At 48.5% G+C, this 144179-nt stretch overlaps 2 protein-coding genes across 5 annotated transcripts in view; one reads left to right on the forward strand and one right to left on the reverse strand.

Annotated features, from left to right (window-relative positions):
- Positions 1–457: 457 nt before the first annotated feature.
- On the reverse strand, positions 458–84735 carry WHRN (whirlin). Of its 4 annotated transcripts, none has more exons than XM_047768243.1 (13): positions 83285–84735; positions 59801–60019; positions 54348–54473; positions 22551–22753; positions 21437–21473; positions 19842–20054; positions 18532–18741; positions 15665–15697; positions 6737–6808; positions 4981–5521; positions 2468–2646; positions 1582–1704; positions 458–1318 (listed from the first exon to the last, which is right to left on the reverse strand). In XM_047768243.1, exons 1-13 carry the CDS (start codon positions 83915–83917, stop codon positions 1136–1138), a joined length of 2772 nt encoding a protein of 923 aa, XP_047624199.1. In that variant the 5' UTR covers positions 83918–84735; the 3' UTR covers positions 458–1135. The 4 variants fall into 4 exon arrangements, with proteins under 4 accessions (XP_047624199.1, XP_047624197.1, XP_047624201.1 ...); XM_047768241.1 differs by having other exon boundaries at positions 2468–2649; XM_047768245.1 differs by lacking the exon at positions 15665–15697.
- A 57206-nt stretch (positions 84736–141941) lies between these two features.
- ATP6V1G1 (ATPase H+ transporting V1 subunit G1) overlaps positions 141942–144179 on the forward strand; it is a 7586-nt gene continuing 5348 nt past the window's right edge. Inside the window, exon 1 of the mRNA XM_047768249.1 lies at positions 141942–142153. Coding sequence (XP_047624205.1) covers positions 142072–142153 — 82 coding nt within the window. The 5' untranslated portion in view covers positions 141942–142071. The remainder of the gene's footprint in view (positions 142154–144179) is intronic.

The following is a 144179-nucleotide window of genomic DNA, read 5'->3' on the forward strand; positions in this document are numbered from 1 at the left end:
CCACAGCCACAGCCACAGCCACATGGGATCCAAGCTGCATCTGTGACCTACACCACAGCTCATGGCAACACCGGATCCTTAACCCACTGACCGAGGTCAGGGATCGAACCTGCATCCTCATGGATACTAGTCAGATTCTTAACCCACTGAGCCGCAATAGGAACTCCCATTGTACCTATGCATTTAAAAAATTAATATGTAAGTTTCAGGTGTCCAGCATTAATAGTTTAACAACTGTATATGTCTGTGCATTTTGATCTGAAAGTATTATCTGCAAATAACCTTCAAGGAAGGTGCTCCAAGATGTGGGTGCAGCTCAAGCGCCCATGCACACCCACTGTGACCTTCAAGAATGAGATGATGATCTGGGTCCTCCGTCTGTCTTGCCCACCCCTCTCTCCATGTCGAGCGATCAAAACCCCAGTCGCACAGGCAGGCCACACAGCACGCTGGATCCTAACTTTGTTCAGATCTCTTTATTGAAAAATTAAAGTCATAAGCTCTGTATATAAATACACTGACGTCTCTGGTCACCTGCAAGGCCTCTGGATAGGCTGGGGGTGCAGTGGGAAGCCAGGGTCTTGGGGTCCCCAGGGGCGTGGGGAGGGAAATAAATAATAAATACAATAGGGGATGAGGAGCTAGGAGGAATGGGGGTGATTGATGCTTATTTGTGGCACTGAAGGTCCTGCGAGATGCGCCCCCTGGCTGGGGGCCTTGTCCACGGATTCTTATGTGACTTCACTGGGCATCTGGGGCCGCGCCAGGTCCCAGCTGGCTGGGAAGCACAGTGCCCCCACCCAACCCAGAGTTACAGGCCCTGGGAGGCCTCGGGTGCGCATGTCAAGACACAGGTGCTCAGCCTCCCCCTTCTTTTCTCTCCTTCCTGAAACCCACATTTGTATGGATCACCTACTGTGTACCGGGCATCGCACCAGCTCCCGACCTGACCTTCTGTTTGCCTCGCCCTGCTCTCTTCTCCCGGTTCTGGCCCAGTGGGCCAGGAAGGAGTCGGGGATACATTCCTGCTACCCTGGCCATGCAGCCCCGGCCCTCAAGGAGCTCAAGGGTGCCAAGAGGGAGGAGGGACCAGGGCCGGGGCTGGGCAGTGGTGGCAGGTCCCCGGCCTCCGCCCTTAGAGCGTCACATTGAACTCGGTGACCAGAAAGTCGATGTAGTCACGCTCCTTGGTCTTGAAGGCCTCTGCGATGATGCGCGCGGCCTCCCGGTGCTCCTTGCCCCGAAGCGTCACCCCGTTTACCTCCAGGATTACGTGGCCCACCTTGAGCTGCCCACAGTTGTGGGCTGAGCCGCCTCGCTGCAGGGGTGAGACACAGGGCATGAGCACGTGGGGCACCTCAGGGCTCAGCTGACCTGGCCTGGACCACCCGCTGGCCTGCCACTGTTACCAAGGAAGCTACGCTCTGGGGGTCCACCGCCCTGATTAGGACAGCTGAGGCTCAGCGAGAGCAGAGGCGGGGTGGTCGCTGGGTCACCTCTGGGTGTGGCAGACCCCTGGGATGCTGAAAGAGGGACCTTCAGGGAAGGAGGGGCCAGTCAAGCAGGCCCCCGGGGATGTACCTGAATCGTGACGATCCTGGGCAGGGGCTGGCGGGTGTTGGCGCCACCCTCAATGGCAATGCCCAGGGTGGCTGCACTTTTCTTCACACGGACCAGGGTGGATGTGGGCTCCAGGAGTCCGGGCTGCAGGTATGAGGAAGGAAACCAGTGACAGGCCTCTTCAGGGACAGGGGCGGGGCTGGGGGCTGGACTGGCTCTGACCGGCCTCTGGGTCAGCAGGGCGCAGACCTCAGCCCGGGCTGGGAGCCTGCAGTGTCTTAGCCCTGAGCACAGCTTTCTAATTCTGAGGCTCAGGAGGTTAAGGGGCTTGCACAGGGCCGCCTGGTGGCGGCACCAGGACTTGAACCCCCGTCTGAATGCCTTGCCACCCCACCGCGTTGGAACCGAGTTTAAAGGAGTTCCCGGCATGGCGCAGCGGAAATGAATCCAACTAGGAACCATGAGGTTGTGGGTTCGATCTCTGGCCTCGCTCAGTGGGTTAGGGATCCGGTGTTGCCGTGAGCTGCAGTGTGGGTTGCAGACGCGGCTCAGATCCTGCATTGCTATGGCTCTGGTGTAGTCCGGCAGCAACAGCTCCGATTAGACCCCTAGCCTGGGAACCTCCATATGCCATGGGTGCGGCCCTAAAAGGACAAAAGACAAAAAAAAAAGAAAGAAAGAAAAAAGAAAGATCCTTTAGCCCCGGGCTTGTCAGTGCCAGTGGCGAAGGGAGGACTCAAATGGGGCCTTCAGCCTCCGAGTACAGCATTCTCTCCAGACACCCACATCCCTCCAGTGACGGGGGCTCACGACCTCCCCCGTGGTCGCTTGTCACCTTGCTCCGGATGTCCTATCCTTCACGGGGGCCGGCCTTCCCCCCACCCTCTGCACCCCGCTCCTTGCTCACCGGTTTGCTGGCCCCCTCGGTGGTCCTCTCGCTCCGAGGTGTCTCCTTGCTACTCCTGCTCTTGGTGGATGCCATCTGTCTGCCTCGGCCCGGGGCGCTGGCCTCTGCCTCCCCGGCGTCCACACCACTGTCCTCACTCAGGGTCTGCCCGCTGTCCGAGAGCTGGGAGAGTGTGGAGGCTGCTGGGAATGGGGAGCAGGAGGAGGGCAGTGGTTTATACAGCTGAGCTTCAGGAGGGCTTCCTGGAGGAGTTGAGCTGCAAGCTGGAAGGCTGGGGAGGGGACTCCCCGGGCAGAGACCCCCCCTGCTATCCTCCCATCTACTGAGACCTCTGCTTCCAACTGGGCCTGGCCTCAAGGCCACCACTTCCAGGACATCTGCCTTGACTGCCCCTGGCATAATGATTAAAACAGAGGTCAGGAAGTTCCTGTTGGGGCTCAGAGGAAACCAATCTGACTAGCATCCATGAGGACACAGGTTCCATCCCTGGCCTCACTCAGTGGGTTAAGGACCTGGCATTGCCATGAGCTGTGGTGCTCAGATCCCATGTTGCTGTGGCTGTGGCAGAGGCCAGCGGCTACAGCTCTGATTCCACCCCTAGCCTGGGAACTTCCACATGCCGCAGGTGTGGCCCCTTAAAGATGAAAAAACAAAACAACAACAATAACAACAAATCCCCAGAGGTCAGGAGGCAAACCCATCCCACAGGTATGGGTTGTTTTTTTGTTTTGTTTTGTTTTAAACTTTCATAGTGCTATCAATTTTATTTTTTATTTTATCTATTTTATTTTTAAATTACGTAATGAATTTTATTACATTTATAGGTGTACAACAATCATCACAACCAAATTTTATAGCATTTCCATCCCAAACCCTCAGTGCCTCCCCCCCCCAACCCCCAACCTGTCTCATTTGGAAACCATAAGTTTTCCAAACTCTGTGAGTCAGTATCTGTTCTGCAAAGAAGTTCATTGTGTCCTTTTTTTAGCACTATCAACTTTAAATGATGGACCAACACATTCAAAGGAGATTTCACATAAAAATTAAATTTCTACCTTCTCAAAAAAGGAAGGTCTGCTGTGCCTGGTATATGTCCCTGCTGAGCTCCCCCTGGCTTTGGCTGAGTGGTGGGCCCATACCCTCTGGCTCTCCAGTCAAATCCAGGCTGCTCTGCTGCATATGTAACATCTTGGCCCCTGAGTTTGAGACAGTCTGGAATCTGGCAGGTAGGGTTTGAATCCCCTCTGACCAGCTGTGCAATCCTTGGCGAGTTCACAGCCTCTCTGAGCCTCCACGTTCTTGTTCTAGCACAGGAGCGATGATGCCTATCTCGTGGGGTTATATAAAGACTAACAGATATGACGTCTGGGGTGAAGCAGTCAAGAGAACAAGGCTTATGCTAGGCTGTTAGCTCACAATTACTTTCTGTGTCTCAGCCTTTTCATCTGTAAATGGGGATAATAACAATACCAGCATCATACGGATGCTGGAAGGATCAGATGAGTTACTTTTATAGGAAAAGCTCCATGAACAGTGTTCCCAGCACAGGGAGTGCTGTACACCTATTGGTTTTTATTATCATGTGTGTCTCTCTGGGAGCTACGTCCAGAGGGAACCATCTAGGAGAGCTCGGGTTTCTCTCACCACATCCCGCCTACTCTCCCCTTAGCTGCCTTCCCTCTGTGAGCTACAGAACGCAGGGACCCCACATTCTGCATCCTAGTCTGCCCACTGCTGGGCATAGAGCAGGGCTCAGTATACGTCCTCTGACCTGTCCCACCTTCCCTGGCTAGAGCAGCCCAAGTATCACTTTGGCCACAAGAGGGCAGCAGAACCCAACTTGCTAACACGAGCGAGGGGACCCAGGCAGGGCCTGCGAGGGCTCAGGCTCTCTACCCTTCCCGCCATCCCTGCATCCCGACGTTCTCTGCAAATCCAGGGGCTGCAGCCTTGGGCTGGCCTCCTGGGTGTCTGGGAGGTCCAGCCAACACTCGGATTCTGCAGGCCCGAGTCAGACCTCCAGGGGTTCAGGGACTGCAATTTCACTGGCGGCCTGTGCCCCAGCACCTGCTCCCTGCCTGGCCCTGGGGAACAGAGATCACAGAAGCCACCCTTGCTCTGAACAGGCTCTGTCTTCTTGGGGACAATGGTAGGTGAGTGCAGGATGACCAGCTCTGGGGGCCCTAGAGGAGGCCAACCTTCCCAGTGACCTGGCAGGACTGGCACTGTTACCTTCAGTGCCGGGTGGGAAAGCTCGGCAGCCTGTCCACAGTCACACAGCCAGTAAAGGCAGAGCTGGGGTGCACATCCCTGTCTCTCCCTGCATGGCCCCTTCCCGTGGGCTCAGGACCCTGTCCCCTCGGCCCTTTGGCCCTTGGGGGAAACGCCTGGGCTGGAAGGCCCCTGGCTGGGTGAGCACCTGGTCCCACCTTGGCAGATCGACCCCAGACAGGACCCCCTAAGAGGGCACAGCGGCCGCGGAGCCCACCACGCCCAGGGTGTGCGGTACTCACTGCGCGTCTGCGGCAGCGCCCTCACTTCGTTCACGTCGGGCTCGCTGTCCGGGCGGTGCACCTCCACCATGACAAAGTGCTGGTTCGTGCTGGTCTGGTCTGGGCGGCCCGAAGGGGAGGGGGGCGGGGGGGCGCCCCCCGTCAGCAGCAGAGCCTCTGCAGGGGGGCTTTTCAGGTGCGGGGGTGACTGGACCCGCGGGAAGGGGCCGATGGGGTGCTGGTTAACCAGGGCCAGATGGGCGTCCAGCGGCCTCTTGGAGCCGGGGTTGGCAGGGGAGACGGAGGCGTAGATGGGGGAGGGGGGCGAGTCCTGCGCCGAGGAGGCCTCCTGGGTCGGGGCAGTGCCCGCCGGAGGGCTGCGGTTCCGAGGGGCCGAGAAAACGATGCCAGAGTGGGAGGACGCAGAGGAAGGCGGCTGGAGGTCCTCTCTGCCCGGCTCCCTGGCCTGGGTGAGCGGGTGGTCGCGGCCTTGGGCCAGAGGTGGTGGGGGAGGTGGTGGCTTGTAGCTGGGCAGCCCCTTGGAGGTGGCCTTGACATCGTCCTGCCAAAAGACCCAACAGGAGTAGAAGGAGTCAGAGCCCATGGGGGCTGTCAGAGGGGAGACCCGAGTGGCCAGTGGGCCAGGCTGCAGCTGGAATTCTGTCCCCCTCTGTCAGCTCTCGGCCACATTGCTCTGAATAATGCAACACCCAAGTGGAAAACTTCTCCAGGCATCTCGGCAGCTGATAAGCATCGGGACCTTGGCGGGTGTCTCTGGGGATGGCATCATTACCTTTGGGAATTGAAGTTCCTGGCATCATCCAGAGCTTGTCACAGGGGACAGTACTTAATTAGAGGCAGGACACAGGGATGGAAAAACAAAACAGGCCTTTCTTCAGCTTTTCTTTTTAGAGGATTATCATGGCTACTAGAGACAGGAGGTGAGATAGGAGTAGAGGGAGAGGATGGATAGAAGGTGAACAGACGTGGTCTGGGGGGACTGTGTGGCTCTGGGCAGGGCTCAGCACCTCTCTGAGTGCACCCCTGGGCAAAGGAGAACTGCACCTGCTCCGCAGAATTGTGGGCAAGTGTGTGATGTGTTAGCAGGGGTCTGCGACCCAGCAGGTGCCTGGGGACAGTGCATACTGTCGGTAACTATGCCCCCTCTCCCTGTGCCAACACCCATCACTGGCACAGCTCTGATGGCAGTGCGGGCACTGTTCCAAATGCTTTACTTAGATTAACTGACTCTCCCCTTGCCACAAACTTATGGGGTAGTACACCATTATTACCCCCATTTTACAGATGGGAAAATCGAGGCACAGAGAGGTTAAGAAACTTGCCCAAAGTCACACAGTGATGGCTCTGGAATCAGGCAGTCTGATTCTAGAGCCCAGGCCACTTAAGGGGTAGGTGGGTCAGAATCACAAAGTGACGCTGCTCAGACTGCAGATGCATGCACGTGGGCAGGAGGTCACGTGCACAGGGACAAGGGTCACGTTTAACTCCCTCTTCCAGGGTAGCCACGAGGCCTCCTCGACAAGTTCTGTCCACACACTTCAGGCTTCAGTACTTGCTCTGATAAGGTTTAGATAATGTATCAAAAGTCACACCAACTCGGCAAACAGTCCAACAGCCTGACAGCCCTGTTTAAAACCCATAGAACTAGAGAAGGGCTCACAGAGGGACTCTGCCCCCTCCCAGGGGCTCTTGCCAGGGAGCCAGCCCTCAGGGCCTCGGCCAAACCCTGGAGGGCAAAACACAGGGAGCGTCTTACCAGGGAAACGTCTGAGAGGGTGTTCATGGTGCCCCGGACGGCCTCCCCAGTTTCCTCCAGATCCAGAGTGTTCTAGAAGAGAGGAGAAAGCCATGTGAGCAAACACAAACCGAGAGGGAAGAACCAGTCTGCCCTCTGGGCCACCCAAGTCTCTGGGCCCTGTGACCCCTCGCCTGGTTTCCGCTCCTGCTGCCACGCCCCGCTCCGTGGGAATTTACTTCCAGGCATTAATGTCCATTTTCCTGCCATTCACTCTGGAATCAGTTTCAAGGATCTCAATCTCCCGGAGGCTTTCCAGGCCTCTCCTGAACTACGTGGAGGTGCTGTGGGGCGGCTACAGCTCCCCACTTTATTTTTCTCCTTTGCACTGATGACTCTTCACCCAAGGGCCACGATGTCATCTTGACAGACAATGTCTCTGCAGCTCATCACCCTCCAGGGCCTTTCTGCGTTACTCAGAGGAAATTCCAACCTCCACCCTCATTGTGCCTGGGGAATGGGCCCTTTGCTGCTACTCTTCCAACAGGATGAGGCGTTCCTGCCTCAGGGCCTTTGCACTTACTGCTCAGCCCGCTCCACAGTCCTGGCTCACTCCTGACTTCACTGACACCAGCCCTGCTTAAAACAGCGCCCTCCCCACTCCCTCACATCATTTCTATCTAACCCTTGACCCCACTTTCCTTTTCTGTATAAGACGCATCATCATCTGAGGTCATACTATTGATTTGCTGACGGTCCGACGTTCCCACTAGGATAAAAACTCCTCAAAGGCAGGACTTGTGACTACAGGTCCCTACTCTGTCCTCCACGGTCAGGATAGTGGCCGCTTGATAAATATTTACTAAGCACATTAGTGAATCTGTGAATGATCTGATGGGTGAATGAAATCATAACTCGGGCTGTCACGGGGAGGGAGCCTGAGAAGGCAGGGAGTTGAGCAAGGCGGCTACGGCAGGTCACAGGGACAGAACTAGTGGTGGCCTGAATGAAGGTGAAGGTAGCAGGAGGATGGAAGGAGCCTCCCGAGTCCATGCCCCTAAGGAAGTGGCTGCCAGGTGGCTCTTCCAGAGGGACCATCATCTCTGATGAGCTTCCCGAAGCCTTGAGCATTCTGGGAGGGCAAAGGGCAAAGGGCAAAGCTGAGCCGTGGGGCCCCACCCACTGACCAGAGGCTCCGCCCTCCTGGCTCTGAGCCTCCCTCACCCAGGGCTCCTGATCTGGTTTCCTGATGACTCTGGGGCAACGTCAGGCCAGGACAGCTGCCTTGTTTCACCAACAAAGCTGAGGCTTATGTTCAAACCTCAGCCTCCTGGCCTCTGCTCTCCAGCCCGGTCTCCTGCACACCGCCTCACCGGAAGACACTGCCAACAGCCTCGATGACGGTGACACAAGGGCGGAGGGATCCTTGGGGAGGAGGTGCTGCTAATCCCCCAGTGAATTGCACCCAGTTCTGCCACTCATGGCTGAGCGACCAAGAACTCCAAGCTGTGGAAGGCTTACAGAAAACTCCAAACTGCAGAGAGCCGACTGCACGCCAGACATACATGGTCTCATTTGGTTCTCCCAATGACCCTGCACGGCAATCCTTCTGTCACCACTCATGTCTTGTACACTTGGTCGGGGGGAAGTGACTTGTCCAAGGCCACAGGGCCGTTCTACAGCAGATCAGGTTCTTCCTCCGTCAGGGTGACCCCAAAGCCCATGCAACCTTACCCTGACTCCAGAATCGGATAGGGCCCTGATACTGTAGGAAGCAAAGGGCTGCAGGAAGACCCTCTCGGACACGAGAGAGAACCCCACCATCGCTGGCCCCCGGCCTCAGTCACTCCCTGCTATGGATGGCCTCCTGGAGCCAAGAAGGGAGGCAGGGTGGAAGGGTGGGAGGCTGAGGGTGGAGCAGGGACAAATACCCAGCCTGGAGAGGAAGGCCTGAAGTGGAGCAAACGGCAGACGGGTTGTAGCCGTGCCAGACTCCATCTGCTGAATCCAGACGCTCAGGAGCCCCGAGTCCCCAAGCCATGTTCCTCGTGCATCTGAAATAGCTGCAGACAGCAGGCTAAAAACCCGGGGGATGTGTCAGCGGAAACAGCTCCAAACAGGCTTTGAGAGGAGGATCAAGGTCAGAGCTCACGCGGGAGCTGGCCCGCGTGTCCTGGCCCCCTCCCCACCTCTCAGCCTCCAATGCTCTGGCCGCCCCCGCTCCTTCCACCCCCATGGAGGCCAGACAGTAGCTGAGGGTTTAGACCTAGTGGCCCAATTCATCCTGCCAGGTGGGCCCTTTCATCAATTCTACAATGGAGGTGACTAAGACTCAGAGAGGGAAGGCCACCTGCCCAAGGTCACACAGCAAGGATGGGGGAGGAAGCTGAACTCCATTCAAGGTCTGACTCTGTTATCCAGACTACTTCCCAAAAGAGCCAGGATGCCCTCGGGACCTGCTGCCGTTGCTCCCCAGCTCCTTCCTTCTCAAACCTGTGGCAAGTTAGAAAATGTCCTTCCTTTCAGAGAGAACTCCTTTTCATCTGAGTTGGGCCCAATCAGGGCCCAGATATCCCACAGTTCCTGGTCTGAATGAAATCATGACAGGTCATCACCCGGGCCAGCCTCCACCAGATGGACCCACGATTCTGGAAGTGGAGGCCCGCGAGGTCTTGCATGGCCCAGATGCCACCTCAGCAAAAGGAGGCTCTCTCTTCCCCTCCCCCTGCCCCCCTCCTAGCCCAAGTCCCAGGCTCTCCTGACTTTGCCCCTCATTACACAGGAGGGCTCTTACATAAAGGTGCTATTTTCAGCTCTTTGTTCTGCTGGCTTCTTTCCTCTGATGTCAGAACCTAACTTCTGCCCCCACATGCACCAGACGCCTGAGGCTGGGGCGCCCTCCCCTTTCTGTACATAGGAAAATCCAGGCACTGAGTCGCCAAGGCTTCTGGAAGGTCACAGTGGGGGCTGTTGAGAGCAGGAGGACGGTGGCAGAGGGGGAAACCGGGGTGGGGGGTGAGAATAAGAGGGAAAGAGAGAAGGGAGAGGCCTGGGGGGAGAAAAGACAAAGAAGGGGAGAGAGAAGGGAGGCGGAGCAAGAGAAGATGAGAGAAGAGCAGAGGCGGTGGCCCGGCCAGAGTTAGGGCCGGGGATGAGGAGCTTGTAGCCCCAAGAATGATGGGCTCGTGGGAGGGCAAAGCCAGAAAGTCCTGGCGTTCCTGGGGATGGGCCGCCCAGAGTGAAGGGGACAGGTCTCAGGGTCCAGAAGGATCAAGGGGCCGGACCCCGGGGTGATGGCTGTGCTGGTGGGGACGCCACCAGCCTCTCCGAGCACGGGTTGGGGTGGAAGTCAGGATGCTGGAGGGAAGGGCAGAGGGAGGACAGGGAGAGAAACGATCCGATCACAGGACGAAGCCGCCCTCACTCGCGAGGCTGAGGCCGCGGGAACTGGCCCTGGGCTTTTTCCGCACCGTGTCCACTCCTGCTACCATGTTTGGCCACCAGATCTCAGAAGCAGGAAAGTCCCCAGGAAGCCTGGGCACAAAGCCCTTCCAATTCCGAGACAGGGGTGTCCGTGTCTTGTCCCAGCACAGCCCTTGCTTCCTCCCTTGCCCTTGCATCTCCATCCGAGTGGTCCCAGGAGAAGGCCATCTTTCAGCGTACAGAGAGGGGGATCCAGAATCTTCAGGCCAGGGCTGGAAGACCCCTTAGGAAGGCGCTGGCAAGCAGGGCTCCAGGGAGGAGTCGGGGGGCCGTGAACCTGGCTGGGGGGAAACCTGCATCTTTATTTTCAGTAACCTCTAACCGAGATGTAGTATCTCCTTCCATCATGAAGGGAGGCAACGCAGCCCGGCAGAATCAGCAGTGCCTGTGACACTGTCACAGATCTTTCATATCACATTGCAGGTGCTGCAAAGTCCCAATTGTGCTCAGAGCCCCACAAGTACAGCCGCTACCGACCTGCCCATCAGACTTCGACCTTGTTATCCGACGTGCTGGTGAAGAAACACACGCTTTACCATTCGTTTCTGTATTGTGAACGTGGCATTTCATTATCCGATTTGTTCCCTTTGTGATCCTATGTGTTTTCTTTTTAAATCTTTAAAACTGTTACTCTGAGAAAGGGGCCCAGGGCCTCACCCGCCTGCCAGGAGGGTCCATGACCAGAAAAGTTGAAGACCTTCAGTCCTAAGTCAATGTTTGGTTCAACTCTCCCATTTGACAGCTGGGAAGACCCAGGCTCTGAGAGGAGCAGGGGCTGGCACAGTTCCAACAGGCTCCGACCCCCATGGACTTGGTTCCGTTTGGTGGAAACAGCTTCCAGCCCCGCTTAGTCCCCACCGAGGGAGGCAGACGCTCCACAAAGCACTGGCTGGAAGGAAAGGTCCTTATCTCAGAGCCAGCTGAGGCAGAGATGCAGCCACCCTGAGGGTCACCAAGGCCTCTGGTGAAGTTATGGATCTGGAGGTACGAGGGGCATTGCTGAGGCCTCTCAGGAGGGAATGGGCTGTTCAATTCAAGGGAAAAGATGAACTCCAGCCTCACCATGCCCCCATCTGGGCACTGGGCAGCTTCCTGGGACGGGGGCTGCAGACCACACACCTGCACAGCTCCTGACAACACACCGTACCTGGACAGCACCTGACAACACACCTGCACACCTGCACAGCTCCTGACAACACGCCATACCTGCGCAGCACCTGACGACCCACTTGAGTACCTGAACAGCAGCAGGAGCCCCCATCCACCTGCCCCTCTGAGCTCTCTGCACACGCAGGGCAGGCATCTTAAAAGATGCAAACAGGATCAGGTCACTCCCTTTTTGAAGACCGTCAGTGGTCTACGGCTTTAGGATTAAACCCAAGTCCCTGGTGCCTCCTGCTGGCCCTCGCCCCTCTCCCCTCCGCTCCAGCCCCAGTGATCTTCTGCAGTTCTGCTGACTGTCCGCAAACTTCATTGCTCAGGGCCTTCAAATGTGCTGGTCCCACCCCTAAGCCACCTGTCTACTACCTGGATGATCTCGGCTCAAACATCTCTCCCCAGATGCCCGGATTGGTCAGCGGCCCGATCCTAAGCTCTCACACCACCCTTTGGCCCGCTTCTCAGAGTGTGAATTATGGAGATGACTTGATTTGAGGCTGCCATCCCCATTCAGCCTTTCGAAGCTTTGTCAGTGCGGATCCATTGTTCTTGATCCTGGCTACCAGTGCCTAGCTCAGAACCTGCATGCAGGTGATGCTCAATAAAGGCTTTCCATATAAATGACAATAAATAAATGGGCTCCTTCCTGTTCCCCCTCTCAGGAAGGACTTGTCCAGCAGAGGGCTCCTAAACCCACCCAGGATGGACCAGAGGGCATCGGCAGCAGGTAGGAGAAGCAGCTCCCATCAGTCACTCCCTGTTTCTGGAAGGAACTGCTTGGACAATCGGGGGTCTCTGCAGCTAGAGGCATCTAAGGCGGGCCTGAGCTTCTCTACCCTCTTCTGGCCCAGGATGAGGAGGAAGGCGTGGAGGCCAGAGGAGGAGACTGACACGGCCATGCCCCGCACCCCATCTCACCCTACTGCAGGGAAGAGGGGCAGCAGGGCCTTTAGAGGCGGGGCCCCACCCCTAGCCTCCTTGGCAGTCCTGGGCAGACACTTTCTTGGCTCTTGAGAAGCCTGGAGTGCAAAACCTCTCAAATCCAGGAGCAAAAGGTCTGTGGTTAAGGCCAGGGCAAGTTGCGCTACCATCCTGACTTCAATGGCATCTGCTCTGTGGGTACAAGGCTGGCCTTGGTCTCTCAACCTCTCTTCCTCTGCAATCCTCTGCAGTGCCCTTTGCCAGCCTTTAGCGTATCAATCGAACTGGCTCCCATGTTCTCCACACCTGCAAGTCCACCTCTGACCTCAACCAAATCTTCCTGATAACCCCCAGATGGCTGGTCTTATCAGCCCAGTGTACAGATGCGGAAACTGAGCTTCTGAAAGCTTAAGTCACCTGCCCAAGGTGACACGGATGCCAGTCTGGAGAGCCAACCCCAGTGTGTGGGATTCCAGAGCCTTAAGCCCCTCTGCCACAGGTCTGTTCACACTAGGTGAGGAATTCAAGAAACGTTGGGCAGGTCTTTCTTGCATGCAGTTCTCTTGGTCGACGTCTTTATGGGAGGGGAATGATTCTGTTTGGAGGCAGCACAAAATTCCCAGGGCTGACTCGCTATTAGACAAATGGGAAATAAACACAATTGGTTGAAGGGGGGAGGCTGCATCTGATTTCCTTTGATCAAGTGTGTCTGGTTTGAGGGAAAACGGCTGCAAAATGAGCCATGTTTAACCTGGGATTGATAACCGCACAGCACGATCCAGGGAATCTGGGCTAAATGGAAACCAGCTCCAACTGGGGCATCCGTCTGGGGCATCTGAGTCACGAGAGCCAGCCAGCCACCTGTCACCTTGCCCGTCAGAACGCCAGGGCAAAGGACATTTTCCTACGATGTGGAAGGTAACTGTTCAGAAGGCTGGAACATTAGATGATAATCCGGCGTGGCCAGGGAATGAAGTTTCATTTCGGTTTCTGCTTCACATTTCCCTGGAACTTCACTCTGCTCCAGGCCCTGAGCTGGCACTGGGGACAGAGGCAGGAGAAAGATGAGGTCCCTGCCTGAGCCCGCTGGCTCTCCCCGTGCACTGGGGAAGACCCTCAGGAAGGGGTTAACGTGATGTGACGGGCATTGTAACGGAGATGTGAAAGCATCTGCTTCTAAAGGAAGGGAAGCTGGCCAGGAGAAAGAACCCCCATCTAGATCGTGGGGCTGTTTGTTACTCGGCACTCCCACATCAAAAGCTCACTAATACATGGTGTTGCTGCACAGCAGTGCCTAGCCCTTAGCAGTGAGGAAGTAAGTATTATCTTGAGCTCTCTCTCGGGAGGAATGAGGCAGCTCTTGTTCAAATACACAGACAAGGGGTGGAAATGCAGAGCTGCCATTCCTTGCCGTGCCTCCCCTGAAATATTTTCAAGAGGACTCTCAGAGTTGGAGGAGACTTGGGGGGTCGGCCTAAGTCATACGAATGGGGTGGCTGAGGCTGACGAAGGGTGAGGGGCTTTCCTGAGAGCACACTCTATGGCGGGGACAGAGCAGAGGAAGGGTGTGGGCTCCTGACTCCCAGATGGGCCCCGTGCCCTGCATTCCCACATAGCAGAGCTTCCAGGAGGAGGTTTCTGTCCTGTGGCTCCACATGCAGCATGGGCTGTCCAGTCTGAGACCTGCTATGTGTGTGGAAGGAGAGGGTTCCTGGGAAACACCAAGGCCAGGGCTGAACAGGCAGCAGAAGAGCTTGTTATCAAGTCTCCTATCAGCTCAGGCTACACATCCTCCCCAGGCCCTTCCTGGAAATGAATTTGTTCTCAGTACAAACCACTTTCATCTATCCTCACCATCAGAGGTATCCTGGTAGAACTAAGTCAGACCATATTGGCCCCTGTTCTAACCTGCCAGTGGCTCCCAACTCACTGAGACTTCAAGTCAAGATCCTCAGCACATGAACCACCCCTGCCCTTCCTCTCACTCCTCCAGCCTCATGGTCTCCTGGACTTTGCTCAGACACTCCATCACGTACCCACCTCAGGGCCTTTGCACATGCTGTTTGTTCCCTCTGCTGGAAATGCTCTTCCCTCACTGTGGGCAAGGCCATCACCCTCCCCTCTCAGGTCTTATTACTTAAGTGACCTTCCTACCACACCAAGTCCCCTTTCCTGCTTCATCTTTCTCCTTAGCACTTTTCACCACTTTATATGGAGTACATTTAATTTATTTATCTGGTTTAGTTCATCCCTGCTCTACCCTAAAATCCTTAACAGAAAGAATTTCTTTGTTGTTCACCACTGTATTCCCAGCACCTAGAACTGAACGTAGCAGGTAGCAATCACTCAGTCGGTATTTGCTAACAGAACAGAAGGAGGGAGAGAGGAGATGGTAGATAGATAGACAGACAGACAGACAGATAGATGATGCTTAACAAGCATCTGGTGAGCTCCTTCCGGGAAGAATCACAACCAGACTGCAGGGGTTAACACCACCAGCTCAGAGGTAAACAGGCTTGGGTTTGAATCCACATTCTGTCATTCACTAGCTGAATGAGCTTGAGCAAGTCACTCTTCTCTGAGCCTCAGTTTTCTTCTCTGTGAAAGGGGCAGGGGGGTTGCGCAGTATTTGCCACCCTAGTTACTGGGAGGGTCAAAGAAGATACAATTGGGAAGCACATCACAGTGCCGTGGAGACCCTTGACAAATGTCAGCTACTATTATTCTTAAGAAAGGCCCAAATTACTGATACGGGCCAGGCTCTGTGCTAAGCACTAGGGATTCAGTGGTGACTCCAGATGCAGCTGTTGCCCTCAAGCAGCCCACCACCAAGGCGGGTAAGTGGTTAGGCATATGCAAGTTATTAGAATATAGTCACTCAAGGCCAAAAGAGAAGAAAGCCCCGGGGGCTGAGGTGCCAGAGGCTGAGAAGATCAGGGAGGTCTGCCTGGAAGAGCTGGCATGTGAGCTAAGGGTTGAAGCACACAGGAGCTAGCAAGGCCTTGGGAAGTGGGAGGGAGAACATTCCAGACAGACAGATTGTATGGCATATGCAAAGGCCAAGAGGTCTCTAAAGCCCCACAGCATAGAAATTATCATCCTCATTTTACAGATCCTAAAACTGAGCTCAGAGAGGTGAAACCACTTCCTGAAGTCACACAGCAAGAAAGTGGCAGAGCTAGGATGTGACCGGACAGCATACTCACTCCAGGGTCTGAAAAACCTGATAGACTGGCAAACAGAGAGAGACAGTGAGCACCAAGAAGAATCCCGGCTCCCCACCAAGGCTGGGCACAGGCGTAAGGGGGTGGCCGAAAGGGCCACGGCCCCCTGCCTCTGCCCCAGCCAAGGGACTCCCACAGCCCCACTCAGCAGGAAGGACGGTACCTCCATCAGGTCTATAAGCCACAGCAGCCGCTCCTGGGGAGGAAGGGTGGGCAAAAGGCAAAAAGAAAAATACATCAAATAAACATTAGGGGCGGGATGGGCACAGCAACCCCCCCCTTCCCAAATGCGCATGCGCACACAAAGGAAAACTAAACAAATCTGCCCCCACCCCAATCCCTTTTCTTTTTACTTGGAAGGATTCTGGCAGGAATGAAGGAGGGGTGAGGAAGGCCCCACTGCTACAATCGGCACGGCTTCATTCTAACTGCCTCTTTGAAGGAAACCAGAGAACTCACTGCTCTGCAGAAATGACACGTGTCCTTGAGAAGGTCATTTGGACAAAGTCAGGACCCCGGGGGCAATCCTGGGACTCTCCAGCAGCTGAGGCTAGGATCATCTTTCTCATGTGGCAGATGGGAAAGCTGAGGCTCAGCTAAGGGAAGTGACTTGTCCAAGCTTACACCTGCTACTGAAAGGCGCCCCCTGTTCAGAAGCCTCCATCAGGGAAGACCCGGATTTCAGGGAGGCCCAGGTCCCGTGGTGGCAGAAAAGCTCGGTGTCTGCGAACTGGGCCCCCGGGCTGTGCACATGGAGGGCACCCAGGGTGGGAGGAAGTTTGGAGGGGGAGTGGCAGATCCTCAGCCCAGTGCTTTCCAGAAGCTACCAAGTGCCAGCAAGGCCCTGGATACAGCAGGGGTCCCCAGGCCAGGCAAACTGAGGCCCTGCGGAGTGAGGTGGCCTTCCTCCCACGCTGCCTCTCCTGTCTGCACAGCGTTCTCTTAGCCCCCACCTCCAGAGCTCACCCTGCTCTTGGTTAGGCCTGATCTGACATGCACCTGCTAGCTGCTGGGTCTCAGACGCTCACAGCTATTCACACCCAGAAGCTGGGAGACTGCTTCCATCTGGCCCCCAACTCCCTGCTCAGAATCATCTCATGGCCTTTCTGAAGTCTGCCTTCCCCAAGGCACCCCAGTCCATAGAGAGGGTGTCTCTGGTGAGGTGGGGCCAACTGCCACAGCTGGAGCCCAGATGGCCAGGGGAAGCGCTTCCCAGGTACAGGAGAGACCCCGGGGCTGGGACACGGTCACTGGAGGCCAGTGCTGAGCCAGGGCTGGGACTCCTGCCCTTCTTGGGTCTGAGAATTACCCTAATTCCTCCTAGTCCTGCAGCCTGACCTGCCACCACGGCTTCTGGTTGCTGTGACCAGAGCTACCTGCAACCTCAGGCCATTTTACCCACAGGGAAACTGAGGCCCAGAGAAGCTCGGCTTAAACCTAAACCTCTGGCCTCTCAGGTTAGAACACACTCCACCCATCCCATTAGATGTATCTCTTATCCCCGATTCTAAAGGGACTATCTCAGAATTACAGTCTACAGCCCCCCAGGTATTAGAGCAGTGACCCATGGCTCCTGAAGTCTCATGTGGACATTATCAAGGCCAGTCTCTGTGGAGCCAGACACAGAGAGAAAATAATCTTTGAGCCAGGGCCCTACAGCCTAACGCCAGCTTGTCACCTGTGTGCCACATCAAAGGCAAACTTGCAGCCCTGGGCAGGGGACAGCCTCTTCCCTGCCCCAGAAGTGATTTGCTCGCCCTGAAGCATGACCTCACCTCCGCTGCAGCCGCATCCAGAGCCTAGAGGAATGTGCGGCAGCTTCCTGGGACACCCCAGGAAGGACGAGGACCCTTGGGGATGAAGAGGCCTCGGGATGTTAGGGATAGAAGGTAGAGGAGTAACACGATGGAAGATAATGGGAGAAAAAGAATATATGTGTATATGCATGACTCGGTCACTTTGCTGTATGGCAGAAATTGGCACAACATTGTAAATCAACTATACTTTAATTTACAAAAATATGTGCAAGAAAAAAAAAAGGTAGAGGAGTAAAAGTTCCCCCAGAAACTCAGATCCCAGAGCTTAAAAAAAAAAAAAAAAAAAAAAAAGCCACCCTGGGAGTTGGCATCTCCAAAGGCAAGGTGCACATGCTCCAAGGCTGTTTCCTGGTGGCTGCAAGCTCACCTGTGCCCACGAACCACCTGGACTGCAGGTGGGCACCACTGCACCCTCAGGCCTGCTCCTCCAACAGGACAGCGCACACTGCCTAATGTAGATTCCACCTGCGAGAGTTCCCGGTTCGGTGTCTGGGAGTAACAGTGCTTAAGAAACGTGACTCCCCCCTCCCTTTCCAGGGAAGAGAGGTGCTGAAGGATGGACAGACAGAAAAGGAGAGGAGGGAGCCCAGCTGACTCTCCTGACCTCCGGCCCCGGCTCTTCCCACTGCACAGACGTTAGTCACTGGCTGTTTCCCCTGAGGGGTAACCAGGCATTTCCTCTGCCCTCTCCTTGCAAAGGCTTCCAGGGGTTACTCTGCCTCTGAGCATCCTGGGGGCAGAGCCCCACCGTGAGAAGGACCAGATGCTATTCTGGGGGCTGAAGAGTCTGGGAGAAAGCTAGGCCGGGCTCTGGGGGCTGCAGAGAATCAGGAGGGTGTGTCTCCTGACCACGAAGGCTCTCGTGGTCTCTCTGGGATCCCCCCAAGGACTGGCATTATTTTTTTCGGGGTCTCATTACCTGTGTTTTTCACCTTTCTCCCCCAGCCACATCCCTTCCCGACTGTGAGCCCTCAAGGCAGGGCCCCATCTGTCTTGTTCACCAGTTGCAGTCCTAGAGCACATGGCAGGCACCCAACACAAGGGCTTTACAGGTGAAGAAACTGGGGCTCAGAAAGGTAAGGCACAGACTGGCAAGGGGTCGAGTCCCAGCACAGAATCCCATGACTGGGATTCGAACCCGGGTGGTGTCTCATGCCCAAACTAGTATCTAAACTCCCCTGCTGGCCGTCAAGCCAGGGATGGGGCAGCTCACCCTGGCAGAGCTGACGGTGGTGGAGGTGCCGTGGCTGCCTGTGGACGAGCCCGTGTCGCTGTAGGAGACCATGGAGTAGGTGTCTCCAGCTGCAGGGCCTGGGGGCTGCCGCGCCTTCATCGACTCGATCTCGCGCCTCAGCACCAGGTGGTCGAAGCGGTCCAGGTCTTGCGGAGAGATGGTGCCTCTCACCTCAGAGAGGAGGGAGAACTGGAGGCGGGGAAAGCGGGGTGCTCAGCAGGGAGCTCCCCAGCAGGTGCATGGCCCTCTGCTACCCAACATGGCCTTCATGCAAGGTTGACCACTAGCCTCTCTCCTTAACCCTCTGCGGCTCCCCACTGTCCTAGGACGAAGTCCAAATCCCTTCACCTGGACTCCAGGCCCAGCATCATCTGACCCCTGCTTTCCTCTCACCTCTTCCTACCCCGCATCTCAGCCTGAACGCATGGCTGCAAGTCCCCGGATGGGAAGCCCTTCCCTGTCCCTCTTCCCTGCGCCTCTCCAAACCGCGTTCCCGCTAAGGCCTCCCAAATGGAACCACTCCCAGTAGGTTTCTCCATTTCTTCCTTGGTGCAGCTTCTGAACCACAGACAGACTTCCACCAGAGCGGAGTTCCCAGAGGGGACAGCATGACACAGTCCCTTGGTGGGGGGTGGGCCTCATAAAAATTACTAGTGGCTGGCTCCCGTCCACAGATGTGTGCAGTGAGCCGGTCTGGGATGGGGCCCGGGCATCGCTCTGTAAAGAGCCATCCAGGAGTTCCCGTGGTGGCTCAGTGGTTAACGAATCCGACTAGGAACCATGAGGTTGCGGGTTCGGTCCCTGCCCTTGCTCAGTGGGTTAACGATCCGGCGTTGCCGTGAGCTGTGGTGTAGGTTGCAGACGCGGCTCGGATCCCGCTTTGCTGTGGCTCTGGCGTAGCCCGGTGGCTACAGCTCCGATTCGACCCCTAGCCTGGGAACCTCCATATGCCGCAGGAGCGGCCCAAGAAATAGCAACAACAACAACAACAACAACAACAACAACAACAACAAAGAGCCATCCAGACGACTCCAAGTACACCCTCTGCATGGGCCCGCTATGTTAGGGCTCCAGTCCCAGGAGTCTATGAGCTTCCCCAGGGCAGGGGTGGGGGGGTGGGGCAGGGAGAGGCTGTCTCGGTCTCTGGTCTCTGCCTGGAGTTGAGTTTGGGCCTGATTCCTGTGGGTTCTCAATAAAGGAGGGGACAGAGGGAGACAGGGAAGGAGGCAGAGCCCCTAGGAGCCGAAGCCAGCCCCCCAGCCCCGCCTGGCCGAGGCAGCGCAGGTCACCTTGGCGTGCGTGTTGAGCAGTTCGAACAGGGCCATGACGAGGGCCTCCACGGACACGCTGCCCCCGCGGTACTCCTCCAGGTAGTAGGCCATGGTGACGCGCTCCTGCTCGTTCAGCAGGTGCCGTGCCTGCTCCTCCAGCAGCACCCGCGTCTGGTTCCCCAGGCTGCTCAGGGTCACCTGGGAGCCGGCTGGCCCCTTGTAAAAGCCCAGCTGAAAGACAGCAAGACAGAGGCCTGAGCATTCGGAGCTGCTCTGGAGGCCAACGGCCACGCAGAGCCATCGACCACCCTGCAGAGGGATGGGGTGGGCCCCTGAGGTCCTGGCCACACAGTACACCTGCAGATGTTACTGCTGTGTTCTCAGAGCCTGTGGCCTTGTGCAGCTGCAAAGTGGTTTTACAGCTCACGTAGCACTTGTACAGATGTTATCTCATCAGAGAGCCTCGTGACCACCCAGACGCAAGAAACAGCATAACGGTTCCCAGTTTACTCTCTAGGTTGCAGTATATCTCTTGGTAAATTGGGGATAATAGTGATTTTATTTCCGAAACCTAAAATATGCTCACACACACACTCCACCCCTTCTGGCCACTGCCTCTACCACCATCAGCTGTGTTGAAAATGTCACCGATTCTCCCTCCTTATCCCCCTCTGCCTCTCCCTGTCACCTACGTTGTGCAAACACCCATCTCCCCATCTTCGCCCCTGTTTAAAGCCCTTCAACAGCATCCCATCTTTTGAGGTTAGCAGCCAAACCTCTTAAGCAGCCCACAAAACTTCGTGTGCTCTGGCTACCCCCACGGGCCACGCCTGGGGCCCACCTCAGGGCTCTGGCACACACTGTGCCCTCTGAGTACACCATCCCCCCCCTGCTCCTGCCAGACTTTGACGTCAGTAACTTTTTTTTTTTTTTTTTTGGTCTTTTGTCTTTTTAGGTTCTCAGCTGAGCATATGGAGGTTCCCAGGCTCAGGGTCCAATCGGAGCTGTAGATGCCGGACTATGCCACAGCCACAGCAAGGCGGGATCCGAGCCATGTCTGCGACCCATATGACAGCTCACAGCAACGCCGGATCCTTAACCCACTGAGCAAGGCCAGGGATGGAACCTTCGACCTCATGGATACGAGTCAGGTTCATTAACCACTGAGCCATGACAGGAACTCCTGACGTCACTAACTTCTACTTCACGCTCGGTTTGCAGCACAAACACCATGTCACCTCCTCAGAGCCTTTGTCCTCTCCCTCCATCCCTGCACTAGGCGCCTCATCTGTCATTTTCTCTCTCATAAGACCCCGCACCTTTCTTTGATGGCACTGAACATCTTTTGTGATTAGGTATGTGTGTAGGTTTGTTTTATGTGCGTCTCCTTCACAGGGTGTAACCTCCACTAGTGTGGGAACCTGGTCTATTCTGTGCATGCCATTAACCCTGGTATCCAAGGTGGTGCCTGGAACCTGGCGGCACCCACACACGTGTACATTGGTGGAGGTCAGCGGGGTTCCCAAATGGAATGAGATCAGACCATCCTGCCAGGCCCAGAGCCCCCCACACGGAGGGCCAGGAAGAAGCTGAGGAGACGGGAAGCAGCCTACCTTGTTGGTCCCTTCAGCTGTGAGGTCCCCGGGAAACCTGTGAAGAAAGACGAGCGTGTTCAGCCTCATGACTGAGCCATGCAAACGGGCACGGGCAAAGGATCGGCTGATTTGCAGCAGGATGAGCAAAGCTTTGGGGGAAGCATGGCCCACCCTCGCCGGGGCCATTCAAGGGAACATCAACCCCTGGACAGCTGGGCGGCTCCTGGCCTCCTGACCAACCCTATAGAGGGCTCTTCTAAAACCACGCAAGCAGGACGCCTGAGTTATTCCCAACCGACAGGGCCAGGCGGGTAACAAGGAGAGGAGAGACAAATGGCACGTGACATGTGGCCTCAGGGTCAGGCAACGCTTGGGAGGGAGTGGGGTGGGGGGGGGACTGGAGAGGCTGGGATGCAACCTGAAGGCGCGGCTCGGCTTCAGTCTGTTTTCATGTAAAAAATGTGGGCTCAAGCTGCCAGATTCCCTGATTTTTAAAAAGCAGCCAGAAATCCAGTTTCTTATGAGAAACCCAATGTCCTTCTAAATGTTGGCAACTAACTTTTAAAAATTATAATACTGTGCAGGCAAAAGGAAGAGAGGAAGGAAGGACAAAAGGGAGAAAAGGCGAGAGTAAAGGGACCGCCTGGCAGTCTGAGATTTCTCATGGAAATGCAAAGGTGACACCGCATTATTAGCAACACGAAGCCATCGGGCAACCACGTCTCCTTCTGTGACTCCCAGGACCCTTTCACTCAAGTGACTAACTCATGGGACGCTCGTCCACAGATCCTGGAGGCGATCAGAGTTATGATTCCCACTTTTCAACAAAGCATCTAAGGGCCAAAAAGTAAGCTATACGATGTGTCAGAGGACATATAAAAAAACAAGAGAGCTGGATTGTGGGGTTCAGCTTTCCAAGGGAGCCGGAGGCCAGGAGAGAAGGGATGTGCCCAAGGTCACGCCCCACAAATGGAAGGGACCCTGGGGCTGGCACCACAGGCTCTGAGAACTGGTGTGATCTTCACAGATCAGGGCGTGGGGCATGGTGGAGAGAGGGGATGGACCACTACTGGCTTTCAGAAATGGCCCCCAGGGTCCCAGGGTTCAGACAGAGCGTGCAGTGTGGCCAGACCCTGATGAGTTCGAGGCGGTGTCCCCGATCCGGGAACTGGCAATCCACTTGGTCTCGTCCACAGTGGTGCGCGCATGGGGCAGCTTGCCGACATCCTTTACTGTCAGGATGAGATGCTGAGATGACTTGAGCAGTCTGACCGCCTCGTCATGCAGGATGTTGAGAAAGCTCCGTCCATTCACCTCCAGAATCTGGTCCCCAACCTGCCAACATCACGAGACAACACGGTCACCTGGGCTGTGTATAAGACACCAACTTATGCCAGGGGCTTCGGATCCCTGACCCCAGTTCTCCTCCTGGCTGGCCTGTCAAGGTCACCGAGGCTCAGAGAGGTTATATGAATGCCTGAGGGTCACACAGCAAATCAATGGCAGAATCAACACCCAATCCTGATTCTCAGTTCTTGTCACTGGACTTAGCAATGGCTTTGAGAGGTGGGTCTATGATTCCAAAGGGTCCCCTTATCTAGAAAACAAAAGCCATCTCAGTGGCCTGGAGGTCCATGGAATCGGGGGTAGGATGAAGCAAGAGGCACATTTCCATTATTTTCCCTTTATACTTCCACACTGTTAAAATCTTTACCTCAAGCATGCATTCTTATATTACCTTAAAGGGTAAACATCATTTTAATTTACTCAAGAAAAAAGTAGTAAATGAGAAAACTAGCCCCCCCGTTAAAGGAATAATATATTGCTTGGATTCTTACAAGAAGGCAGTTTTATCTTGTAATGTAAGAACATTTTTTTTTAATGAAGGGATTAAAAAAATAGAGCAGAAAAAAACCTAATCTTCCACTAAACATAAATATGTGACAAAATAGAAGAGGCTGGCGGGGAAGCTGCTGCAGTGCGAGCTGGGTGCGCTGGAAGGACACGCAGCTCGTTTAAACTCAGAGGGTTCGTGCGGGTGCATGTGTCTTTTTTAAGGAAAGTTTTGTCCAGATATATGCCCAAGAGTGGGATGGCTGGGTCATATGGTAGTTCTATGTATAGATTTCTAAGGTACCTCCATACTGTTCTCCATAGTGGTTGTACCAGCTTCCATTCCCACCAACAGCGCAGGAGGGTTCCCTTTTCTCCACACTCCCTCCAGCACTTGTTATTTGTGGACTTATTAATGATGGCCATTCTGACTGGTGTGAGGTGGTATCTCTTGGTAGTTTTGATTTGCACATTGCAGCTCTATTCACAATAGCCAAGACATGGACACAACCCACATGTCCATTAACAGACGACTGGATTAGGAAGATGTGGTATATATGCACAATGCAATACTACTCAGCCATAAAAAAGAGCAACATAATACCATTTGCAGCAACATGGATGGAACTAGAGACTCTCATCCTGAGTGAAGTAAGTCAGAAAGAGAAAGACAAATACCATATGATATCACTCATATCTGGTATCTAATATACAGCACAAATGAACCTTTCCACAGAAAAGAAAATCATGGACTTGGAGAATAGACCTGTGGTTTCCCGGGGGGAGGGGGAGGGAGTGGGAGGAATTGGGACCTTGGGGTAACGGATGCAAACTATTGCTTTTGGAATGGAGTAACAATGAGATCCTGCTGTATAGCACTGAGAACTATGTCTAGATACTTACAACGCAGCACCATAATGGGAGAAAAAATTATGTACACGTGTATATGTAACTGGGTCCCCATGCCATACAGTGGGGAAAAAAAAGCCTGTTGGGGGAAATAACAATAAAAAATAAATTTAAAAAGATAAAAATAAAAAATAAATAAACTCAGAGGGTTCAATGCTTTTCCTCCGTTCACACGGGGGCGACTGGAAGGGGCTGGGCAGGGTCACACCCACCGTGGCTTTGAAGGGCAGCTCCATAATGCCACCTATTCCGGGCTGCTCTTCCTCCTCCCCTGAATCTCAGCCTGCTGATGGCTCAGGGTCACCCCCCAGGGGCGTTTTGCAGCATTTTTCAAAGCAGAATTTGGAAAAGATGAGCCAAAGGGGAATTTGGAAGAAAAAGAGGAGAACAGAAGATGTGGTGATAAGGCTGAGAACTGAAACCCTGGTCCCCAGTTTCCTGTCTTGTCTTTAACCCCTCACCAGCAGCCGGGGAGTTTCCAGAAACGAAAGTGCTTATAAATTCAGATTCTCCATCTCCCCTCAGCACCAGCGCTGATGTGCTCAGAGAAGGCCCACGGCATCTTCGCCTCCAAGACCCCATTCAAGGACTTTTATGCACACCCACTATGTGTCAGGCTCTGTGCTGGGACGCCACACCGAGCAAGACAGATCACCTCTGGCTCTCATGCTGCTCAGCGGGCTCTGTCTTGTGCTACAATTGGGTTTTCCCATCAGCCTCTCCACACCATGTCCCCAGGGTCCAGCACACAGTGGGAATGCAATAAAAATTCAAATGAATGAGAAGCCATTCCCCTCCCCCCATTCATAGCTCCAGGACCCTCTGCTGCAGCTCAGTGGGAACCAATGCATGACACCAGCTTGAAGTCCCCAATTTTTTTTTTTTTAATCAAATGCTGACTGTATGCCAAGTACCTTGTTTATCCCTTTACAGGATTTTCCTTATTTCATATCCTCAACATCCTGCCAAGTAGGGTAGCAATGCTCTGAATCTTACAGAGAGAAGACAGAGGCTCCAAGAGGTTGCAAGTTTGTGGTCACAGAGCAAGTGAAGCAGACAGCTAGGGTGTAAAGTCAGGTCAGGCCCCAAGGTCCAGTGCCTCCTACTATTGGGCTGCAGTCACTTCAAATCCAGCACCCGCCACCATCCTGCCATTCCTCCCTACCCCTGCCTGGAGCATCCAGCTCTGAAAACCCACCCTCATCTCAACTCTGCCTTTATCCCCCCAAGGAGATCCTTCACCAGGTCTCACCCCCGTCAGCCCCCATACTAACCTGGTCCCCACCTACTCACACCTGGGTTCCTAAGCTTGCACCCTTTAAACTGACCTCAGACCTAGCACTAGATTAACGTTTCCTGGACTTTTTGCTCTTATGATATCCTTCCCGGCTTAAAAACCTCAACAACCCCTACAATCCAGGAGGCAGCCTAATGCTATTGTGAAGGGGCTCAAAGATCATCATCAGAATCAGGTCCAAATTCTGGCTCTGCTACTTTCATGCCACATGAGCGCAAGAGAACCTCCTAGTCAGCTTTTGTCCTTTAGTTTTCTCGGGTGTACAAAAGAGATCCTAGCCCAGGGTTGTCCTCCAAATTTCTGGGATCATCAGCATCTATCTGTCTCCCAATGCCACCAGCAATAGCTACAATCTTCTCTCTTTCTGCATCTTTGAGTTCCCTGGTTGAGAAACTGGAGTCCCTGAGAACTCAGGCAGCCCCTGCTGGTCTCCTTGTAAAGAACTTGAGGTGAGACCCAATACCTGATTCGGGGCGTCTTGCACAGCAAGCGCTCAATAAGTGCTTATGCATGGCAGTGTGGGTTTCGCCATTTCCCGCTGTGCCGCTGGTGTGCCCTGATGCTGAGAAGCAGAGCTGGGTGGAAGGAGAGCTTCCACAGCCTGCCACTGGGACCTTATTGAGAGCGGAGTGGGGCTTGCAGAGCAAGGACCGGCCCACAGGCGCCCACATCACTAACCAGGCTCCCTGAGTAGCAGCTCCACCTCTCCTTTCTGCCCAGCACGAGCCCTCTCCCTCTCCGCTGCCCTCCCCAGCGGCCCCCCGAACAGCTCTGAGCTGGAGCCAGGCTGTACTTTTCACCCGCTCAAGTGCTCTGTTTTTGAAAGTATCTCTTTCAGTAGCTTTGGCTTTTGTTAAGCTAAGAGAATCAATTTTAATCTTTCCCACACCTTTATTGCATCCCAGCAGTTTAATTAAAGGAGGTAGCGTCCAAGAGACCAGCTTGGCAAGGGCATCCTCTTGTGAGCAAGCTGTTCCCTATAGGTCCAGGCTGGAGGGAAGCAACTTTACCCCACGAGCGCCTACCTGGCCTCCCACGGCGAGACTTGGGGAAAGGGGAATGGCCCAAACATTGCATGGGATGTACGTACACCGCAGAGTATTCACTGTTCCACTGGAACTCAAATTTAAACAGGTGGCCTGTATGTTTTATTAGCTTAATCTGGCAACCCTGGGACATGGGTGTCAGTAGCCTCTGGGGGCTGGTTCTTGGAAAAAGGGGGTGCTGATTTAGTGCTGTGGTTTCCAAACTTCAGTTCCTCTCCCTCGCCCTGCGCTGGGCACCTGTAATTTCTGAAGTCCTGTGAATCACCAGCACGTCACTTGCTGCAGCCTCCTCATAAGCATCCACGACGAAATCAGAGGTTTGCTTTGCTAATCGCACTTCCCCCTCGTGTCTGCTGAATAACTCCCTACCAGGTTGGTGACTGTCAGCGTGGGGTTCATGTTTGATCCACCTGGCAAGCAGGAGTGAAGTACGAATCAAACTCTGGAAACTGCAGCTTAATCGGGGTACATGAGTCCATCTTCCCCACCAAAGCTGTAGACAAGGCTGGCTTTGGGGTCTCCGCACAGCCCTCTGCAGCATCGGAGGTGGCCTGAGGGACTCCCATTTCTGGGTCCCGCTCTCTCTCATTCCCTCTACTTGTTGGAAAGTTTCCTGAGATCCAGGAGCCCTGTCAGAAGTGGCATCTGCAAGCTCACTATCATTTAGAGGTCACAAGCCACTTGCAAATAAACCCAGCATCCCCCTGCTCGTCATAGAAGCCCCAGGCTGTGGAGTCAGGTCCCTATGGTGCAGCGAAAAGATGCCCGTTGTTCTGAAGCTGGACAACTGTGACAGAGTGGCTGAGCAGCCCTGCACAGCTCAGGTACATTCCAAGTCAATATCCTTGTCTGCAAAATGTGCACGGGACCGCCTGCAGTTCCCAGGTCACTAAGAAGCAAATGGGACCAGTCGGCACAGAGCCTCTCACGTGAGAGGCTTTTGAGGGTTTTTCATTCGCTTCACTTCCAAATAGCAGGGACAGGTTGATATGTCCACTTGCTCAAGGTCATGGTCACGCGTGACAGTGAGCCGGCATTTGAGCCAAGCTTCTCCCGGGCTCTCCCCCGACCCTGCGCCACCTTTACCCTGTATGGCGCCTGGCACACAGGAGGCATTTAGTAAATGGTGAAGGGTGGCAAGACCCCTCCCTCCTCTCCAGGGTTCACTTCCACCCACTTCCCCTTCTCCTTTGTCAAGTCGGAGGTGGCACATTTAAAGGTCTTTGGCTCGTCCCTCGATGCCACCCCACCACCCTCATCCCCGGAAAACAAATTCCCAACTAAGAGCTCTACGTGTTTATTCGCTGAAATGTTACTCTCTCCTTCCCAAGGAAGCTAGCTCCAAGTTAGACGACATCGGGGTAAGCAAGACAAAAGCAAAGAGGCAAAGACGCAGGGAGCATCTCCGAATCACCTCTCCAAGGTTCCCTACAGATGGGGAGACAGAGGCCCAGGCAGCATGGGGACATGTCTGGGGCTGCAGAGTAAGCCCACAGCAAAGCCTATACCTTGAGGCTGATTAACCTAGAAAACACCCACCCGCCCAGAGCTGTCAGGACCTGACCCCCTAGAGAAGGGAGAGACAGACGCCGCATATGATCGAGTGTCTAATATTGCTCAGCTTGCAGACAGGCGCCGATGGGGAGGACGTGGAAGGATAAACAAATAAAGGAGGCTTTATTTTATTTGTCACCACAGGCGTCCTATTCATCACCAGCGACGGAGGAGTGGAGGGTGGACGGCGGGATGCCCTTCATTTTAAGGCAGAGGAAAGACTCCTCCATCATTCAGAGCCCATCGCGTGACAGGCTTGGGTTCGGGATGCTCCAAGGAGAGCAGGAAGGGACTTCAACAAGGACAGGACACTGATTCCACCTGAACTTGGCCAACCAACCATCAGGAAGCAGGAATTTACTTCCCCTGGGTCTGAGGGCCTTGGAGCAGTGGAAATAGCTCTGCAGGCTTGGGCATGAGCCAGCCTTGGTAATGGTTCCCTCTTATTCCCCAGGAGACCTGGGGAAAATAATGTTACTGCTCTAAGCCTTTCTTCCCTCAGAACAGGAATGAGCCCACCATCCGCTAGAGTGCTGCACGGACTAAATGGCCAGTGCCCATATCTGGTGTGTGGTATGAGCACAGACCCAGGGGCCTCCCTCTGGGCTCTAATTCCAGGCTCTGCCACCTCCTCTCTGTGTGACCTTCGGTAATTTCCCTACCCTCTCTGTGCCTCAGTTTCCTTCTCTGGAAAATGGGGAAAGCAGCAGAGCCTAGCTCCTAGGTCTTATGATTAAATGAGTTAAAACACTCTCCACTGTCTTGCTGGCACCTAAAATAGCATGGTAGGTGCTCAATGAATAGTTATTGAATGGACATATAAAAAGCAAGTAAACCAGTATCCAGTATATAGTAAGTGATCAGTAAAGGTTAGCTGCATTTTTGGAAAAGCACATTTACCCTTAAAGTGACCCCTTGGTCCCTCACCAGTTAAATCTTGCGATTCTGCCTCCTCTGAGTCTGTCAAAGCCATACTCCCAGCCTTTCCACCTGCCTCCTCCCTGGGCCCTGCCCTCAGCGTCAACAGACTCACCCATGTTGACCACGTGCACGAAGCACCTACTCTTATCCCGTCTTGCAGATGAGGAGGCTGAAAGCGAAGTGACAAGAGCTGGGATTTGGCCTTTGTTCTTCCAGCCTGCCAAGGTCCTGCTCAAACCAGTATCAGGTCCTCCTTGAGGAAAACCCAGCCCATCCTTCTACCTCTGATGTGACTGCTCAGCCCGAGCACCCTGCTCTGCACACAGTAGGTGCACCATTCATGCCTAGCGAAGGGAACAGATGAGTCCAAAGAACCCGTGGCCAGAGGGCAGCAGCACTGAGCTCCCTCACTAGGGGGCGTTGGGGGAGAAACCTGCTAACACCTAGATCCCTGTGCCAAGGCGGGAGGCAAGAATCCATCCTTGTTCAAGGACCCCCCCGAACGACACCGACTTCAGACCCGTCTTCACCACCTTCCTGAGGCTTGACTGAAATGGATTTTGTGACTTCGAATGAGGACTCTGCTGATTGTAGCTTTACCCCATGAAAATTCAAACTCTATTAAAGAGTTTTATTGCAATTATGAATTTTTAATAGTCTTCCATGTCAGGTATGAAATTTTAATGGGCTTGTGGTATTTTTGTTTTGTTGCTTTTTTTTTTTTTTTGGTACAAGTGAACAATGCAGTTGTAATGAAACAGTTTTTCCCAACGGTCAGAAGTCAGTGAAACGTGTCTGTATTTAAAAAAAAAAAAAAAAAAGACCAAAGTAAATGCTAAGAAGGCTCCCAGAGGAGTTCCCTGGGGATGCAGTGGGTTAAACATACAGCATTGTCACTGGGTCACAGAAGTGGCATAAGTTCAATCCTTGGCCCTGGAACTTTTGCACGCTGTGGGGGTGTGGTCAAAAAAAAAAAAAAAAAAAGGTTCCTAGAGCAAGCAAGCTGAGGGTAGGGCTGGGTCTGGGGGAGCTCATCATGCCACCCCCTCTGGTTTAGTGCTCCCACAAGGAAGAACCCAGTCAGAATCACTACAGATGGAAGGGGCAGACCTGGTGTGTTTGGACTTCCTGTATGGGTCCTGTTTCTCCTGCTGACACTAGGAAATCTGTAGTCAGTCCTTGATTATTCTATTCAGGACATGGTCGGCCCGCAAAGAAGGCCTGTTCTAAGCCCCAGGTCATCAATGGGAAAACTGAGGCCCAGAGAGGAGAAAGGACATGCCCAAGGTCATACTCTGGGTCAAAGCCACTCCTGAGTTCTTTTCATGGAGGAGTCTCACTTCCAAGCAAACACATCGGAGCAATCACAAAGATCAAAGCCAGAAGGAATAACAGCTACTGAACCAAGCAGGCCACTCCCCACCCCCAACCCCCAGCCCTGAAACTCTAAGCACTTTGCTTAGGCCAGCTACCTTGTACAATGGGGCTCTATGCTTAATAGCACCACCTGAGGCATGGAATGGTATAACCTGTTTTATAGATGAGGGTAGTGAGGCTCAGAGAGGTGAAGCGACTTACCCATGGACACCCAGCAATCGAATAGCAGAGCAGGATTTGAACCCAGCCCAACAGCTATTCTGAGCCCCAGACTTGTATTTGCTTACTCTATATGTCAACTCGGATGACTCAAAGGCACTCTAAACCGGCACTGTCCAAAAGACTGTTCCCCAAGAACAGCCCCACAGCCCTTGTCATGGTTTGAGATCATGCTGGGCTATAAGCACTGAGCTCAGGGGCAGAGGGCTGCGTCCACCTTGCATGGCACAACAGAGGCACCTGACCAGCGCGTATCAGAATCAGTGAACTGTGAAGAAACAGTTAAATGAATGGATGAGCAAATATACAAACAAGCAAGCTGGTCCCCTTACCCCTTCTGGTTTCTGCGGGCAGGCAGGAGACATTTTCCATTTATGTAAAGGTCTGGTTTGACAAGGCCAGGGCATGTAGGGAGGCTGGGTACTTGCAGTCCAGCTCCACGTACCACAGCAGGGAAAGAGTATCCAATTTTTTCCATCTCAAGGAAGGCGAAGAGGTAAAAACACAACCCACAATTTTGCCTTGGCTGGAATTACACTCTGGGAAATGGCACACATTTAGCCAGCCCTTCATTTTGGAAGAGCGAAAACTAGGCTGAGGGTATAGTAGAAATGCCATGGGTTCAAGGCGTCCCAGTAAGTATAGCTGGCCTGGAACTAGCCCTCCCACCTTCTTTGCCCTGCTCCACAGACTTGTAAAAATCAGAATTCTCAAGTTCAAAGCCACAGGCTTCATATACACAGAGTGGCCAATCAGAAAGGAAAGCCCATTTATAACGGCGATAGAAGAAAGAGAACACTTAGGAATAAACTTAACAGGAAATGTGCAACACATATGTGATGAAAACTGAAAACACTCAAAATGGGCTCAACAAAGAGAGAGAGAGAGAGAAAGATGCCCTGTGGTTGGAAAGGATTCAGCATCATTAAGATGTCAATTCTCTCTCATTTGAAAATTTAACATTATCCCCATAAAAACATCAACAAGCTTTTGTCAGATAAGCTGGCATAAAAGGGCACATGAAAAAATAAAACTGCAAGTGGAGGAATCCTGAGTATTGCCAAGTGGAAGAAGCCAATCTGAAAAGGCTACATCCTGCAGATTCCAACCACATGACTTTCTGGAAAAGGCAAAAGTATGATGACAGTAAAAAGATCAGTGGCTGCTGGGGGGCAGGGGCAGGGGGTGGGGGAGAGGGATGAAAAAGCAGAACACGGAGGATTTCTAGGGGGGTTAAACTACTCATGGCGCAGCAGAAACGAATCCGACTGGGAACCATGACGTTGCGGGTTCAATCCCTGGCTTCGCTCAGTGAGTTAAGGATCCAGCGTTGCCATGAGCTGTGGTGTAGGTCACAGACACGGTTTGGATCTGGCGTTGCTGTGGCTGTGGCGTAGGCTGGCAGCTGTAGCTCTGATTAGACTCCTAACCTGGGAACCTCCATATGCCCAGGGTATGGCCCTAAAAAAAAAAAAAAAAAAAAAAAAGACAAAGAAACTATTCTGTATGATACTGTAATGGTGTAAACACGGCATTATATATCTGTCAAAACCCAAAGCATGTACAACACCAAGAGTGAACCCTAATGTAAACTATGACTTTTAGTAATAATGTATCAACATTAGCTTGTCATTGCAATAAATGTGCCACCCTAATGAAAGATGTTAATAATAAGGGAAACTGTGTGTGGAGAGTGTAGGGGGAGAAGGATATATGGGAACTCTGTACTTCCCAGTCATTTTTTTTATTAACATACAATTACTCTAAAAAGGAATCTATTAATTTTTAATAGATTTGAAAATCAATAATAAATAATGTTAATATTAATACATAGTAATAATTAAGATTCATCGTTTTTAGTTAAAAATCAAAATGCAAAGAATAGCCATGACACCCCTGATACAGAACTGCCACAGGAGGAGGTAACGAATACTAAGTCCTGCTCTAAAGCCTCTGTAATGAAAGGATGGCAACTGACGCATGAGCAGATGGACAGACAAGGGAACAGAGTAGAAATAGGTCCAAGGACACATAGAAACGCAGTGTACAATAAAGGAGGCATTGCAAATCACTGTGGCAAAGATCGGCTCTTTAATATACAGCTCTTGGAAAACTATGCAGCCATTTGGAAAGAGATGAAAATTGGATCCATGTCTTATACTCTATGCAAGAATAGATCAGACACGCATTGAGTTCAGAGCCAGTGTGCTGATCAGAGATTTTGGTTTGCTTTTTTTTTTTTTTTTTTTGGTCTTTTTTGCCTTTTCTAGGGCTGCACCCGTGGCATGTGGAAGTTCCCAGGCTAGGGGTCTAATTGGAGCTGTAGCTGCCACCCTACACCACAGCCACAGCAACTCGAGATCCGAGCCACATCTTCGACCTACACCACAGCTCACAGCAACGCAGGATCCTTAACCCACAGAGCGAGGCCAGGGATAGAATCCGCAACCTCATGGTTCCTAGTCGGTGGGATTTATTAACCACTGAGACACGACGGGAACTCCTGATCAGAGATTTTAAAAGAAAAATGTATTTACAAGTATTAAAATAAAAAATGGGTAAAATACTTTATCTAAAAAAGGTTTTCTAAAGAGATCTCTGAGTTCCCATTGTGGCTCAGCAGAAACGAATCCTGCTAGTATCCATGAGGACGAAGGTTCGATCCCCGGGCTCACTCAGTAGGTTAAGGATCCAGCATTGCTGTGAGCTGTGGTGTAGGGTGCAGACATGGCTCGGGTCCCATGTTGCTGTGGCTGTGGTGTAGGCCAGTGGCTACAGCTCCAATTCGACCTCTTGCCTGGGAACCTCTATATGCCGCGGGCGTGGCCCTAAAAAGAGAAAAAATAAAAATAAAAAAATTAAAGAAACCTCAGATTCAACAGAAGAATGAACTGGTAATTAAACTAAATGATGATACAAAACTTGCACTTTGAAAAAAAAAAAAAAAACTCTAAGCAAAGTTGAAAGAAAATGACAACCCAGGAAAAAAACATTTGTAATATATACCACAGATAAAAAGAGCTAGTAAGCCCTAATACATAAAGAATTCTTAAATTTTAGGGGTAAAAGTCCAAAATTTGGACAACAAAAGGGTAATAAAAGGTAAATCAGGAGTTCCCGTCATGGCTCAGTGGTTAATGAATCTGACTAGGAACCATGAGGTGGTGGGTTTGATCCCTGGTCTTGCTCAGTGGGTTAAGGATCTGGCGTTGCCGTGAGCTGTGGTGTAGGTTGCAGACGCAGCTCGGATCCTGCGTTGCTGTGGCTCTGGTGTAGGCTGGTGGCTATGGCTCTGATTCGACCCCTAGCCTGGGAACCTCCACATGCCGAAGGAGTAGTCCTAGAAAACACAAAAAGACAAAAAAAAAAAGTAAATCAAGTTACAAAAAGACATAAAAATAGTCCATAAACATATTAAAAGATGTTTAACTTCACTCATAATAAGGAAAGTGGAAATAAAGCTGTATCAAGATTTCTCACCTATCAGATTGGAAACAATTAAAAACATGACAGCACCTGTCAGGCATGTTCGGACACGGTTGGTGGGAGTCAGGATGGAACAACACTTATGCAGTGAAACTGCACTCCTGAGCAAACTACCTGGGTATTTATCCTTTGATGCAGAAATCCCACTTCTAGAAATTTACCCTGAAGACACACTGCCAAAAATAAGAAAATACATACGCACACAATTACTCACTGGAACACAGTTTGTACTTACAAAATAATGAAAGCAGTCCACATACGCAGGCAGAGGAGACTGGCTGAAAGTATGGCAGAGCCACATGGTGGAGTGTTACGCAGCTGAATGACAAAGATTTCTGTGCACTGACACATAGTGATTTCTAGGATATTAACTGCTTAAAAATTGAGTGAAAAACAATATATATCACATACACCTTACAGTTTTGTATAAGAAAGGAGAGAAAACATATACATATATCTGCTTATTTTTGCAAAAAGAAACAGACATAAGCCAGAAATGAGCTTATTTAGTTGTCCTGCAAGGAATGGGGAGAGGGAGTGGGTAGACAGGATGTGGGGGAGAAGTAACCCTCCAAGTATGTCTTTTTGGTGTAGTTTTGATGGTTTTGTTACTCAAAAAGTAAAATTAAATCAATAAAGATGCAGGGAAACCCTACCGAATGCCAGCAGATATAAGGGAACCCATTTCAAATGAATAACAGAACTAAGGTGAAGGAGAGAAAGGACGTGACCCAAGGAACACAGTCCTATGACTCTAAACCCTCAGTTGACGGAGAAAATAAACTGCTAACAAATCAGAAATGCAACTCCTTAGGTTTGTTTCCCAGTGGTATGTACATGGCAATTGTGAAACTCCTTTTGTGTCTTTCAAGATTGGGCAAATGAGTAAATATACTGAATCATCTAGATGAGAACAAAGTACCACCCAAAGGCCAGCATTATGCTAGGTGCTAGGAACACAGTACATGCCGTACTGTATTAGTTCCCTATGGCTGCTATGCCAAATTACCAACCACAAACTTGGTGACTTAAAAGGACATACATTTATTATCTTATAAATTTCTGGAGGTCAGAAATCCAGCATGGGGTGGTGCAGCAGGTTAAGGATCTGGTGTGGTCGCTGCAGCAGCCTGGGTCACTGCTGTAGTGAGGGTTTGATCCCTGGCCCAGGAACTTCCATGTGCTGTGGGTGTGGCAAAAGAAAAAAAGAAAGGAAGGAAGGGAGGGATAGAGAAAGAGGAGGGAAGGAAGGAAGGAAGGAAGGAAGGAAGGAAGGAAGGAAGGAAGGAAGGAAGGAAGGAAAAAGAAAGATTCTGCATAGGTCTCACTGGACTAAGACCACAATGTCAGCAGGGCTGAGTTCTCTTCTGGAGGCTCTAGCACACACTCCATTGCTTTGTCTTTTCCAAGTTTCTAGAGGCCACCCACATTCCTTAGCTGGTGGCCCCATTGCCATTCAAAGCGAGTATTTGGGGAGCCAAATCCTTCTCATACAACCATCTCTCTGGTTCTCTCTTCTGAGTCTCTCCTCCACTTTTAAGACCCATTGGGATTACACTGGCCCACCTGGATAGCCCCGAATCATCTCTCCAACTCAAAGTCAGTTAATTAGCAACCTTAATCCCATCTGTAATCTTACCTCCCCTTTGTCATATAACCTAACATATTCACAGGGTCTGGGAGTTAGGATGTAGACATCTTTGGGGCTCATTATCCTGTCTACCACATGGATGGTTCTCAAAACATGGGGGCACCCATGGTTAGCTAAAGAGAACTGAACACTAAAAGGCAGCCACCACCCCACCTGGGGGAGGAGGTATTAACAGAGCATCTAGCACTCTGCCAGCTGAGGTGGACCTGGGTTCAGATTTGCTAAGAAATACTTGACAAAACGGTGCAAAAACCTTTGCAACTCTACTTTTAGGAATTAACCCCAAGAAATCATTACAGTTATGAAAAAAAGGTCACAAAAATAACTTGGACCCTCTCTTTTTTATGGCCATGACTGTGGCATGTAGAAGTTCAGGGCCAAGGATCAAACCGACACCACAGCCGTGACCTGAGTCGTAGCAGTGACAATGCGGGACCCTTAACTGCTAGGCCGCTGGGGAACTCCTGGACCCTCTCTTAAATGTCTACGAACACCATGTGGCATACCCATCCAGTGATACTGTAAAGTCATTAAAAAATGTTATAGAATGTTTGACATATAATGACTTTTTCCAATTAAACGTTAAAAAATTATAAAACCAATATAAGCACATAGGAGAAATAGGCAAACAGTAAAAAATGGGTATATACAAAAACTATAAAAATCTTGCCCCCCCCCAAAGCTCCTTTCCCCTAAAAATACATCTTGGGCCCCCAGGCTATTGAAGGCAGAGGCTCCAGGACCAACACTAGGCGTAACCACATACACATATACATTTATACATCCAGATGCATACGCATATACAATGGCATGCTACTCAGCCATCAAAAAGGATGGAAATTTTGCCATTTGCAGCAATGTGGATGGACTTGGAAGGCATTATGCTAAGCGAAATAAGTCAGACAGAGAAAGACAGGTACTGTACGATATCACTTACATGTGGAATCTAAAAAATACAAGAAGCTAGTGAACAGAACAAAAAAGAAGACTTATAGAGAACAAACTGTGGGGAGAAGGGTAATATAGGGGTTGGGGAATGGGAGGGACAACTTATTAGGTATAAGATAGGCTCAAGGATAGACTGTACCACATGGGGAATACAGTCAGTATTTTGTAGTAACTGTAAATGGAGTTAACTCTAAAAATTATATAATGTTTTGAAAAAAAGTAACCCCCATTAACAGTTTCTTGGGCGTCCTTCCAGGAACCTTCTTCACGTACATAAGTATGTACAAAAAACTATATTTCTCTTCTTTAAAACAAGTGGGGGAAAAAAGGGAGTTCCCATTGTGGCTCAGAGGTAATGAACCCCGACTAGTATCCATGAGGATGCGGGTTCAATCCCTGGCCTCCCTCAGTGGGTTAAGTATCTGGCATTGCCATGAGCTTTGGTGTAGTTCTCAGACGCAGCTCTGATCCCACGTTGCTGTGGCTGTAGCACAGGCCTGCAGCTATAGCTTTGGTTCAACCCCTAGCCTGGGAACTTCCATATGCCACAGATGCGGGCCTAAAAAGCCTAAATAAATAAATAAGGAGTTCCTGTCGTGGCACAGCAGAAACAAATCTGACTAGGAAACCATGAGGTTGAGGGTTCACTCCCTGGCCTCTCTCTGTGGGTTAAGGATCCAGCGTTGCCGTGATCTATGGTGTAGGTTGCAGACACAGCTCAGATCTGGCGTTGCTGTGGCTGTGGAATAGGTCGCAGACATGGCTTGGATCCTGCATTGCTGTGGCTGTGGTGTAGGCCGGCAGCTGTAGCTCCGATTAGACCCCTGGCCAGGGAACCTCCATATGCCAAAAGTACGGCCCTAAAAAGAAAATAAATAAATAAATAAATAAGTAAAAACAAATGGAGTCACATAACATCACTCTGTATCTTAATATTTTGCAAAGGTCTTTATGCAGTGGAAGGATGTCATGGAGGATGGGGGAAGCAAATATTCTGATCCCAACTTTGCTAAACTATTTTTGTCCATATCATATTCCAGGTAAGCATCGCGCTCTGGAAGGACAGATGCCAAAACTGCTGCATGAGTATTCGCTTAGTGTAGGGTTTTCTACATCTTCTACAGTGGACATGCTTTACTTTCGAATTCGGGTTGTTTCACGTTATCTTAAAATCGGTCCATCTAATGTGGTCTTCAAGTGTGTTACACAGCCTGGGAAGGAATAGGCCAAAATGTTCACAGGACTTGCCTTGAGTGGTGAACTCTGGCCATTTTAATTTCAAGCACTTTACTCATTTTCTGTGCTTTCCTGACTGCACATGGAGACTATATTCTTAAGGGGAAAAGAAGTATGAATCCTAAAAAAAAAAAAGGTAAAAAAATTGGTGGAGGGCATGAGCTAATACTAACAGCTCCCTTGACATGTGGGGGTCTGGGGAAAATGAGCCTGGACCCTTGGCAGAGCTCCTGCGCCACCCTGGAGAAGACTCGTTTTGACACCATCCAGCCCAATCTCTGTCTCTTAGTAATTTGCGATAAGTCATTCTTGTCCCCCACTGGGCTCAGCAGTTTGCTGGCACAGATAGCTGGGAGGCGATTTAAGCTCTTCTGGAAAGATCCTCTGAGGCTTCTCTCATTTGTTGCTCCTTTTAAAATCTTATTTCAATAGGAAACAACTAAACTCCTGATTTCAAGAGAATGGTTGGGTAAATTATAATTCAGCCAGAAGATGGAGTATTAAGATGCAGTTCTTAAAATTGTACTTATGTGCAGTTTTTAATTACAGGGGAAAACACAACTGCAAATACGGGATGCAAAACAGTATATACTGTATAATATCAATCGTGCAAAAACGTTCAAAGAAAAGAATAAAAGAACCTGCATCAAGGTGCTAAGAGATGGAAACAACCCAAAGGTCCATCAACTCACAAATGGATAAACAAAATGTGGTACCGCCGCACAATCGAGTATTATTTTGCTAGAAAAAGGAATTTACTGATACTTGGTACGACATAATGCTAAGAGAAACAAGCCAGACCCCAAGGCCACGTATTCTGATTCACTGACATAAAATGTTCCAAACAGGCAAATCTACAGAGACAGAAATGGGGAGTGATTGTTTAAAAGGTCTAGGAAATTTGGGGGGAGGGCGTGATGGAAATGTGAAGTTAGATGGTGGGGAGGGGTGTGCAGTACTATGAATGTAATACTCTGATCTGTACACTTTGGAGGGGTGAATTTCATGGTGTGTGGACTGTATCTTAAAAAATAAAAGGAGTTAACAAAGGTTGTCTTTGGAAGGTAGGATGTCTGGGTTCTGCTGCTTTTGCATGTGTTTGGGCGTGTATTATGTATTAAATATACTGATTTAATGACTGGGAGAAAAATAAGCTGAGCAGAAACAAAGTTCCCCAAAGAGTGTGGGTTAGCAGCTCCAGGGCACAGCCCCACCCAGGTCACTGGACTCCCCAACCTCTGAAAGCTCTGGCCTCCCTCAATCTGCCTTACAGCAAACAGCTCCATGGTCCTAGAGATAATGCAACCAATCCAAGCGCTACGTGTCACGCTAGGGCTTGTCCAGCATCCATGAGATCTGGGAGAAGCCAGGGTCTCTTTCCCCACCCTGTGCCCTCTCACCCCACCTCTTTTCTCAGTCAGCCCCCAGGTTCCCCTTAGCACCTCTTTTCTCAGACAACCCCCAGTCCATGCCTCTAAGCCTTTGCTCCTGCTGGTCCCTCCCTGAAGATCTGTTCTTGCACTTCTCTGCTCGGCACAATGGCCCACAGGGGAAGGGTTAAAGGAGCAAATCTATGCCAAGTGCCTGCACATAGCAGGTCCTATGTGTAGTATTGGTATTAAAATGGTCCCTAAGACAAATTAAAAAAAAAAAAAAGAAAGAAAGAAAGAAAAAGAAAAGGAGTTCCCGTTGTGGCGCAGCGGTTAACGAATCCGACTAGGAACCATGAGGTGGCGGGTTCGGTCCCTGCCTTTGCTCAGTGGGTTAATGATCCGGCGTTGCTGTGAGCTGTGGTGTAGGTTGCAGACTCGGCTTGGATCCCGAGTTGCTGTGGCTCTGGTGTAGGCCGGTGGCTACAGCTCCGATTGGACCCCTAGCCTAGGAAATTCCATGTGCTGCAAAAAGACAAAAAGACCAAAAAAAAAAAAAAAGGTCCCCAGTCTGCTCTTTACTGCTCCCTCTGCTTCCACAGACTGAGATTTGAGAGCACTATCTGCGGTCCAGCACGATCAACAACCTGGGAGCTTAGGAGAAACGCAGACTCGAAGTCTCATCGGCTCTCCTCTAACCCTGCCCACCCCTCCTCAGGAGGTGTTGTAGGGGGATGTGTCCCTTGAAAAAGTTCTGTCCTGGTCAATCCAATGACTGGTATCCACAGAAGAGGAAGGAGAGGGAGATGTGAGACCAGAGTGATGCAGGGAAGAAGACCGAGTGAACGTGGAGGCAGACCATGGAGTTTTGCTGCCACAAGCCAGGGACCACCAGGAACACCAGGAGCTAGCAAAAACAAAGACAGATTTCCTCTAGAACCTTTGGAGGGAGTGGGACCCTGTAGACACCTTGATTTGTGGAGAATAAATTTACATTGTTTTTTGTTTTGTCTTTTTTCCTTTTCTTGGGCCGCTCCCTCGGCATATGGAGGTCCCAGGCTAGGGGTCTAATTGGAGCTGTAGCTGCCAGCCTACACCAGAGTCACAGCAACACGGGATCCGAGCCGCGTCTGTGACCTACACCACAGCTCACAGCAACACCGGATCCTTAACCCACTGAGCAAGGCCAGGGATCGAACCTGCAACCTCATGGTTCCTAGTCGGATTCGTTAACCACTGCACCACGACAGGAACTCCGAATTTACATTGTTTTAAAGGTACTACGGTTGTGACGACCATTTGTTACAACAGCCCTAGGAAACCTATGCAGGGAGCAATAGTTATTCCCCCACCCCTGGAACCTGCCTTCTGAGGCTGAGTCAGAAATAGAATATAGCTCTACCTGCCTCTCTCCTAGAACTGGTGCCCTCAGGACCTCCTTCTGAGCCACCACACTTAGAAGAAGGTCAAGCTAGCTCTGTGAGGAGACATCCCGGGGAGGCCATATGCAGGGAAGAGCCGGGCCCCCAGCCAGCAGCCAACACCAGCCTCCAGACAGGAGACAAAATGAGCCTCCCGATGGCTCCAGTGTCCAGACAGAGACTTCCAGCTGCAGCCTGAGGCGTCAGGGGGCAGTGACAGGCCGCCCTGCTGTGCCCTGGACACCTCCTGACCCGCAAGGCTGAGCAGAATCTGTGGCTACTGCCCACCTCTTGGTGTTGGGAGTTTGTGCAGTCATGATAATTGCAGCACTTGCTGAATCATAATCTGCACCTGACAAGATCCCAGACGATTCCTATGCAAGGCCAAGTGCCTGAAGCACAGCCCAGCATGGTTACTGACCTCTCTCGAAGCCCATCACGTGTGCCCTATCCCACAGCAGGGGCTGAGGAAATGCTCGCTGGCCACTGCTTCCCTTATCAAACGGGAGAACAGGCCGGCCTCAGATCCAGCAAACCATGCACGTCCTCGACGCCAAGGGCATTGAACTTGGCACAGCCACATGTGGAGCCAGAGGGCAAATGATGACCCTCGTGTGCTGGTCCGCGGCCTCGCAGCAACGGAGCCCCTTGCCTCGGCCACTTGGGAGATGAGAAGGAAAGGCAGCCCCTACTGACCGCCTTCTTCGTGGGGACAGCACAGTTCACAGGGGCTGTGGGCACCTGAGTGAACGCTTTCACTTTTCCCCAGGGCAAGACACAGCTGGGCTCCTGCTCCCAGTGGCCTCCCTGCAGAAACTAAGTGTTACTCTTTTCAGCAGTAGCCTGCCTGGGAGCAATTACTACCCTAGCAAGGGCCCCTGTAAAAACCAGGAGGTAGGACGAAGCAACTTGAACGTTTGCACTTTATGATATCCGCATTCAGAGGCCAGTTCACAGACCCGGCAGAGAGAGCGGGCTATGAAAGGACTAAGGACGTGACACAGTTGGGGGGGAAGAGGCTAAAACTGTTGCCCAGCATGCGCTGGGATTCTCAGGAAAAGAAATTACCATCAGGCTTCTCGACAAAGATGTTCATCATCAGTGCAGATGCATCGGCTACCTGAGAGTCTCAGATGCCATCAAGGACCAGACCAGGCTCGTGTGGATACTGAAGATCGCTCACACACCCAGAGCTACCGTGTCGGGGGAGCTCGTCCTGTGCCAGGCACGGGGGCTGTTCCTGCATTAGCTTATTGCATCCTGACAATACGGTACCTGGGACACAGAGTGGTGGTGCTGGTATGGTTATTTTTATTATTTTTAAAGAGCCTGGAATCCACAGGAAGCACAACTCCTCCCCCACAGTCCCTGGAAGGGAAGCAAGATGCCTACTCAGAGGCTCATAGCTTGGGGACCCCTGCCCAGGAGAGAGGGGTGGACACTGCACCTCGGGAGAGGGAGAGGCAGCCCCAGGAAAAGGTTCAGCCGAGAAGGCCCTGTTCCAGCAAGGGGCCGGGAGGGAGGCAAGGCCAGTCCTCCAAGCTGGAGCTTGGCAATGCTGTGAAAGCTGTTTTCCTATCTCTTGCTGAAAGAGCCGGGGGATTTGCAAGGCCCCAGGCAATCAGGGGCTGCTCTGCCGTGATTCCTCGCAAGCAGGCTCTGTGCAGGGCCAGGGCTGGCGGGCCAGGGAGGAATTGAAGGGAACAGGCTGGTTTACTCTGTCCTGGAGGGGCAACGCCAGACTGAGCCTTCACCAGAAGGCAGGCCCCTCCGTGGAAACCGCATGGCTGGGTGAAGGAGCAGAGACCCAGAGGCCTGCGACCTTGACCAGCCCCTTCCTGGCACATGACCTTGGGCCAGTCACTTCCACTTTATGAGCCTCAGTTTTCTCACCCACAAACAGAAGCAATGCTATTTACCTTATGGGTTATGCTGAAAACCAGAAATAATTGTTTTTAAGTCAGTGTATTTGAGTACTTTCATCTGTCTTAACACGCTTTATAGAAATTCTCTGGCTACATCCTCACAGTTTCTAAACATATTATTTTCCCAGCGCTACACGTGGGGAACCAGAGTCCAGGGAGAGAGCCATACAGTTGGTAATTTTGACTCCCAAGTGTCTGCATCCAGCCACCATGTGACACTGCTTGGTCATGACTCACAGTGCTGGGCACACAGTAGGTATGAGAGGTGGTTGTCACTGCTATTATTGTTAGTTTTCCCCAAAATAAAACTTTCTTGCTGAAGTACAGGTTTAGTCATAGATTCTTATTTGAATAATCTTAAAAGTTGATCGAGGCCCGTGCTCTCTCATGTGGAGATGGCAAACATCCAATCATCTGGGCCCCAGGCCCCCTCCCTGCCCACAGCAGACACCACTATAAGAGGCGGAGCTTAGCTCAGTGTTCTTTCTGCAGAACCCAGTTGCACACTTCTGCAGCCTCACTAATGAAATGGCACTGGCGCAAAGATTATTTGCTGTCCTTGGGAGTGGAAAGAGCGCTGGATGTGGTGGCACAGAAACGTGGACAAAGCCTTTCTCAATGTAAAATTTTCAAAACCATGTTACCACTCTGAGTCATTCTGACTTCTGTGCTCAGCCATCCAGCTGGCTGCAGAGGTGAGCCCTATATTTGAATATGATTTCTCTATTTATTGGTGTGTATGTGTGTGTGTGTGTGTGTGTGTGTGTGTATTCTGTTCTTGTTTGTAAATGAGTCCATACTGATACCTCTGATGAGTTCAGCACCACAGGGTTTATTCTATTTTCTATTTTCCCCTTTCCTTCCTTGGAACTTTCTCTGAGAGTGAGGAACCTGGCTCTGCCTGTCTAAAACACTTTAAACAAATGAAGCAGTTTCAGAATTCCTAATCCATATCCCTCTGAGAAAAAGAAATTTTCCAACTGAAGCACAGTATCTACACACAGTTCTCCTGTCTTTGTCTTATAGTATCTGTTGAAACAACATCTTCCAAAAATCACTAAGTCAGCCCCTTCCTCCTCCATCCCCTGTCAGAGTGGTTACAGGAAGCATCTGTAATCCCGTTAGATTCTTTGTCTTCCTTTGGCTCAGTCTGCACTCTATCTATCTATCTCCCCACAACCGAGTTGATTTTTTTTTTAAAAAATTATATACAGAAAAATTCACTCTGCATGTACAGCCAAATGGGTTTGGGTTTTTTTTTTTGGTTTTTGGTTTTTTTGTCTTTTTAGAGCTACACCTGTGGCATGTGGAGGTTCCCAGCCAGGGGTCTAATCGGAGCTGTAGCTGCTGGCCTACACCACCGCCACAGCAATGCCAGATCCTCAGCCCACTGAGCGAGGCCAGGGATCGAACCTGCAACCTCATGGTTCCCAGTCAGATTCGTTTCTGCTGCGCCACAACAGGAAAGCCGCCATATAGGTTTTGACCAGTGCCCAGACTCATGCGTCCATCACTACATGAAATCAATTTTCCATACAAAACCATTTCCCAGGTCTTTTGCCTACTTTGAGAGTTTTTAAAAAATACTTCTTCATACAAGTTCTTTGTCAGAAAGGTGACTGGGAAATATGACTTCTCCACGTCTGTGGTATGTCTTTTCATTCTCTTAAAACTGTCTTTAGCAGAGCAGAGCTACTGATTTTCATTGAGTCCATTTTGTCAATTTTTTTTCTCCTACGGGCTTTTCTTTTTTGGTGTCATATCTAAAAAGGTTTTGCCTGACACAAGGTTGCACAGATTTTCTTCTGTGTATTCCTGTAGAAGTAGTGCAGTTTTATAATTTACTTTTAGGTCTATGTCCTATATTTTGCAAGGCGTGAGGTTAAGGTTGAAGTTCACTTGTGTTTGTGTGCATGTCGCTGTCCAATTGCTCCAACACCATTTGTTGAGAGGACTATCCTTTCGTCATTGAATTATCACTGTGCTTTTTGTCAACAGTCAGGTGAGTATGTTTGAGTGGGGTTACTTTTGGACTCTCTGCTGCACTGATCTATGTGTCTATGCTTTCACTAATACCACACCATCTTCTCTACTGGAGTTTTATAGTAAATTTTTTGGTTTTTGTTGTTTGTTTACTTTTTGCTTTTTAGGGCCTCACGTGGCACATGGAGGTTCCCAGGCTAGGGGTTGAATCCGAGCTACAGCTGCCAGTCTACACTACAGCCACAGCAACATGGGATCTGAGCCGCATCTGCAGCCTACGCCACGGTTCATGGCAACACCGGATCCTTAACTGGCTAAGCAAGGCCAGGGATTGAAACTGCATCCTCATGGATCCTAGTCGGGTTCATGACCACTGAGCCACAAAGGGAACTCCAATATAGTAAATCTTGAAATCACGTGGTAAGTCCTCTAACAGTGCTCTTTCGTTTCAGAATTGTTTTAGCTCCTTTAGTTTCTTTGCTTTCCCTCTACAAAATGAACAATCATGTTGTAAATATCTACAAAAATTCCTGTGGGACTGGAATCGGGATTATGTTGGGTCTAGATCAAATTCGGGAGATTCGATGTCTTAATAATATTGAGTCTTCTTATCCATGGACACAGTAGATATCTCTAGTCGTTTAGGTCTTTTTTGGAGTTTGTAGCATACAAATACTGCACATATTTTGTTACTTATGGCTACACTAAACTGTATTGTTTTTATTAATGTTGAATTGCAGCTACGCATTGTTAGCATAGAGAAATGTATTGTCTTTTGTATGCCGACTTTGTATCCCTCCACTTTGTGAAGCTTATTTATTAGTTCTAGGAGCTTTTTTGTAGATTCTTTGGAATATTCTTTGCAGATGACCAGTCTCTGTACATAGAGTTTTTATTTCTTCTTTTCAGATTTGTATGCCTTTTCTTTCTTTCTGTTGACTAATTGCACCAACAACTTCTAGTATAATACTGAATAGGAGTGGTGAGAAAAGGCATGTCCGCCTTATTCCAATCTTAGAGGAAACCATTTGGTTTTTCACCGTTAACTATGTTACCTATAAGTTTGTGAAGATGCCCTTCATCAAGTTAAGGAATTTCCTTTTGATTACTATTTTGATTAAAGTTTTTATCATAAATATATATTGATTTTGTTTGTTTGTTTTTTGCTTTTTAGGGCTGTACCCGTCGCATATGGAGGTTCCCAGGCTAGGGGTCCAATTGGAGCTACAGCTGCAGGCCCATGCCATAGCCACAGCAACACCAGATCCGAGCCGCATCTGCCGCCTACACCACAGCTCACAGCAACGCTAGATCCTTATCCCACTGAGCAAGGCCAGGGATCGAACCTGCAACCTCATGGTTCCTAGTTGGATTCGTTTCCACTGCGCCACAAGGGGAACTCTGTTAAATGCTTTTTTTTGATCATGTGATTTTCCTCAGTAGCATTGCTTTTCAAATGTTAAACGAGCCTTGCATTCCTTGGATAAAACCCACTTGGTTGCAGTATACTATCCTTTTCATAGATTTGCTGGATTTGCTCTGCTACAATTTTGTTGAGGATTTTCACATCTATGTTCATGAAGAATAGCGACCTGTAGTTTTCTTTTCTTGAAATGTGTTTGTTTGCTCTTTGTATTTTATAATGCTGGTCTCATAAAATGAGTTGGAAAATAATCTCTCATCTTATTTCCAGGAAGAGATTATGTAATATTTCTTAACTATCTGGAAGAGTTCATTAGTGGAAGCATCTGGACAGTTTTTAACTAAAAATTCAATTTCTCTGACAACATATGTAGAACTTTCAGGTTATCTATTTTTCTTTCTTGAGTGTTAATGGTTTGTGTCTTTCAAAAACTTGGTTTATTCATCTAAGTTGTAGAATCTATAGGCAGGGAGTTGCATGTAACATGTCCTTATTATCTAAGTTTTTTCTTACTGTTAAGAATTATATCGGAGTTCCCGTGGTGGTGCAGTGGTTAAAGAATCCAACTAGGAACCATGAGGTTGCGGGTTCGATCCCTGCCCTTGCTCAGTGGGTTAAAGATCCGGCGTTGCCGTGAGCTGTGGTGTAGGTCGCAGACGCGGCTCGGATCCCGAGTTGCTGTGGCTCTGGCGTAGGCTGGTGGCTACAGCTCCGATTCGACCCCTAGCCTGGGAACCTCCATCTGCAGTGGGAGCAGCCCAAGAAATGGCAAAAAGACCAAAAAAAAAAAAGAATTATATAAATATAAATATAATTTTTTCACCTTCATTAGGACCGCTGTAAAATCAACCATAATCACAGATAAAATATTTTTAAAGGCTCCTTCCTAAATAAATATTATGTAGTAGCCACACCCTTTTCCCACCAAGAATACACAGACTGTGAGCCTTGGGGAATATGCCAGGCTTTCCCTCTCCCAGTAGAACTATTTTGGGGATGCATGAAGACAGAATCAGCAGGAAAAGTTGAACTGCTAGATGATGGAGGGGTTCTGTCTAGGGCTCCATGTGGGGAGTCCAGACACCTGGACCCACCTCTCTTAGGTCCTCAGCCAGTCCTCCTACCTCTGGTCCTCAGTCTCCTCATGTGTAAACTAGGAGGGTTGGAGGCTGGGATCTGTGCTTATGGATGGTTTCCTGCCACCTACCCTCCATCAGGGAAGAGCTAAAGGTGGAACTCCATGTCCATGGGCACCTTTGATGAGCAAACCTCAAAGCGGGCCATAACCACCACTCAGCTTCTTTAACACGAAAGCAGGTATCTCTAGGGGAAAGGGTCTGACTGATTGCTCGGTTCCATCCCAGGTAGGTGTAAAAATCACTAACCCTTAGCAGGATTCATTCCTTCAACAAAAAGGCCAGCTGTGCTGTGTTCAGGCCTGAATGCAAATGAAGCAATGGTCAAGACTGGAGCTTTGGAGTCAAAAAGACCTGGCTTGGACCTGCCTTGGCCACAGCCACTCATTCCTTCATTCCAGGCACCTACTGTGTGCCAGGTAGCACTGTCTTGGGCTGGGAGATGCAGTCTGTAAGGAACACCCAGTCTCTTGGAGTTTCTGTCGTGGCGCAGTGGTTAATGAATCCGACTAGGAACCATGAGGTTGCGGGTTCGGTCCCTGCCCTTGCTCAGTGGGTTAACGATCCGGTGTTGCCGTGAGCTGTGGTGTAGGTTGCAGACGCGGCTCGGATCCCGCGTTGCTGTGGCTCTGGCGTAGGCCAGGGGCTACAGCTCCGATTCGACCCCTAGCCTGGGAACCTCCATGTGCCTCGGGAGCGGCCCAAAGAAATAGCAAGAGACAAAAAAAGAAAAAAGAAAAAAAAAAAAAAGAACACCCAGTCTCTGCCCCAAGCTGCAGGATCTGGGAGAAGAGACAATTATTAACAAATAATCCCAAGTTACAGTAGGACGACAAGTTCCTCACGGAACTGTGGTGAGGGTCAGAGATGACACATGGGAATCCCGCTACTTGGCAGGAGCTCTGTGAAGGATGCTGTCCCAGGCTCAGTCAAGAGAAGACTGGTTGGGAGAACAGACCCTGGCAAATGCCAATTCACAGAGGAGCAGCCCTGCCCAGCTGGTTTCTCCAATTTCGCTGACACACAGCATGGGCTCCGGACAGAGCCCAACTCACACGGCAGGTCTGCAAAGCAGCAGTTCCTCTCCATACCACCGAGACACTGAACCTGCAGCAGACATTCCCTGGCCGGCCCCAAGGCCACAAGCAGAGAGTGGTGACCCCAAGAGTGGAGCATTCAGGGAAACAGAGATCCTGCCCCCAGGGAACCCCAGCCAGGATGGCAACCTGGCTCCCACGAGTAGAAACAAAATGGGCCCCCACCCTGGGAGGGCCTCGATGGTGACGGCCGTGGTGCCAGGCGGGACCAGGTGCAACCACTCTGGGCTTCGGGAGCTTGGTGATTTCTAAGAAGACTAAATGCCCTTTGTTTCCTCTCTCTGCATTCTTTTGCTCTTTGGCCAAGTTAGGGGACTAGGGAGGTTAGGGTTAACCTGGAGCAAAGCACGTGGCCTTCGGAGGGCCTGAAGGGCTAGGGCTGGAGCCCTGTGTGAGCCCGAGCAAGGTACTGTACATTTCTGAGCCTCAGTTGCTTATCTATTAAATGGCACTATCAATGCCCACTGTAGGGCTATTGGGAGGATTAAATGAGTGTGTCCAAAGCATTTAGCACAGTGCCTGATTCATAATAACTGGTTAATAAAGAGCAACTGCTACCATTATTATTATTTTTAAATGCCAGTCAATTCTGGCTGCCCTTAAAGGAACAAACAAGGTTTTATGGCCCATGCTTTGGTGGGGTTTGCTGGAGGCAGGTGCAGAGGAATAAATAAGAGAGGCCTAGAGATAAATGCCAAAGGGGGGGTCAGCCCCTGCCAGGAGGGTGGGGCAGTTCCAAGTTCCACGCAGCTGCCTGCAGGGTAAATGCTGGGAAGCGCCTGACCTCCTCTGAGGAGCTTCTCCTCCCAGCAGTGTTGGCTGGACTCACAGGGACCCTCAGGATCTAAGGGGGCAGCTGGAAGCCAGGCACGAGGAGCACTGTGACCCCAGGGAAGCTCGGTGCAGCTCCAAGGAGCCCTATTTACAAACAAAACCTGTTCTTGGCTCCACCGCCCACACAACCAAGCCCCTTTATTCCATTTCAATATGCCTAATTCCACGGAAAGTGCACTGGCGATAAACAGAATTAATCAGTCCTGGACGCCTCAGTGAATGTAGGCAGGTGTTAGCCTATGAAGGGACCTTGGAGGGGAAAGTAAAATAGTGGCAGGGAATATAAAATGCTTTACTGCAGTGGGATCCGAAGATGCAAAGGACACTTCTGAAGGCAGGCATTTTACGAGCAAATAAAGCCTCTGATTGTCTGCCGCTGAGAAGCAGACTAAAGTAACGGAAAAACTTCTATGGAATATTCTCCCTCTGCCTTGTTTCAAAATGGAAATCGCTTTATTGCTGCTGTTTCCATGATTATAAAAGTAGTATTTGCTCCATTCAGACACCATGGAAGGATGTAAAGAATAAAACGAAAATCATCCATTGCTTTACCACCACGGGATAGCCACTGCTGACATTCCAGCAGGTGTCACGGTAGATGTTTCTCCGGGCATAGTTTTGCATACATAAACAGTACGCATGCGATCCTGATAGACAGCCAGTTTGGCAGCCTGTTTCCCACCTAACAACACACCACAGACATCCTTCCGTATTCATAACTGAAGGTCTCAAGCATCATCTATCGGCGGCTGCATGGTCTTGGGTGCATCACATGCCCTGTGTGATCCGCCTGCCCAGCTGTTCGGGGGCTCACTGTCCAAGCTGGGAGAGCGAAGCCCAGGGCTGGAGGGGACACACCCACCTTCACACGGCTGGTCAGGGCGGGTCCTAGGACTTCTGTTCCCCTCTACACGGGGCAAACCCTGGCTCTGTCAGCCCTGGGTTCAAAGCCCAGCTCTGACATTAGAAATAATTTGGCCTTTTTCTCCATAAGCCTCCATTTCTTCAAGTGTAAGCCGGAGACATTACCATCTACATTATTACTGAGAAGCGGTACAATAGAGTGGTTAAGAATATGGACTTGGAGGAGCTCCCGTCGTGGCTCAGTGGTTAACGAGTCCAACTAGGAACCATGAGGTTGTGAGTTCAATCCCTGGCCTTGCGCAGTGGGTTAAGGATCCAGCGTTGCCGTGAGCTGTGGTGTAGGTTGCAGACGTGGCTCGGATCCTGAGTTGCTGTGGCTCTGGCGTTGGCTGGCGGCTACAGCTCCAATTAGACCCCTGGCCTGGGAACCTCCATATGCCGTGGGAGCAGCCCTAGAAAAGGCAAAAAGACACACACACATACAAAAAAAAAAGAATATAGACTTGGAGCACACAGGTGTGAGTTCAAGTCTAGCACTTCCTACCTTGGGCCAGCTGCTTACCATTGCTCCTGGATCTGCCACCTGTCAAAGGAGGATAAAGACTTCCCTTTTTCACACACTCTTGCAAAAATTAGTAAGACAGTGTGAAGCACTTAGCACAGTACCTGACATAGTAACTACTCAATAAATGGATAACATGAGAACAAAGCTACCACCTGTCAGGAATCAGAGGGGGAGAAAGAGAGAGACAGAGAGAGAGAGATGCTCAATCCTCTCTGGCCAGAACGCAGCATGTCATCTCTCTCACATGCTCCCTCTCTCTTTCTCTTATCGTGGATTCAATAAGAATGTGTTCAAAACCAATAAAGTATAGAACCTGTTCGTACATTTCCAGTCACTGAAGACATGTCGCACAACATCCTCTCTAAGAGGGGCCAGAGGAAAACTTCTCTCAGGTCTCAGAAAGAGGAATAACAAGGCTTCTCCAGCACAGCTGGTCTGTTTTTATCTTATAAATGTCACTGACCCACTTTCCTCTTTGTGTTGGCTGCCAGGAAGCTCAGAGCCAAATCTGTGTGCTCCCTGTAGCTGCATTTGCAGACCCCACACAATGACTACCCTGGGACAGACTCTCACCTTGGCTCTGTCTTTTTCCTCTGCCTCCAGTTTTCTTCCCCCCTGGCTCCTTACTTATTCGTTTTTTTAAAAAATCTTACTCTGTATTCAGAAAATGACTTCGATCTTTTTTGAAATTTGGGGGAAAATAAATGGGATTAAAACTGCATACAAGTTTAACACAATGTGCTAGGCTGAACTGGACTGTATCCTAGAACAGAAAAGGAGCATGAGGGGGAAAACTGATGAACTCTGAACAAAGTCTGTAGTTTGTTTAAAACAGTATCCTACCAATGTTACTTTCTTAGTCTTGACAAATGCACTACGTTATATAAAATGTTAACATTAAAGGAAGCTGAGTGAAAGATAAATGGGTAATCTCTTTGCAACTTTTCAGTAAATCCAAAATACAAAGCATGCTGTGGTTTACTGGGTTACGAACCCAACTCATATCCACGAGGATGCGACTTCAATTCCTGGCCACGCTCAGTGGGTTAAGAATCCAGCATTGCCATGAGCTGTGGTGTAGGTCATAGACGTGGCTCAGATTCTGCATTGCTGTGGCTGTGGCTGGCAGCTGTAGCTCTAATTTGACCCCTAACCTGGAAACTTCCATATGCCACAGGTGTGGCCCTAAAAAACAAAATAAATAAAATAAAATACAAAACAACAAATTTATCTGCATATAGAATTCCATGAGACTGTTTGCTTTAGGAGTCCCAGTGAGGTATCATTTTTACCTGCTGAGAGCAGAGCAAGCTGGAGACCCAGGGAATCTCAGAATCACCTAGACCCAATCCACACTTGTGGGGCATCTACCTGCCCAGCTGGCCTGGTTATAAGCATAGGTCTAAAGCCAGAATCCCGATTCCTGGATGGGAATCCTGGCTTTGCCCCTTACTAGCCATGCATCTCTCTGAGCCTCAGATACTGTGCCTGTAAAACTGGTGACAGAAGAACGGCTTTCCCAAGAGTGTTGTGGGGTTTAGGTCATTTTTATGCCATAAAGTGCTTGGGAAAGGAGCAGATTGCTTCCGTCTGTCTGGACTGAATAACGAAGCACCACAGACCGGGAGCTCATAAACAGCAGACGTTTATACCTTGTAGTTCTGGAGGCTGGGGGTCTCAGGTAGGGGTACTAGTGTGGCAGGGTTCTGGTGAGCACCCTCTTCTGGGGTGCAGACTGCCAGCTTCTCATTGTATCCTCCCAAAGGGGAAAGAGAACTAGGGAGCTCTCCAGGGTCCTTTTTCTCTTCTTTTTTTTTTTTTTTAACCATTTTATTTTACCCATATCTTTGTGTCTTTTAAACACATGTTTGGTAGGCAACAAATTTTAACCAATTTTATTATTAATATTATTTATTTATTTATTTATTTTGTCTTTTTGCCTTTTGGAGGGCTGCACCTGCGGTACATGGAGGTTCCCAGGCCAGGGGTCTAATCAGAGCTGTAGCTGCTGCCCTACACCAGAGCCGTAACAACACAGGATCCGAGCCGCGTCTGCAACCTACACCACAGCTCACAGCAAAACCAGATCCTTTAACCCACTGAGCAAGGCCAGGGATCGAACCCACAACTTCATGGTTCCTAGTCGGATTCGTTAACCACTGCGCCACGACAGGAACTCCCTGGGGTCCTTTTTCTAAGAACATGAATCCTATTCATGAGACTCGACCTTCGTGACCTATTCATCCCCCAAGGCTCCACGTCCTTAAACCATCAGGTTGGGGGTTAGGGTTTCAACGGGTGAATTTGGAAGGAACACATTCAGTCCATAACATAGACACTCAATCCCTTTACCCTTTATTGTTAATGTCACTGTCAGTTTGTCCCTCATTTTATCTTTTCAGTCTTCCTGAGAAAGAGATGCCACATGTTACTATGATCTGGGAAAAGGCAGGGAAGCTCGAGAGGCAGAGGAACTCTCCGAGGTCACACAGCCACTAAAGCTAAAGCAGCAAAGCTGGGATCTGGATCCAATCATTCGGACTCCAGGCCCAGAGTCGCGTTTCCTAAGATGCCCCCCCACCGCCCCGCCCTCGCCACCAGCCGCATCCCAGGTTCTCTGCCGTTCCAGCTTTACCCTCGTGATGTGGCTGGGGCGGGGGGGTTACCCTCATGATGTGGCTAGAGGTGGGGGGGGCAGGCACGGCGGAGCATGGAATCTCCTGCTGCCACTCTGACCTGCGGTGACCCTCCTTGTCCGCATGGAGAATAGCTTCCTCTCCGTCGGTGAGGCACTCAAGGCACTTGGTTAGGAGGACAATCTCATCTCCCGCCTTCTTCCCCCAGCCTCACGTGTGGCTTGCTGCCCACCTAGTCACACACAGTCAAGCCACATGGCTCCTTCAGGCAGACAGCCCTGCAGCCCAACCCTTTACCCATCAACCTCTCTTGTCCCACAGGACCTGGCTCAAATGCCACCTGTACCCAGGGTCACCGCTGCCGTGGCATCCCTGCCATCGGGTTTTTAATCCAAAACACCGTTTATCTAGGTGGTTTGTGTCCTTGTGGGCAGTCTGCTTCACTCACTGTCACCTCCCTCAAAGCTCAGAGCCAGTTCCTGGCTCTCCCCAGCAGGGGATACAGTGTAGCTAGCAGTTAAGACCATGGGCTGGGCAATTAAGACTGTTGGGCTCAAATCTTGCTCTGCAATCCAAGCTGCATGACCTTGGACAAATGTGTTTAACCTCTCCATGCTTCAGTTTCCCCAACTGGAAAATGCAAGTAATAACAACAGCCTACTGGACAGAGTAGCAATGAGGTTCAACGAGACGGTGTGTGTGAAGTCAATCACCAATGCCAGGCACACGGTTAACCCTCTTTAAAATGAGAGCTAACTGCCAGTTGCCCTGGATGAAATGTCAGCCCTGAGGCTGCCCAATGCAACCCCACCCCAGCCCACAGCTTTCTCTCCTCTTCCCTCTCCAGGGACCACTATAAACCCTGAAGTCAGGGCGGTGGCAGGCCATCAGCAGTGTCTGCAAAACAGCAGCCATGAAAGGCTCAGGCTGGCCTGCTGCCCAGCAGCACGTGGGAGGCTGGCCTGCCCTCCTGCTAGGACAACTTGGGATGCAGGAGTTGGGAAGGACGGCTCCTGCTGCTCACTCGGAGCTCTGAAGCAGAATCTGGGGCCGGTCCTGAGGGTGGGTGCCCACTGCTCTGCTGGATGTCCTGTTGAAATCAGCTGCCCAGAGCTCCACACTCAGGTCTCTCCCTCCCTCCCCCGCAGGATGCAGCCCTGCGCCCCATCCCCGCCTCCCAGAGCCAGGGGCCCCTCACCTTGAGCCCGCTGCTTTCTGCTTCCGAGCCCGGGTCCACGCCAGTGACATAAATGCCCAGGCCATACTCAGCTCCCCCTCGGATGGTGAGGCCCAGGGACCGGCCGTCCCCCAGCAACAGGTTCACCTGCGGGAGGGAGAGGAGACAGCGCTCGAGGGAGGGCCTGGGGGACACCATGAACTCCATGGGGCAGCAGGCTGCAGGGCCCTCTCCTGCACCCTGCAGGGCACACCAATTCGGGCTTGCAAGATCCCCTAGAACATTCCTGTTTTGGTCCCAGCTCTGCCTCTGACTAGCTGACCGACCTGGGCAAGGCCTCCCTTCCTGGGTCACAGGGACAAGGGCAGTAAAAGGAATGCGCTGAGGAGATGGCCTCTAGGGACCTCTCGATGCTAACACCCTAGACACTCCAGGTTTTCACGTGTTCTTCACACCACAGGGACCATGGGCTTTCTCGGCCTCCACCGGCCGCCCTTGACTTTCCATGCTTCAATCAGGGGGCCTGTCAGGCCGCGCGGTCTCCCCCCAGCTCCCTCGTCTTCCATCCTCCCTCCTGAGGATCCACGCTGAGTCCAGGGGCTCAGGGCCCCACCACCTGCCACCCCAGGGTCTCCTGTCTTCCCTGGGGGTCTCCTGCCCTGCCATCCATCCTGAGGGGCCACAGCAGTGTTGCTTCAGCAGCCCTTCATTCCACAAACATAGGGTGCACCCACTAGGTGCACACCCAGTGTCAGGTCAGGACCTGGAGCTGTCCTGACAAAGGCCCACCCCCGGGGGCCTCAGGGTCCTGAGGGGCAGAGAGGCCAGCAAACCAGGCACTATTCTCTGTGCACATGATTTACTGATTCTTGAAATGGCCCCATGTGGCTGCCGTGACCATGCCCAGGGTCATGGCTGGGGAAGCTGAAGTGATTCACGTAAGGTCACAAGTCATGGAGTTCTGACTCCAGATCTGAGACTGTGATTTATACTAAGAAACATACATTTTTGGAGTTCCCATTGTGGCACAGTGGTTAACAAATCCAACTAGGAACTATGAGGTTGTGGGTTCGATCTCTGGCCTTGCTCAGTGGTTTAAGGATCCGGCGTTGCCCTGAGCTGTGGTGTAGGTCACAGACGCGGCTCGGATCCTGCGTTACTGTGGCTCTGGCGTAGGCCGGCGGCTACAGCTCCGATATTCAACCCCCAGCCTGGGAACCTCCATATGCCGCGGGAGCGGCCCAAGAAATGGCAAAAAGACAAGGAAAAAAAAAGAAACATATATTTTGTCTTTGCCCCCATTTCCAGCACCGAACTCCAGAAACCTCTGTAAATCCCTCAGTGATAAGTCCATTAGGAGCATCTTTTGTTCTAATGGGGTGACTTTGAGTGGCCTCCTGGAAGGTGGCTGGTCAGCAGAAAGATCAAGCCATAATGAAATGCTTGGAATTTTCAGCCCCACCCCCAGTCTCCAGAGCAGCAAGAGGGGCTGGAAACCAATCATGCCTATGTGAGGAAGCATGGGGTTCTGAGAGCTGCTGGGTGGGTGAATAGGTGGAAACATGGGGAGGGGGCAGACAAGCTCCGCGCCCCCTCCCACACGCCCCACCCTATGCATCTCTTCCATCTGGATGTTCACCTGTATCCTTTATCATATCCATATAATAAACTGGTAAACAGTAAGTAAACTGTTTTCCTGAGTTCTGGGAGTTGCTTCAGCAAATGAATTGAAGCTGAGATGGGCTTGTGGGAACCTCTGAGTTAGAGCTGACTGGTCGCAAGCACAGGTGACAACCTGGACTTACAAGGGGCATCTGAAGTAGAGGCAGCATGGAGGCTGTTCTTTGATCTGTGGGATTGGACACTATCTCTAGGTATGTCCGAATTGAGTTAAATCGTAGGACACCTAGCTGGTGTCACAGAGAACTGCTTAGTAGGAAAAATCTCCACATGTCTGGTGTCAGAAGCATTGTGAGTGTGGCTATAAAGCAGAAACACAGGAGGAGAATGGTCAGTTTTTCTTATGCACCAGACTTCAGATCCAGTCCCAAATCCTCCTCACCTTTCATACCAAACTGGGTCCCAGCCTGAGCCAAAGGGCAGGTCCCACCTGGTCTCTGCGGCTGCTAAAGATGAGCTTGGGGGAGCAGCCGCTGCTGCAGAGGGTCTGACTGCTCAGCCTGGAGTGGGGCCGTGGGACCGAGAAACCGAAAGGACCTGCCCACTTGCTCGTGGGCCAGTGACCCGGGTGGGGAGGGGGGGGCAGTAGGGAATGTTTGAATCCTGCACTTAAATTCAGTTATCATGTAATAAATACTTACTGAGCACTTACGCTGTGCCGGGCGCTGATCCAGGCACTATGGGTGTACCAGCGCATAGAACCAAGAGCCTTACACTGTGGTGGGTAGAGTAGGCCCTATCATTGCCTCCATCTTATAGAAGAGGAGATCGAGGCTCAGAGAGGTTATATAACTTATCCAAGGTCACACAGCGGGCAAGTGGTAGATCCAGGATTTGAATCCTGGCTCCAGTGTCTTCTTACTCTCCCTGCCACATTCACACTCTCCCATCTAACCCCCACATATAGAGACTACCCCTGGATGACAGAGGTGGGAGGAGCAGTTAGCACAGAATGGGAAGCCGGAACAATGAACAACTCTGCATCTCTGAGCACATGACAGTGACTGGACGTCACTGACATCAGACAGGCCTGATTCCCAGAGAAGCTACATACATTCTTCCCATCTGTTTCTTCCTCCCGCCTCACAGGATGGTTCTCACACTTCAGTGTGAAAAAGAACATGACAAGCAAGGGCTGCCGAACCAGAACCAGCTCCAGCGGACCGTTCAGGGGGTTCTCAAGGGTAACGTGGCTCCATGTGATTTTTACATCACAAATGCCCCGAGAACTCATTTCCCTAGAAGGTGTGTCCCCACCGGGATGGAAGTTAGAATTTCTGAAGTTTGGCACGGAAAGTCCAGACTGTGTGAACAGAGATGAGACTAGACTGCTGGAGAGAACACAAGCGGCCCAGAGAGACAGAGGAAGGGTCCAAAGACATTTTCCGGGAAAATGGGGGCTCCACACTGAACCAGGCGGCGGAGGGATGGGGCGGCATAGAAATCGGAGCTGTAAAATCTGTGACGGCCTCCCTGGGACAGTCCAGGGTATCTTCTGCCACCTGAGGTACCCAGGTCCTCTCCTGAGCATGATTCTCAGGGCCTTTGCATGTGCTGTCCTTGCTGCCTGGCGTTTTCAGCGCCCAGAGTGGTACATGCAAGCACCAGCTTCCTCTCTTGGTTTCAGCTCATAAGCCACCTCCTCCGAGAGGCCCTCCCTTCCCACCTCATCTGAAGCAGTGCTTCCCTGTCCATCACCTTCTATCCTTCTTTCTTTTTTTTCTTTTTGTCTTTCTAGGGCCGATCCCCCGGCATATAGAGGTTCCCAGGCTAGGGGTCGGAGCTGTAGCCGCCCGCCTACACCAGAGCCACAGTGACACGGGATCCAAGCCACGTCTGCAACCCACACCACAGCTCACGGCAACGCCGGATCCCCAACCCACTGAGCAAGGCCAGGAATCGAACCCGCAACCTCATGGTTCCTAGTTGGATTCATTAACCACTGCGCCACGACGGGCAGGAACTCCCCTTTCATCCTTCTTTCTATTTCCTTCCATCCATCTTCACCACCTTAATTATCTTGTTCACTTATGCTCACTTCTGGATTATTGTCTCATTCATCCTACGACTCCCAAACTCACTGGAAGCTTCCCCAGAGCAGGGCATCATGTCTCTTGTCTGCTTCTCTATCCTCACCTCCCATAACAGTGTCAGGCACACCACAGGTGCTCACTAAGTACGGGCCGACTCACTCAGTGGGTCCTGGTTGCCACAGCGCCCTGAGTCTCGGATCTCACGTCTGCCAATGTACGTAAGGACCCCTACCCCACAGGACAGCTCCGGGGATTCAGTAGGATGCTGCCAGCCCAGAGCCAGCACATGGTGAGCTTTCCCTGATCATAATTACCTCCACAGGGAAGGGCTTGAGAAACAGATAAAGCAAGTTCTCTGCCCAATCCTTGAAAATGACTACTCGATGCCACAGCTTGGGCTGCTTGCTCACGATGGCGGGAGAGCACCATCGTCTGGCGGGGAGGGGGTGACCTCTCAGCCCTGGCTGTGCTGAGGATGCCCAGGCAGGCTCTGATGGTGGAAACTAACTAGCTATCCTGCCGCCTCTCGCCTGGCACAGACGCTACTGCCATCTCTGCCGCTTCCTGCATATTGACATTTGAGCAAAGAACACAAAACACATTAAATAAATGTTATGGTCTTATCGACAGGAAAGGAGAGCTGAGAAAGTCTCCAGAGGGATGGCGCTTGGCTCAGAGCCCTAAGCTGTGTCAGGTCTTAAAACACCAGAGAGCTGTTTGCAGGAATTACGTTCTTGGTCCTAGGAGCAACCACAGGGCGCAATGCAAACAGCACCCAGAGTGAACCTTATAACATCCGGGGAACCATCTCTCAGTTCTCTCTAAGTGTTCTAAAGAAACCGTCACAGTCCTGGGGGAGGGGGAAGCCTCTATGGGGGAAGCTATTAATGTCTCTGGCCCCCCTCTTCTTCCTCAGGTTACAATCCCCCTTGGTGCTTTGGGCTACAACCCCTCCCCCACCAGCCACAGTCTTGGCGTTTCTGTCAATCAAAGGGCACCTCCCTATCAGCCAGTTAGGCGCTCCCTCCCTGGAATATGAATCTTGAGAGGAAGGATGCCGAGAATGGGAAATGTGGGGATCCCTTTCTCCCTGGAGGCTGCATGCCGAGTTCCTCAGCTTCAATTCTGGGGCTGCCCACACCCTTCCAGTAAATGCTGACTGTGGAAGGTGAGCAGGACCAGTTTCTGGCTTCTGTTCCTTACCACCTAAGACCCACTCTGCAAAAGGTTCCCTGGGGAGCCTGGAATCCTGGCCGCTGCGTGTGGCCACGCACCGGGGTCTGGACCACTGAGAGGTCAAATCATCTCTAGGGTAAATCGTCTGAGCTTTCTCTCTTCCACTTTTCAAGGGGCTAGATGGGGACTAGGCTTCAACCATAAGGGGGCAGAATCCCAGAGGATGGTGGATGGAGAGCAGAGCTGCTCCACCTGTCTAGATGCTCTCCTCTACTCTGCTGTGTGAGGGGCAGATAACCTAGCATATTTAAGTCACAGAATTTGGGCCTTTTTTATTGCAGTAGCTTAGTGCGAATCATGGTATATAGTGCATAGGACAAAAAGAAAAGAAAAGAAAACCCTTCGGCAGGGACTTGAGAGAGAGAGGGATGAAGGCCAGAGTCCCAACAGAACCAAGGCCCTTCTTCCAGGCTCTAAGAAGCTTCCCTGATCTGGGTCTGGCAAGGAGAATGGGGTCTCAATGGCCACCTCCCCCACCCCCACTCCCCCTCCCAAGAAGGTACCGGCTACAGCCAGGCAGCTCACCTTTTTCTCATCCCCGCCCTGCAGGAGGTGTAGGGTGCTCCTCTGGTCACCCTCGTGCTGCCGTAGGGCACTGCCGTGGGGCTGGGGCAGGCCCGAGGGTGGGGAGATGCTGCGGCCCTGGGGGTCCACCCAGGTGTAGATGTGGTTGGTGACATAGCCCCCGGGGATGCGCCCCGCTGAGTACACTGACAGCACCAGCTTCTTGGAGCCCTTGAGAGCCTAGAAAGAGAGAGAGAGATACACAGTCAGCAGGAAAGAGGACAGGGAGGGACCCACTCCCGTAGCCACAACTTGTTTCCTCTCAGGAGGCCACACATGGAGGAGGAGACCAGCCCCTCAGTCTCTTCCCTTTCCTAGGTGTGTCCTTGGAAATGAGGACATTTGTCTCACCTCCCATCCTGAAGTGGTCCAGACATAAAAGACAGGACCTCTTAGACAATCTGTGCAGAAAAAGAGTTAACAGAGCAGGCCTACAACTGCATCCTTACGAAGGCCTGCTGGCTGGCCTCCGGGAACCTGGATTCTGAGTGTTTCCAGCATTCCTTAACTGAGCAGGGGGGCTCACCCTGCCTGGACTATTGGTGCAAAGCACGTGGGGGTCTGGAACGGGTACCCACAGGTACAGGCAGCGGTGCCTACGTGACCAGCCCCCAATTAAAGACCCCTGGTGAGTCTCTCATGGGCATTTCACACACATGTTGTCACAACTCAGTACTGGAGGAACCAAGCTCTCCCTGTGTCAAGACCCGGAAGCCTGTGCCTGGCTTCCTGGAGACACTGCCAGGTGCGCACTGTGCTGGGTATCCTGTCGCTGTAACAAATCTCAGCCACAAGTACAACCCTATGCTGAACCCATGAGCCTGGAAAGTGGGGGTGCTCTTGGCAACCCCCATAAAACACTAGACCACAGAGCCAAGACAAAAATACTGATTATAATGGTAGCTTAATGATTAGAAAGGGCCTGTAGGTATGAGACATTCCGCTCTGTACCTGAGGCTTCATCTCCTGAAATCCTCATGGAAGCCATTCTTGTGGGGGAGGGGCTCCATGACTCAGTTCAAGAAAGGGTGGGAAATAACCTGCCCACACAGCTAGTCAAGGGTTCCTTTCATAGAGCAACTAATTTTGAGGGTGGCTACTACCTCCACTTGATGCTTTCCAGTGTGGGGATGGAACAACCCCAGGGAGAGGTGAACCTACCCAAACTCTGTGCCCTGGGAGCGGCCATGATGCTTCCCAAGATGCACCTGAGCTGAAGTGAAGCCCTGTATTTGGTTGCTCAGCACTGGGATTAACAGCCAAACACACCCCCAAACCAGGGACTTCTGAGTCAATGATAGTATCTACACATGGGAACGTTCACGCTCCGTAAAATCGCATTTCATAATCACTCCAAAGCATTTGTAATGCCATGGATGTGTGATATATTCTAATGTTAAGTGGGGTCAAAAGGATATTAATCATGTCTTGCAGTGTGATCTCAGTTATGTTAAGAGAAAAAAAAATCACACAGGAAAAGAAAAGAAGTGAAACTGAGAAGTAATGTGCCCAGATGCCAGCAGTGCTTCTCTCTGAGTGGCAGGATTGTGGGTGATTATTATTTTGTGCTTCCTGTTTCTCAATATTTTGTGAATGTTCCAGAACAAAGGTGGACTGCATTCAGTATCAGAAATACACCTCAAAGGGGAGGGCAGCGCTTAGCTCTCCAGTTCCCCCAAGCTTGCCTGAATCTGCGAAGCACTGGGTTCTCCTGACCCCCTAGCTCTCTTGCCAGACAAAAGGCGTCAAGGTAGGGCTTTCAAACACAGTGGGGAACTGGCTGGGCAGGGCCGCTGGTCACAGGGCTAGACCCTTTGACCTCTGAACCTCTCTCAGAGGAGGCAGGGGGAGCTAGGAGGGCCCCTCAATTCCACAGCTAAATGCCAGTCCTCGGTGGAGGGACAACAAGACGATGGCGGCTCTCCAAAATCCTGCTTTTAAAAACAGTTTCTGAGAAAATGAGCAGAGAAAGATTTACAGTGTTCTTGCAGCATTCCCCGAGACTCCCCGGACAGGAGAGTTGGGAGAATAAAATCTCCGTGAAGTTTGAGGTGCTGAATGGAGGAAGCCGGAAACCAAGTGGGCATCTGCCTGAAGTCAGGGCTCAATCAGAAGCCACTGTGGCCTCTGAGCATCTTCCGGAGCCCCCTTCCCTGCCCAGTGCTCCCTCCTCCTTAAAGGCACTGCTCACGGCTCTGCGGCTACTCCAACCAGCCTGCCTCTTCTCTGCTCCCTCTCCCGGACAGAGGGTGAGTCTGAACCCCACCCTTCATCTGACAAGGGCTGACCCAGCCTACTGTGTGCTGGTCCTGGAGAGAGCAAAGTAGGCATGTCCTCATGGCACCTGCAGCCTGGAGAGAGACAAGGTGTCCCCAGGTGCACAGTAGGTCCTCAGAACAACCTGGTTGTCCTGACTGGGTGAGGAAGCACACACATGGCTTCCAAAGGAAAAGGAACACACACAGGCATCACCCTGCCGCCACCTCCTCATCTGATTCGGAAGGCTGTGCTGGAACTGGGGACAGGCGAAGGCAGACAGAAAGAATGGACGTTGCAGATTTGGGCAAAATGATTTAAGTCGCTTCTGTCACTTGTTAGACGGGGGTCCCAGGGCTTCCTTGCTCAAAACGGCATGTGTGGGATTCGGACAATGCCCACTTCTCAAGGTCGCATGGGTTAAGTGACAGAGCATGCGTGAGGGCCAAGCCCTTGCCCACCGTGGGGGCTCAGCACGTGTCACAGCCCACTCCACTCTCCTCCCGGGAGTGCCCGCCCTGAGAAGAGAAGCCAGGTGTGGAGAAACACCGTCCAAGGAGTTTAAAAAAAAAAAAAGGTGTCTAAGAGAATGAAAACCAGCGCACAGCGCATGATTTGTATGCTGAATCGCTGGCAATAGTGGCATTCTCTTGGTCAGCTCTATAAATAGGCAGGCAGCAACCTTGAGAACGGAGAGGAGGTTAATGCCTTTGATGAGAACACCATGGAGAGCTGGCGCCAGAGAGGCCAGGGAGGTCACAGCCTCCCACGCGCTGCCCGCCCCCAGTGCGGTGCAGCAGGGGACACCGGCAACCGAGATGGGAAGGGATGGAGAGGGTACAGCCCCGACACCGGAGGCTCGCCCTGGGCAAGACCTTGCCCCTCCCACCCTCAGCCTCCCCATCACAAGCCTGTGAGACCAGAAAATCTGATGGCCATCCAGAACCTGATGCTGGCTCTTCTGGGGAGTAAATATGGGCTTTCATTCGGTTCTGGAGAGCAAGAACAGCGTCAGCCACTGTCACCTTCATTTTCCTGGCAAAACTGAAGAAAAATGAGGTTCCTGAGACAGCACTGTCCACATCTAAGCTGGCTCTCAGAATACGGTCTTGGGGCTGTGGCCATTGGAACACAGCGGAAGGGAGGGCTCCATTTGTTGCTCTTTGACTAAAGCGTGTGTGTATGTGTGTGTGTGCACGCGCCTGCATGTGCGAAATGTAGGGAAGGCAAGGAGGAGGAGGAGGAGGAGGGGATGGTCTAGGAATTCAGTTTCTACTTTCTTTCTTCTTCTTTTTTTTTTTTTGCTTTTTTGCACCCGCAGCATATGGAGGTTCCCAGGTTAGGGGTCTAATCGGAGCTACAGCTGCTGGCCAAAGCCATAGCCACAGCAATGAGGGATCCAAGCTGTGTCTGCGACCTACACCACAGCTCATGGCAACACTGGATCCTTAACCCACTGAGTAAGGCCAGGGATCGAACCCAAAACATCATGGATCCCAGTCGGGTTCATTAACCACTGAGCCATGAAGTGAACTTCCCAGTTCCTATTTTCTTATTGCCTTCCTGTCTTCTTCTTCTTTTTCCTCTTCTTCTTCTTCTTTTCTTTTTACCAACAATTGCTTGCTTATTTGCAAAGAGGGTCAGTTCCTAAAGAGAGCTGGCTGATGCTGTCTCGCCCTGATTACCCTTCCACCTGCCTTCTACACTCACCCACAATTGCCACCCTGATCCCCGAGGCTCAGGCCATTCATTTCACAGAACATGTGGCTTCTCTCACGGGCAGGCCTCCATAACAAGTGCCTCACGCAGCAGGGCACACTAGAAAGAGACCCAGGCATGTCCCCATAGTGCCCCGGTCCTGCAGGGTTCCCAGGGGCTATGTCCTCCCTTTGCTGGGCCTCTGTTTTGCCACCTGGCAATGAGCAGGTTGGAACCACTCATGGCTAAGGTTCTGCTCCAAGTTAAACTTAACTGTCTTCGGCTTCATTGTCGTATTTAGAAGGAGTTGCTACCAGGGCCTTGAACCTGGGGCTTTTAGATTCCCATATTGGTTGGGAGGGACCAAAAGGGTTTAAGAAAACGCTAGAAGGGTAGATAGAGCATCTCAGTGTGGCAGGATGGACATCCCAATTTGGCACTATCAGCAGCAGCAGAGGGACCTTCAAGGGGATCTGAGGGCTGGGGTACGCCCTCCAGTGGGACTACAACAGCCTGTGTGTCACTGCTCTTTGTAGTGGGTGGTAAACACATCTAACACCTTCCTTAAAGCAGCCTGCACGCTCTGCCTGTGCCTGTTGGTGACTGTCGCCACACTTCTCCTGCAGCACCCTGCAGAAGCAGCCAGTCTCCTCAATCAACTGCTTACAGGCTGTGCCCCCTCACACGAGTCACCAAACCTCTCTGTTTTTCTGTTTCTCTGCTATAAAACACAGATCTCTTTTCTATTCTCTCTTTAGGTAGACAAACCCTATTAGCACAGTGCCTGATACTTAAGAATTTAATGAGCTAAGATTTAAAAACAAAACAAAACAAAAAACCATGAGATCTAGAGAAAATCCACTGCAAGCAAGAGCTGTCATTGGAGTCCTATGCTCCCTTGCTTGTTATTACATGTTTACTGGTGAAACCCGACCGAGGGGCTTGCCAGCTTTCCACCAGGTCAGATCACAGAGAAATCCCGATCTGACCCAGCAGATGGCTCGGCTACGATACTGCCCATCACCAGCTGACTGCTCAGGCTGTGTGCTCTGATTGTGGAAATGTAAATTATATGTGTATGTCTTCAAACTTAATAACCTGCTCGAATTAATACTCCCAGCGGGCAAGTTTGCCTCACTCAGCTCTTCAGAGCTGACTCTGACGCCCCCCGATCACAGACCAGATGACATAACGCCCTGCTCAGCAGAGGACTGAGAAATAGACTGGGGACGGCCACAGTGTGAGGGGACTGGGGCGGGGGTGTTAACACAGCAGATGCACACATGCTCCCGTGTTCAAAAACACACAGCAGAGTGCAAGCACAAGGTCACAAGACCATCAGACTATTGTCTGGAGGGGCGTGTACAAAAGAAATGTTCCGGAAAAGTCTCAAGGAAGGACACATAATGGTGAGTCATCCAGCTTATTTCAAGGCAAGGTTTTCACTTCTCGATAATAGCTCTCTCCAACTCAGGAAGGGGAGATGGTCTAAGAGTCAGGTCAGTGATGGGGAAGAGAGGAAAAGATGATGCAGGCCTGCTCAACTTGAACCCCCTCCCCGCCCCCACGCACCCACCACCCTGCCTAGCACTCACTGGGCATCAATTCTGGCTCTGCCACTGACTTGCTGTGTGACACAGAGCACATTACCTAACCTCTCTGCGCCTGGTTCTGCATTTAAAATGCAACTGCTGGAGTTCCCGTCGTGGCTCAGTGGTTAACGAATCCAACTAGGAATGATGAGGTTGTGGGTTGGATCCCTGGCCTTGCTCAGTGGGTTAAGGATCCGGCGTTGCCATGAGCTATGCTGTAGGTCAAAGACGCAGCTCGGATCCCGTGTTGCTAGGCTCTGGCGTAGGCCAGCGGCTATAGCTCTGATTAGACCCCCAGCCTGGGAATCTCCATATGCCGTGGGAGCAGCCCTAGAAAAGGCATAAAGACCAAAAATAAATAAATAAATTAAATTAAATAAAATGCAACTGCTGTAAGGATTCTCAAGACAATGCAAACTACCTCATAGTACCTGGCACACAGTAGGTACTAAATGCATGTGAATTCCCTTCCTGCGTCGGCCAGCTCCTCCCAAACAGAAGCCCTAGAAATTCTCTAAGCCTCTCACCTACGTGGACACAAATACATGAACAACTCTAGCCTCTCCCTCCCCACTTTCCTCCTCTTCAGAATTGTCCTCCTTTCCTTTAATCCACACTTCCTCCTATCAGCCCCGTCTTTGACTCTCAGACCCTTTTCCACCACTTCCAGGAAGCCTTCCTAGATAGCGACTGACCCCTCTTTGCCAAGTGTGCCCGGCACACGTCTTAGTTTCCGTTGCCATCTATACTACAGGCTCTGCATCCCTTTTCACCTTCTGTCTCTAAGACCACAAGACAAGCTCCTGGAGGCACATTACATGTTCTGTTTTCTTTGTACCCTCTCCCTGCTTCTTCTTCTTCTTCACTCACCCCTACATTCATTCATTTCATTCATTTGCTCATTCGTTCAAGATATTTTCTGGGCTTTTGAGACACCAGGCAGCCCCCCGGGAATTTTTCAAATGAGGCCACAGAAAGAGCAGTGCACAAGCCCAGGGCTCAGGCAGCCCTAAGTCACCATTCCACGCTTTTCTACACTTACGTGAGCTCACACACCTCGAACACACACGGAATTTGGAGAGAGAATCAATCAGAAGAGGGAGTGGTTAAGAGCTGCAGCCCTGAATCAGGCCTGCAAGGATTCCCATCCCGGCGGTCACCCACCAACCACAACCTTGGGCAAGTTACTTAGCCAGTCTGTGTCCCAGTTTCCTGGGCATAAGATAGGATAATAGCAGTATTATCTCACTGGGCAGTTGTGAGGATTAAATTAGCTAAGATACATAAAGTGTTTAGTGCCTGGAAGTTAGGTAAGAGGTACAAAAGGGCTAGGCATTATCATTATAAAGAACTCAGAGCAGAAGTCTCAACCCACCACCCAGGGTAACCACTGCGACATTCTGGTGTCTGTCCTGCCCGGCTTGCTCTGTGCATTTTACCAACACATGGATGTTCACATACAAAACTATTGTTGTCTGAGGTTTACACAGGTTGACTCACACTTAACATTTTATCGCCATCTTTTTTTTCTTTTTTTTTTTTTTAAGAAATGTATCTTGAGGCTCTTTTCTTACCAGTTCAATGACATTAAGCTCATTCCTTTCTGCACCACATCACATTCCCTACAGAGATGTGCCACCACTGAATTCTCACTTCCCTATCACTGGACATTTGTGTTGCTTATCAGTTTTTGCCCGCGCGAACAATGCTGTGATAATCTACTTCTACATGACTCTTGGAGCACATGTGCATCTAATTCTCTTCACCAGAGAAAAGTGGAATCCAAGAGGCAGTGGGCAGTCTTTTCACATGCAACCTTTCCCTCTATGTGTAGTTCCTAGAACCACCTGCCGGGGCAGCACTGTGCCACATGGGTCTCTAGAAAGCCTAAATTCCACTCCCTTCGAAGGATGCTGTGGATGCAATTGGATAAGGGTTTTCCAATGATCTTTTCCGGAAGCAGAGCTAACGCTGGTGCAGGGATCCATCCTCCTTCATACTTTCTTCCACAGGCTCCAGAAATCTTCCGGTTTAGGCAAATCTTGGCTCTGTCTTCCAATTCCATCTGGGACCAAAGTATAGCAAAGCAGCAAAATAAAAGGTAGTTTAGGGGGAGGGACCTCCCCAAGTATTTTTCAGGAAAAGATATGCTCACTAAAAAACCATTCCCGGGTGAGTTTCGAGATCTCCCTAGCTTTGAGACTTCAGGCAAGTTCCTTAAGTCATCTGGGCCTCAGCTTTTTCACCTGTCAAATGGGACTAACTCGTGCTTGCGGAGTTGTTGTGTGGACAAAAGGAGGACAGCATCTTGCCCTGGACATGGCACATAGCAGATGCCCAGCAAATGGTGGCAAATATTATTGATAACAGCAAAATTACAGTGATGACCATGTGTTCTATTCTTCCCACTGCATATATGAAGGAAGAGCCTCTGGGTGATGAAGTATCTTATACAAGGTCCCAAAGAGGATAAGATTTGGATTTGAATTTGGGCTTGGATTTGAATCTTGGATTCTCCGAACTCATGCCTCTCTCACCAGGACTTCAAGAAGGTTTGGATTACACAAGGCCAAACCCACGTACTGGCCTCACAAGATGGACAAGGAGAGGGTCTGCAAAGGGCACATGGGCTTACAGGCTGTAAATAAGCGAAAGCCCCTGGAATCATGGAGTTCCCATTGTGGCTCAGGGGATTAAGAACCTGACTAGTATCCATGAGGATATGGGTTCGATCCCTGGCCTTGCTCAGTGGATTAAGGATCCAGCATTTCTGCAAGCTGTGGTGTAGGTCGAAGACATGACTCAGATTCTGTGTTGCTGTGACTGTGGCATAGGGCGTCGACCCCTAGCCTGGGCACTTCCTTATGCTGTGGGTGTGTCCCTAAAAAGAAAAAAAGGAAAAAAAATATAAGTGAGAGCCCCTGGACTCTTGAACCCTTAGCTGGTCTCAGGTGCAGCCACATGTACTGAAAAGACCCTCCCCACTCAGCCCTGTTTTGAGAAAGGACAGACATTGATGTGTGGATCTCTGCTCTGTGGCACATCTTAATGTCATGAGAAAGTAAAGCCCTAATTAGCACTCTGTCTTCAGAGCTCCTTCCTCACACCACATTTTATCTGTGTTATTTATTACCTGTTACAGGGACCCCTAACTGCGACAGCTTTCCAGCCTCCTCTCCCAGCCTCCAAAATCGGTCTCTGCAGGGCAGCCTGGACACCCTTTTAAAATACAAGTGGACCCTGTCCCTGCTCTGCCCTGAACTTTTCCAGAGCATCTCAGGCCTGCACAGCTGGCCCTGCTGCCCAGCCAGCCTCATCTCCTGCCTTTCTTATTGTGTCAATTGTTCCAAGCTGTTTGCATGTGCTGCTCCCTCTCCCTAAAAGTACATCCATACTTAATATAAGTGATTATTTTATCCTGCATCTTTCTCAATAGACAGAGAAGGCAGGAAATTTTTTTGGGTGGTCACAGATGTATCCATAAATATGAAAGATAGGAGATTGTGGGTGATTCCACATAAAATAGGAAACAATGGAAAAATGCAAATGAAATTGCTTTCCGCCTGAAACTGACCTCCTTCCTCTTGAAACTGACTGCCAGTGAGGAATTTTACCTCTCCTGAAGTACCAATGAGTTATCTATAGAATCTAAAAGAGCATTAATTTCTCTTGTTGCCTTGGTTGCTAGGAAGCTCACAATTCCATTTAAATGTGAAATACCATTCCTCGCACAAGCCTGCGTGTATGTGTGAGCACAGATACAAACACGCACACACACACTCTACACTTTGCAATATGGTTTCTGATCTCTCTGCCTCTTGCATGATATGCTTTCTAAGTCACTCTGTTAGTTTTGAAGTAAGATGTAATACTAATTACAAATATATTAAAGTCTAAAGAGGATGTGAAATCACACCAATCACACAGGAGGTACTCAATAAAACAACTGCCAAGTTGCTGAATGAATGCTAAAGTACATCTTAAGGATCAGCCATCTCCTATATGGAGCTGTAAGCAGAGATATTTTTCATAGACACCTGGGCAAAACTCTGCTTTCGCATCCTACCTCTCTCCCTCCACCTACCAGAAGTGCTTTGCTGCTGCTGCCTCTGGTCTCAGGATGCGTGTCATTTGCAAACATCCCCGTAAACAAGAATCCAAAAATGAGCAGCAGGCAGTAGTGCGTTAAAAATTCACTGTATCTCCCAGAAGGGTGGCTTCACTGTGGTGTACCTGACATCTGTCTGCCCAACAGGGGGCCGGGATCTGGGCAAAGCCATGCCACGACGTGGCCCATCTGCTCTGGCTCTTCGTGGCCGCCTCAACTCCTTGAGAGGCTGCCTCCCAGGGAAAATCAGCTGGACCACAGATCAGCTGTGTGAGCCCATCCAAGACCCCCTCCCAGAAACACAGCTCAACACAAGGACCAGGAAACACCACGACAACAGATGTACAAAGCAGAAATGAAAGGAGGAAGGTACTTAAGCCACCGAGGAAATGCGAACAGAGATAAAGGCCAGGGGAGACGGCAGAGAAGTGATGACTGGTTAAGGAGGGTGTGAATATCTACATCTTCTTTTCCCTGGTTCAGCTGTAATGATATTCAAATGTGTCTTTAATTGGGGCCTTACTAAGTAGATTTTCAAAAATCCACTGTGCAGTCCCCTCATTCGCTTTTCTTTATGAGTTTGACCTTCTCGGTGTGAAGATGCAGAAGGAAGCCTTTGCTCCAGGGCTGGGAATGCCTGGATTCCAGAGGCTGGAATGGGAGCCTGACATTTCAAAGCTCCTGCTCTCCAGTATCTTTGTTCCTAAACATCTTAGTGAGCTAAGGCTGTGCAAGAAGGAAAAACATGAAGCAACAAAGAGAGGGAAAAAATGTTGTCCTTGGGGATAAAGCCATGAGAAATTTACAAGATAGTGACAGAGTGACCATCCCTTTGCAAAACGACTCGGAAGATGAAGATAGAGCCGATTCCAGAAAGATATTGATTCCTTTTAAATGCAATTCTTCAATTATCCACTAAGCTTGGCTTTTAGTCTCTTATAATTTAAGTAAATTGCTTCACAAATGTTCTTTTAAGTTTTGTCTCTTTATTGTTTTCTTTTTTTCCTTTAAGGAAGCACTGACAAGATTCTAGGAGTCATAAATATAATCACAAGATGCGCCTCAGTGGGTTTGCAATGGAGTGTTTTGTTGTCTAGAATCAATGTCCATAGCGCATCCATCCATCAGGAAAATCAGTTTATACCGCTATCATTTTCTCAGTGCACAACTGGATCCATGGATGGGGAGTGTTCTCCTGGCTGACACTCCACGTCCTGTCCCTTATCACTTTCTGTGCATCATCAGTTAACACGGGGATGGGCTTCCAACCTAATCCACCCTCAGACTCAAGAATCTGAATTCAAGGTAGATGAATCAACCAGCTCCTAACAATCTGCCCATTAGAGATGAGAAAGAAAAAGACCGATAGATTTGCTGACACGGAAATGTAAAATTCTTGTGATTCAGTGAGCACAGGACATCAAAAAGCCATACACCAAAAATAAATGTGATATATATATATATAAAATATATGTTTATAATAGGCATATAGTATATAACATTATATATGTTCTATAAATCATATGTATGTACAACTGTACATATGATATATACAAACAATAAAATGCAAAGAAGCTCAACTTAATTACCTAAATAATGCAAATTATAGAAAGATACATTTTGTCCATCAGAGTGGCAAAACTGGAAAAGAAATACACTATCTGGTGTTGGCAAAGCTGGGGGGAAAATGAGGCATCTTGTCCACTGCCAATGTTGGGAGGAGAGACTGTACAAAAAAACCAAAAAACACAAAAATCTCTTCCCCAAGAGCACTTTGGCAACAGTTACCCAAGCCTTAAAAATCTTCCTATCCCCTGAGCCAATGCCACCTCTAGAAAGACAGTCCAAAAAATTATTAGAGATGTGCTTAGAGATTAATGTGCAAGGATGTTTAAAGCAGCAATATAGAAAACGTTTCTTTTTCTAAAAAAAAAAAAAAATCCAACAAGAGGAAATTGTTAAATAAATCATGTACCCCTTTGGTATGATGTATTATGCAATCATTGAAAATCATCTTGGAGAAACATTTATCAAGGTGGGAAAACAGTCCTGATGCATTGTCTGGTGAAAGAGGCAGGCTCCATGACAATGTTCAGATGGCAGTTGTGCAGAAGGTTCCCGGTACCAATTTACACACACAGGCACACAGGGCATTGGACAGACAGGAATCACTCTGTCCACAGTGATTGCTTCTGGGTGGAGCGAAGTATCAGGATTTGGGGGGGGTTCCTTTCATATTTTGGGGCGCTTCTAAGTTTTCTAAATGGAACTCATATCTCTTAGGTCATGAAAACTCACATACACACACTTTACGTTAAAAGCCCAAGCAGACTCCTCTACCCCTCATGTTTCTTATGCACCAAACAAAACAGCCTTTGATTTGCCTGGTCTGTGATGGGACTCACGGCCGCCAGTCTCATGCACGAGGCCTGGGGGACTCTGTCCACATCCTGCCCACGTGGCAGAGAGCGAGGCAGATTCAAGCGTCCACCATTCAGCAAGATGACTTCTTAAGTTACGGGTTTATCCTCACAGGGGCTAAGCTGAGGTCACAGTTATCTATTTAGGGAATTTCCACAGACAATGAACAAAATAAAATCCTGACAAGGGTCAGGGCATGGGGAGAGCGATAAGGGAAAGGGACAAGGAAAAGAGGCACAGAGTGCCTGGTGTTACCTCTGCACCTAACGTCTAGTCAGTGAGATGCATGGAGCTTGCCCGGGAGCAGCAGGGTGGCCGTGGCCTGGCTTGTCTGGTTTCTCGTGGCTTTTCTTGCCAGATGGAAAAAATGGGGGAAGAAACATACATGCTCTAAAGTCTGGCTCTGGCCAGCACTGTGGCTGGTTCACCCTGCTTCTTGGTGAGAAGCTGTGGAGAGCAGTGGCCATGAGCAATGCTTTGGGGGCAGAAAGACCTGGGTTCAAATCCTGGTCCTGCCACCTCTCATTTGTGTGCAGGTCCCTTCCTCTTTCCAATGCTCAGCTTCCTCTCTCAGGGGCTGTGGAGAAGAGTCGGTGTGTGAAGCCCCCACAGAGCTCCTGGAGGCACACAGAAGACCCTCCCTGTGGTCTGCTCAGTATGAAAATCTTGTAAGCATCTCGGGTGTTACGTACATTATACCAAGGAGGACATCATCTGATAGGAAAACAGACCGCAACATGGCAGTGTGAGCAGGGTAGGTAATCATTCAGCCTTCAAATGAATAGACGTACCCAGTGCTTCAATACATTGCCTGCCTGGCCATCAATATCCCTATTTGAGAGGCAAGGATATTGAATGGAGAAGTTGAGTGACGTGCCTGCCGTTTGACTATTAGTTCCATCACAATTTTATTGAAGAGGAATCTGAGAATCAGGGAGGTAAAGAAGCCTGTTCAAGGCCCTATGGGTACAAAGTGATGGAGCGGGGCTTCCAACCCAGAGCGTCTGGCTCCAGAGCCCAGGTTCAAGCATAACAGTACATTGCCTCTTTCTGGTGTTGGGGTGACCGACACATTCCCTCAGGTCCACCAAACCTGGGTTTTAGTCGTGGCTTTGCCACTTCCCATCTTTGTGGCAACAGGCAGGTGCCAAAGCCTTTGCAGTGTTGTAAGATGGAAGTGATAAAAGTGGTACCTACCTGATAGGGCTATTGCAAAGTTTAAGTGAATTTATATATACAAAGGTTATTACTGTCCACAGAGCAACACAAGAAAACACTGGGAAATATAAAACCTGTGCCACAACAAAGTGATGGAGGCCACAACCCGAGGAGGCAGAAGGAAGAAGAGAAGGTTTCCCACAGATGTGGGCAGCAGCTCTGCTGGGAGGAGGCACGGGGGCCATGGGTGTCAGTGGGTAGAGAGAAACAAAGCCTCGTTTCAGAGGAGGGCGAGTGGCTGGTCTGGCCAAGTGTGAACTGCACTTGGGAACAGCCGGAGGGAAGGATTGTCTGTGGGTAAAAGGGGATCAGATCATGGACTGCGTGAATGTCAGGTTAAGGAGCTCAGCCTCTGCCCGGTGGATTCCCAGCTCCAGTGCCAGGCACTAGATGGGGCACTGCTTGATCAGACCTAAGTTTAGAAAGTTCATCCCGTCTCTAAGATTCAGGATGGACTGGTGGGCTGATGAGCGAGATGGGAGACAGACAGATAGCAGGGAGGTCTCTGCAGTTCAGCAGTGGTGGTGTGGGGCAGGAGTGGTCTGAGACCGGCCGGGAGACATCAGGCCTGGAGAGTCTAACCTCATTGGGACTGAGGCAGTCCCCCAAGGCGTACGTGGTTACTGACTTGGGAAATGTCCACGATTTACGGGTGCACGGAGAGGTGCCGCCGGAGGGTCAGAGATGAGCCAGGACTTCCAGGGCAGGTAAAGGTTGTTCTTAACCCTGGAGAAGAGCTGAAAACATAAACTACATGAAGAACAGACTTGTGTTTGCCAAGGGGGAGGAGGGAGGGAGTGGGATGACTGGGAGTTTGGGGTTGGTGGATGATGCAAACTATTACACTGAGAATGGATAAGCAATGAGGTCCTACTGTATAGCACAGGGAGCTATGTCCAGTCTCTTGAGATGGACCATGATGGAAGATAATATGAAAGGCAGAATGTATATATATATATATGTAGGCCTGGGTCACTTTGCTGTACAGCAGAACTTGGCACAACATTGTAAATCAACTATAACAATTTTTTTAAAAAAAGATACATTAAACGGAGGCACAGATCCTGCTCAGGGACAACATGGCTGGAAGATGGGGGAAGAGAGGAAGAATCTGGGGAAGATCTGAACATCCTGACCTGCCCCATAGACTTAAAAATCTCAAGATTTGGAAGAACTCTTGGAAGAGGGAAAGGGTTCAGAAGAGTTGGGGAAAATCTGGGAGAGGTTTGGGGAACCCAAGAAGAAAGAAGAGGAGGCAGAAGAGAGAGGAAGAAGAGAATAAAGGTCATGCTGGGTCCAGACCCAGCAAAGGACACAACACTCTCCATCCGGGGCCAGGAGGATAGAAACTACAGAAGGAAACCCCCTCCTCAGGGACTTCTGAGTGGCGCTTCCCCGCCTACATGGGAGGTTAATTTCCAATAGCTGGACAACGTTTCTGTTCCTTTCTTAATCAGCAACCTCTTAATGAAGCCTAGCACACCATTTCAGAAGTGGCTCACACAAATCACAAGGTTTTTTAAAAAGTTTGGATACTCGGGTTGTCGAATCACCACTTTCACCTGCATTAATTGCTTAAATGGGTTCTGGAAACAGCTACCTTCTCTGCCGCCTCATCAGGGCCCCTGGGGAGCCCATCAGCAAGGTTGGGGATGCAGCTGCCAGGAGGACAAGGCTCTCACACACCAGCCTCTGGGCCACGCACCTATCTTGCATCCCCACATTTTTAAGGGAGGACGTGTAATTCCATCCAACCCTTGGGCTTGATTACTGCCGTAAAATGAAAACGCAGATGCCAACATCCAGATAGGAGCAATTACATTTTTAAAGAAACTCTGTCTACGTGGGAATATTGACTACATTTCGTAAATGACTCTGCAATTCAAACAGCTATCTTGGATCACAAGGGCCTCAAGTCCCAGTTTTTCCTTCCAAATACATTTTTCCTCTTTTTTTTAAAGCTAAAGAGGCACAACGGAAAACTTTCAGAGCCAAGCAAATACAGTCAGTAACATTGCTCATTTCGATGCTTGCTATGGGACCTCTACGTCCTTATTTCACAAACTTGTGATGTGCAGCAGTGTCAGTGACCTGTCTGGGAGGACAGTGAGCCAAGCTCACCAGTGGGGGAGTCTGAGTCACAGAGGGGCAAAGGGAGCTGCTCACGGGCACAGTCAAGTGCACCGTCAGATGAATCCAGGTCCATCTCCCCAGAGTTACCTCTTGGGTACAGCCCTCTCTTCCCTTGCCTTTGCAATGTATCAGCTGACCTTGGACATCAAATTGTGCCCCCAAACAGCTAAGGATGGGGACAGGGTGGATCTGCCTCTCTGATCAAGTCTTTACGTGGCTAAATGGTCGGGGGGGGGGGGGCGGTGAGGGGTGGAGTCCAAAAGAGAGACCTGTTTCCCAAACCTCAGGGTGGTTAAGATTTGCGGGGGGCGGGCTTGTTAGTTCTCAGGCAAAAGCTACACACATGAATCACCACTTCGAAGGCCCCAATACCTACGGGTGTGGAAACACCCTCTTGATGTCACTTGACCCTGTTCTTGCCCATAGCCTCCAGCTGTAGAGTCCCATAAAGAGGACATCTCGGGACTTATTTATGGAAGGCTGATATATTTGCTCTGCCTTCAATGTTGAACGGGTGCTGCTATTATGAAAACGCAGGTAGAGAGGAAAAATAACTGAAGCCAGCTGCCAGATGAAGCAAAACCACAGCCAATTTAGCAGAAGGAACACAAATTCTCAAAAGGGAGAAGGAGGCAAAGGGACTGGGGCTGGAAAAGAAGGGGAAAAAAATGTATGTCTTCTCAGATAAACAGCTTTGAAACACACATGTGATTGCCAGGGACTTGCCCTTCCCCTGAAATGTTGAGCTTTCTTGAAACCTGAACGATCTTTCTTTCTTTTTCTTTCTTTCTTCCTTTTTCTTTCTTTCTTTTTTTAACAAGAAGCCAGAAGATATAGAAGATAGATCTCACCCGAAATTGGTTCATCGATTGCTTCAGAATACATAAATGATTCTATTTTGGAATTGCAGACACAGGCTGCGGAAATAACCCACTTCTGGAAATATGGTTTTAAAGTTAAGAGCAAAGTGACACGTGAAATAATCGAAGGGGTCTCCTGAGGCTGATCTGGGCTGCACAGGATGGAAGAAGCTGTTGCCCACCAAGTCACAGATGACACTTTCACTAAAATAGTTTTAGAGGGTTTCCTACTGACCAACGTTGTCACAGCTATTTAGTCATTTGATCCTTACAATCATCATGCAAAGGAGTCCGCTATGTTCCAAAGCTGAGGTTCAGAGTTGTCGCATCATCTGCCTACAGCCACACAGCCAGCTTTCCTGATAGAACATACCCTCAAGCTTATGGCTCTCCTTGATTTTTCTATCCAGAACCCACCACGCTGCAACCTACAGGCTTTCTTTAGCTGTCACACTCGGGAATCCCTCATCCTCACAACCGCTGCACTGGGAGTCAGATCACTCCATTCATCCAGTAGATACTTATTTATTCAAATACCTACTGTGTGCCAGGCACTGTGGAGCTGCTGGGGTACACAGCGGGCAAAGCAGATCAAGCCTTGGTTTTCATGGAGCTTACATGCAGTGGGGAAGGCAGGTGATAAACAGGACCATGTCCTTCCAGTAATGACAAGTGTGCTGAAGGAAATGAAAGCAGGGTAATGGCTTGGAGGAGTGGGGTAGGGGTGGGCGGTGCCATTTTGGAGAGGGTGGCAGGGATGCGGAGGTGAGCCGATGTCTCTGAACTTGAAACGCTTGGTGACCTGTGGCCATGCACAATGCAAGCCTCCTTATGGCTCCCTGAGGGCACAGGTTGTGCATCGTTCAGTTCTGATTTCCAAGTACCAGCTACCAGCCTGGGTGTGGTAAGTGCTACTCAGAGCACATGTGGACAAACGTCTCTGCCTGATGACGGGCTGAACCAAAACATGTCACTTTCTCTTGACATGTAAGCATCAGACGCCCCACTTAGTAAGATGAAGTCTTTAGATGGATTTGAAAAGGCCCCCTGAATGTCAGGCACAAAATGTGCCATCTGCCTGCTTTCCAGCAGGGGGCTGACACTGTCTTCCAGGAGGATGGCTTTATAAGCCGAGGGCTGGATTCCAGGCAGGAAGGTAAGGCAGAAGGGCCACTTAACTCCTAATTCCAATGGTGACCCTGGGTTAGTCCATTTCACCTCCTTGAGCTCCACCCTCATAATGTCCCTGCCTCTCCTGGGAGGGAGCAAGCACCTGGCAGATAGCAGCCTCCTCTCTTCCCAACAATGTCCCAGTAGAGCAAGGTTAAAGCACAAATGCATCAGTCCCAAGGTGTTGCCTCCTGCAGCTGATGCCAGGAGCACATAGGAAGCCAGTGGAGAGTCTGATTCCTGCTCTTTGCACCCTTTCCACCTGCCCTGCTGTAAAAGTAAAATGGAAATGTCTGCAGCACAGGAATCTTTCAAAGGCAGCCCCACCCTGGGGTACAATTAGAAGTCTATGTGAGCACACCGTTAACATCAGATTCTTGCTTGGGGGTTTTGAAAGAAAAAGAATTGGTTTTGAATGATCTGTATTGCAGCCTGCATCCACCTCCAGCCATTGCATACCATTCCTTCTAATCAGATTCTTTGGTCCTTGCTGGGCACTAGACTGGGGTCCCAAAGCAGAGGTGACCAAGACATGCCCCTCCAGATCATCAAAGAACCCTTCGGGAAAGCCAGTGGGAGCCTAATCCCCCGCGGACGCCTGTTTCAGTGCAAAGCCCTTTGAAGGACGGAGGGGGGATTATGACTTGGAGAAAATGCACATGTGCAGCGAGCATGAGCAGACAGGCATGCGAGGGGCTGTGTGCTCTTGACAGGTGCATACAGGCTGTGTGCCTTGTGGCTGGAGGCAGGCAGAGGTGGGAAGCAACAACACACACACAATACAATTGGTCGGGGGTTAAAGGACCACAATTATCTTTGCAGCTCCCTCCAAATGATGAATCTATGGCAGGTAATAAACAACGCCAGGTTTGTCGAGGGCAGAAAAACAAGAAGCTGGTGCTGGACTGATTCTCCCTCTCTTTCCTGTCCAGCTGAAAGTGAGGAGGCAGGAATCTTGCACTATTTAAGTATCAATTCTGAAAGAAAAAGATAAAGGCATTCTCTTCCACCCTACAAAATGCTCCTTTGATTTGAACAGTAAACAACCAGTTGAAAGGCACCATCATTTTCTGAAACCTCCAGGATCTGCTTGAGCCAAATAAATATACAAGATGCAATTAAAGCAATGGACCCGCTCAAGGTACTTCATCACACTCCAGATCCAGCAACCGAACGTCTAGTCGATAAAGGTTTTATCAATGGCGAGCTTTTGACATGTCACTGTAGGCAGGGCCCACCGGACCCAAGAGTGAATGCAGGGCCAGAGGAACATCTGTGTGTCCCCACGAACACATCCCCCGTGGTTTCCAAAGTGGAACGCAGGAATGAGATGGGGAAAAGGAGCTGCGTTGCAGACACAAAGTCGGAAGCAGTGGTAATTTGTAATGGCTTCAGCTGACCATGTCCAATGGGAAAATGACAAATGTGTCGTTTAGAAAGTGCTGGACCAAACACAATAACTTATATTAATACAGACGGATTCTTCCTGGGTTATTATGCAAAGGAAAGGAGGGCGTGATGATTCTGATTAAATAAAAGGGCCAGCCACAGGTTTAAACTTCTGGAACATTTCAAATTCTAATGCGCCCTCTGGATGGACGCGGGGGATTCGGAGACTGCAATGAAGTTGTTTAATTTTCATCAAGATGAAACATATACATCCATACACACATCCCAGCAGCACGTGGATGCCCCACGTTCTGCTACCCACAGAACTGGGCCCTCAGAAAGCAAGAGGGTGAGTGAATTTGACTCCGAATGCTCCCAGGGCGGTGCTGTGTGTGCCACAGTCCTGCTGTCATTTTCTCATTTACTCTGGAATGGCACAAGGGTTCGTGTTCTTGGGTTGCGGGACAGTGTGTAACCCAACAATTTCTTGATTTAGTAGAAGGCTAGACAAGAGTGCCAAAATGCTGGTCTCCCAATCCTTAGCCAACTTTCTTCACTCTGCCTTAAACCAAAGCAATTCCCCCAAAACAGGAAAACATCGAATTAGACATTTTAAATGCCTTCTGTGGAGTACATACCGAGCAAACCACAGACTGTCTGAGCTGGAACGGACCTTGAGCAGCCCCTGGCTCATCCACGCTAGGACTCCAAGAGGGCCAGTGACTGGCCCAAGGTCACACAGCAAACGTGTGGCAGAGCCCAACGCAGCATCCCTGGTCTGTGGACTCCTTGGCCAATTTGTCGAGAATTTTTGGTGGAAAAAAGATCTTTGAAAGGTTTTCTTTTTATTATTATTAGCTTGGCTCCTGTTCATTCAAGATCGACTTTTCAAAAATCAAAGGTTTTAAGATGATTGCAAAAAATAGTAGGTGGCTTGCCTAATCTGGACCTGTCACTGCTGATTTAGGAAATAGGCTTCAAGAGAGGAATGGGAGCCCCACCAGACAGAGGATTAAATCCTCACTGAACTTGCCCTGACAATGGATACTTGATTTGTTAGAGAGAGAAATGGAAGGACCTTTGTGTATCAATCTCTTCTGTTCACTGCAAAGAGGTGACCTTCTTTGATTCACGAACCTTTTGATTCCTAAAATTTAATTTTCTTTTTTACACACACACACACACGCATACGCACACGCACACACACACAGGTTCTCTCTCCTTTGAGAAGCTCGGAGGATCTTTTCCCCTTTTCTACCTGTAGAAGCAAAAGATTTTGAGAATGAAAACCTCATCACCTCAAGAGCTAAAACTGGAAAAAACTTACGTGTCTAATGACAGAGGAATGGAGAAAGTAAAAGTGGCATATATATTTACATACAATGGAATATTATTCTGCCATTTTCAAAGAGGAAACCTTGCCATTGGGGACAACACAGATGAAGCTTGGAGGACATTACACTAAGTAGAATCAGCCAGACACCGAAGGAGACATACAGTATGGTCTCACTTATAAGTGGAATCTAAGAGTCAAATTCACCAAAGCAGAGAGTAGAATGCTGACTGCCAGGGCCCAAGGGGGTCGGGGGGAAAAGGGGGAGATACTGGTACAGAATTCCAGTTCTAAGAGGAGTAGGTTCTGGGGATCCTGGTAGCAAAGTGACTGTAGTTGATAATTGTGTATTATATGCTTGAAATTTGCTAAGAGGGTATCATCTTAAGTGTTCTTATGCCAAAATAAAATAGCTATGGGAGGGGATGGATATGTTAATTAACTGAATAAGGGAATTAGTTTGCAGGGTATAGGTATATCAAATCATCACATTGCATACCTTAAATGCATACAACTTGTGTCTGCCAGTTATACTTCAGTAAAGGTGGGCGAGGAAGCAAAAAATAAATAAAACTGAAGAAGAAAAAAGCAAACACATCTTCTACTAAATGCAACGTGGCATCCTGGAACAGAGACGGACAGAAGTGGGAAAACTGGCGCCATATGAATAAAATCTGAAGTTAAAATCCCTGCCCTGTGGCTTATAAAGAGGGGCCAGAAGTGGGGACATCTTGGTTAAGGGTAGTTCGTACCTAGTAGAGAAGCCGGGGCCTCTCTGAGCTTTTAGTTAGAGGATCCTTAATTCTGTGGAAACGTGTCAAGAGTGGCAGGCATTCTAAACTGTCCCTGAAACGGCCTGCCCATCCAGCAAGACCAGGCCCTACCGAGGTCCTGCCTCCTCCGTTTTAAATTCCACCCACGGAAAGTCCGCCCCCCTTTTCCCCCTGGAGTTAAAATGACACAAAGCAGCACTTGTTTGCCCACAGCTTCCAAGGGTCCGAAGGGGCGTGTTCCAGGCAGGTTACATGTCTCCCATTGGCCAGAAGGAAGAGGGGCCCCCAGAGAGGCAGGTGCTCCCTCGGCCTCTGCAGGAAAAGTGACAGGGACAAGGAGCCGCTCAGTTCACACCGGCTCCTACCTGTCCAAAGGGCAGTTCTGCTGCTATCAACCCCTCCCTCTGGCAAGGACAGTTCTAGAGCTTCAAAAGCTATGCCAAGAGAGTTTAGGTTTGACTCTGGAAGCAACAAGAGTAAACAAACGAGCTAAGGCCCAGTACTGCTCTGAGTCAAGGGTAGTGGCACCTCCGTGCAGTTCAGTGAGGTTCAGGCTGAAGACGCAGAGCGCCAGGGACAAATCAGGGAGGGCCAGGTAACTCCAGCCTCAGAGGCATGGCTGAGTCGGGGCTGGGAACTGAAAGGAAGCTCAGGGTTTTTCATGTCCAGGTTACCAGAGGCCCTTCCCAAGCCTACCACCTTGTGATGTTTAAGTTTCCCAAGTTCTTTTCAATGGCCACCAAAATTGAATCCACATTTATAAATGACCATTTGGGTCAAGATTCTTTCAAGTATAAATTTATCATCTGAGAACTCCAGATCTCTTTGGGTCAAAGGCTAATGGACTGTTTCTTTATAAATCCATGGAATGTCAGATAACAGGAGGGGGGGAGGAGACAGGGAGGAGGATGGGTGCCTAGAAGCCCACAGGAACTTTGTCCACTGCACCCTTATTTTTTTTAACTTTTTAAAATTTTTTGTCTTTTTCTAGGGCCGTACCAGCGACATATGGAGGTTCCCAGGCTAGGGGCTGAATCGGAGCTGTAGCCGCCAGCCTGCACCACAGCAATGTCAGATCTGAGCTGAGCCTGCGACCTACACCACAGCTCATAGCAATGCCGGATCCTTAACCCACTGAGCGAGGCCAGGGATCGAACCTGCAACCTCATAGTTCCTAGTCGGATTTGTTAACCACTGAGCCACGACAGGAACTCCCACTGCACTCTTAAACAATATAAAACCACCAGCCTTTTTCTAGAAGCAGTGAAGTTTCCAAAGCTCTCATGGAGCCTCCCCAAGGGGCAGACAGGTTGGGAAGCAAATGAAGGAAGTCAAGGTCAGAGGATGGTTATGCCCCAGGTGAACAGTCAGGAAGTGGGCTAAGATGCACCCGGCCACAGGTCATTAAAAGACACAGGAAGTAGTCCAGGGACCTCGGCTACCTAAGCATTTCCCAGCAGCCTGCAGGCCTGTGGCTGGAGTTCAGAACACCTGCATGGAGAGGATCCAAGGCAGGGGCAAGTGGTGGGGTGGTGAGAAGCCCGGTCAGAGGCCACCCTAACCCCTGGGAGGCATGTCCCCTGCAGAAGCAGCCGGTGTCACTGCTCCTTTTCCCCAAAACTCTTCACTTCTTGCACACAACGGTGGTGTGTGTGTGTGCACATGCCTGCAAGGGATCCCTGAATCCACGCATAAACCAAGCACTATCCACCTCATACTCCAATTGATTTTCAATAGCCACAGGCATGAGACTAGCAAACAGGTACACTCCTTTAAACAGTATGATTAAATCCCTCAGAGTTAGTTGTCATGAGATTATTTTTCTCAATTAACAGACACAAAAATTACTACTACTCTCAAGGGGGTGGGGGGTTTACTTTCGATATTCAGGCAGGGCCCTCCTTTCCAACAAGGCTAGAGACACTTACAGTCCAAGTGGAGAACCAGTGGTCCCAGGATACAGAGCCTGGTCCATAAATAGCAGGGTCAGGCCAGAGCTCTGTGGGTCACCAGAACAGCCTCCTTGGACCACGTTGGAGCTAAGAAAATTTTCTTGCAGGGGCAAAAGCCTAGAAAATAATGAGAATAACAACAGCAGAAGGGCAGGTCACCCACTGATTGCTAGCCATATGCCAAGCAGAAACCTTATTTCTTTCAATGCTCATAAGAATCCACAGCCCTTTTCACACTTTGTAATCAGACATTTGCAGGAGTATTTGATAATGCCTGTCTCCCAAACATTAGCCTTCTGCCCCAGGAAGGCAGGATCCATGTCTTCTCTGCCTATCACTATATCCCAACCTCTTCCTGGCATCTATTTGCTAAAAATAAAAATTAAAAAAAAAAAAAGATGTGTTTGTTTTAAATAATGCTTAAGAAAAACAGGGCCCAGAAAGGTCAAGCGACTTGCCTAAGGACACACAGCATGAAGCCACTGCCATCCGGAGGAGCTGCACCACTTTGCCCTGTACTCATCCCCAAACCAGTGCCCTACCTTGACGGCCTCAGCATGGGTCACCCGGGCCAGGGATTTGTCGTTGACACGCAGAATCTGGTCCCCAACTCGCAGCCCTTCCTTCTCTGCCAGAGAGCCTGGCTCCACCAGCGACACATAGATGCCCACGCCATGCTCCGAGCCCCCGCGGATGCTGAAGCCCAAACCCTCGTGGGCCTTGGCACGCCGCAGGCTCACCAGGCGCACCTCTCCAGGCCCTGTGCCGTCGGGGCCGCCCCAGGCGGGCTGCCTGTAGGGGGTGGTGGCGGGCAGGTAGAGGCCCTCGGCCGTGTACTGATCAAAGAGCAGCTGGTCGGAGCGCGGGATGACCAGCCGCAGCATGGGCAGCAGGCGCCGCTTGACCGGGCTGTCCAGCAGCACGCGCAAGGTGCGCACCAGGTCGAAGACGTTGCGGCGCGCGTGGTAGGCGTTCAGGCAGTGCGTGAACTGCTCCCGCTCCGCCTCGCTCAGCAGCGCCGTCAGCGCCTGGTGCAGCTGGCGCACGTTGGCAGACAGCAGTCGCAGCCCCGCGCCCCCGCCGCCGCCGCCGCCGCCGCCGCCGGCTCCCGCCGCCGAGCCCAGCGAGCCGGTGGAGGACGAGCTCACCGACAGGCCGTCCAGCTGCGCGTTCATCTCCCCGCCGAGGCCCGGGCGGACTCGGGGCGCGCGGTGGGGCAGCTGCTGCACGCGCCGGCACCGGCGCGACAGCTGGATCCCAGGAAAGGCGGAGATAGCGGCTGGAGCCTGGATTTGGGGGCTGGGAGGGAGGTGGGGGGGGCGCCGAGACAGGGGCTGGATCCGGGGAGACGCGGAGACGGCGGCTGGAGTCTGGGCTTGGGGGCACGGAAACACGCCTGAATCCTGGGGGATCTCGAGACCAATGCTAGAGTCCCGGGCGCACGAAGACTGAGGGGCTCGCGAAACGGGAGACCGCGAGGCGCAGAGACGGCGGCTGGAGTCCAGAGGACGCGGAGACGGCGGCTGGAGTCCGGGGGGGACAAGGAGTTGGCGGCTGGAGCCTGGAGGTCGCGGAGACTGCGGCTGGAGCCTGGAGAGTCTGGAGAGAACAGCTACATTCTGGAGGGCACAGAGACGCGGGTGGCTGGAGTAGGGGGGAGCCCAGCAAAGCCGACCGCCCCGTCACACCATGCCCGGGGCTCCCCCAGCCGGGCCGCCCGTTCCTCTCGGGCTGGGGGACCCCAAAGTCATAAGTTGAAGTGGGGGGCGCTCTAGTCCCAGAGCCCCCCGAATCGCAGGCGGTGGAGACGCGCGGGCGTCCGGCAGGGGGTGCGGGGCATGTCCGGGGCAGCCCCGGGATGCAGCAGCCCGGGGACCCCCGCGCCCCTGCACCGCCCGCGCGCAGACGGAGCCGCGCGGCCGCGAGCCCGAGTTTGCGAACTGTTGAGCCGCCCGGGGTCGATCTTCCAGCGAGTTCCGACGCCGTCGCTGTCGCCTGCACAGCCCTGGCCCCGCCCCCTTGCCCCTCCCCCTCTCCCGCCCCCTCCCCCCCGCGGACTCTTCAGGAAATGACGTCCCGCCTCGCGCCTGGCGGTTGCCTAGAGACGGGGTGAAACAGTCCAGCCCCTGGGAGGAAAGGGGTGAAAGTGGGTATGGTAGGGGTGGGAGGAGCTCTAGAGGCAATGAGAGTGCCCTCACTTCTCCAGCCGGGGGTGAGAGGTGCACCTCAAAAACTGTGCTCTTCCGCCACCAGGATCGCTTTGAAGCATCTAACCAGCTAGCAAATTCACAGTTGTAGGGGAAAATAACCAACTTTTTGCCTCTAAAATACTAATTGCTTCAGGCTCAGTTTTCTAGCTTAAAACCTTGGCTCCCCTCTTGCACGCACTAATATTCAAGTTGATGTGTTCATGTGGACGACTGTTGGGCACCTACTGTGTGCAAGAGATCTATTCAAGCATATACTGGTGGCTGCAGGAGCCAACTCCAGTGCAGGGATAGATAAGACTGAACCCCTGCTGGGTCTCCAGTAGGTGGGGAAAACGTTTTCACAAATATAAAGCTGACACAACACATGCACACACCTGCATATAAAGTATAAAACTGAGGATATCCGAATTAGATGGGTGGATTGTATCAATGTCAATATCAGGGTTGTGATCTTGTCAGCATTGCGCCAACAACTGGATGAAGGGTACATGGGATGTCTATTATTCCTTACAACTTCATGTGAATCTACAATTATCTCAAAATAAACATTCAAAAAGAAGTGTATGAAGCCGGTTGGAAAAAAAGTAGTCTATGCCTTCCCATCCCAAAACAAATAAGATACTGGAAGGCTTGGCCTAGAGCCTCGAATCTCCCACCACACTCCCCCAAATACAATCTAAGGGACGCTATGCTTTTATTCAAAGGAGGCTAAGGAGGCCAGTAGCGCCCCCAACACGCGCGCGTGTGCACACACACACACACACACAGCACTTACACACAATCCCTTCAACCCAAATTGCCTCTCCTAAGCTATCACCTACAGAAAGCTTTATTTTCCCTAAAAATATTCTGGAATTGCCATTCTAGAACTATCTGACTTCTAGCTGGAAGAGGATGAGTTGTGGTGTCACCAAAAGGGGTAGGTTTGAGCTGGATCCAGAAAGATGGAACATTCATTCATCCATTCATTCATTTGCTTTTTTGACTACTTAGTCTTCCTGTACCATTTTCCAAGCACCTATTCTGTCCTGAATCTTGGGCTGAGTGCTGGACACCCAGGTAAAAAAGGTGAAATTTCTTGTCCCAAGGAGTTTACCGACCAGCAGGGGAGAAAGACCATCTAAATAAGTCAAGTTAAAAACCAGTATGCTAAGTGTTATAATGGCTAAGCGAGCCCAGGTTTAGGGGAGGAGAAAGTGGTAAGGACTTTTTATCAGCCACCTGAATGAAGGGAAAGGATTTTCTTTTCTGGGCAGTGGGGAAACAGGGAGGGATTTTTTAACCCTATTATTAGCTTAGGGCCTTCCCCAAACTGAGACTAGGACTTGAAGCTATATTATCCCCCTGAAATTGTCAGTTCTCTTTTTCACTCTCCTAAAAAAGACCTTGGTTAAATTAATGCCCAGTGAACACATTTGACATATGTGTGTCTTAAACAGCCAGTTAAGCTGCTTTGGGCATCCATCTGACAGCTCTGAGTGTTACAGCCGTTAATAATGTGTATCCTTTTTCCTTCTCAACTGCCATTGAAGCCTTTGATATAACTAACCAAAGATATTTAAGAAAAAAAAATCAATCTCCCCTGACCCTCAAAATATATTTAATGGCAAACCTCAAAATGTCACCAAGCAGAGTTTAATTGTATGCAGTTCAGGTTTTCCACAAATGTATTTCGTGCTAAGCTTAGTTTGTGTTCTAATTATAATTGCTGTGATTGGCTTGATAAATGCATCCCAGGAGCTAAGATACCCACTCCTAACATTTTATTTCTGTGCAAAGGATATTTGCGAGAAGGTATTTTGCTTTAGGCAGCAGAAACTACTGCTGCACACACGTCTTAGTGGAGAAAGAAACACTTTCTTCTGCAAACATCAGAGACCATCTGGGATGCTGTGCTATTGTTTAATGCCATAGAGACCAATGGAGGGGCAGAGAAGTGCAAGAGCATGGAAAAAGAACTCATTGGGGTTTCTTCCATCCACCTTGCATAACCTCCTTCATATCGGTTTGCACTGTGCACCCTCAAATGCGCGGCAGTATATAACTGTGCTCAAACCTAAAGAATCAAATTTCGTGTCTGAAGATGTGTTTGTCCATCAGAAATAAGCTCTTGGAAATCCAAGATGCTTGGGCTCCTGAGGGCTGCACTACCTCCAGTCTTCAAGACCTGGAAGCTGTAGTTGGGGACTGGGAGGTAAATAAAAGATCTCGCTGAAACCCAGGGGGGAAAAAAAAAAAAAAAAGACCTGGAAGGAAGGAAACCACGACTATGTGAGCAAATCTGGCCTTGGTTTCATACTGCCCTCTTCAGAAGGAAAAGAGAACTCTCCTATGTCCGCACTGCAGGCTCCCCTTGGCTGTCATCACCAAAGCCACATTTAATTCAGTTCCCCAGTTCTGGCAAATCAATGCCCTGCTCCTAGGGTTGTTCCTGGAAACTTGGACACATGGGAGCAGTGGGAAAGATGGAAGAAGAGTGAATTGTATTCACCTTGGAAGTGCTTCGTGTTGAACTGGATTTTTGGTTGTTTATGTCTCTTATGTTTGTTTTAAAGCAAGAGAGATCATAACGAATTGCGCTCTGGCTATTGGACAGAAAACCATGATTCCAGACTTAGGATGTCCCTTTGCTAGTTGAGCGACCCATGGCAAATGACTTCCTTGCTCATCTGCAAAATGGAGTTTTTAAACTTTCCTTGTCTTTCCAGAGGGCAGCTTGTAAGCTCCATGTCCAGTGCGATACATGAAAGCCTGACAAAATGCATAGAGTATCCTAGCGTTGTTAGTTAGTGTCTCCTCATCTATGATAATGTGCATAGTCATTTGGAGCTTCTCCACTTCCCTCTTATCTACTGGAACGTATCCTTAGAAGGCAACAGAAATTAATTTCATTTGAGATGCATTTCCCGTGGGACACATAGAAAAATACAGCTAATGTTTATTGCATGCCAGGAACTGTTTTAAACACTTGTATTTCTAAGTCACTCACTCCTCCTAATTATTCTATAAAGAGAGACAACACCACCACCACCATCATCATTCTGATAAAGCAGAAAACTGAGACATAGGAACAATCCTCCCCAAGGGTACAGAGGTAGTTAATGGAAGAGCAGGTATTTGAACCCAGGCCGTCTGACTCCAGAGTTCTTAATCACTGAGCTGTGCTGTCTCCAAATGTCTGGTTCAGAGATGCTAAAATGTCCCCAAAGGAAATGGTATAAAGACCACATTTTCTTGGAAGTTGGGCTGGAAATGTCAGAGGTTAAAAGCAAGCCACACACTAATGATTCCTGGCTGGCAAGCTGACAACCTGTGAGGGGGACGATAAGCAGGGGGTTAATAAAAAGGTCCTGAGAGAGATGAAGAGGATTAGGGGACCCCCAGGGAGCTCAGCCTGGACACAGGAGGAAGATGCTCAAAGCTACCTGGTGTAGGGCGAGCTAGGGAGCCCTTCTCAGCTCTGGGATCCCTAAAGAAAAGAAGTTAGGATTTGGAGTTATCACTCCTACTCCAGGACCACAGCCTGTCTCCTCCCTCCAATGTCAGCGGGATGGTATCAGCAGAGAAAAGGGACACATTGGCCTCTACAACCGGTAGATAATACAGACAGTATTGGTGGAAGTGCAGGGAGATAAGAGAGAGACGAAAAAAGAGAAAGCACAGACACATCAGGAAAAGAGGAGAGATACAGGTATTTATCTTGGCCTGGGTGAAATCCCCAAAGCGTCTGTCTCCTGGTAATGGAGAATCACGTGATGTTTGTGCAGGAAAGGCGTCAGAGCACAGAGCTGATCCCCAAGTTCAGATCCCATCTCTGATATTCGCTACCTGTGTGACCCTGGGCAAATCATGGAAGGTTTTTGCACCCGAGTGCCCTTACCTATAAAATGGGGGCAGTGGCACTGCCATCAACGTTATTATGAATATTGATTGAACTCGGGTATACAAAGTGCTCATTGCCCTGCCTGGCACATACCAGGCACTGCCAGCAAGGATTGACATCTGTCTTGGTTAAAGCTCTTTAGGACACAGAGGCACTCAAGAAGAGGACCTTTGCCTCTGCGCAGGTGCTCAGCTCTAGAACAAGTGCACAGTAGGTGCTCCGTAATTATTGTTGACGGCGTCTTGTTCTCTCCCTCTCCCACCCTTGTGTTGCAGATTGGACAGTCAAGGCCGGAGACCGTCATTGCCTTGTCCACAGTTCCACTGGCAGCTAGAGGTGCCTATCCCAGGCTTTCTCATTAGCAGCTAAAAGGAAAATTTACTGAGTGCTTCCAGAAAGCTAAGACCTTTACAGATGTCATTTCTTTTCATCCTCAAAAGAATCCTGTGAAATGAATATTATTTTTATCCCCATCTAACAGATGAGGAAACTGAGGGTCTGGGCTAGGCAGTGGTTTCCCCGAAGTCTGTGCTATTAACCACCCACCGCGCTCGCCACTACATGCTCTCGTTGTACCTTGTATTAAGACTGATGGGATTGAGGCTGATTTCTCTCGCACAGCTTTGGGGAAACTATGACGGTAGTAATAAGTGGTAAGGAGCCGATCTGTGGGCTGGAAAGAGGCAGAGGCGTGGAAATGACCTTATTAGGACTGCTGTGTTGTAATCCGATTGCTGCGAAGTCTGGAAGAGCTTCTTTAATCAGAGGATTATATAGTGGTTACACTGGGACACTCACTCCACACATCAGCGTGACTCAAATTGGAGAAGCCCCGGGGGAGAACATCCTCGCTGTGCAAACATCCACATGGTTAACTGGGGCATCCATTCATGCCTTCATTTTGTCCATTCACTTATCATTCAGCCTTTCCTCGGCTCCTCCTCTGTTCTGCCAGGCAACCGTTCCAGGGGCCGGGGGGGAGCAAGACCACCACGGTTTCTGCCTTCCTGGAGCTGAGAGTCAGGAGCTGTTGTGTTGTGTGTGTCAATGTACAAATGGGTGGCTTGGGGAGGATGTGATGAGTTCTGGCGTGAGGGTCCCAGACAAGACTCCCCAGCTGGCACCCCCTTCTCTGAGCCTTCTTTTGGCCTCACAGCAGAGGATCAGTCCTGCAGACAGACTCAATTAAATAATTCCTGGTTATGTACCCCAAGAGGAATTGCGTCACCACTCCAAGCCTCAGTTTCTTCATTTATTAAAAAAAGCCTATAAAAAGGGCTATAAAAAAGGAAATGATATGCTAGTGAATCATATATGCTAGTGAAAAGAATACACATAAAGCAGGTAGCACAGTGCCTGGGATCAAGGCAGCTCTGGGTTGCTACAAGAATTGCTTTGAGAAAATAACTCCTTAGCTTGGCTTATCTGTGTAGATCTCATAACACTTCTTTGTTTTTAATAGTGAGGTACATGAATTTCTGCTTAATTGCCTCATTTCCTCCCCGATCCTCAAGGAAGCTTTTTGTTTTGTTGCACTTTTATTTTTGTTTTATTTTAATTTTTAATTAAAAGTATGGATGAGTTACAATGTTGTGCCAATTTCTGCTGTACAGCATGTGTTTTTATTTTTAGCTTCCGTCTTCAGAGGATTCTGCTCTCAGGATCTTCTGCAGGCTCTTGGCCGAGACCTTGCCTTTCTCTCTGTGCCTCTGTGTCCCCATCTGTACAACGAGAGAGGCTTGGAGGCAAGGATCTGCCGGTCTTTCCAGCTCTAAGGATTGTGTTTTGGTTTCTAGGGCAGGAGAGGAGAAGGGGAAGGGAAGGCATGAAGAGTTTTCTGGGGGTTCTGGGCAGATTTAGATTTAGAATGCTATCTCTGGCTTCATGGCTGACTGATGACTCTTCCTCTGACTGATTTGAGGCTCTTAATATCTCTGTGCCTCCTGGTTTCAAATAGCAGCTAATGGTCCTAGTGGCCTTTCAGCAGGTTTTGTGATTTTTTGCCTTTGACTTTGACCATCTACAAAGACACTCAGCAGACATCGTTTTATTACATTTACAGAGCCCAGTGTGCCCAACTGCTTGGCAAATTGTGTCAAAGAATCTATAACTGTTACAGAAGAATGCTTGCTCTCTGCCTTCTTCTTTATTCCTTGGAAATTTGATATTCTCATTGACCTTCTGTGAAAGTAACAGTACATGGAGTTTCAAGATCCTAGAATTAAAGTGATTTTTTTTTTTTTTTTTTGCTATTTCTTGGGCCGCTCCCTCGGCATGTGGAGGTTCCCAGGTTAGGGGTCTAATCGGAGCTGTAGCCACCGGCCTACACCAGAGCCGCAGCAATGCGGGATTCGAGCCGCGTCTGTAACCTACACCACAGCTCACGGCAGCGCCAGATCCTTAACCCACTGAGCAAGGGCAGGGACCAAACCCACAACCTCATGGTTCCTAGTCGGATTCGTTAACCACTGCGCCACGACAGGAACTCTCTAAAGTGATCTTTTTTATAAGTCAGATGAGACCTTAAAGATCATATTCATTCACTCAACTAACATGCATCAGGTGCCTACTATGTGCCAGGCGTTGTGTGGGGCTGAAAGAGCTGAACTCTAGTCCTTGTTTTCATGGCTCCCATCTCATTGGGAATAATGTATAAAGAATAATACTAGCTATATATGGTAATAAAGTGTCTTAGTTATCTATTCCTGTGTAATGAATTATAACCAACTTGTAAGCTTAAGTGATACACATTTATTATCTCCTGGTATCCATGGGGCAGGAGTCTAGGCATGTTTAGCTGACTGAGTATTGAAAGACTGTGATCCAAGGGTTGGCAGGGCTGTATTCTCATCTGAAGGCTTGATTAAAAAAGGGTCCACTTCCAAACTCATTTAGTTGATGCTAGAGTTTATCTTTTGTGACACTGTGACTGAAGGCCCCATCTTTTTGCTGGCCATTGCCTGGGGTCCACTCTCTGTTCCTGGATACCACTCATAGCATTTTTCTATGAGGCTCACGCATGGCTCTGACTTCTTCGGACCCAGCAAGGGAGTATCTCTCTCTGGTCTGGTGATGGAGTCTTCCGTAATGTAAGGTAATCTACTTAGGAGTGTCATCCTATCATCTTTGTCATAAAAGGTAATCTAATCAAAGGAGTGACGCCCTATCACTTTTGCCATACCGCTATTGACTAGAAGCAAGTCATTGCTTCTGCCCACACTGCCCACCAGGAAGGGGATCATAAAAGGGTGTGACTTACTGTGTGAGTCACCTTAGAGTGTGGCCATCACTTAGAAAATGGATAAAGCATCACAAGTGCCTAGAGGAAGAAGCCCCTGATTCTCCCAGTGAGGTCAAGAAGGTTTCCTTGGAGTTCTCATCATGGCTCAGTGGTTAACGAACCCAACTAGTGTTCATGAGGACACAGGTTCAATCCTTGGCCTCGCTCAGTGGGTTAAGGATCTGGCCTTGCCATGAGCTGTGGTGTAGGTCACAGACATGGCTCGGATCCTGTGTTGCTCTGGCGGCAGCGTAGGCTGGAGGCTATAGTTCCGATTAGACCCCTAGCGTGGGAACTTCCACATGCCTCAGATTCAGCTCTAAGAAAGCTTCCTGAAAGAGGGGCCATTGGAACGGACACTGGGAGGATGAGTAAGGGGTCACCAGGTAGACAAGCTGGGAAGGACACTCCAGGCAAAGGAATAGCATGAACAAAGACACAGAGGCAAGAAAAAGTACAAATTGCTCAGGGAATGGCAAGGAGTTCTACATAGCTGGACTCAGCAGCGTGTGGTCCGAGCTTTGGCTGGAGAGGGAGTGGACAGAGGCAAGTCATGACAGACGTGGAATGCTGAACTCGGTGATTTTGACAGGATCCTGAAAGCAACAGAGAGTCATCAATTTGTAGGTGCGGATTCTGATCCTTCCTGGAGGAGCATCCAGTACCTTCTCTAACAGCTCTCGAAGATTTATGGAAGCACTTGTATTTCATAAAGAATCCTCAGTGAGGGTGGCACTCTTTCAAGGGTATGATAGACACCTGAGTGTGCTAAAAATATGCCTGCACCTCCGCGGCATACCAAACCATGGAAGGGACTTGCAAAATTCATGCAGGCCAATGACTGCCTTTTCTCCTCATCCCAGTTGGATGCTTCCCGGCAATGTGTGGCAGGCAGCAGAGTCCGACTGAGCTGGGTTCAAACTCGGGTTCTGCCTCTTGCCATTTGGTAAGACGTTGAGCAAGTAACTAACCTCTCTGGTCCATTTCCTCATCTGTCAAATTCAGGTAATGAAGAATGCAATGAGGATCCAATGTAATTATATATGCCAGGCATGCATCTGGCATACAGTTTGTGTATTAGTCTGCTAGGGTTTCCATAACAGAGAGCCACAGACTGAGGGGCTTAAACAACAGAATTTTGTTTTCTCGTAGTTGTAGAAGCTGGAAGCCTGAGATGAAGGTGTCAGCAGAGTTGGGGTTTTTGTGGCCTCTCTCCTTGGCTTGTGGATGGCTATTATCTCCCCATGCCTTCACATGGTCTTCCCTTTGTGTCCATGGGCAAGTCTGTGCCCTCATTTCCTCTTCTTACAAGGACACAAGTCACAATGGATTAGGATTTACCCTGAAGCTCTCATTTTCCTACCTTCTTAATTTTTTTTTTTTTTTTAGGGCCACACTTGCAGCACATGGAAGTTCCCAGGCTAGATGTAGAATTGGAGCTACAGCTGCCAGCCTATACCACAGCCACAGCAATGCAGGATCTGAGCCACGTCTATGACCTTACACCACAGTTCACGGCAACACCGGATCCTTAACCCACTAAACAAGGCCAGGGATCGAACCTGTGACCTCATGGATACTAGTCTGGTTTGTTACCACTGAGCCACTACTGGAACTTCTGTATTTAACTCTTTAAGGACCTCATCTTCCAATATGGTTAGGTTTTGAGGTACTGAGGTTAGGACATCAATGTATGAATTTTGGGGAACATAATCCAGCCCATGATAGCATGTTAGATACTTCTTCCCCTACCTCTGAGTGGTAAAAACCCGCATGTCCCAATTCCAGATAGGATTTCTCACCTCTCCTAACTATTCCACGAGAACTAGTTTGTCTCATCGATAACCTCCCGGAAGGATGTCTGTTCCCGCCTCACTCTGTAAATAACAACAACAGCAAGACAGTCAGTGACGCTATCCCAACACCGCGGACATGTGCCTAACAAATCAGTTGAATAACCTTTCTTTAATTTAATCTGATGGCAGTAATTTTCTGGAACACACCATTACAAGGCAGCAGTATGATCTCCAGGGCTTTGGGATGCCTAATTAAAAGGCAGTGTAGCAAGGAGGAGATTGCAGTTACATCTCAGAATCACATTGTTCAGATTGGGGAGTTGAAGGAAAGGCATTGTTTTTTTTACTGAACTGTGAGGAGGTTGGGCAGGGAGACTAGGGCGGCCTCTGTTGGTCACATGGAAAAGGTAAGTCAAGGTCATTCCTTTTTCCTTACAGGTGATCATGGGTTAGGAAGGACTGCTCAGGGGCTCAGATGGTCATTGACTGAGGAATTTCAGGGAGAGCTGATCGTTTTCAGCATTAACTCATTCAGCAGCACCTTCTTATTGAGCCTGCATTAGGTGCTGCTGATGGTGGATGTAATAATAAAGACAACTGACATTTATAAAAATCTCTAAATGGCAGGTTCTTGATGTGGGGCTTGTGCTTCAGTGTATCTGTGAGGTCCCTGCAGTTGTGCACATATTTCTTTTTTCTTTTTTTTTTTTTTGTCTTTTTGCTATTTCTTTGGGCCGCTCCCGCGGCATATGGAGGTTCCCAGGCTAGGGGTCGAATCGGAGCTGTAGCCACCAGCCTACACCAGAGCCACAGCAACGCAGGATCCGAGCCACGTCTGCAACCTACACCACAGCTCACGGCAACACGGGATCATTAACCCACTGAGCAAGGGCAGGGACCGAACCCGCAACCTCATGGTTCCTAGTCGGATTCGTTAACCACTGCACCACGACGGGAACTCCAGTTGTGCACATATTTCTTCTGTGTGTGTGTGTGTGTGTGTGTGTGTGTGTGTGTATCAATGTTTTGTTTCTCTAAATCCTGTGACTGAAAAAGACGAAGACCACCCTATCCCAAGTCATACTTGCTTCTATTTATTGAGAGCATATTCTGAATCTGTTGCTATCCTCATCTAACACTCATGTCAAGTCTTTCCCCATCATCCCTGTTTAATGGACAAGAAAATTGAGACTGGGCATCTAAGCCTTTATGAGGCACAGCCTGGATTTTGTCCATCCATGCAACAAACATTTATTAATACACACCAAGTGCCATGCGTTGGTCTAAGAAGTGGGGATGCAGTAAAAAACAAAACAGAAAAAGTCTCTGTTCTCATGGAGTGTACATGCTAAGGAGATTTGACTCATCTATTCAGATTACAACTACTATGGAGTTCCCATCGAGGTGCAGCAGAAACGAATCTGACTAGGAACCATGAAGTGCGGGTTCGATTCCTGGCCTCGCTCAGCGGGGTAATGATCCAGCATTGCCGTTAGCTGTGGTGTAGGTTGCAGAAGTGGCTCGGATCCCACGTTGCTGTGGCTGTGGTGTAGGTCGGCAGCTGTAGATCCAATTCGACCCCCAGCCTGGGAACTTCCATATGCCGAGGGTGTGGCCCTAAAAAAAAGAGAGAGAGAGAGAGAGAGATTACAACTACTGGATTGAAACATGCTAGTATGGTATTTCTTTATGTTAATATGATAACATGGAACAGTTATAAACTGCCACAATGATACTGCCTACCCAGCAACCACAAAATTTCAGAGGCATACAATACTAAATGCTGATGTGGTGGGTAGGCTGAGTGGTTCTGCTGATCTGAGTGGGCTTGGCTGATTTTGGCTAGGCTCACCCATGCGCCTGTGGTCAGCTGGCAAATCAGCCGGAGTCTGGCTGGCTTTGCTGACCTGGGCTCAGAAGCCTCTTCTCTGCTCCATGTGGTTGCTCAGCCTCCAGTCGGCTAACTCGAAGCAGCTCTTTTGCTGGAGGCAGCAATCCAAAAGAGAGAAAGAACAGAACCACATTTCCACCATTTTCTTTGGCAAACCAAGTCCCAAAGCCTGACCAGATTCAAGGTATGGGGCAGGGGGAGTAAACTCTACCCCCTGATGAGAGAAATTGGCAAGCACACTACAGCGGCCATGGATACAGGGAAGGGAACACCTGGGACTATTTTTGCAATTCATCTACATAGAAGCTGTAGTGGATTGAATACTGTCTGCATCCCTGCCCCCCTCCAAATTCTTGGGCACCCTGAACTTCAGAACTGGAACCTGGTCTTTGCAGATGTAATTAAGTGAAGGATCCTAAGATGAGATCACCCCGAATTTAATTTAAGTTGGACCCTAAATCCAATGTGTGGTGCTCTTATAAGAGAGAAAAGAAGGAGATTTGACACCCGGAAGAAGGCCAGAGGCCAGGGGAGGACAGCGGCAGAGGTTAGAGTTTTAAGCTGCCAGCAGCAAAGTAATGCCATGGGTGGCCAGCAGCCACCTTGGAAGCTAGAGAAAGGCCTGGAATGGAGTCTCTCCCAGAGCATCCAGAAGGAAACCACCTTGCCAATGCCTTGATTTTGGACTCCTGGCCTCCCAACCAGGAAATAATAAATTTCTTTCCTTTTAAACCACTCCGTGTGTAGTCATCTGTCACAGCAGGCAGAGGAAACACACAAAGTTGCTGCATTGCAGGTATTATCATATTTGACTCTCCCTATTTTAGAGATGGGACACTGAGGTCAAAAGAGTATGACGATTTGCTGGGGGCCCCTCCCTAAGATAGGTGGTGGAGGGACTCAAATTCGAGCAGCCTGGGGTGGGCAGGACTTCTCACACTGAAATATGCCCAGGAATCTCCTGGGTCCCTGTTACAATGCAGATCTCCGTGGTCGGGTGGGGGTCGGGTGGGGTCGGGTGGGGTGGGGTGGGGTAGAGCAGGGTCCTGTGCTTCTCACAGGCTCCCTGGTGATCCCAGTGCTGTGGTACAGGGACCCTCACCTGAGCAGCGCAAGTGCAGCGGCTGATGTGCACCTGGCCCGGGAGATCTAGATTCAAAGGTTCTCATTCTGGATTCTCGCTCCACTCTGGCCTCGCTCTGTGACCAGAGGCAAGGGAATGTAAAGTGAGGATGATAATCCATGCCCTCAGCCTAAATGAGGTCATGGCGGGAGGAGGGATGAGCAGTGCCAAGCCCATGGAAGGTTTTCAGGGACAATTTCCCTTTCTCTGGGTCTCCGTCTCAGATTCATGGATGCAGTATGGCTTCATGACTAAGAGCAAAGCATGGGCCAGAGACTCAGATGGACCTTGGATGAAACCCTTACTCAGCCACCTCTGAAAGCCTCAGTTTCTGCGTCTGTAAAATGGACCTAAACATCGTTCCTCTCTTCCTTGTAGGGTCTCTTTGAGGACTCAGTGAGGTAAAGCATGTAACGTGCTCAGCACAGTGCCCCTCACATGGTTAGTCCTCAATAATGGCCCTATAAACATAATGTCATTTAATTAATATGTTATTATATTATCTTTGCAAAATCAAAATGAGATAATAAACTTGGAAGTCCTGTATAAATCCTCAAGGCAGCAAAGAAATGGGAAGCTAAATGGTCTCAAGTGATGTAGGATGGATTCCTCTTGGCTGTTTTTTTTTGTTTTTTGGGTTTTTTTTTTTTTTTGTCTTTTTGCCATTTCTTGGGCCGCTCCCGCGGCATATGGAGGTTCCCAGGCTAGGGGTCTAATCGGAGCTGTAGCCGTTGGCCTACACCAGAGCCACAATAATGCAGGATCCGAGCCACATCTATGACCCACACCACAGCTCATGGCAACACTGGATCCTTAACCCACTGAGCAAGGCCAGGGACCGAACCCGCAACCTCATGGTTCCTAGTCGGATTCGTTAAACCACTGCACCATGATGGGAACTCCCCCTCTTTGCTGTTTTGACTCCTCCCTTCAGGAAGCTATTCAGGAAGGAGGGTGCCCAGGGCCCAGCACGGAGCTGAGAGGGCAGGTCCTAGAAAGGGAGGCTCAGCAAAGCAACGGTTCCCTGTTCCCCTAACCTCTGCTCACGAAGGGGAGATAGACCCTTGCCCTGCGAAGAGATGGCCACTCAGATGGAGGGACATGAATGGGAAGCAGAGGGCACCTAACTCCACATGGGAGCTGGAAGTCAGGAAAGGCTTCCTGGAGGAGACGGTGCCTGAGCTGAACCTTATAGGGACAGGCAGGCAAAGAGAGCTGCTCGAGAGGGCACTCTGTAATCAAAGCCTCGCTGCTTCATGAGTCTTCAGGAAAGAGTTGGGGGGTCTGCCACATCAGGAAGGAGGAAAAAAGCAAACCAGACCAAGGTCATCATTTCTTTTGCAGAAACCCCATGCAACCAATCAACTTCAGCAAAGAAGTTCCACCGCAGTAGTGAGCAGGGAACTGCAGATTGAAACAGCAACAAGACATCATTTCCCACCTTTCAGATTGGCAAAAAATCAAGATACTGACATTACCAAGTATTGGCAAGAGTGTGATGCAAAAGGTAACGCCTACAGGACTAGTGGGAGTGTAAAGTGGCACGACCACTGTGGGAAACTACTTGGCACTCTCTAGGAGACTTGAAGACATGCCCAATTTATAATCCATCAGCTCTACAGCTTGATGTATTCCCCGGAGGAACTCTTGCATATCTGTAACAAAAGTGTGTTGGTTAGTTTCTGCTGCATAACAAACCACCCCCAAATGCAGTGCCTTAGATAGCAATCATTTACTTAGCTCACACTTCTGTGGGTCAACTGGGTAGTTCTTCTGATCTGGCCCAGCTTGATTGATCTCAGGTGGGCTCTGTCATGTAGGAGTAGGCAGTTGGAGGGTCAACTGGCAGCTGGAAGAACTAGGATAGCTTCACTCACATGTTTATTGGTTCATTGACTGGGGTGAAAGGAGTGACCGGGCCACACGTCTCTTAATACCCTTGCCCGGAACAGAAGCATCCCTAATAAATGGGAGCTGTCATCATGCTTGCCTGCAGGATGAACTGATAACATGGTTTGAGGATGGGGAAAGACAGCCTTAGAGGTTTTATTTTTTTCTTTTTGTTTTTTATTTCATTTTTTTAGGGCTGTACCCATAGCATATGGAAGCTCCCAGGCAGTTGCCAGCCTATGCCACAGCCACAGCAATGTAGGATGCAAGAATCACTTTTGCAACCTACACTGCAGCTTAAGGCAACACTGGATCCTTAACACACTAAGCAGGGCCAGGTCTCAAAACCTCCATCCTCATGGATACTAGTCAGGTTCATTACCACAGAGTCCCAATGGGAACTCCACCCTCTTTTTTAAAATAATAACTATATTAAAGTATAATTCATGTGCTATACAATTCACCCACTTGAAGTTAACAATTCAATAGTTTTAAATGTATTCACAGAATTGTGAAATCATCACCATGGTCAATCTTAGAACATACTCAATCACACCAAAGAGAAAGTCCATACCTTTTGGCCATCAACACTTCCCCCCACCCCGCTCAAAATCCCCCATCCCCCTAAGCCTTAGGCAACCACCAATCTACTTCCTGTCTCTAGAGATTTGCTCTGGATATCTCATATAGATGGAGTCCTATACTATGTGGCTTTTGTGACTGGCTTCTTTCACTTCGTATAATGTTTTCAAGGTTCCATGCTACATTAGCACTTTATTCCTTGTTTATGACTTAGTAATATTCCATCATTTGGAGGACAGCCTGCATTTTGTTTCTCCATCCATCAGTTGAGGTACATTTGTATTGTTTCTACCTTTCAGCTATTATGAGTGATGTTGATTGAAACATTCATGTTGGTTGTTTGTGTAGACATGTGTTTTCATTTTCATTTCTCTTAGGACCAGAACTTCTGGGTCATCTGGAGACTCTATATTTAACCATTTGAAGAACTACTTGATGTTTTCCAGAGAGATGCCACAAAGTCTTAGAGAGTCTTATAGCCCTCAAGGTTCTTCTAAGCTGACATCTGTTTGTGTAACTTTTAGTTCCTTCTTTGCTATTCTTGCTTGTTTTGTTTCTTTGCTGGCTTTTTACAAACCAGGATTCAGATGTGATATGGCTTCAGGCCCAGTTAAGCTAACAGTGTTTGGGCAGCTCTGACTGTGCCTCCTGACGGCCTCTGAGGCCCCTGGCTCCCTCACCTACAGGTTTTTATAGGACTCCCAGAGAATCTTTATGTTTCCAGTCTACTTCATTTCTGTTCACTCTCTTATAGAGGCTTCCAGACTCCCACTCCTCTGCCAGGCCACTAAGGAAGGGTCCAGAAGTCAGCAAAACAACCTCCACTTCTTGCTGGGGACTAAGATAGGATCAGAGGAGGGAGTTTGTGATTTTAAAAAAGTTGGGGAGTTCCCATTGTGGCTCAGTGATTAATGAATCCAACTAGGAACCATGAGGTCGTGGGTTCAATCCATGGCTTCATTCAGGGGGTTAAGGATCTGGCGTTGCCGTGAGCTGTGGTGTAGGTCGCAAAACACGGCTCAGATCCAGCATTGCTGTGGCTGTGGTGTAGGCAGCTACAGCTCTGATTAGACCCCTAGCCTGGGAACCTCCATATGCCATGGGTGCACCCCTAGAAAAATAGAATAAAATTTAAAAAGTTGGAGTTCTCATTGTGGCTCACCAGTAGCGAACCCAACTAGTATCCCTGAGGACACAGGTTCAATCCCTGGCCTTGATCAGTGGGTTAAGGATCCGGCGTTGCTCTGAGCTATGGGTATAGGTCGCAGACGCAGCTCAGATCCCAAGTTGCTATGGCTGTGGTGTAGGCCAGCAGCTACAGCTCCAATTAGACCCCTAGCCTGGGAGCTTCCATATGCTGCAGGTGTTGCCCTAAAAAGACCAAAAAAAAAAAAAAAAAGTTGATAGACTTGAAACAAAAATCCAAGGGTTTTTTTCCTTTCTTTTTGTTTTTAGTATATATGCAATGCAGCTTATTGTATAAAAATTAGAAAATAGATTAATTCAAAAACATAAAAACACATTTTTTTAAAAAAGATCACCCACAATTTTATCACATGTGGAAAACTAATGTTGATGTTTTGGTTTATAATTTTTATTCATTTAATTATTCATTAATGTATTCAGTAAATGTTTATCGGGTATCTACTAATTTCCAAGTACTTTACTAAACCCTGGAGACATTTTTCTTTGCATAGGTATACTTGTAAATATATACATCTTTCTTTACAAAAAAAAAAAAAAAGGTCATCCTACACACATACTTTTACCACTTGAATTTCTCTATCATTCCTACAATTTGTTGTGAATCCCTTTCTATGACCAACATTATCATTTTCAATGAATGCATAGAATATGCTATGATTTATTTAAGCAATCCCCTGTTTTGCACACATAGATTATTTTTAACTTCCCCTATTATCAATGTAGCTATAATCATCTTTTTATCTTCTCAGTTCTCCAGATAAAGTTGTAGAAATATAGCTGCTGGGTCCAAAGGTATATTCTTTTTTTTTAAAGGCTGTTATTGGTACATTTTGCCAATTCATTCTTCAAGAAAACGGTACAAGCATGACCTCCCACCAGCAGTGTATGAGTACCTATTACCCACCCCTCAGGGACATTCTACTAAGCCCTGGGGAGTTTATTCTTTTTATTCTTTCTCCAATGTGAAATGTAAAAGTGGTTTTATTAGTTTCCTGGGGCTCTTCTTACAAAGCACCACTAACTGTGAGATTGAAGATAACAGAAACTTATCGCATCACCGTTCTGGAGGCGACTGCCCAAAATCAAGGTGTTGGCGAGACCACACCCCCTCTGAAAGCTGTAGGAGAATCCCTCCTTTTACCAGCTTCTGGGGGCTTGCTGGCCATCTTTGATCTTCCTTGGCTTGCAGCTTCCTCACTCCAGCCTTCACCTTCATCATCAAGTGGCTTTCTTCCTGTATCTCATCTTTGCACAGCCATTGTATAAGGACACTGTTCATACTGGATTAGGGACCCCTCCCACTCCAGTGTGACCATAACCACATTTTAACTGACCTTATCGGCAATGACCCTGCTTCCAAATGAGATTAAATTCTGAAGTGCGGGGGGGGGGGGGAGGGTTGATTTCAACATGTCTTTTTTAGGGGGCATGGAGTGGGGATGAATACTATTCAATCCATAACAAATGGTGTTACATACTTTGGGGGTTTTGTTTGTCTGTTCACTCTTATGGACGCACCCGTGGCACATGGACGGTCCTGGGCCAGATCCTTTAACCCACCTGCACCTCCACAGTGACCCAAGTTAGATTCTGAACAGACTGCACCATGGCAGGAACTCGGGGGCGGGGCGGGGTTGGTTGGTTTTTGGATTACTGGTAAAATTGAGTGTTTTTCCATATGTACCTTGGGCCATTTCCCCACAGGAGTGTTGGTCTTTTCCTTATTTATAAAACGATTTATACAATAAAAAATTTCAGATCGAAACTGCAGGTTTTTCTGTTTTACAATTTCAAACACAGCAAGATCTGTCTGGACTTTGGGGTACTTGTGAAATTGCCAGAGTATGCAGCTTGCCTTGGGTGCAGCTCTCTGCCACCAGCATAATGAGACTGTCCCAGCTGGAAGACAATGTGACTTTGTGGCTTCTACGTTAGTCAAGATAACTGATTATGCCCCATAAAACATGACCTCAGGTATCACAGAAGTGTATCCCTTGCACAGACCATGTGTCCGCTGCAGGTTGGCCAAGACGCTGGCCACATCACTATTCCAAGATCCAGGCTGCCGGAGAAGCTCCCATCTTGGACATCAGGGTCAGAAACAGAAACCATGTTGTAGTTTTAACAGAGAGAATTTAATACAGGGCTTGTTTTTCTGAGGACCAGTGGACTGGAAAGTCAAAGGGAACAGCAGGGTAATGTGGAAAGGGCAACTTTGAGGAGCAAAGACCACGCCAAGGTTTGGCGGAGCAGAGGGAAGGGCTTGGGAATAGTCGAACCTAGGGACTCAGAGGTGGGGCCACACAGAGCTGGTGCCCAGACTTCTGGGGAGGGGATGCCCCCTGGCACCTCACAGGGGGTGCAGTGAAGCTGGCTCTGGGAGGGCTGAACACCTGGAGATTGGAGCCAACTGTTAGTGCAGGACTTGAGGGCTATCACCATGGCAGACTGACAGGATCAGCAGGCAAACGGGAGTGAGCAAGACCCCTCTCCTGTCTCCCAGCCTTGCATCGTGCTCTGAATGCCCATTCATGCTGTCTTTTTTTTTTTTTTTTTGCCTTTTCTAGGGCTGCTCCTGAAGCAAATGTAAGTTCCCAGGCTAGGGGTCTAATCAGAGCTGTAGCCACCAACCTACGCCAGAGCTACAGCAATGCCTACACCACAGCTCACAGCAACGCCAGATGCTTAACCCACTGAGTAATGCCAAGGATCAAACCCACAACCTCATGGTTCCTAGTCGGATTCAATAACCACTGCACCACGATGGGAACTCCCATTTATGCTGTCTTAGTTTGGGCAGCTATAACAGAATACGGTGGACAGTGTGGCTTAAACCATAGAAACTTACTTCTCGCAATGCTGGAGGCTGTGCCTCAAGTCTGAGAGGCTCTTCTCTGCAGCCCAGCCTGCCTGCCAGTCTCTTTCACCAGGACCCCAGGCAAGTACAGCTCGCTTTAAGCCCCGGTACGTTTGTTTGTTGGTTGGTTTTCCCCAAGCCCCCTACATCAGCAGCCTTGAATCTGTGTCAGCTCCTGGCAAATTCTGGCCTTAATCTGAGAGTACATCTTAGATTTCCACCTGGTTGGGAACTATCTTTTTCTCTTTTTTGCCAGCCGAGTCCTGAGATTCAGTGAGAAGTTGGAGAGACCCCATTACGGGTTGCTTGTTGGCAGCCATTTTTTGGCCATTTCTTGACTCCTAGTCTGTGACTCTAACTTGTGGGGACCCTGGTTTGCAGCCTCCTTAGGACATCCCTTCTGTAACTCTCCTAAGAAGCTTGAGGTTGTGTGAATTTCCCAGGGTTACTGTCACAAATCGCTGCAGCTCTTTGACCTCACACAGCGGAAATGGATTCTCTTACAGTTCTGGAGGCTAGACGTCCAAAACCAAGGAGAACGTAAAGGAAAAAAAATTTTTTTTTTAATTTTTTTGTTTTTGTTTCTGTTTTGTCTTTTCTAGGGCCACACCGCGGCATATGGAGGTTCCCAGGCTAGGGGTTGAATCGGAGCTGTAGCCGCCGGCCTACACCAGAGCCACAGCAACTCATGATCCGAGCCGCCTCTGCGACCTACACCACAGCTCACGGCAACACCGGATCCTTAACCTGCTGAGCAAGGCCAGGGATCGAACCGGCAACCTTATGGTTCCTAGTCGGATTCATTAACCACTGAGCCAAGACGGGAACTCCGAAAAAAAAATTTTTTAATAAACTAAAAGGAATTCCTATTGTGGCGCAACAGAAAAGAATCTGAATAGTATCCTTGAGGATGTGGGTTTGATCCCTGGCCTTGCTCAGGGGGTAAGGATCCGGCACTGCCATGAGCTGTGGTGCAGGTTGCAGACCCAGCTCAGATTCGAAATTGCTGTGGCTGTGGTGTAGACCGGCAGCTGCAGCTCTAATTCAACCCCTAGCCTGGGAATTTCCATATGCTGTGAGAGTGGCCCTAAAAAGAAAACAAACAAACAAACAAACAAAATCAAGGAGAATGGGTCCCCGGAAGGCTCTCAGGAGGAATCCTTCCTTGCCTCTTCAGAGCGTCTGGTGGCTGCCTGCAATCCTTGGCATCCGTTGGCTTGGAACTGCATCCCTCCATCTCGGCCTCCATCTTCACGTGTCTCTTCCCTTGGTCTCCGAGTGCGTCCTCTCCTCTTCTTAGAAGGACACCAGTAATTGGACGGAGGGCCCATCCTCAATCCAGGATGCTCCTCTCTAAATCTTTCATTACCTCTCAGCAAAGAACCTATTTACATGTCATGTCACTTTCTGAGGTTCCAGGCAGTCGTGGATTTAGGGGATACTATTCAACCCGTTTGTGGGGGCGGAGTGTCTCTGGGACTCACTCGAAGCTCGAAATCCCTTTGTGGCTCCACGATTTCTTTTCGGGATGCGGTGGAACACCTTGGCCTCAGACCCTAACTCTACAGCAAGACCCCCATGGTGACAACAGACAAGTGTCTCTCCTGCCGCTGGGATTGTACTTAAACCTCAAATCCAGAGATAAGTTCGTTGAGAACAAATCTCTTTGCTTTTACAGCACCACACACATCCATGGATGTTGGCAGTAACTGACTGTTCAAAGCCTTTTTTTTTTCTTTTTCAGCCACCCCCGCAGCATATGGAAATTCCCAGGCCAGGGACCATCCTATGCCACAGCTGCAGCAATGCTGGATCCTTAACCCACTTCGCCAGGCCAGGGATCAAACCGGTGCCTCCACAGAGACAAGCCTGATCATTAACCCACTGCGCCACGTGGGAACTCCAAGCCAATTATTTTAGAAAGTGTTTTTATTTTCCCTATGCTGTGGATTCTCCCCAAAGCCTCAGCCTTAGGCAGCTTTGTGTAGCAAGGCTGGTGCAGCTGGTCAATTGAGCGCCTGGGTAAGCAGCTCCATACCCCAAGCTACACCCAGAGGAAGCGCGGTCATTTGCAGACAGAAGGCCCAGAACCATGTGGTCCCACCAGACTGTGGGCTCTCAAAGGACAGAGGACATGTCTTATTCCTTTCCACATACGCAGGACTCTTTCCAGCCGCAGCACTTGCTCAGCTGACTTTGGTCCAGTCCCCACAAACACGCTTTGAGAGGAAGGTTTGCAGGCCCGTGCATCAGGTTGGAAGTACTCCCAGGGAGACCCCACATGGGAGTAGAAAGAGCAGATGGGGAAGAGGAGGAGGGCCAGCAAGCAGGGTGCCCTGCTGGGGAAGCCGACTGAAGCGCCCAGGGTGCAAAACGTGTGGAGATTCGGGGATGAACCCGAGAATAACTGTCCCCTTAAATGCTGCTCCCCACTGCCTCATTGGCCTCGCCCTAGTCCCAGCCCTGTGGGCAAGGATGTGATTTCAGACAAAATCCCACAGAGAGCAGCTTCAGCCTGACCCTGGGGGTGCCAGGAGTGTAAGTTACACCTCAGTTTTCCTAATTAGCGGCCATGGGTCTGGGGCTTTCGGACTTCTGTACTCCAAAATCATTCGTAAAGTCACCCTGGCAGTTTTGAGGAGATAAATTCCCGAGAACAGTCCTAAAAAGAGCCACAGATATTGGCTGTTGGGAGAGAAGGCACACCTAAGGAGAGGGCGTGGGGCAGAGAAACAGTAAGAAGGGGTCTGGGCAGGCCATTGATGATATGCCTCACTAATGTTTGTTGAGTGAATGAATGAAGGAAGGAGAACATTTAAGTGTGAATTAACAATTGAATACATGGGAGTTTCCATCGTGGCTCAGCCGAAACGAATCTGACTAGTATTCATGAGGACTCGGGTTCGATCCCTGGCCTCACTTAGTTGGTTAAGGATCTGGCGTTGCTGTGAACTGTGGTTTAGGTCACAGATGTGGCTCAGATCTGGTATTGCCGTGGCTGTGGCATAGGCAGGCGGCTACAGCTCCGGTTAGACCCCTAGCTGGGAACCTCCATATGCCATAGGTTCAGTCCTAAAAGACAAAAAACAAACAAAAACAATTGAATACATGAATGAATGCACTGAAAGTTGAGAATTGTCATAAAAACTCTGTCTTTCAGCCATCTCTGAGCTCCCACCCAACTTGGCCGTTGGATTGTGTGGAGCTAATGTCTATTTAAAGCTGGTGGCAAGCACAGGGGTGGATGTTCTTATAGTAAAGAGCAGGAAATTTCTCATCACTGGTGGGTATTCAGAATGCCCAGGGCATGATCCTAACGCTGGTGGACATAACAGCCCCAGAGAGAGCCGGGAAGAGTGTCCTTCCCTTCCCTGGGCACGCCCCCCGAGATAGGAAAAGGGAACAAGGAACGCAGTTCCTGGCTGATTTTGCCCCCCAATTTTTCCACCCTGCCCTCTAACTAGGGCTCCACAAAGCAGCCCAGCGTATTGTATCACAGTTTAAATCTCATCACATCTCCCTGCTGACTCTCATCCCCAAATATGTATTCATTTGATGGCTCAGAATAATTGCCTTGGTCCCCAGCCTCTGAGACTGGGAGTGCAGAGCAGCAGCTAATTCCCATCCTTGCCCGGCTCTCCTGCTGCCAGGGGCTCAGTGGTGGTCCCAACAGCTCTGGGGGCAACATGAGATACTCCAGCACTCTGCCCAGTGCAGCCCCCTTCACCCCAGAACCACTTTTCCTGTCCACACTCTCACTTTCTGTCAGGGGCATCCTCACTGTTCTAGTGACCCAGGCTGAAGACTGAGGGTTATCTATTAATTCATTCAACCACTTACTGAGCACCCACTTTGGACCAAGCTCTGATCCTGCCCTATAGCTATATGGTAGGTGATCTATACATGAGTGCCTCTACAGCAGCAGGCATAGTTAAAGCTTTAAATAAATGCTTGTTAGATGGATAAATGGATGGACAAACCCATAGGTGGATGGATAAATGAATGCATGGATGGATGCATGGATGGATGGATGCATGGATGGATAGAATGGTAGGGTTTGTTTGTGATGCCTCATCTGTATTCTGTATACATTCCCTGTGACTAGATGGGGCTGAACTTGACCCCACCACACTCTTCTGCATGGCCATGTGTCCCAGACCTAGCTAATCAGGCTCTTTCAAACTTCCAGCGACTGAAACTGGTTTCAGGCAAGGACAAGTAGCATGAGCCAGATCCAAGTGCTCTCCTGGATTTTTCAGCTGGGGTGAGCAGTAGACAATTTCTCTCCCCTGGATTGCTAGGCTTAGTGTCTACTTAGGGCTGTCGAATGTTCTTTTAGTTACCACAAGGAGAGAGCCTGACTAAAGGATGGGAAGATGAGAGGTGGGAGAAGGGAAAAAGGAAAGGAGAGAGAGAGAGGAGGAGGAGGAAGACAGACACTTGGAGACAACATTTAAGCCCCCGGTGTGGGAAGACAGTTGAACTCTTGGACTTTACAGGTGTACATGAGCCAATGACTTCCCTTCCTTTGACTTAAGGCAGCTTGAGTTCTATTTCATTTACTTATAACCAAGAGAATCTTGTCAGTGCAGAGTGAGGGAGTGAATAATGAGGGAATACATGATTGAATGAATGAATGAGCTCCATAAATATCAAACTAAACAATGTTTTTTCCTCCCTTGAGAGTTAGACCTGCAAATATAAGGATTTAATTAGATGTTCCTGGTTTCCACTGGGGCTTATCTGATTGCGTCTATTATGCCTGGTGTTGACTCTAACTCTGGAAATGTGAAAAGGAGGGAATAGCGCACGAAAATTAATGAAGTTCTGGGGCAGGCATTCAGCTCTGACTGCAAATTCCAGACTGTAGAACTTATTATAAAAGGAGGACTGAAACTGAAACCAATGAAATGAAAAATTCTCCCAAAGCCTTCTTCCCTACCCTCCCACCTCCATTCAAACCAAAGGAGTGGGATCAGGTGGGCATACAAATCTGACCATACATACATACTGCCCTGTCTCCCCCCCGCCCCCCGCCCAGCTTCCAAAACGTTATCTCCATGCAGAACTTCTGAAGGGCTCCTTAATGATTGACAATAAGCACAGCCTGAGGGTTCATGGTAGGCTTCCCAGTTGTGGGAAAGCCGGAGCTGCAGCCTGTGGACTGGGAAGGATCCAAGTCCAGAAAGGTGGGAGGGGCTTCATAGACCTAGAAACAACCCAAGTCAGGTCACCAAAAGGTGAGTACAGGTAGTGGGAATGGCCAGAGATTAGGTTGGAGAGGCTGCAGAGGCCAGCCCACAAAATCCCTTGTAAATCCAGTATTTGTGTTTCCTTAATTGTCTCATTGTGATTTTCAGAACTTGGTGTTTCTGTGATTGTTCTACATGGAACATCTGTAAATGGGAGATCCTGCATGTGCTTTTAAACAATACTGGCCCCAGGGCCCCACTGCAGACCCACTTAAGAGAGGATCCGATCGTTCAGGTGAAATTCTCACTCTGAATCTGTGTCAAACGCCCCAGGGATTTGGATGCTCATGAAAGTCTACAAACTGCTCCTATAGTTGATGAGAGAGTGTATCAGTTAAGACCGAGTCTGATTTCAATTAGAAGAAACCGAGATGCAATTACTTAACCAAACAGAGATTGATTTTCCTTGTGTAGGAAAAGAAGTCTGGAGCTAGACAGTCCTGGGTTACTGAGGCTGCTCCAGGAAGTCATCAAGAAAACAGCCTTCATCTAGCTTCCTGCTCTACGAATCTTAATATATGACATTCAGCTCCCTTGTGTCAAGATGATTCCTCCTTCTGCAGTCTTCCGTGTGTCATATAGAAAGATGGAAGAGAAAAGGTGCTTAAAGCCATCCCTATCTATCCATGGCTTCCCTAGAAACCCCACCACATAGACTTCTGTGCTATATCTCTTTGATCAGAACCTGGCTATAAGGCTTTGAGAGAGTCTGGAAAATAAGATTTTTTTTTTTCAACTGAACAAGTGAGCAATTCCACCCCAAGCAAAATTGGGATCTGTTGGGAAGGAAGGCCAAATTGGGCATTATGTTAATAGGTTGGAGATGGTATAGGGAGCCATGGAGGACTAGACTCACGGATGGAGGTCAATCATCCTCGCTGCAGGGTAGAGAATGAGATGACAATGGACTAGGCAGAAGCAGGGGTTCAGGGGAGGCTGCTGCAGCCCATCAGGTGAACGATGACAATGATCTATGCGGGGTCATGGCTATGTGGATGAATTACTTAGCAGATGAAGTTGACAAAACTTGATTTATGGGCTCAGAATAGAGAGATGGGCAGGATGGCAGATGATACCGAACAAAGAAAAGGAGAAAAAGGAAACATCCAGGATGTCAGTAAGGTTCTGGCTTCAATCCCTGGGAGGATGAGGCCATTTATAAATGAGTTTTCCGCCACAGAAAGGGGAGCATTTAGTTTGAGACAAACTGCCTTGTCAGGAAATATAAAATCTCAGCATCTTGGGTGGGGGTTCAAACTCCTAGAGTTTATGTGATTGACAAGGAACGTAAGGTAGGAAAAGCAGTGGACACAGAGCTTAGGTACCTCACACCAAGACGGCTTAGACTACCACAACGAAGTAGCACCATTTTGAATTTTTTTGAAACCTTGGGCCAAGAGGAAGGGGAAGCAGAATGCTCCAGCTTCCACCCTCTCTGGGGTCCAGGAGCCACCAAGTGGCTGCCACTTCCTCTGGGCTGCCATCTAAGATCCTGTCCACCTCTGGAATGAAAAAGCAATGAATAATAAGAGCTAACACTGAGTGTTCACTCAAAGAGATCTACTAAGCGTGTTACACATCTCATCTTGTTGAATTCACACAGCTGCTCTCTCTCCACTTGGCAAAACAGGAAACCAATGCAGAATAAAATAGTTCAAGAAATCAAATGACTTGCCCAAGGACACACAGTCAGTCATGGTAAAAACCATTCGGTGAACCCAGGTTTGACTCCAAAAGTTCTAAATCTTAATCACTGTGCAACACAACTTCTTAGCCCTAAGTATTTTTCTACAACAAGTTCCAATAATTTATGTCTTTGTCTTACATGCCCTGTTGAGGATGCAATCATCTGAGAATGGAACGTTACCTTAGACCTTCTTTCTTAGTACTTGCTGAATAAAGGAATTAACACAGACCCCAAATGATGGCCTAGGTTTAGGTGCAAACATGCTTGCTGAACGTCATAGACTCTTTTGGATCCCATCGACCCTAAAACAGCCTTCAGGGCCAGACTTAGTCCTTTTTAGTGCATAGATATTTGCGAAATTTCTATTTGTGATTATCTTGTTTTCCGAGATGAAAAAGGGGGGGAACGACTATTCGTTAATGAACAGCAAGTACTATTTTGTGAAATCAGGGTACCAGCAGTCACTGCTGATTCGAGCATAAGAATTTTGGTTCTTAATGACAATAAAACCACTTTTTCTTTTTTTCCCCTTTTTTTCTTTCTTTCTTTCTTTCTTTCTTTCTTTCTTTCTTTCTTTCTTTCTTTCTTTCTTTCTTTCTTTCTTTCTTTTTTTTTTTCTTTGTAGGGCTGCACTTGCAGCATATGGAGGTTCTCAGGCTAGGGGTCCAATCAGAGCTATAGCTGGCCTACACCACAGCCACAGCAACATCAGATCCAAGCCGCGTCTGCAAGCTACACCACAGCTCACAGCAAGGCTGGATCCTTAACCCACTGAGCGAGGCCAGGGATTGAACCTGAAACCTCACGGTTCCTAGGCGGGTTTGTTAACCACTGAGCCATGAAGGAAACTCCATAAAACCACTTTTTCTTAAGATAAAGCAATGTAAGTGGCTCCTGCTTCTTAAAAACACATTTGGAGCATTAATGCGCCTACAGGACATAAGTATCTGCTCCACTAGGCCAGGATGGGACAGAGGGGGGCAGACCCTAATTCTTCTCAAGTCGTGAAAGTTTCTGCGTACAACAGTGATTCAGTCATACACTCATCCGTTCTTTTTCAGATTCTCTTCCCTTAGTGATTGAAGCAGGTGGGAAGGGAGCAGTCTTAAAGGAAGATGAAATATAGACTCTGTCTGAGGCTGCCATAGAATACATCCTTCTTGTTCAGGTGACACATTGCCACCTGCCTCAAACTGCTGGCTTTCCTCAGGCCTCCAGTAGGACCCAGGCAGATGCCTGGTCCATAGTTATAAGCTTCACGTCATAAGCTGAGAGCATCCACATCAACACCGAGGGAAGGTGTCTGAAGGTCAAGAGTTGGAAATTTAGCAGATGGAGGGGCAAGGCCACTATTTCCTTCATTTTAACTGCATATCCCAAAGCAGTTTCTTTCCTTTTTGAAAGAGCTGAGTTCTCTATTCCATTTGCCTATATGCTTAGCCTGGGAAGGATTAGAATCAGCTCCTTCTTTCCTACCCTGAATTCCTCTCACTAACTCAGACACTGACCTCCAGACTCATGTGAATGAAACTCTGGTTTGCTCTTCTGAATACCCTTGTTACATTAATTTAGGGGGCATAATAAATCTGGAGTGAAATACGTTGGTTGCAAATGCTAATTTGCTCGATGAGAATATCAATTAGATCTCCGAGGCACAGAAATTATGACTGTTTAAGATCTCGAAGGTCATTCTTAGCCTGCTCCAAAATAGGAGGCTGAGTAGTTATCTGCTGGGGAGGTCTGGCATAGAGCAGTAAAGGTACAAATATTTCATACCACTGAAGTGTCAAGTACTGAGCTTGGGACTGAAGATTCGGGGGGTTAACAGATCCCAGAAACCCATCCATAGATCATCCGCATCACCACCACCACCATCAATATATATATATATTTTTTGTCTTTTTGCCTTTTCTAGGGCCGCTCCCACAGCATATGGAGGTTCCCAGGCCAGCGGTCTAATTGGAGCTGTTGCTGCCAGCCTGCGCCAGAGCCACAGCAATCCTGGATCCAAGCCACATCTGCAACCTACACCACAGCTCATGGCAATGCTGGATCCTTAACCCACCGAGCAAAGCCAGGGACCGAACCCACAACCTCATGGTTCCTAGTCGGATTCGTTAACCACTGAGCCACGAAGGGAACTCCCATCATCAATATTATTAATAATAGCTACAACAACAATGAAATTACAACAAAAACGATGGCTTCTACTTATTGAGCCATGAGGAAAGAACCACCTGAGAGAATTAGAAGGAACATTGCTGAGCTTTTACACAGGACTGGGAACAGCCAGTGTGGAACATTCTCATAATACTTGGGGCATAAGTAAGAGGACTACAAAGGATATTGTCTCATTAGTAAAGAAAATTAGCACTAGACTAAATATTCTCTGGTCATGCTTAATAAAACTTAAAATAAAGCCCTGAAAGGATGAAACTGCTCCTAAGTAACTGAACCATATCCCAGAAAACCGGCTCAAAAATATATCTTAGGGAGGTCCCATCATGGCTCAGTGGTTAATGAACTGGACTCATATACATGAGGAGGCAGGTTTGATTCCTAGCCTCGTTCAGTGGGTTAAGATCTTGCGTTGCTGTGAGCTGTGGTGTAGGTCGCAGATGCGGCTCGGATCTGATGTTGCTGTGGCTGTGGTGTAGGCCAGCGGCTACAGCTCCAATTTGACCCCTAGCCTGGGAACCTCCATATGCCATGGGTGAGGCCCCAAAAAGACTATGTGTGTGTGTGTGTGTGTGTGTGTGTGTGTGTATACATATATATATGAAATATATTCTAAATAAATTTGTTTAATACAACAATATGCAGTACACAACTTAGTAAAATTTACAATGTCTGGCATCCAATAAAAAATGACTAGAGATGGAGTTCCTCTTGTGGCTCAGCGCTAACAAACCCAACTAGTAGCCGTGAGAATCCGGGTTCCATCCCTGGCCTTGATCAGTGGGTTAAGGATCCAGTGTTGCCGTGAGCTGCAGCATAGGTCACAGATGTGGCTCGGATCCTGCATTGCTGTGGCTGTGACTGTGGCCAGCAGCTGCAGCTCTGGTCGGACCCCTAGCCTGGGAACTTCCATATGCCACAGGTGCAGCTCTAAAAAAAAGATTAAAAAAAAAAAAAAAGACTAGGTATGCAAAAGCAGTAAAATAAGGAGAAAAATCCATTAAACCTGACCCAGAAATTACATAGATGATAGAATTAGGAGATAAAGACATTAAAATCATCATTATAACTTTATTCCATGTGGTCTAGAAAGCAGAGGAAAGATTAGACATGTTAAATAGATATAAGGAAGATAGTTAAGAAAACAAAATACCCAAATTGAAGCCCTAGAGATGGAAACAACAATATTGGAGATAACAATACATCAGAGGAAATGCATGGCATATTATACAGCAGAGAAGATTGATGAACTTGATGGCCTAGCAATAGAAACTATCTAAGACTAAACAAAGAACGTGCAAATCAATCTATTATGACAGATCAGTGGTTTTCTGGGGCTGAGAGTAACTGGAAGGGTTGGGAAGAGGAAACATTTGTAAATGATGGGTGTGTTCACTTCTTAGTGGCAGTGCTGGTTTCACATGTATTTATATATATATATATGTATATATCGAAATATAAAATTGTATGCCTTGAGCATGTGCAGTTTATCTTATGTCAATTATACCTCTATAAATGTTTTACAAAACAAGTTTCTAGAGGTCGCAGAGCTAATAAATTGCCATCTGGCTTCAGATGCTACACACTTAAGAACTACTCTATACAGCCAGGTAGATATTATTATTCACATTTTACAAATGAAAGCGTGAGACTCAAAGAGATGATGTGTTTCTCCAAGGTCATGCAGCTGGTAAGCAAAAGAGCTAGAAGTTAAGAGTCATGTCTGTTTTGCTCCAAATCAAACGCTCTTTCTACACTCTCTCCCCATTTTTGGTGTTCATTTCAAGTCTGTAGACACCGTGCACACCATCTCTGCTCTCCCCTGGGACTCTGGGTTGCCTCCTCACTCCACACCTGTTCCTCCAGATACGAGGCCCACCCTGGACTCCCAGTCCTCACCCATGGATCATTACTCTGCCGCTTACCTTCTCTACCTGGAAATACAGGAACAAATCAATTTGTAAATGCCTCAGAGAGAACAGGCTCTGAGTAATTGCCAATGCATCCTTGTGAAGGCAAGAACTCGCTGGGCACTCAGAAAGCAGCCCCTGCCTGTTTTAAAGAAATAGGTGCTCTGCCTCGAGAAAAATAGAGCAGCATGCATGCAGCACTTAGTAGCTAGAGAGTCCTTGTCCTCTCTCCTGTCTTTACAACTCAGTAAGCTCTGTATTCTCGCTCCCCCTTCCTCCTATTTTTTTTTTTCAGTCAGCTCTGTATTCTCGCTCCCCCTTCCTCCTATTTTTTTTTAAGATGAGGCCAAGGATGCTGAAATTGGTTATGAGGCATGGAAAAACATAAGTAGCTAAGCTTGCATTGAAATTCATCCTTGATGGGGGATGGAGACTGCTTTGAATTCCGGATCTTATTTAGGTCATGGCAAAGTGAACATCTGACCACTTTCTTCAGTGTGTGCATGAAGTTTATACAGTCAGAACCATTAAAACCACCACCACCTCCAACCACCTGGTTCTTGGAGTGGGAGGGGGCTTTCTATTCCAAGGAGGGGTTTCCAACAGATGGCTGCTATTAAGAATTACGTTAAGGACGGAGATCCCTTGTGGCCCAGTGGTTAACGAATCCGACTAGGAACCATGAGGTTTTGGGTTCAATCCCTGGCCTTGCTCAGTGGGTTAAGAATCCTGTGTTGCCGTGACCTGTGGTGTAGGTTGCAGACACGGCTTGGATCTGATGTTGCTGTGACTGTGGTGCATAGGCCGATGGCTACAGTTCTGATTCCACCCCTGGCCTGGGAACCTCCATATACCATGGGTGCGACCCTAAAAAGCAAAAAAAAAGAATTACGTTAAGGAGACTGCTGCATGGGGCAGGGGCCAGCCCTGACATTTTTGAGGTCTCTTCCCAATCCGGTGGTCTCTGAATAAGAGGGGTGCTAAGCTCACCTTAGAACACAAGTGCTTTTTCCCTGTGAGGTTAGGGTGAAAAGGAACATCTGCCCTTTCACCTGCTCTACTCTGACTAATTCAGCATTTCTCAACTGCTGGACTGTCTCTACATGTGTAATGCAAAGCTTTAATCATTATGTAAAAAAATTTTTTCTGTAATAACTAAGAAGAGGTGCCATTGCGTATTGTCTGTTGGATGGAACAATGAGTGGTTACAAGATGCAGGGCAGAGCTGGGCACGCTTCTCCCTGCACTCCAAGGACATATTTCATGTACATCTGAATTTTGTGAACGATAAATGATGTGATATAAAACATATTAATTAAGCTTTCATTCTGTGAGCAGAGTTTGAAATAATGCAAGTGGCCCTAAATTGGAAGGGAACAAAGTGCATCCTGTAAAGAATGATTTCTAAAGAAAAAGAGCCTGGGATGAATGGTATTCTGGATTTATGCTCTTGATTCATGGCTGCGCTGTACCTCTTTAGCAAGCGCAGATCTTGCCCGTTTCCCTTGGTTAGAATCGTGTCCCTTGCATTGTCCTGTTAAGAGCTAAATAAGTAGCATCAAGCCAGCTCCAATGAAGCGTTGTGTATTTTCTGGAACGTGGGAGAAGCTGGTCTCTAAATCAGCTTGGCCCAATGGAAATACAATGTGAACTATCTACATAGTTTTAGCTTTTCTAGTAGTCATATTAAAAGAATTTCAAAGAGACAGGTGAAATTAATTTTAATACTACAGTTTATTTAACCTAGTACATCCAACATGTTATTAATAGGTCACCAATAGAAAAAAAATGATTTTTGACATAGTCTACATTCTTTCTTTCATACCAAAATTTTAAAATCCTGTTTGTATTTTATAATCATAGCACATCTCATTTCAGAATACCCAGCAGCCACATATGGCTAGAGGCCACTGTATTGGACAGCACTGGGCTAGAATATGGAAGGCATGTGGTCAGAGCACTAAAGAGGTTTACTTGGGTTCCTGTCGTGGCTCAGCGGTAACGAACCCCCGCCTAGTATCCCTGAGGATGCGTGTTCAATCCTGGCCTTGCTCAGTGGGTTCGGGATCCAGTGTTGCCATGAGGTGTAGTGTAGGTCACAGACATGGCTCGGATCTGGTCTTGCTATAGCTGTGGCATAGGCCTGCAGCTGTAGCTCCGATTGGACCCTTAGCCTGGGAATTTTCATATACCACAGGTGTGGCCCTAAAAAGCAAAAAAAAAAAAAAAAAAAAGAAGAAGAAGAAGAAGAAGAAGAAGTTTACTTGAGGAAGGGCATAGTTGCAGGGGTGGTTCCTTCCAGAAAACAGTATGACAACTGCTTCCCATAATGATGCCCTACATGTTCTCTGACTCTGGCAGCCTTTGTAAGGCAATTACGACTCCCTTTATTTTATTGTCTTTAATCCCACCAAGTGGCCTTTCCCACACTCCAGTATCCAAAGGCATCTTCTCACACAACAAGACTGTGGAACCTCCAGATAAAATATTGGATAAGCCACAAGTCAGTTAATGACTTTTTGGAGTGAACTCCCCATCCGTAGAATGGTGATTGCCAGGAGTACCCAGAGAATAAAATGAGGCAGCTGTTGTGAGTGGCCTCATTTAATCTTCATTATGGACAGTTAATGTTATACTCCTTGGCTGTGTTGCTGTGTGTGTGTGTGTCTGTGTAAAATTTTATATTTCACCCTACCTTGAGAGCAGGTATCTGAACTTAAAGCAAGCAAAAGGAAACCTCAACAAATAAAGAAACCAAAAGCCCCAAATGTACTGTATGTATTGTTGAACTGATAAACCAAATCAATTTTTTCTTAAAAAAAAGTTTATGTTTAGTTTTCCGAGGAACCTCCATACTGTTTTTCATACTGGTAGAAAACTAAATATAGAACTACCATGTGATCCAGCAATCCCACTCCTAGCCGTATATCTGGACAAAACTATCATTCAAAAAGATACATGCACCCCTATGTTCACTGCAGCACTATTCTCAACAGCCAAGACATGGAAACAACCTAAATATCCATCAACAGATAAACAGATTAAGAAGATGTGGAGTTCCCATCATGGCTCAGTGGTTAATGAAACTAGTATCCATGAGGATGCGGGTTTGATCCCTGGCCCCACTTGGTGGTTAAGGATCCAGTGTTGCCATGAGCTGTGGTGTAGCTCACAGATGCAGCTCAGATCCCTTGTTGCTGTGGCTGTGGTGTAGGCTGGCAGCTACAGCTCCAATTTGACCCCTAGCCTGGGAACATCCATATGCTGTGGGTGCGACCCTAAAAAGACAAAAGACAAAAGACAAAAAAAAGAAGAAGAAGATGTGGTACATATATACAATGAAATACTACTCAGCCATGAAAATGAATAAAATAATGCCATTTGCAGCAACATGGATGCAACTAGAGAGTCTCACACTAAGTGAAGTAAATCAAAAAGAGAAAGAAAAATCCATGGGATATCATTTATACACGAAATCTAAAATATGGCACAATTGAACCTATTACAAAACAGAAACAGACTCACAGACATAGACAACAGACTTGTGGTTGCCAAGGGAGATGGGGGAGGGAGTGGGATATACTGGGAGTTTGGGGTTGGTAGATGCAAACTATTATATTTAGAATGGAACTATATACACATGGAACTACATATGTACAGTACAGGGAACTATGCCCAATCTCTTGGGATAGCACATGATGGAAGATAGTATGAGAAAAAGAAAGTATATATATATGTATGACTGGGTCACTATGCTATACAGCAGAAATTGACACAACACTGTAAATCAACTATATTTTAATGAAATTTAAAAAAGATTAACTTCAAAAAAAGTTTAACCGAGAATTGAACCAATCTCCCTGAAACAACATCAATAAAACAAAGACCCAGTAAGTCACTTCTAACCAGTCCTACATATTCTTGGTCTTTCTTCATTGCTGCCGACAGACCCCAGTCCCAGATCCAAGTCCAGATTCACTCCACCCATCACAGGGCTGTCCTAAGGCATGAGACACCAAAAATGGGGCTCTGAGGGAGGCACAGAGGCATCAGCCAAAAAATCATTCTTTTCTTATGACGTGACACAAATGCAATGAGGCTTGTCTGTTTATTTTTCAGAACATGCAAAAAAGACATCATTTCAGAGGAACTTCCAAGCTGCCAGGACGGGGCAGTCTGTTCTCAATCAATTAACATAACACATCCAGGTTCCCTGATGATACTTGCTTAAAGGAAATTGCCCTGAGTGAGAATCCATTCAGTAGTCTGTTCCACTTCATCCTGCTCAGAATCAGATTATTTTCCTTCCATTTGAATGATAGGTTATTATTAAGTACCTGAGAAAAGATTTGAGGCTATTGAATGCGGGTATTACGTACAGTATTTCAGTCAACACTGTTTAATGAAGAACAAGAAGAATAGCTATGTTTAATCTTCTTTGCTTAAACAACCAGTGACACACTCAAGTGCTAAGTTCTGGAGAACATGTCTACAGTGCTCCAATGGAAAACCCATGGGCTTTGGACTGGGGCATACCTGATACATACCTGAGTTTTCCTCCTTACACTGTATCTTATTTTTTCCATCAGTAAAATAGAGATAATCCTGGCTGCCCAACAAGAGATAAAATGAGGTCATGTAAGTAACTTCTTGGCACACAGAAGGTTCTCAATAAATACTTTCCTTTTCCAGTTGCCACGCCAGAATTCCCCTCCCCAACTGATCTTTCAAATAATTGCTGGATGTTTTTCAACTAGAACAGCAGATGAAAGATTTGTTGACCCTATATAAATCATGAGCAATTTTACTACAGCAACTCAAGGAAGACTTCCTACAGGCTGGCAGCCAATGATGAAATTACCGCCAAACTAGAGGATTTTCTGCTCTTGTCCTTAAACTAGTGGCATGATATGATCAGCTCCTATGTCTGCAATGTCAGTCTGTTCTTAAAGGCAGTCGATCAATCAGAAAATAATGAGAAATTAATGGGAGCTGTATGTGAAGATTGCGTGTGCATTACTGTTTAATTCCTTGGAATAAAATCTGGAGTAGAAGAGTTGGCCAGCAGAGCCCGCGCATTTGACTTTTTAGGACATATTTTAAAAATGAGCTCTGGAATATTCCACCAGCAGTAGATGAAAGTGCCCCATTCCTCACAACCACATTAAAGCCAAGTATTGCCATTTTTCATGTTTACTAATATAAAACATGAAATGGTATAATGTTTAATTTGTAAAGCTTTGTTGGACTATTTTTTCTATCTGTATATTGGCCATTTGTGTTTATTCTTTTTTGTTCATGTTTTTAGCCTCATGTTCTTTGGAGGTTAGGTTTTTCCTCTTGGTTTATAAAAGATCTTAGATATATAGATATATTAACTCTCTCTCTCTGTGTCTCTGTGTCTCTCCGCCTCTCTCTCTCTCTATATATATATATATATAATAATTGTTTTCTTCCCCATGTGTTATTCAAATTTTAAGGTTCATTATTCCATTTTTCAAAATTGTCTACAAAGTAATGACAAATGGTTAATCCATCCAATAAACATTTGCTGAATGACAACTATATGCCAGACTCTGTGCCAGGCATTGGCATTAGAAGAGAAAAAAAGCTCAAAGTTCTGCCCTCTAAGAAATCATAGTCTAGAGGAGAACTGACTTTTTTAAAAAGTGCCATCAACCCAGTGTTATAATTGCTATGACCAAGGGAAGCATGAGAGCCCACAGAAGCTGAGTAAGGTATTCTAACCCAGTTGGGAGAGTAGGAGGGAAATAAGGGAAGGCTTCATGGAGGTGGTGACGTTAGAGCTTGTCTCAGTTAGACTCCGCAAGAAGGCATTCCAGGAAGAGGAAAGAGCACAGGCAAAGATCCCAAGGCACTGAAAAGGCTTGTTCTTTTTGGAGATTACCAATAATTCAGTGACAAATCAAATATGGATCTAACGGGATAAGGGCAGGCTCACTCAAGGAAAGATATTTGATAGCAATGAAGTTGGACAAGTATGGAAGGGCCAGATTATGAAGGCCCATGGACTTCAGGATAAGGAGCATGAATGTCATCCTGAGGACCCTGGGTTGCTGCTGAAAGGCTCTGGGCTAGGAAGGGGCTGGGTCAGAGTTAGATAAAAATGGTAAGGTATAGACTAGAAGCAAAAATCCAGTTAGCTGGGGAAGTGAACCAGGCCAAGAAGGGAACTTGGTTTCTTTTCTTTTTTCTTCTTCTTCTTCTTTTTTTTTTTTCTTTTTTTTTTCTTTTTAGGACCATACCTGCGGCACATGGAGGTGCCCAGGCTAGGGGTCGAATCGGAGCTACAGCTTCCAGCCTACGCCACAGCCAAAGCAATGTGAGATCCAGGCTGTGTCTGCGATCTACACCACAGCTCACAGCCACGCCAGATCCTTAACCCACTGAGCGAGGCCAGGGCTTGAACCTGCAACCTCATGGTTCCTAATTGGACTCATTTCTGCTGCGCCACAACGGGAACTTTAGAACTTGGTTTCTAATGGGGCAGGCGACTCTTTAGTTTTCTCTGGAATAAGCGGATGTTGGACCTCTTTACATGCATAAGCCTTTCCTGGAAAGTTAAGTTGTGTGTGCTGATAGCCTGGAATCAGATTCAAGAGGCTCCAGAGGAAAGCTCATCATCTGTCTCCCAATTCAGCTTTGGCGATTCAGAGAAGTTGCAGCCTGGTTCCTGGGACTGCCATACTGGGGAGGCAGGAAAGAGAGGTGGCAAGGGAGTCAAGGTCTGTATTTCTGTGAATTTCTGTTCACCAGGCCCTTTCCAAGAACCCTCCATATACAAAGCCACAGAGAGGAATAAGGTATGGTCCCTGCCTATAGTAAGAGGATAAGAAAAGCACTAAGGATAAGATCAAAGTTGGCCTAAGCTTCCTGCTGTATGATAAGAACCATACAATTAGAGACTAAGAATCAGGAAAAGCATTAAGGAGCTTTAAGAGGCTGGCCCTAAATGGCTAGGTTACATTTCATTTGCAGGAAGGATGGGAGAGAGAATGAAACATTTCAGGCGAAAGGTGTGACTCTTCAGCTTGAAAGACGTATTCAGAAAAAAATCCTAGAAAAGGAAGGGGAGCCAATCTGGCTGTGGAAAGTCACTGACAATTTTGCCTAGGGAGCTCTAGAGAGGTGGCTTAGGAGGGTGACTTCAGAAGCACATATGGATAGACTGGGAGTCAAGGGACTAATTCAGAGGCCATTGCAACATTCAGGCTGCTCCAAGTGGTGCTAGTGGGGATGCAGAGGAGGGAGAAATTGCAGGGACATTAGAAAGGTTGAGGGGCCAGAGGGATTCAGGTATGGGATACAGTGATGCTCCCTTCCAGAGTCCGTTTAAGGAACTAGACAGTTGCCCCTGGAATCCAAGGTCAGATTGCTGAGTCTTCAAACCATGGGCCATCTGAACTAGCAGAGGTCTTAACAGAGTCCTTAGAAGTCCTAGACTGAATATGGCTGCAAATCCTTTGACACTCCTTCTGTGGAGAGGTGGGAAGTACCTCCTCTGCTTGAATCTGAGTGGGCTCTATGACTGCTCGACCAAGAGTAGCATATTGTGGAAGTTATGGTGTGCCAGCCTCTGGACTCAGGCCTTGAGACACTGACAGCTTCCACTTCTCATCTGTTGGAATACTTCCTCTTATGAACACAGCCACCATACTGTGGGGAAGCACAAGCAGCCCCGTGCAAAAGCCTACATAAAGAAGTATCATTTTCTTTTCTTTTTAAAAAATATCTATATGAGATGATGGATGTTAACTATATTTATAAATCAATTGATATGCCTTACACCTTAAATTTATACAGAGCTGTTTGGCAAATACATATATATTTGCTTTTTAGGGTTACACTTGCAGCATATGGAAGTTCCCAGGCTAGGGGTCGAATTAGAGCTACAGCTGCTGGCCTAGACCACAGCCACAGCAACCCCAGATCCGAGCTCATGGCAATGCTAGATCTTAACCCACTGAGTGGGGCCAGGGATAGAACTCACATCCTCATGGGTACTAGTTGGGTTTGTTTCCACTGAACCATGAGAGGAACTCCTGAGTGCTGATGTTTCAAGCTGCTATATTTCCTAGGGAACAACCATCTACTAGAGGAGTGGCAAACTGGCTAGACAGCTAAATTTGAGCCATTAACAATTTTTGCAAATAAAATGTTATTCAAATACAGCAATGCCCATTTGTTCCCACATTGTCTGCTTTCGTGCTACAATGACAGAGTTGAGTAATTGTGATAAAGACCCTATGACCCACAGAGCCTAAAATATTTACTAACGGGCCCTCTATAGAGAAAGTCTGCTGACCCTTCATCTAGTGTATTAGAAAGACGTCCAACAGGAAGAAGGCACTGCTCAAGGGTGGCATACAAGTTAGGGACAGAATCAAGACAAAAACTCAGGATTCTCTAATCCGACTTCTGTGCTAGTTACACCATTCTACTCAGATTTATTAAGCACCTACTAAATAGAAGGCTTCGAGCTACTAGTGTCAAGATGATAGGGGGTGCAGCTGAATCCCAAAGCATATAAGCAGTAGGAAAGATAAGTGGGTAAAGAAATAACCGTCTAAAAAAAAAAAAAAATCTATGGTAGGAGTTCCCGTCATGGTGCAGTGGTTAACAAATCCGACTAGGAACCATGAGGTTAGGGGTTCAATCCCTGGCCTTGCTCAGTGGGTTAAGGATCTGGCGTTGCCGTGAGCTGTGATGTAGGTCGCAGACGTGGCTCGGATCGCGAGTTGCTGTGGCTCTGGCGTAGGCCAGCATCTACAGCTCCGATTGGACCCCGAGCCTGGGAACCACCATATGCCGTGGGAAGTGGCCCTAGAAAATGCAAAAGGACAAAAAAAACCACTATGGTAGAAGTAAGCACAACCCATAAAGGTAGGCAGAGCAAGCACTTCTCATTCCTGCTGCGGTGACCAGAAAGAACTCCTGAGTGCCTTCCTGGTATCCGGTCCCCTTCTTTGATGGCAGCGCCCTAATTTTCCCTTAAGAAGCCATCGCCATCCTGATCACCTGGTTTGAGTGGGACTGATCTTGCCTTTTGACTCCAGGCCTTGCCGCTGTTCTTTGCTTTGTTGTGGGAAGTCTGGAAAATACACATGGCAGTGGCATTCCACCTCCAGACCTTCTCTGGATTTTCTAGACAAAGGGGAATTCTTTCCCTGCAGTGGCTAAGCTGGTAGCCTGTCAGCCTGGAGCCACTAGTGACTATCTCTACCACCACCCTGGGAAGGCCTTGCCAAGACTGAAGCCCCCATAGAGAAGCAGAACCAGAAATGTAGAAAGTATCCTTATGACATTGAACCAGATAGAACTCGGGGCTCCTTCGTTTTTGATAATAAAGTTCCTTTTTTCTTAAACCACACAGAGTCTGTCCTAACTAAACATTTCCAGCCAGTATATCATCCCCCCTCTCCCCCCGGCCCCCGGCAACCACTAACCACTGCCCAGTCTGAACCCTTCCCTTCCCCACCCCTTCTCAGCAACCTGCTATCTGCATCCTCATCTTTCATCTAGGAATGCAAATTTCAGAAACCAATGGTGCCCAAGTCACGTCTGAGAGGAGCAGGGCCAAGTTTGATAATGAATTCCTGCGTGCTGTGTGAGCCATTCTGCGGTTATTCAAAAACCCATTCACTGTTTTTCTCCAGTGATAATAAGTACACTGTTCTTGGTATTGTGTCTGTCACCAGCTCAATGACAGTGATATTTCTACTTAGGATCTTCATAGGCTCATGGCTCGGGAAATGATGCTTCTCAGAGGAGACAGGCAGCGCGGCGCGACAGATGTGTGGGGGCCTGACGCTCCCAGCAGCAGGCTGCCAGAGGCCCCTTGCTCTCGGAGGACCTGCTGAAGCCTGGACCCCACTGTTTTCAGTTTCCTAGCCCCCAAAGGCTTTTTCTTTCCTTTGGATGCAGATCCTGTCTCTGGGAGTTGGCATCTCCCACGTGGGCAGCAGGGCAGCTGAGAAGGAGGTGTTAGCAGCATGATGAGTTGGCTCACATCTTGGTTCTCCGACACCTGCTGCTTCAGAATTTCCTGGAGAGCTTCCTAAAAGTCCCCGTTCCATCCACATTCCCTGCAAGGTTCTGAGTCAGCAGGTCTGGGGTAAACAGTCCTGATAGATCTCATGATCTCCTATTCTAAAAGGCAGCCATGCTGGAGAATCATAGGTATGTGATTCCAGAGGCCAGGGTCCATCTCTGTCCTCCCTGGGAGCCTCTTATTTGTCCCCCAAGATGACACTCCTCCTAGGGTTTAGGGCCCCTCACTGGAACCCTCCCAGAATAACTTTTATGCAATCAGATACTGCTGGGAACAATGGTAGAAACCACTGATGTAGTGCAACCCTGTCACTTTCTGTTAAAATAAACCAATGCAGAACCAGAGAGGCTAACTGAGTTTCCCAAGATCACACAGCAAGTCCAAGGATTTAACCAGGACACAAACCAGGGAGGCTGAACAGAGAAAGCTCTCCTGGGCCTGGTCTCACAAACTTTGAATTATGGGTGGGGTACTATCCTCCAATTAGCTCATTCCACCTCCTGAAGCAGACTCAACGGACTTCTCTCCATCCTGATAAGTGAGAAAAAGCTGGCCGCTGAGGGAGAGGAGAAAAGGGGTTTCTATCCATTTCCCAGGCCCAGACACAACCTTTGGACTCTGCAGAGGCTGCTTGGAATTTAACAGGTAGCCCACCGGCCTCTATAAGTAAACTTGCCTTCCCTCTTCCAGGCTGGGGTGACTCTGGAGGGTGGATACCTGCTCTGCCTCCTCCCCACCCACCCGCAGTACTACTTATACACATTCAGCCACTCAGAATCGGCTCTTTCCGGGCCAGTGTGTCAGCAAGAGTGAGTGATGGAGCCCACAGACCATTGTTCAGGGGAGGATGTCAGTGAGTCAGCATGAGAGACTTCTTCCAGGCTGTGCTGGGAGACAGAATAATAACACCTTTGTTCTGGCTTCCTAAAAATAGAAGGAATGGAGAAGGCGCCAGGGAGAAGTCCTCAGGTGCCCTGGGTGCTCTGCCCCGTTAAGTTACCCGGTAGAACGCTGGCTCCTGCTTTGCCCTCCGGTAACTGAAGTGTATTGCTCCAGGAGATTCCAGGTGGGGCTTTTTTAAGTCTTTTGGAGGGAGGGTTGCAGGACTTTTGAGGATGTGATATAAACTAAGGACACTCTGTACCCAAAATTCATACATGCATTTATGCAAAATGTTCTGTACGGTTTCAGGGGTTCATGGAACCCTCTGACTCTCAGTCATCGGCTCCTGGCAAAGAACTCCTCATCTATGGGCTCTACTGTTTATTAAGTCTATGAAACACATTTCTTCCAAATTTCCCCTCCTCCTGCTTCCCTTCCTAAAACCAAACTTTTTTTCTTTTTTGTTGTCATTTATTCATAAAACACTTACCAAGGGCTCTCCAGCTCTTTGGGGGACTTTCGGCATTTCCCGAAGAGGGAAGATGAGGGCTGCCCTTGGGATGTCTGCAGGAAGGGCCCAAGTATTAGAGAGCAGATGCCCTGAGAAACTGCCCACCAAGGGGAAACCAATGGTCAAGGTTGGGCCTTCTCCACCCTCCAGCACCTCCCTTGTGATGTTGCGAGGCAGAGATTCCTCCCCCAGCCCCAGGATGAGTCACCATTTGTCGAAGGCACCCTGGCTCTCCGGTCTTTATGTGTGAATGTTTCTGGCCCCAGTGCTGGCTGAAGAGACCTAAAGGGACATGGGCTTGGGACCCTCAATACCTAGAGAAAAGACAGCCTCAGAAGACGGTTTTACTTGTGCCCCTTTCTTCTTTGAGAGGTTGGTATGAGGATTTATGCCTAACTGCTAGGACCATCTTGTGACCTTGAGATGACAAGAGTGAAAATGGAAAAAAACTAACAGCTTAAAAAGGAGGAACCAAAATGTAAAAAGAGATGGAACTCTTTCTTTTTTTTTTTTTTTTGGCTTTTTAGGGCTGCACCTTCGGCATACGGAAGTTCCCAAGCTAGGGGTCCGATCAGGGCTGTAGCTGCCAGCCTACACTACAGCCACAGCAACGTAGGATCCAAGCTGCATCTGCGACCTACACCACAGCTCACGGCAACGCTGGATCTTTAACCCACTGAGCGAGGCCAGGGATTGAACCCACAACCTCATGGTTCCTAGGCAGACTCGTTTCTGCTGCACCACGACGGGAACTGTGAGACTGAACCCCTAAAATCTCTCCTTGGATCGCTGACTGGCCCTGGATCCTCGGACTCCTAGGCTTCTTATTGGGATAAGTGTCTGCTTTATTTAAGCCACTGCTGGATGAACTCTGTTACTTGTAGACAAAAACATTCCTAAGTGATGCAGGTAAGTAGTCCTCGGTCTCCAATAGGGGTATGAACCTGGTCAACCACCAGGGCTCAGAGAAGGATGTAATATACTCTAGCTGAAGGTGAAGGAAGGGATTAAATAAATGGAGACCTTGGGTCGGGTCAAAAAAGATTGCTTCTTCATTTTCTTTCATTGGATTAAATTGAAATGACCAGTGCCTAACATGAGGCAAATGCTCAATAAATATTTGTTGAATGAACACACAAGTATATCTATGAATGAATGGGTAGTTCAACTGTTAAGGCAGGACCCCAATGAGATCCCACCTAGTGTCTCTAGGAGGGCTCTGGTGGTCTCATGATTAGCTGCAGCCCTTGTCCCGCTAAGCAACAGGACCCTGTGGCAGACGTGTTAATCAAGACACTTGTCTGATAGTGCATTCCTGTCCTTGGAGCATGCATGTCCCCACAAGTCTTACTGAGAAACAATCCAGTAGATCCACACCCTACCCAAGAAATAGAAGAAGCAGACTGAGAGGTCCTTGTCCCTAGGGCTGGGACAAACCCAGGGTTCCAGTTGAGGTGTCTGCAGAAAAAAAAAGAGCACTGGCATTTTGTTTCTCAGTTGGACATCTATTGCCAGCTGGTTTGCTAAACTTCTCACATTCTCCCTGAGCAGGGGAAAAAGGTCATTGAGATGGCAGAAGAGGGGGTATCAGATACAGAAGGTGCCAGAAATGTGACCTTGAGTTCCTAGGATGAAAGAAGTCTACACCTTAAAGATAAGGAAGAGGGAGTTTACATCTTCACATAACACACTGTGAATGGCACCCAAGGAGGTGTGCAACATGGCGGCCCTGGAGCATCTCTGGGAAGAGGGGGGTGGCACATGGCCCAGTATCATTGCCTCTATTGTTAAGGGGGCGGGAGATTCTCAACATGGCATCTGCTACTCAGATCCGTCCCAAACCACTTGTCTGGGTCTTTAGGTCTTCTCAAGGGGACTATAATTTACACTGGAAAGGACTGTCTTTGATTCTCTGACACCAACTGGGTGCCCAACACTAAGTACCCAGAGCTAGACTCCACAGGTTACAGGGTTCAGACCCACAAGACTGCCCTCTTCAGACACCAGTCACAATCCCAGGTTCCCAGGGTACACCTTCTGTCTGACTTGGCTACAAATTCAGGAAATCCACAACCCCCCATACCCTCCCCACACTTCAGTTTTGATAAATTGCTGGAATATCTTGTAGAACTAAGGAAAATGCTATGCTTGCTGTTAATTATAAAGGACACAAATGAACAGCCAGATGAAGAGGTATATCAGCAAGGTCTAGAAGGGTTCAGAGGGCAAGAGCCTCTGTCCCTATGGAGATGGGATGAGCCTCCCTTTCAGTGTATAGATATGTTTACCAACTGAGAAGCTCCCCAAACCCCACTGCTGAAGATTTTAATGGAAGTTTCATTATGTGGGCCTAACTTATTAGTCATTGTCCATTGTGATCAGACTCAACTGGCAGCCCCTCTTCCCTCCCCAGAGAAGAAGGAGGCCAAAAATTCAAGTCCTGTAATCACAGGGTTGGTTCCTCTGGGGACCGGTCTCCATCCTAAGTGATCTAAGGGCTCACCAAGAATCACATGATTAGCATAAACTCAGGTGGTTGAAAAAGACTCATTACAAATAACAAAATATGTTCTCATCACCTAGAGAACTCCAAGGGTTTTAGAATCTAGGGTCCTCATGCAGGAACCAGGGACAAAGACCAAACATGTATCTGTTATTATATCACAGGCTGTTTCACCAAATATTAAACAAGGAGTCCCAACTTTTTGGAATATAAATAGGGTGAGCAGGACTTTTTTGAGAATAAAAAGGGGGCACATTATCCAAGACTTTCCTGGGCAGATTGTGATGCGCAGTCGCCCTAATATAGAAACAGCTTTAATTCTTCCAATCGATGCTTAAACTGGCACACACTTCTTCTTCCTCTCCTCCTCCACTTTTCTATTGAGTAGGGGTCCATTATATCATTTGGGGAGATTCTGTAATTTTACCTTCACTTTAAATCAAAGCCCCGCACAGCGCACTGTATTCTGAAGGTTTGGGACATTGGATCCCCTGAACCCTCAGAGCAGCCTGGGTGGAGCCTGAGGTTATCAGAGATTCTGGCCAACTGCCTTGGACCATGAGTGTTCAATACACAGCATCTTTTTCTGGGAGGTTGGGAAGCACTTTTTAGGATTATTAGTAGATTTTGTCTCATTTTGGTATTTAAGACATAATTTTATTCATTTAATTAACGCACTCCAATTCCAAATGCAATTAAAAACTCTTTTCCTGGAGTTCCCGTCGTGGCGCAGTGGTTAATGAGTCCGACTAGGAACCATGAGGTTGCGGGTTCGGTCCCTGCCCTTGCTCAATGGGTTAACGATCCGGCGTTGCCGTGAGCTGTGGTGTAGGTTGCAGACGCGGCTCGGATCCCGAGTTGCTGTGGCTCTGGCGTAGGCCGGTGGCTACAGCTCCGATTGGACCCCTAGCCTGGGAACCTCCATATGCCGCGGGAGCGGCCCAATAAATAGCAAAAAAGACCAAAAAAAAAAAAACCTCTTTTCCTCCTCCTTTCTGCGTGAGTTAAGAACAGGGGCTCCCTCTGAGCAGACAGAGCCATCAGCTTGGAGAGCAGAGCAAGCTCTGGATTCCAGCCTGGCTCTCCACCTCCACTCGGTACCCGGGTGCTGGAGCAAACCTTCACTGCGTGGTAAAGTAAACCCCCACAGAATATGCACCGCAGAGAGCAGTGATCTTGGACTTATGCACATCCATGACTCTGGGTGCTTTATCTCCAAAGAGGGTCCTCAGGAGCTCCTGCCAACAGAGTCAGCTCTGCTTTCACATGACTATATTACGTCTGCCTGAAAACCACCATGCTGTGTAAAACCTTGTAATTACAAACCACACAGCTTACCCTTGAAAACTTTTTCAGTGACACATTAAAAAAAAATAGGAACCTGATAAAAAATAGTGCTGCATTCTTGCACATTGAATGGTTAAGAAACACATAACTATCACAACAAATAGGATATGTTTCCTTGAGAAAGATTTAAAGTTTGTTTGTGAAGGTGGGGGAGGAGTTAAAGCTTGTGAGTTATGGTGAAGTGGTGGGAGAAGGTTATCAAAGTCTGAGAGACAGAGGTGACACCAGATGGGGGTAGGTGCGGCTCATAACACGCTAAAGAACTAAGGCAGCTGAGTGTGTGCGTTTTGCGTGTTTCCACTGACAATACTGGATTTAACTGGAGTCTTATAATCCTGGAAGACAGTAATGACTAAAGCTTTTCTTGCTTTTTTTTTTTTCATTTTGCTTTTTCTAGGGCCGCTCTCATGGCATATGGAGATTCCTAGGCTAAGGGTCCAATCAGAGCTGTAGCCTCCGGCCTATACCAGAGCCACAGCAATGTGGGATTCCAACCGCATCTGTGACCTGCACCACAGGTCATGACAATGCCGCATCCTTAACCTGCTGAGTGAGGCCAGGGATTGAACCCACAACCTCATGGTTCCTAGTCGGATTCATTAACCATTGAGCCATGACGGGAACTCCTCTTGCTTTTTTTTTTAAATATGATTTTTCCCCATACCTTTGACATGCAGAAGTTTCTGGGCCAGGAATTGAAGCCATGCCGTAGCACTGACACAAGCCACAGCAGAGACAATGCTGGATCCTTAACCCGCTGAGCCACGAGGGAACTCCCCTCTCATCTTTTTGTGTGGCAGAAACAGGCACAAACCACACTTCCCATGTGGCTTCGATAAGACTCTGAATGACCCCCTTATTACTAACCTATGACAAGACCAGGCACAGATCCTCCTAATTCCATTCCTGGCCTTGTGCATAAGTAGCTGAATTAATTTGTCCCACTGATAAACTGGGACGAAATTCTTGTCAACCAAATCCTGCTTTAAGACTCTCCTTCCCCCAGGCCCCCAGAGCTGTGGCCCACCGTGCACCTGAGCCAGTTAACAGCCCCTCCACACAATCCTCCTGAGAGTGGGCTGACCTTCTTTGAACTACTCTGCCTGATCGATCATACCAGCCTTCCATCCTTCTCACCACAACTGGTTCTTTCTGACTTTGATTACTTCTCTCCATAAAAGAAAACCCTCGAGAGGGTGCAGGTCTTACAGTGGAATTTTCTCCCTCTAATGACTTGGCCCCTTCCCCTCCTTGCAATAAACTTCTCAAGCAAAACCTCTCCTTGCTTCGGTCCAGATTTTCTTTTCTTTTTTTAGGGCTGCACCATATGGAAGTTCCCAGGCTAGGGGGTCAAATCGGAGCTGTAGCTGCCGGCCTATTCCCCAGCCACAGCAATGGGGGATCCAAGAGGCTTCTTGGACCTACACCACAGCTCAGAGCAACACACTATCTTTAATCCAAGGAACGAGGCCAGCGATCAAACCTGATCTCATGAATACCAGTTGGGTTTGTTACCACTGAGCCACAAAAGGTACTCCCCAGATTTGTTTTTTATTTGACACTACAAAGTTGGTTCAGGGGGTTTCCGTTTTCTGCTTTCACCCAGTGTCTTTTTGTGGATGAAATAAAAATTTGCATTACACTCAAATTGTCCTCTGATTTACAATTGCACTGGAACAAATTCCCGTCTTCAGAATAAGCATTAAAGCAGAACTGACTGTAGATAACTGACCCAGACATTCCGAATCTCACTGACACAATTTTACCACATACCAGGGTTTGATTTATGTGATCGTCCTTTTAGATCGCATGGAAAGAGAGAGATGCTGAGGTCACATTTTGAAGCCTTTGCAAAAACTCACGACCTTTCCATCATCTCCCATCCTTATCTCCAAGCAAAGCCTTTCGTCTCAGGGCTTCTTCCTAGAATTAACCTCATGTTCATAAAAATCATAGAATTTCAAAGTAAGAACGGATTTAAAAAATCACTTAGTCCGATGCCTTCATCTTACAAAGAAGGAAACTAACGCTGCTGCCAGTGAGCTCCTTGGGGACAGAACCTGGGCCAGATTCATATCTGAGACCCTCATGCTTAGCTCAGGGCCTGGTCCGATCAGGCACTCAGGAGGAATCGAAATGAATTACAAACCCGAAGGGAAGGCAGAGTGAAGGTCGGTGGAATGAAGGTCAGTGGAGCACAGGGGCTTGCTTGGTGGTCTCTCAAATTACACCAACTGGCCAGAGACGACCCTTCCTTCCCAAACCTACCTACAACTGTTTTCAGTCCCACCCTCCAGATGTTCCCTAAACCACCAAAAATAGAGAGGCAACTTTGGGCTCAGGGAAGACTGAATGGAGCCTTTTCGATCTGTTCCTCTTTGATTATTTGGGCCAGAGCGTGCGCATCACAATAGAAGATGTAGATTATAACTGGTTAGACCACATACCCTAAAATGCGATTCCTCTGGGAGCGCTTAATCTATGCAAGACACAGACAAGCACAGCAGGAGAAAATGAAAATATCTGAGCTTCATTAGAGGAAATGTATGCGCTTGCCTAGGGTCGCCATGGTGACCAAAAGACAGGAGCTATTTGTAGATGTCAGTACCTGTAGAAGATCTCAGGTAGGGGACAGAGCTACATATACTGACCACAAACTGTGGCCGAGGTGGCCTAGCCCACATGGCTGTATTTAATCCTCACAAATACCAGTGAGGTGGTTAGTGTTATCCCATTTGGAACTGGGGAAACTGAGGCTCCGAGGTGCTAGGCTGTATTTGAAGACCATGAAGAACTGATCTGAACTCAAGTCTGGCTGATCCCTAAGTCTCTGTGAGCTGGACTTCTTAGGGCCAGAAATGGTGGAAGTTGTTATAAAACCGCCCAGAGACAAACACATGCTCAGGAAGCTCATCAGTGAAGGTGCCAGGATCCAGCTCATCTACTACTGTTTTCTTTTCGCTACTTAGTTTTCTCCTTCTTGGCTCCCTTAAAAAAAAAAAAAAAAAAAAAAAAAAGAATCAGGTTGCTTTGCTTGTCCTAATCTTAATCTGAATAGTGCACTGAGTGGAGTTCTGGCCCAGCCTGGCTGGCTGGCTCGGATCAAGGCTTAATGCTTGTCTAATCAGGAGTTCCCATCATGGCTCAGGGGAAACGAATCTGACTAGTGACTGGCCTCTCGCTCCTTCCAGAAGACCAAACTGTTTTTCCAAGATAGACTGCAATAATGACAGGCTAGGGAGGTCCCATTGTGGCTCAGTGGTAACGAGCTCGACAATTATCCATGAGGATGCAGGTTTGATCCCTGGCCTCACTCAGTGGGTTAAGGATCTGGTTTTACCATGAACCGTGATGCAGCTTGCAGACGTGGCTCGGATCTGGCATTGCTGTGGCTGTGGTATAGGCTGGCAGCTGTAGCTCTGATTTTGACCCCTAGCCCAGAAACTTTTGTATGTTGCAAATGTGGCCCTAAAAAGCAAACAAAAAAACAAACAAATGGGCTAACATTTCATGAGAGGCCTCTCAAATCCCTGCAGGGATTTCATTTTACAGAAAAGAAAACTGGGACTAAAATAACAGAGACAATAATATCTATATGGGGAGATCTTTTTCAAAAGGTTGTTGTGAGGGCTCAGTGAAAGCTGTGATGCTGATCCTTTACCTAGAACGTAATAGTATATTGTTGCTGGTGGTTACACTCATCCTCCAGTCTGGTGCCTCACAAAGTGCTTTGCACATAGAAGATACTCAATGAATGATGTGTTTAACTGGATTGAATCCATCCTTGGCACACAGTGCCAAGACCATAGATTCTACACCAAGATGTTCAAGTTTAGGAATGTATTTGTTTGAAAAAGATTGTGAAACCAATCAAGGCCCTGTGGGGCTCCTAGACACAAATCTTTCTGTGTCCTGCCTTTCTTGTTTTTATGGAATAGGCTTCAGCCTCCATGACGTTCCCTGAGTTCCAAAGGGCAGGTTCAAACAGTTGCTAATCAGGGAAGGGAGGGGATGCAGAGACCTGGGAGGAACAGTCAAGAAACAATGGCGCATCCTTGGGGCCAGGGTCCTGGTTCCTCTTCAAGGAATATACATAACAAGATCCTTGAGTTCTTCTGCAGAACTAAACCCCCAACAAATGAAAACCTTAGAGGAGCTCACTAGAACCAGTCCTGGGGCCACTAAACACCAATTCTGAAGAAGAATGAAAGTTTGCAGCTACCCTGGTCCTTCTCTGTGGCCCTAGTTTTTACTCCCAAACTATAAAACCACTTTCTATTTTCTCCCAAAGGAGGGCACAGTCTTCAGGGCATTAGCCTGCTGTGGTCTCCTTTGCCTGGCAAAGCAATAAAGCTATTTTTTTCTCCTTTGTCCCAAACTCTGTCTCCATGTTTCTATTCAGCAACACTTGTCAAAGACAAAACGCACAGAGGAATGAAGAGGATGATTTTATTCATGCTATTGCAAACGGGGACAGCCATCCAACTGTGAAGATCAACGTGTCTTGGTAGAGAGGCTTTATCTTAGACTTTTATAGGAAGAACTGGACAAGTTACAGGTGGGGTGGCGCAGAGCTGGAATTGTCCTGCAATCAGAGAAGACTCTGCTGGCTGATGAGGAAGTATTTGTCTTCATTGCTGGCTGGCTTCAGAGGGATAAACAATTCTAATCTTTTTTTTTTTTTCTTTGTTTTCTTTTTAGGGCCTCACTTGTGGCATATGGAAGTTCCCAGACCAGGGGTTGAATTGGAGCTGCAGCTGCCAGCCTACACCCCAGCCACAGCAACACTGGATCCTCAACCCACTGACCGAGGCCAGGGATTTAACCTCATGGATACTAGTTGGGTTCTTAACCTGCTGAGCCACAATGGGAACTCCAACAATTCTAACCTTAATCATTCATGAGACGAAGAAGGGTCGTCTGTGTTTGGTCTTGCCACAAGTAAACAAAGGAGTCATCTATGAATTTGTAGGCGTCTTGACAACTGGTGGCAGAGAGTCTTTTCTAAATTACTCGGGGAAGAGTTAGGTAAGTCATTTCCAAAAACACAAAGGTGAGGGAAATTTTGGAAAACAAAAATTAAAGGAATTTGTGAATTGTTGCTGTTTCCCAGAAGCAACAGGACTCAAATAAAACTTAACATTGTCAGGCTCATTGTTGAAATAAAATTCATATCTTATGGCAAGAAAAAAAATTTTTGAACATAAAATATTTCTCTTTGGGGAGTTCCCTGGTGGTCTAGTGGTTAGGACTCAGCACTTTCACCACTGCAGCCCCAGTTCAATCCCTGGTCTGGAATCTGAGATCCCATATCAAGTCACTGCACGCTGCACCCCCTCCCTTCCCCAAAATTTCTCTGCCCATTTGGTCTCCTCCCTCTCCTTTAGTGTGTACTGGGCATCTGTGGTAACCAGACATTCTTTGGAGATAATATTTTTTTCTTGATCTTATAAAGGGTCATGGTAGCCCAGTAGTCTATAACTCCTTAGGAGATAACCTTCCCTCTCAATCTTGTAAAGGGTCACAATGACCCATGGCTTGATTTTTTTGATTTGTATATGGTGCACATCTGGATTCTGTATACTGTCAGTATGTCATGTGACGTATAACCCTTTGTCTCAAAAACGTATATAACTGTGCTTTGACCTCTAACAGGCAGAAAGCCCTTAGCGCCTTCTGACAGACTGACCCCTGGTTATAATCCTCAGGTTGGCTCAAATAAAATTTTCTTTCTTTCATAGATTGACTATTAATTAATTTTTCATCGACATCATGAAAAAAGATACAAATTAGCACTGATTGCATATTAAACCTACTAAAAAGAAAAACTGAAACTACTCATACACATATATACAGATGCAGCAAGAACAATCTTTTCAGGAGACCCGTATTTCCCTGTCTCTACTTCACTGGGTTTCCATTGCTTTTAGGCCCCCATGATCTGGCCTCATCTCAAACCCTCTCCCTCTCCCTCTGTGCACTCTAGCCTCATTGTTCTTTCTGGAATATTTCCTGCTTTCTCTTGTTCCAGAGCTCTTCTTCTTCTTCTTCCTTTTAAAATGGCCACACCCATGGCATATGGAAGTTCCCAGGCCAGGGACTGAAACTGAGCTGCTGCAGTGACCTAGGCCAAAGCTGCAGCAATACTGGATCCTTTAACCCACTGCACCAGGCTGGGGATCAAACTCATAACTCCACAGTGACCCAGGCTGCTACAGTTGGATTCTTAATCCACTGTACCACAGCAGGAATTCCCCAGAGCTCTTTTTTTCAAATTTTATATACATATGTATGTATGTGTGTGTGTGTGAATATCTATATTCATTTTTAGTTTTCCTTTTTAGAGCCGCACCTGCAGGATATGGAAGTTCCCAGGCTATGCGTCAAATTGGAGCTACAGCTGCCAACCTACACCATAGCCACAGCAATGCAGGATCCAAGCCATGACTACAACCTACACCACAGCTTATGGCAACGCCAGATCCTTAACCCACTGAGCAAAGCCAGGAATCGAACCTGTATCCTCATTAATACTAATCGATTAGTTTCTACTGTGCCACAATGGGAACTCCACCCCCAGAGCTCTTCTTGCTCAGGTCGTGTTCTCTGCCTCAAAACCTCTCCACCCCTCCTGACCTTAACCCTGACCCAGCAGAGGCACCTCAAGTTTGGCCAGTTACCTCCTTCTCAACAGTCAGATCAGGTTCCTTTGCTAAAAATTCCTGAAGACTCCTCAACCACCAGAAGTTTAACAACCAGTTAAGCTACTTCATTCGAATGTCTTCTAGAATACGCAAAAAGTAATATAGATAAATGTATCTTCCATGCCACATGTATAATAAGGACAGTTATGTTCTTAGGAGTAGTGAGTACATTTTAACCTAGTTACATATATTAATATTCATTATAACTCTATTATACTATTATTAACTTCATAGGAACAACCTGAGGCTCACAGAGGCTAACTCATTTGCTCAACGTCACTCAGCGAGTAGATGACAGGGCTGGGGCTTGAACCTTGTCCAGTTTCTGCTGCATCCCGCACTGCAGGTCAATGGAATATCCTGAAAGAGGGACGCGCAGCATACAAAACATACAACACTTTTTTACATTTTAAAAGTAGGGGACCAGGAGGCACCCTGTTCCGCAGAACAAAGGCCCCTAGGCTTTAGCCCACAAGACTTTTATTAGGAAAAGTGATGCATTTAGATTAGTGAGCAAGAGTAGGCAGAGGGAGTGTTGAAGCCATCTCTTACTGAGATTAACGGAGACTACTAGCAATAAAAGTCACAGGTGTATACATCTAGGAGATAGTGCAGCTGCCTAAAGAACGACATAGTTAACGTATAAGCCCCTTATTTTTTTTTGACAGGAGACCCTGCACTTTAGAACTCTGCATGAGCAGACATGCTTATCTGGCTTTCACCATCACAAGCAATCCTTGGCTTATCGTGCTTTTGCATTACCAAGTTTGCTTTCTGCAGAGTTCCCCAGTTCAGTGGTCAACAACAAGTTTCCTTAGCCCAGACAGTGAAACCCCACTTCCCTTAGTCACTGTTGGTTTTTTTTGTTTGTTTGTTTGTTTGTTTACTTTTTAGGGCCACAGCCAAGGCATATGGAGGTTCCCAGGCTAGGAGTCGAATTGGAGCTACAGCTGCCAGCCTACGCTGCAGCCACAGCAATGCCAGATCCGAGCCACATTTGTGACCTACACCACAGCATCCAGCAACGCCGGATCCTTAACCCACTGAGCAAGGCCAGGGACCAAACCTGCATGGTTCCTAGTCGGATTCATTTCTGCTGCACCATGATGGGGAACTCCCCTTAGTCGCTGCAGACCTGAGGCCTGGAACTATTGCTATTGCTCCTTCACCTCATTTCAGGCTTTTGTCTGAACAATCCCACCTCAGAATGGGCACATTCTTGCCCTAGACTTGCAGGTACATTCCCTCATCAGGGAAAGAAGGCCTGGGGTCCACTCTGTACCCTTCAGATGACTGCTAACCTTCACTCTGGCCTGTTGGCTCAAGATTCCAAGGCTTCCCTTGAAGGGCAATTGCTTTGCCCTCATTTCCTAGTTATTGAGGGGCATTTCCATGAGGGTATCCAAGTTCTGACAACAAACACCCAGTCAGATAGTCAGAAAACCCAAACCAGCTAAAAATTTCAGAGAACAGATTGTCTAGCGTTTCTCTCTGTACACAATAAACTTTGGAAATGCTGTGAGGAAAAAAAAAAAATCTGGAATTTGTGGATATTTAGATACCTTGAGGAAGCTGGTTGTTAGAGAAACCCTGATGTGAAGGCTTTTGTTAAGTGGAGGACCAGATTTGTAAATCGAACAATCGCCCCCTAGCCAGCTAAAAACAACAGCTTCCATTTCCTGGCACTTACTATGGAATAGAAACTGTGCAAAGCTTCACATCCACCACCTCTCTCTCTCTCTTTTCATAAAGCTTTATTGTGACATAATTCATACTGTACCATGCTCCTTTTTAAAATGTATAACTTAGCATTTTAAGTATATTCCCAAGGGCGTGCAGCCATCACGCCATCTAATTCCAGAACATTTTCCTCACCTCAAAAGAAACCCTGTACCAGTTAGGCATCATTCTTCATTCCCCTCCCCTCAGCCCCACAAGCAACTGTAGGGGAGCAAAGCTTGCCACCCTAAAATGTCTCTTTGGCATGCTGATTATCATTATTATTATTTGTCTTTTTGAGGCCATGCCTGCGGCACATGGACGTTCCCAGGCTAGGGATCATATGAGAGCTACAGCTGCTGGTCTACTCCACAGCTCACTGAAATGCCAGCTCCTTAACCCACTGAACGAGGCCAGGGATGGAACCCACATCCTCATGGATACTAGTCGGGTTCGTGACTGCTGAGCCACAGCAGGGACTTCCATGCCGATTATTTTGAACTGAAAATAATCAAGGCCCAAAAGACTCAGGAAGAAACTCTGACCTTCCCCTTAGCCACTTGAAGAATTTATAGAGGACCGGTTACAGGAATAGTGCTCTCACCAGAGATGACTGTAAAGAATAGGGGCCAGTTGTGGGGAAAACTCTTGGAGACCAGAGTCCGTTCTGTGTCCCACGTCTCTGCAGGACCCATCACATTATGTATTCATCAAACATTTGCTTTTCCATCTCCCTGCCAATTGCCCTTCCTCCCTTCAGAAGTCCCAAACCCCTATTCCCAACAGCCTCTTTAGTTTCAGCTGAAGATAGCATTCAAGGTGAAGGTCTCAGCCACTTGGGGAGTTACTCAGTTTTCCTGGGTCTCTCCATGCACACACAATATCAAGCTTTGTTTGATTTGCTCCTGTTAATCTGCCTCACGCCAATTTAATTCTTAGACCAGCGAGAGGAAGCTAGAAGAGGAGAGGAGATTTTCTTCCTCACTAACAAGGAAGGGATGCAACTTTACTGACTGGAGACTATTCACCCCGAAGCTTCCGCAGCTAAGAGATCCTGGGACAGCTGACAAAACCAGGCAGAATATGAGAATCCTTACGCTGTCAGTCAGTCTCCTGGATCTCTGCCTGCAGGATCTGTTGCAAACAGGAATGGTAAGAGCTTTTTCTCTTTTCTAAACCTGAATTAGCAGGAGGAAATATTTGTAGGACTAGCTCCCTGGACTCAGCAACTCTCGGTCTGAAATTCAATTGCATGCTGTTGGTGTGTTGATCCTTTTCCTCCCAGGGATGATCTCTGATTTTTTCTTTGATTCTGTCTTTTGCATCCATTGTCATAAGGAAGAATGCCATTGGTCTGATTAGGCTTGCCTTTTGTCTTGCTCTAGGTCTTGAGAGCTTGGCTTATAAACCCATTGGAATATCTCTCTGGTCTCTGCCATCTGGAAGGTGTACGTACATAAAGACGTGTGTTTGGCAGCCAGTCAAATAGACTGGGCTTCCTACCAGTCCCTCTGTCCGGCCATGCCACCTTCCAGGGGAGTTTGTCATAAGAGGTTCCAGTCCATGAGGGGCCTTTGTGGTCTCAACCTTCATTGCTTTATTAGTGACGTAACAAAGGTCCTCGCTTTTTTAGACTGTTTGGGGGAGTAACCTTTCTGGACCTTGTGTGGGCTGCACTATCTTGTGGGGCACCTCTTGTGTGGTATTGGTTTGAGTTTCTATTAAGATCCCACTTGTCAACAACCAGAAAGCAGAACCTTTAAACTAGAAAAGCTTCCCTCTCCCCACCAGTAACCACTAGTTTACTACTTATATCTGTGAGTTGTTTTCCTTTTTTGTTATATTCACTAGTTTGTTGTATTTTTTAGATTCCATGTATAAGGGCTATCATACAGTATTTGTTTCTCTGATTTATTTCACTAAGCGTAATATTCTCCAGGTCCATCCATGCTGTTGCAAATGTCAAAAATCACATTCTTTAAAAAAAATAGTGTAGTAGTACTCCATTGTAAATATATACTCATCTCCTTCTTTTTGGCCACGTCCACAGAATGTGGAAATTCCTGGGCCAGGGATTGAAGCTGCACCACAAGCAACCCAAGCTGCTGCAGTGTCAACACTGGGTCCTTAACCCACTATGTCACAAGAGAAGTCCAACCAACCACATCTTCTTTATCCATTCATCTGTTGATGGACACTTAGGCTGCTTCCATATCTTGGCAATGGTTAGTAACGTTGCTGTAAACATTGGGGTGCATGCATCTTTCTGCAGCAGTTTTTTAGGATTGTTTTTTCTTCTGATATACTCCATCTCTTTCAATCTCCACTCCACCCTTAGAAGTATTTGTCTCTGCTGACTGAATAAACTGTTTTCTTAAAACACCAAAAATAGAAAAATTTCCCAGAAAATCATTGATTGGACAAGTACCAGTTCTTACATCAGGAACCGATAGGAATTTCAGATTTTAGCCTCCTTTTGACCCCCATTTCATCAAATGAAAACATCCTGAGGCAGGAATCCAACTTCTCTTGGAGTATAGAGATACTTCTGTTAAAGAGTTCTGGAATGATTCTGTGTTCTCAGTGCTTGGTGAATTGTAGATCATCTAGTTCCTTCCACAGGGGACAAGATTTTTACAGAAGAGCACAGTGGGTTAGATGTTCCATTCTGCAGACCTGGCTGGATTCAAACACCCTATCGGACAGTTAATAAGTGTATGACTTTGGGCAGGTTACTTAACCTCTCTGAGCTTCAATTTGTTCAGCTATAGACTGGAGCTAATAACATTACTTCCAAGTTACTGTCAAGAGCTGTCAAGTGTTTAGGACACGGCTTGTCACTTGGTAAAACTCCACTGCTGGCTTTCTACCTATTTGTAGTGGGAGATGTCTCTGGGCCAAGTTGTTCCCCTAAATCCACATATACCTCTAATCACACCCATCCCAAGGTCCCCTAACATCCTTCCTTGGTTAACTTCTGCTTCTGGTCTCATTTTAAGCACCACTTCCTTGGGAGAGTCTTCAAAGATACTGCCACATCACCCTCACATTACTCCTTCTTAAAGCAACCTGCATTTTTCCTTCATGACTTTGTACCACGGTTTGTAATTTTCGATTTGGTTTAGTTAATCTTTTTGTCCATAAACTGAAAGCGTGCTGCTCCTGCTCTCTGCGGTAGCCTCAGTACCACCAGCGGTCTAGCATCTCCATGGGCACTGAGCAAACATTTATCAAAAACACTAATCCTATCCTGAGCCTGGGTTCAGAGAAGGAAAGCAACCTTCCTCAAACCACACAGATTAGTGGCAGACTGGACCCCCAACTCTCCGTATGCCCAACTCAATTCCCTCTAAGAGCCTGGCAAGAACTTTAACCCGCTTCGTAATATATTTTGACTGTCAAGGAAAATTCCAGAATGGGAGGGAGTAAAGTGGTGTGGAGAATAGGTGAAGTGATTTGATTCAGTCCCTTTTCTCTGGATCTGAATGTGAGTGTCCTGTAAAGTCAAAGATTACCGCAATAACTACCTGGCACAGCTGCCACAAGCACCAAACTACACAAAAGACAGAAACTGAAGAGGCCTTGGGCTGTGAAACAAGAGTACGAAACAAAATCCTGCGCGAGCGCAGTCAAGGCGTTCCGCTCACCCTCCTCCCATGGGTCTCGGCCCCATCCCCTCAGTCATAAGACGCCCAGTGCAGTCAGCTGACACCGCGTTTGCGGAGGTCACGTGACGGTGGGCGGGGCGCTTGCGCTTGCGCAGACCTGGGGCGGCGGGTCAGTTGAGCGGAGAGGGCCAGCCAGCCGATTTAGGCCGCTCCTGGACACCTCGGAGTTGCTGCCGCCATGGCTAGTCAGTCGCAGGGCATCCAGCAGCTGCTCCAGGCCGAGAAGCGAGCCGCGGAGAAGGTGTCCGAGGCCCGCAAGAGTGAGTTTCGGGATGTGGCGGCCAGCGCTAGTCCAAGGACTGCGGCCAGGCCGCGGGGGGCGGTAGGTGGGTGAGGCCCGAAAGACTGCGACCAGGCCGAGGCCGGGGGAGGGGTGGTGGTTACAGTCACTGAAGCTTGTGTGATTCGCAGTTTTCCGGCTCCTAGGTTCTGGAAGGCTTGTCAGTCTCCTGGAAGTTGCGGCGTTTGGTGGTAGATATGGCGGGGACACAATAGTAGGTGGACACCCTTCTTGGGGTCTGGGAGGCGTGTGGAACGGGATCTCCAAACGGAACTCCAATGGTCTTTTCCCTTCCCACTTGGCCTTTGGCGATCCTCGCTCTCAGTGAAAGGAGCCACCGTCTACACTGATCCTCGGTCTGGAAACACACGGTCCTTTGCCATGTTTCAGACCCTCCCTCATTCGCCATGTTTAGCCAAGTCGCCAGGGTTTATTTGTTCACTTTTCCTGCATTCTGATAGCCAGCATCGTCGTCCAGGACGCCAAGTTCTCTGAGGTCCCCGTAGCAGCCTAGTTTGTTAATTCCGTTTTTATTTGTATTTTTCAAAGCTGTTAATATGTGCCAAACGCAGTACCCTGTATATCTGTGGTCTCTATTATGGCGGTGTTCAAAGCCCCAGTGAAGGAAGCAAATATTGGGTAGATTAATTGCAGGTGAGAGGCGGGCCAGCGTTGAGAAATAGGAAGTTGCCATAGTACTTAACAGGTGGATTGAATCTAGATTGGTTCGTGGGTGGCTTCCTGCTCTCCTCTTGTCTATTCCTGTCTGCAGTCAGAGTCATACCTCTCAAATGCAAATATGACTTCCCCACCTCTCCTATAGTCAGACACACCTTTAGTGCCTGCAGAATAAAGCCTGAATTCCTTAAAGAGGGTGTAGGAGGTGCTTTTGGATCAGGCTCTGGCTTTCTTCTCACTTCCAGGTACTGTCGCCAGACATAGTGATTCCTCAGAGGCACCTTGGTGGGTGTCACCTGCAAGCCTCTGCACAGCTGGTGCCTCTGATTGGAAGAGCCTTTCCCTAGTTTATTCTCTTTATCCTGTAACCCTTCATCTTCTTTGAGATCTCAAAATTTAGGCAGTTGTTTTTCCAGGAAGCCTTCTCTCACTTGGTCTTCTCCTCTCAGACTAGGCTAGGAATCCTCTCCCAAGTGCCTACTTCTGTCATTACAGTGCAATAGCTTGTTTGTTTATATGGCTCAGTCCCTAGACTAAGCTCCTGGAGGAGAAGGACTGTGTCTAATTTAACTATATTCAGTTTCCCATCTGGTGAGATAGATGGTTTTTTTTGTTTGTTTGTTTTTCTTGTTGTTGTTGTTGCTATTTCTTGGGCCGCTCCCACAGCATATGGAGGTTCCCAGGCTAGGGGTCTAATTGGAGCTGCAGCCACTGGCCTACGCCAGAGCCACAGCAACGCGGGATCCGAGCCGCGTCTGAGATAGATGTTTTTATTCCTGTTTTACAGATGGGAAAAATGAGACTCAGAAACAAATAGTATGACCGTAGCTGGGGTACAATACCAAAAACTATTACTCTTAGTAATTTCTCGGGTTTTTTTTGCATGCAATACTTATATTCTTATCACATACTCCAGTAGATTTCAAGCATGGCTCTTGTACTTTCTCAGTTAGGGGTTGTGTGGTACTCTACATTTTTTTTGGTAAAGCTTTCTTTGAGGGAGTTGGAGATGGGAACAGGCCTTCTATTCTTGCCCTGGTGACTAGAAAGTTCTTCGTTCCTAATGGAGTATTTCTGATCATGCCCTTGATGCAGTATTTCCAGAATGACTTCTCAGAGTTTGTCCTGTGGTGGCTCATCAGCAGCAGAAGTTGTATCTGTTGGGAAGCATGTGAGAATATTTGGGGAAGTGCAGGAACAAATACTTGGCGTGTGGTAAGAGTGATTCTGAGAGCCTTGGAGGTATGGGTCATGTTTTAGACCTTCCTTGGAGTTCCTTTCATGGCGCAGTGGTTGGCGAGTCCTACTAGGAACCATGAGGTTGTGGG

Source organism: Phacochoerus africanus, chromosome 2, assembly GCF_016906955.1.
Source record: "Phacochoerus africanus isolate WHEZ1 chromosome 2, ROS_Pafr_v1, whole genome shotgun sequence".
NCBI lineage: Eukaryota > Metazoa > Chordata > Mammalia > Artiodactyla > Suidae > Phacochoerus > Phacochoerus africanus.

Coding starts and splice junctions, on each gene's coding strand:
- WHRN (XM_047768241.1), bottom strand. CDS start 83,917: ATGAACGCGCAGCTGGACGGCCTGTCGGTGAGCTCGTCCTCCACCGGC. Junction 54,474..59,800: donor AGGGCGGGGATGAGAAAAAG/GTGAGCTGCCTG, acceptor TCCCTCCCGCAG/GTGAACCTGTTGCTGGGGGA. Junction 2,650..4,980: donor GGCGCTGCCGCAGACGCGCA/GTGAGTACCGCA, acceptor CCCCATTCCCAG/CAGCCTCCACACTCTCCCAG.